Source organism: Paramisgurnus dabryanus, chromosome 11 (assembly GCF_030506205.2).
Source record: "Paramisgurnus dabryanus chromosome 11, PD_genome_1.1, whole genome shotgun sequence".
Classification (NCBI taxonomy): Eukaryota; Metazoa; Chordata; class Actinopteri; order Cypriniformes; family Cobitidae; genus Paramisgurnus; species Paramisgurnus dabryanus.
Window position 1 is genome coordinate 21,748,234 of NC_133347.1, and position 144,179 is coordinate 21,892,412.

Below are 144,179 nucleotides of genomic sequence, written 5' to 3' on the forward strand. Positions count from 1 at the left end.
TGATTGGTGGATCTGGTGTTGTACTGGCTGTTGTAATGGATGAAGTTGTATTGTTGTTTAAAATTAGCATCACATTCAACATTTTGAGGGACTGGACATTTTAGAACTAAAAGTTTAATCATTGGCAATTACAAAAGCTGTAAGCATTATTTTTTCTATTTTTGAAAGATTTAGAATAACAGATGCTTATTAAACAATTTAATTGTAGAGCTCACCAATATATACACGTGTCCCATTTCCATATACAGTTTTAAGTGTGGGAACATCTTGCCACACTTTGCAGTAATAAACACCAGTGTGATGTAGCTGTATTGAATTCAGGTGAAATATTGCAATGATTCTCTCATTTCCATTATATACTTGATGCTTAGATATATTATATGCTTCACTGTGCATGCCAGTGAGATTAGTTTTTAACCACAACACATATATTCTGTCCACTTTTGAATCTGCTTGAATGTGACAGTTAATGCTAACATTTGTGCCCTCAGATGCATTTATTATCTCAGGTGTTTGCTGAACAAATAGTCCAAGTACATGGATAAGACCTAAATAAAAAATAGTTTTCATTAGAATATTAAAGTGTTATTTCATTAGCTGTCTGACAGGTTCACCATTTTAGTTTGTTCAGGAAAATAAAAAGGCAATACTTACCTGTGAGAGAGATGATTATGAGGTAAACAGATGGACTTGTTGTCATTTTATCTAAGCAGCAGACAGATTGTTTCACACATTAACAGAAGCAGGTGTTTGTGTGATGTATATACTGTCAGTTGAAACAAAGCACATTATCTGCGTAGTCTCACATGCACTTATAAAACCCACAGACAGGATACCACTGTTGACCTATGTTGTCACATTGGTTTATTATTTTTAAACAATATATCTACTGTATTATAAATTAAATATTAGAAAATATTATGTAAATATCTTTGGGATCTATTTCCCCAAAATCAACAACAAGTGAAAATCTTTATTTCATTTTCTGCAATTCACTATTAGCTGGTGTACTATAAAAACCTGTCATTCTATCTTACACTTCACTTGAGCAATAGCAGAAAACTGCAGGATCTCTTAAACCTAAATAAAATGAAACCTTAATTTCTAATTTTTTACATCATCCTGGTCAAAAACACTCAAGATATGTTTAGTGCCAAGAGAGGTCACACTAAACACAGACAATGCCTTAAGAAGACATTTAGTCCGAATTTTATTTTTATTTTTACATATTTCCTGTATTTTCTGTTCGTTTGTTAATAAAATAGATTGAAAAATAAATATGGATGGACATTAAAACTTCTAAAACAACAAGTCTGTTGCTGGCCTAAGACTTTTGCACAGTACTGTATATAAACATAAATACAATGTGTTGCTCAAAAATGCAGCACAGGAAATTCAGATTTTAAAATGAAAGAATGCAAAAAAATACACAAATGAAAACAAAAAATTATATCCTACAAAAAATCCCACTTGTGTCAAAAATATATTTTTTAAATCACTTAAACAAAAACACTTAAGCCTTACAAAACTTCCAGACAGTCAGATGTTACCTCTCTTAACCTGAATTATGATAACCTTTGGTCAACATGAATAAAACAGACAGTTGATTCTCATTAACATATCTTTTTTCTTGTTTGTTTCTTTTTGCGTGTGAATGTTTTTGTAGTCATTTCTCTTACAGCGTATCAACCCATGGCAGCGGCCGCCGCAGCAGCAGCTGTGGTCAGAGGTACATGAGCTTTTGTTTTTTCTGCATCCCACACATCACCAAATGAACTGGCACCCAAATGAACTCGTTCAATCTTCAACTACATGTCTTTATATGATTTACTGTTAATGGAAACCGATTTTTGAACCACTGTACATGTTGTAAAACGGTTTACCTGTTCATTAAAACACATTTGGTTGTATTGTATTGTATTGTATTGGGTTTTATTTACCTGTACATATTTTATTTACCTGTACATATTGTCTTTGAATGGTTTTGATTTGGAGCCAAGGCATGTGATGGAAGCTGCAACAGTATTTATATGATATTAACAGGACATATTTCCTGTTTTATGAATTACTATCATGTCTGGGCCTAAACTAACTCCCTGTTTGCTACAGCGTAAAACTGTGAAAGTGTGATAGAAATACATTTGAATTGAATTAAATGGTTTTGTAGAAAATCTTTGTTTAAAAGTCTTACAGAGTCGATAAATATTGTTCCTATTGAGTGACTGGTAAATATAAAAAAGTAAATAAAGAAAATATTAATTTAATATACTAAATAGACTGTTAAAATTGAAGGTTTTCTTTTAAAACAATTGTAAGTGGAAAAATCTAAAAAATAAAAATGATTTCAAATGTAAGTGCCACTTGAGAACTGTTATATAACTTTAAAAAGTGTGCCGTGTCTTGTGATTTTGTTGGCATTTTCTCACCTTTGGCTTTATAAAGACCCACGTCTGTTAATTCCCTCTTATGAAAGTAAGATGATCACCCCCACAAATTTAAACTTGTATATTAGTTCATGCATTAAATAAATGACAATTAAATGAAATAATTATTTTAGTGAAACAGCTTGTTCAAGCATCATGGCTTTAAGTTGCTGAATGTTTGCACATATAACACATGTACATTTATGATGTGTCTTTTTATATGTCACATATCATATTTGTTATGATTAGTTGTCAGTGCATGTAACAGAAAGATGATGTAAATTTAAGGATAATACATGCTGTGGGTTGATAAGCATTATATCTAATTTTGCTATTACACAGGGTTGCACCTTAACTATTATTTATTTAAACTTTCTTGTTCAGTCATTTCTTGACTGGGTGGGTGAATCTAAAGTCCTACACTGATGAGAAAAAAAGATTTCAATTCTGCTGCATTATAAAGACATTTCTGCTTTAAACAAACTAAAACATAAGTTGACAGAACTGTCTCTAAAAGTGTGACAAATTTAAAAAAAGAATCAAACTAAAAATTATCATTTATACAAATATATATTTAAAAAAAATTATAAGGAGGTTACAGTTTTAAAAACATTCAGACAAAGTACAAAAAAATCACCCTTCATCGTTAGGTTTACTCTTTATGTTGACTTGAGAGTAAGTCACTGTATCTTCAGGACAAGACACTGCGGTAAATACCAGAGCTTCACAGTTCTAAACAAGAAGAAGTCATAATTATTACATCTTGTTATTTAAATATGAAACTAGTTATATTTATGTGAAAAACAAAAAAGAATTCATGTGCAAAATAAAGCAAATTAATGTGTAAAATTAAAGGCTTGCTTAAATATCGGCAATACATTTTTAACTAAAGTTTAAACTAAGCATCACTTAGAAAATGAAAAATATCAGGACTCCTAAAATGCAACATTTACCTCATTTTTTGTTTTCACTCTGTCTCTGTTTTTTTGAATGTTTATTGCAGCATAAACAACAGGATTTTCAGGAGTGACAGCATACGGCAATCCAGTGGTAGCATCGTCCTGTGAGTAAAATAACTTCTTAAAAAGAAACTTTTAAAACCATCAGTTTATCACATAAACAAACACATTACACTCTAAATATTATGGGTAATCAAAGGTTGGGATAGACCAACCCAGCATATGTACATATAACCTAATTGTTTGTTCTTTTCAGATTTTACCCAACCTTGAAAACAAGCATTTTGTGTGTGGTTAATACTGTATAAATACTGTAAATGACATGACACTTACTATTGCTTCTTTTGCTCTACAGCCACTTATTTTGTTTTCTAGTTAAAAAAAACATGCAAATGTTACACTTGGACACTTCAACTCTAATAAAATAACTTTACATAAAAATAGAGATTCTTTGAGAGACTGTACGTTGAGACCATTTAACAAAGTATTTTTCTGTTACATTAAAGTTTCTCAGTAGTGGATAAAAGTTTTGACTGGTGCTTTTAAAAATTTATTCTTATATGGCATTGCTGTGAATAATCTTGTATAGATAGATTCATTTTAGTGCATTTCAAAAAACATTATTCTTTTTGAGAGTGTATTCACATTGCATTTGTTCTTAGCCTAGATTGCATTACTTTTAAATAGAAAAGTTTATTTGTGACTCAAAGAAAAAGTAATTGTGATAGACCTCTAAACATGGTAATATTACACAGTGTTACTTACTTTTGTAAAAGATGAAAAACATCAAAGCAGTGCAGAGAATCAGTAAGAGAATTCCCAACCCAAGTGTCGGCATCATCACTGTGTCCTCAGAGGAATTTGCTGGACTTCGACTTGAAGTTGTCACAGCTGCTGAATAATTCATTCAAAAATTTAGGGTTTGACATGTTGTATAAAATTAGGAATGTTTAACACAGAGACATAAGACTGGAACAAATAATAAACGCTGGTTATAACAAAAATCTGTGAGCATTGTTTCTCTCTTTTCATAAATATTTAGAAAATAAATATAACCAATGTAAAGCTTACCAATATATACACGTGTCCCATTTCCATATACAGTTGTAAGTCTGGGTATATCTTGCGTTACTTTGCAGTAATAAACACCAGTTTCACCAGGCAGGTGAAGTGTTGCGATGATTGTTTCATTTCCATTATATGTTTGATGCTTAGATATATTATATGATTCATTGTACATGTTAGTTAGATTCGTTTTTAACCACAACACAATTATTCTGTTCCCTGTTAAATCTGGTTGAATGTAACAGTTAATGCTCACATTTGCGCCCTCAGATGCGTTTATTATCTCAGGTGTTTGCTGAACTGATAGTCCAAATACATTAATAAGACCTAAAAAAGAAAAGAGTTTTCATTTAAACAATGGAATTTTATTTCATTGGCTGTCTGACCTGTTCATCATTCTTTACAAACAATATTAAGTTAAGCAAGCAATACAACAAAAGACAATACACACCTGTGAGACAGATGATTATGAAGAAAACAGAGGGACTTCTGTTACTTTTCATTTTATATAGCAGCACAGACAGATTGTTTCACACAGATGCAAGTGTTTGTGTAATGTATACTGCAGTAAAACAAAGCATCTCATCTACATAGTCTCACATGCTCATATGACACCCACAGGATACCAGTGTTGTCACATTAGTTTTCTTTTTGTGAATGGAAAATACATTTGTTGAGAACATTATTCAAGTATATCCTTATACAATTCTCAAAGTTCACACAGGTGCCCAGAGAAAAAAGTGTAGTTCATCACATTTATTATGTTCAACCATGTCTTATCTAACATATCTACTGTATTATCAATTAAATACCAAAAAACATTATTTTGTAAAATATTTTGTGACATATCAAAAAGAGTAAAGTGAAGAAAGCCGATGAGATCCATCCTGAGATTAACAAAGCGGTAGTTATTTATAGATAGTCGTTTGAATTATTTTAATTATTATATAAAATAGTTATTTATATTAAATTTTCTGCATATCACTTTTAGCTGTATCTACTTTAAACTTGGTATTTATATGGATATGGTTGGCCCTTTTAACTATTGCATTGTGCTGTTCCCTATTTAGATGTGAGTTTCTACTAACTGAAGAAATGTAATTGTAAATCTAAGGTGGAGAAGATCCAGCCAAATCAACAGATGTCAACAACAGGCACCTGAAACGAGTCCTTCTGCCCTCTGCTGTTCACAGTAAAAAGTGCAGCCTGCACAGTCCTGTTCTCGGACTTCTGCACAGTCCTGTTCTTGGAAATGAATCTATAATAACTACACAAACTTACATTTTAAAATGAAGAATACACAAATGATCTTCAAAATCTTTCCTGGTCAGAGATAATGTGTGGAAAAAACACTTGTTTTAAAAATTAAAATGTCTATTTTATTAAAATCATTCAAAATGTACACAAAAACTCTTTCAAACCTATACATCCACATCTTTAAATATTCCTTGCAAATCTCAGAGGGGCAGATTGTCTCTATGCGATTGAGTTTTACAACCGATTGTTTGTGGTGTGGTCGTCAAATTTTCATCTGGTCACCATATCAAACAGCATACACTGATATACTTTAACACCACCTTACCAATAAACATAAATACTGTGTGCAAAAGCAACGCAACCCAGGAAATCTTGACAGTCAGATGTTACCACACTTCAGCAGACCATCCTGTCTAAACCTGTATGATGATGATGCACTGTGGTCAACATGATTAAAATAGTTGATGCTGATTAACATCTCTTCTTTCCTGTTTGTTTCTTTTGTTTGCATGTGAATGTTTCTGTAGCCATTTAGCTCACAACCCCACGGCAGCGACCGCCGCAGCAGCAGCTGTGGTCAGAGGTACAAGAGCTTTTGTTTTTTCTGCATCCCACACATGACCTGTACTCACGAAAGAAACTAACACCCAAACATGCTCCTCAATCTTGAGCTGTGCTATATGATTTTAATATGTTTTACTGTTTATGATTTTAAAAATTCTGATACAGCATTCACCAATGACTACCAATGAGATTGTTGTTAAGAATTATGTCTTCCCTTAAATCTTGAGAAAGTTTTTAAGTGTGTGGTGATTGGTCTATTTCAAATAGAATGGATTCACTTATTTAATTAATATTTTTATAATAGTTTTGAATTGGTGCCAGGCACATAGTGATGTGACATATTTTTTCTTTGATAAATTACTGGCTCATGGTTCCTCTTATGTAGAGCTAAACCTGTAAACAATTTTATACGTTCAAAGTGTAATAACATTATAAGGTAGATCTCAGTTTTATTTATTTATTGCTTCTTTCTGAATGTTTTGTTTCTCTTTATTGTTTAAATTTTTGTAATGAGATAATACATTTCCTGAAAGCACATTGTTAAACAGTCTAACAAAAGCCAAATTCAAAGTTTTGTAGTGTATTATAAAAACTTAATCATTATTTTCTACAAAAGAATACACTATGATGGGATGATTATTTTGATATTTTTGTAACTGGATTACAATAATCATGATCATGTACTTTCCAAACTTAGTTTCGACCTTGTTCATGTTAAATACTGTACATATTGTCTATGTTTTTGAGATCTGTATATCTGTCAATGTGATCAGACTTTTTCTAAATCAGATTAAATTATTTCAAATATTAGTGACCATTGAGAACTTCTATATAACTTTAATCAGTTTGCAGTGACTTGATTTGTTTTGGTATTTTTATTCACCTGTTGCTTTACCGCATGAAGACTCTCCCACAAACAATCTGTTATTGATTCCCTTTACTAATGAAAGTAACATAATCACTTACCACATAAAAATGTGTACTTCAGTATATGTGTATTTAAAATAAACTACAATTAAATGAAATAATTATTTTAGGGTGAAACAGCTTGTTCAAGCGTTTTGCAATTGCTGTTTTGCTAGGCCTACCCTGTTTTCCTTTCAGCTACTTTTACAGTATGCTTATTGCATTGCTGTCGATTAATATGACTACATTAAATAATAAAAGAATCTTAAAATCATGCATTGCAAATACAACTTAACTACACAATTTGAAAACATTTTATTCATATTAAGCATACAGTAACCAACACACTTCTTACTAAATGAACCCTCGCAGTGTTATTGCCATTTTATGTTAATTTGAAATCTATTATTTGTAAGTGCACTTAACAGAAAGATAAAGATGCTGTGGGCCGCTAAGCAATACTGCCATTACATGGAGTTGTACATTTATTGCTATTGACTGTGTGTTTATTCAACATTTCGTATTCAGTAATTTCTTGACTGAGTGGGTGAATCTCCAGTCCTACACTGATGAGAAAACAAGAATTGCTGCATCATGAAGACATTTCTGCTTAAAACAAGACAGAACTTTGAAATTCAAGATAAACAAACTAATATCTTTATTAATCTATTATTTTATCTGATCAAACTATTAGAAGGTTACAGTTAACAAGATTCAGACAAATTAAAATGATGGTCCAGAAAATCACCCTTCATCCTTTAGTTGACTCTTTATGTGGACTTGAGAGTAAGTCACTTCAGTACAGGATACTGTGGCAGATAGCTGAGCTTCACAGTTCTGAAAAACAAGAAGTCATAATGTCCTCATTACATTTGGTAACATTAATATAAAACTGGTTATGTTAATGCGCAAAATAAAACTGACCTTATGTGGAAATTAAATTATTTAAACTAAGCATCACTTAAAGAATGTAAAATACCTTGTTTCTTGTTTTTACACCCTCTTGGTTTTTTTGAATGGATATTGCAGCATAAATAACAGAAGTTTCAGAAATGACAGGACTTTGTCGTCCAATTGCATCCACCTGTAAATGAAATAGTTACTTCTTATCCTTTATCATGAACAAAAGGGTGGTCCTTATTTTTCAACTTTTAAAAGTTCATGCTCTCACCCCACCAATATGTTTAAATAAAAAAAATAGGCAACAATATTTTCAAAATTAATTGATATTTAGAGGTTGCTCAAGACCTTTGAGGGTGGTTTCCTAGACAGAGATTATCTTAAATCAGCACTAGGCCTTAGTTTAATTTGAAAATATAACTAGTTTAAACAAACATTCCTTATACCTAAAACATTACCGGTGGGCATTTTGAGGCAAAACAAAGGCCACTGATATATTTTAAGATATGTCAGTGCAAGTTGTTTTTAGTTTGGACAGCTCTTAAATTTATTTTAGTCAAGAACTAGTCTAATCCCTGCCTGGGAAACCGCCCCTTGAAGTTTAACACATTTGCGTATTATGTGATACTTTGTGCTAGCATGTAGTATTGTTTAATAATACATACTTATAGCAGCAATGGACCTTTTTGACCATGCTCCATGCAATTAAAACTCCTGTTTTATTTGTGATATGTCTTTCAACAAATAGACAATATACACTGAGACAATGGCTGAAGCAACACAAAGCAAGTCCACTAAATGGTTAATTGGATCAGAAGAGACTGAAATAACTGAAACAAAGTTACCCTCCAAGAAGCAAGTTTTATGTGTGTTGTGTGTTTTTAAATGGTATTTTGTATTTCGGAAATATTTAAAGCCTTTGAGCAACCTCTAGATGTTGTAGGAACAATTCAACATTTTGCACAGCGTGCACACATTTAGGGGTTGAGAGTTCAAAACAAAAACAATTTGACCCATTATAATGAACAAGTTAATAAATAAATAATGGCACTTACTAGGGCATCTCTTGCTCTAAGGTCACTTGTTTGCTGTTCTGTAAAAACAAAATACTTAAATTAACTAAAACAGTACAGTTAATTTACTTAACAGTGTATTTGTATGTAGACTAAATTGAACCTAAACAGTAAAGCTTAAATGTCACATGTCAAACACAAATCATGTAGACCTATAGTCTACTGTAGGCTATATATAAATTGTACAATTGTACTTACTTTTGTATTGTATGTGGATGACAAAGGCAATGCAGAAAATCAGGACGAGAATTCCCAAAACTGACAGTGACGATATCATCACTGTGCTCTCCGAGGGAGCTGAAGTGGTCACTGTGACATCTGTTGAACTATTCACTACGGGACGTACATTTTGAGTAGCTGGTTATTACGCAAGCTGTAAACATACTTTAGAATAAAAATGCTATCAAAACAAATGTAAAGCTCACCAATATATACACGTGTCCCCTTTCCGTATACAGTTGTAAGTGTGGGTACATCTTGCGTTATTTTGCAGTAATAAACACCAGTATGAATAGGCTGTAGTGAATGCAGATGAAGTGTCGAAGTGACGCTTACATTTCCACTATATAATCGATGTTCAGATTCAGAAGTATTAAATATTTCACGGAGCATTTCTGTGAGATTATTTTTTAACCACAAAACCATCAGTCTGTGCGTTTTTGTATCTGATTCAATGTGACAATTAATGCTCACATTTGCCTCCTCAGATGTGTTTATGTTCAAAGGTGTTTGGTGAACAGATAGTCCAAATACAGGGATATGACCTAAAAAAGCACAGATGACAGACGTGTCATCTTATCGTACGAACAATACAAACAATATTAATTCGAAAAATAATAAAAAAGAGACAATACATACCTGTAATAGAGATGATTATGAAGAAAGCAAAATTACTTTTCATTTTATCTAAACTACTCAAGCAGTTGGTTTCACACGTTTGCAGAGGCAGAGCTTGATCCGTTTCCTGTGTGATGTTACGTATCCTGTTCATCTTTACATGGGCTACTCTTTATTTGTCTTCACACTTAATTAACTTTGTTATATACATATATTTCTCTTTATCTTATTAACTTGCTTTTTTTTCCTTTTAATAAAACGTATTTTTTTGTTTAATTAAGCTTATGTATTGAAGAAGGGCCGGATTTGCTTTTTCGTTATATTGATCAATAAGTGTGATACAGCGTTTATCCTCTGGGTTTCGCTGTTCTCCTCCCACCACACAGAAAGTCGTGGGAATATTGCCAGTGCGCATTTCTTGGCAGCCTTGTAATGTGATTTTGGGGCCATTATCCATATGGCTTTATAAGTTGTAACATTAACACTCACTTCTCTCCCTTTGACAGATAATGGTAAGATGGGCAAGTAGACAGACCTTGTTTTTTCTATACTTGCCTCTCCTCTTACATCTTACAGTACATAGCCTTTATGTCTTCCCTCTCTCTCTCTCTCTCCCTCTCTTAGTCTCTCTCACTCTCCTCTTTCCCTCTGTAGAGTAGGATAGTGTTCAGCCCCAGTGGTAATTATGTCATAAGCCATATATGACTCACTCATCTTCTCATCCATTGCTTCTCACTCTTACTCAATCATCTGACATCCCCGGCTTCTTATTTCTCCTCCTGCTGTCCATTCAGTATCCTGATCTCAGACCTCAAGTAAATGTTCAACATCACTGCATCTTCCGAAGCTACCACAGAGTCTCCTGGTCCGTTTCGCATCATGAGTTCTGGTGTCCAGCAGTCGGATGAAAAGTCAACCCGCTCTATAGATGGAAGTATTAGTGACAGTTTTGTAATGAATGCTGAGTCGCAAGGGCCTCCACCGTTAAGGAATTACATTTTTCTGACTATATTCACCTGCTTTTGCCCTGCGTGGCCTATCAACATTGTGGCATTGGTTTTTTCGTTGATGGTAAGTAGCAAGTACAAATATTTATGTTATTTAGGATTTACAAATAAGGTAAAACATTTAAATGAACGTTACATCCGTATTACTGTATGTGTCTAAAGTGGGCACTAACACTTTGGTGAACATAAACAGCTGCGGTGCCCAAATATTGAGTAGGGTAAAGTGTTTTGTCAGTTGTTTTGTACTTGCGGGTTTACAGTCCTTCAGAGTGTGTGATGCTTGTGGCTTTGAAAACTGACTGATCCTAATGTACTAATGGTTCAGCCAGACATATAAGTGTTATGAATAGACAGGCTTCGGGTATCTGTGCAGTGCATTGTGGCACTCCCATACATGCAAGAAAACTGCATACACTCTCACACACTTCTCATACACACTTTTCCCCTACTGACATTCGTAAACATTCATACTGCTGTCTGGTAACATGCTTGCACGAGACATGTAGATTATGAGAATAACTTATGATATGATTTTTTTTTTTACATACAACAAGTTTTTTGCTCATGAAGTTTCTCAGGCTGTCTTTCCTAACCAATGGTTTTTAAAATAGATGAAGAGGAAAGTTTTTTCAGTGGTTAACACCCATATTTTCACACCTTGACCTCAGCATGTGAAACTCACATGCACAACTAACTACTTGCTTTTTTTAAATGTCAGTATATTATATTTCATATCTGTGTTTATATATATTTATCAGTATATCAGTTTGTGGCTATATATTTCTTTATATAGGCCTACATGTGGCTGTAACATTTTTAACATCAGTATCCCTCCATCAATACCAAACTAGAAATATGCCATTGTATAAATAAATCATTATAGTGGTTATCATTCAGCATTAATAATAATAATTATAATGTTATTAATAATCTAAAGGCTTTTTTAAACACTACTGTGGGAAAACATACTAACCACTAACATTCATCACATAAACTAACTACAAATATCATTCGCATAAATTAACAAAATGTATAAAAAATACATTACATAAATAAAATCACATTTATTATTTATTTATCTATCTATCTGTCTATTTAGTTTTGTTATTGTTGTACAGCCCTAATATTACATATATATATATATATATATATATATATATATATATATATATATATATATATATATATTGTAATTTTAAAAAAATTCCTCCCGAACCTGCTTAAGACGGCCTCCTGGTTGTATTAAAAACCACACAATATGTGTTAGTTTAGTAAATGTGTTATCCCTAACATCTCTGTGTAATTATTGGAACAACACATTTGTGTTACTTTTAATACAACTTGTGATGTTTCTTTAACACAAAATCACACATTAATGTTTACTAGCATAATGCAAAACAATATCTTAATATTTAACACTTGTGAGTTGGTAGTCATTTACATAAAGTTACAGTGATTCATGCCACAGCCTGTGATACAAACACGATCAATCACGTTTACCAGCTGTCGATTCCCATCATACCCCCCACTCAACAATCAATCTGTGGCTTTCAAATGCTAAACCCAATCTAGATTCAGGTCTCAATGGAGCAAAGTGCAAGGGCTTGCTGTGGAGAGCAACACCTCTGGTTTCAGGTTGACTCCTGTGTTGGCATCTCGCCCTCAATAAAGGTGATTACAGCAGCTGCGGCTGCCAAAGCAAGGGCCGTGAGATGAGCATTACAAATCACGCAACCCAGCTTATTGCCCCCTGACACAGTGGGGGCTTTTTGCATGTTGCTATGTTCTCGTAGCGCGAAGGGAACAGATATACTGATGAAAAATGTATAGCTTGAATGCATTGTAAGTCTCTTTGGATAAAAGCATCTGCCAAATGCGTAAATGTAAATGCATCACTGCTATACGCAAGTTAAGAAGATGTTTATCTTCATGAGTGCATGTTTGCTTTTAGACCACCTGCTTTCATGCAGACCTTCTTTGTTAAAGGCCGTATGTGAAAGAAGTACAGAGAAATGTTAGTGAAGCCAGATCATCTTTGTCTTCCGGTAAATATGATTTAGTGCCAGTGATCTATAGATCTCAGTTTTCTGTCTGATTTTATTAAGAGGGCTGCTGGTATTATCACTACACCATTCATCGCTGCCTGAGTTATGTACTGTACAGAGGTCTAGTTTTCATTTCGTACCTTGTCACTGATATTAAATGCTAAAAGTGCTTTTTAAAATAAAGCTTTTTATACACTCTTAGAACGGATGTTTAAAAACAACACATTAGTGTTGATTCTGGGGCAACACACTAAATGCGTTGTCCTGGAATCCACACATCCCTGTCTTATTATTGAAACAACACATTTTGTGTTACTTTAAACACAACATGTGTTTTATTCTAACACAAAATCAACACAAAATGACACATAATGTGTTAAAATTACACATAATCTGTTAAAAGCGTAACGCACAAAGATGTGTAAATCCTAAGATTATACACTGTGTTAATTTTTAACACATCGTTTTGTGTTATGCTTTTAAAACATTATGTGCCATTTTGTGCTGATTTTGTGTTAAAATAAAACACAAGTTGTTTTAAAAGTAACACAAAATGTGTAGTTTTAATACATGTGTTGATTTAAAACTAATGTGTTGTTTTTAACACATCCGCGTTCTAAGAGTTTATATCACTGAAATAAACTTTATAATCAGGATTAATACTTTTAAAAAATATAGCACAGTTTAGTGTCTTCTAGTTTTTTTTAAAGAAACAAAGAAATCTAAATAAGTATTTTTCTGTAATTTATGGAAAATGGTAAAATATTAGTGATAGTTAAAAAGTATATTATATTAATTACAAAAGAACATTTACACCTAAACTAAAATTTCCAAATGTGTTACTGTCCAAATGTGAACAGTGTGTCCAAATGTGTCCAAATGTGAACAGTCTTTTGTACTGAATTTAGACATTTTGTAAGCTGCGTTGCCAGTTGCAAACCTTATAGGGAAGTTTCCTGGACAGGGTTTAGATTAAATCCAGGACTAGGCCAATAGTTATATTAAGATATTAAAGGGATAGTTCGGCCAAAAATGATATTAAACCCATGATTTACTCACCCCCAAGCTGTCCGAGTTTCATATGTCCATCGTTTTTCAGACAAACACATTTTCGGATATTTTAGAAAATGTTTTAGATCTTTCAGTTGATTAAATGTAATGTTACGGGGTCCACCCATAGTCCACGACCTTCAAGTCCAAAAAAGTGCGTCCATCCTTCACAAATTAAATCCAAACGGCTCCAGGATGATAAACAAAGGTCTTCTGAGGGTAATCCGCGCGGTGTTGTTGTAGAAATATCCATATTTAAAACTTTATTAACCGAAAATAACTACCTTCCGGTAACGCCACCATCTTAGACTCCTCTGTATTCAGGAGAGAGTATTAGCGTAGTGTACGCACTTTTCTTAGTGACGTATGACAAATTCGGAGGGCGGGGGCACAGAGCAACAGCAGAGTAGCCTCTGTAGGCTGCGTAAGCTCTCATCCTGAATGCGGACGCGACTAAGATGGCGGTGCTATCGGAAGGTAGTTATTTTAGTTAATAAAGTTTTAAATATGGATATTTCTACAACAACCCCGCGCGGATTACCTTCAGAAGACCTTTGTTTATCATCCTGGAGGCGTTTGGATTTATTTTGTGAAGGATGGACGCACTGAAAACTGAAAACAGCTTGCTCTGACATATCTTAAATAAAATACAGCAATGCCCTTTGTTTTGGCTCAAAATACACACAAGTAATGTTTTTAGTAAGACATGTTTGTTAAAAGTTATATTTCCTAATTGAACTAAGGTCTAGTCCTTGTTTAAGATAAGCTGTCTGGGAAACCACCCATATAGTAGTTTTTACAAGCGAACCTTACAAAAACATAAGAGGGTGGTTTCCCGGACAGAGATTAGCTTAAACCAAGACTAGGCCTTAGTGTAATTAGGAAATATAACTAGTTTTAACAAACATCCCTTACTAAACATTACTTGTGTGCATTTTAAGGCAAAACAAAGGGCACTGGTATATTTTAAAATATGTCAGTTCAAATTGTTTTCAGGTTGGACAGATCTTAAATTTATTTTAGTCAAAGACTAGTCGAATCCCTGTCCGGGAAACCGCCCCTACAGATGTGCACCTTAAGACAAAACAACAGCGATATATATGTTAAGGTGTGTCAATGCGAGATGTTTTTAAACTAAAGCAGCTGAAACGTGCATTTTAGTCTGGGACTAGGATAAGCCCTGTCTGGGAAACCATCCATATATATAAAACAAAAAGAAATAAAAACAATAAAGGTTTCTATTAGTTTGACCATTAACTCTAAAAATGCTGAGGTATTTTCAACCCAAGTTGGGTCAAAAAGGATCAAACCCAACCCCATGGGATGTACATTGTAAAATACATTTTGCACTGGGTTGTTTCAACCCAAAATGCGTTATTCTAACCCATTGTTTTGTCAAATATAAATATTTTCTGAAGTAAATTTAACCCAATGGCTAAGCTCGTCCCATTTTGACCCAATGTTGGGTTGAAAATAACCCAGCATGTTTTTTTGTTTGGTTTTTTTTGAGTGTTTGTTAAATAAAAAGTGTTTTTTTATTTAGGTTACAGGCAATGTTTTGCACCTTTTTTATAAAATGTGCCAATTATTTTGCCAAAATGCAATTATCTCTCTCTTTCTTATTCACTCTCTGTCTTTGTCAGTCTCAAAGCAGTTATGATACCGAAGACTATGAAGGAGCTCAGCGGCTGGGGAGGAAGGCTCTTCACATGGGAATTGCCTCTCTACTTATTGGCCTGCTGATCATTATGGTCTTCATCATTGTACACTTTACAACGGTACTCATCTGCACAACCGACAAGCATTAAAGCTTTTGCTTAAGCAGTATTCTTCTGCATGTCATTTGTTTAAGAATTTATGCTTAATGTTTTTATAATGTATGTGCTTGCTCATTTGATATTTGCTATGTACATCCATGTAAATGTGGTATTTAATCTGCCTCTTTGCTCATTTTATCTTAACAGCACACAATTTGATGGTGAAAATAGAAAACAATCTGATGTTGATCTGTTCCAGTGCAAACAGGAGGACACTGTGAGCTCACACCAGAATGTGGTTTCGTAGTGGCGGCACCACTTGCTTGAACCATCCTGGATTCATAAGTAATCAATATTATGAAATGGAATGTATTAAAAGGTCTGATTTGCTAAAAGCATGGCCAAAAGGACTACAAAAAACATACTATTCATACCAGTTTGTAACAATATCTCAAAGATTTTCAAGTGATGCCATGTCTTTCTGCAGGCAACACATTTGCATCTACGTTGTGTACAATGACACCTCAAATCTTGTTCACGTGTATAGTTTCAGAGGTGTGAATTGTGTTCGCCTTTAATAAATATTGAAATGATGCTTTCATACAAACATCTAATGGATGCTTTTACAGAAAAGAAAATTTAAACACCCTGTGGAATGATGTATGGGTGATTGTATAAATAACTATAGACGATTTCATAGGACGCATGCATGTTGTCATGGTTACGCGCCTGGTCCGAAGTTAACTTCCGGTCTGTGTTTGTTTATCAGTGTCGCTAGTGGCTAAACTGACCTCTAGAAAAAATACCTTGTCAAAAATAAAAAGAAATCGGTTTCCTAAAGACGAGGAGAGACGGCCAGCATGGATCCCCGCAGTCAAGAATTCAAGGATTCGTAACTAACATTGTATACATGAATTTTACACAGTAACGTTAGCTCAGTAATTTACTTATTTATTTTGCTTGTTATCAGAAATAATCTGCTCTGGAAGGACTCTGAAAGGTTATTGTTTTTATGCAAAAGTCTCCAGAAGTAAAGTTTGGGCCACAAAAGCCATTTGTTTATGTTGTCGCTGAAACCGTCTATAGTGCGATAGAGTTTTTTACCGAAAAAAATACATGTTAAATGTATGAAATGACTCAATAAATACTCACTTATCATTGCATTAGTGGCTGCCTTATTTTATTATGAATTACAGCAAGCTATCGATGTCTTTCTCGTGGACTACCCACTTCCATTTCTTTCACATCCAATGTAATCTGCAGCGTTTGGAGTTTCCTGTATTCTGATATGTAATATTATAGCCAGCTAAGGTTAAATATAGCTAAATCATCTGCCAGACTTAAGAATCAAAGCAAACTGTTTCTGCTACAGCTGAACATATGCAATGGTATTTTTTGTAAGGTTTGTAATCAACTTTACTGTAGTGTATATTTATTGTACTCATCTTTCAGACTAACTAACTGACAGACTAAATGACTAACTAATGACTACTAATGTTTTACTGGGTGTTACCATCAAGAGTAAAGAGTCACATACTGGTAGTCCCTCTCACTGCTTTTGGATACAGCTCCATTTACCTCAGGAGATTATTGCCGGTGTCATATAATGACACTGTGATACTGGATTGCAATAAAAATATTTACGGGTTTATTAGTAAGACATGTAATTAAACACAGCTGGCTAATTCCATCAAAGAAAACATTTAATGCCAAACAGTCTAAAATTCAATTCAATTTTATATAGCGCTTTTCACAATTGGTAAATGTTTCAAAGCAGCTTTACATTAATAGAAGCAGGGAAAAACACAGAAAAATCATAGTACAGATAGCATAAGCAGCAGAATTTGCTGCGGCTATGAATCAACATTATAAGCGAGCGTATTACTAATGTAACGTATAGAAGAGGGTGCTAAGTAAAGCCAATTAAGGCTGACTCCCCGGGTTGAAAAACCCCCTAGGAGGAAAAAAAGTCCTAGGAGTAAGTAGGTTAAACGGGTTCTGCCGGTGGTCGTTGGTCAGGCATCAACTGGGCATCACATTAAAGGACGGCTAGTAAATCAGAGATGTTCAGACCTTCACATTTACCGGAACTGGGTCTGTTTGCCTCATTGTCCTCGGGATTGAGGACGAGACAGGGAGAGAGAAACAAAATCCTATTAGCGTAGGGGCTTGTCACATGTAATGCAAGTGTCACATAGTGATGTAGTTTAAGTCAGCTCGGTTCCAGACAGGCTAACTATTGCGGCATAAGTATATTACCCATAGTTGAGGATTTAGCAAATTTGTGGGCCCAGTGCGAATCTGTATGGGGCCCACATATAATCTTTAAAACAGTAACAAAAACTCGTTTGACTAAGGCCAGAAGCCCCACTGTCGTCGTTAATACTAACGTACAAACGGTTCTGTATGACATACTATTCTCGAGACCATGGAAAATGCCAAAATCGCAACCAGACCAAACGTGCCAAATTAAGACTCAACCGTCTACTAAATCAAAGTTTCATCATATTTCTTAAGAATATTAATAAAATTTACCATGCTTTGAAGTGTTGATGATAATAAGGTTTTAATTTATTTATTTATTAGGTTGTACAAGCTAGCTATTGTGAGAGAAGTACCATTACTAAACAAATTATGTGAATGCCTTGTTAAAGAGAAAAGTCTTAAGTCTAGATTTAAAGTTATCTACTGTGTCTGATTCTCGGACATCGGTTGGTAAATCATTCCAGAGCTTTTAAACTATGATGATGATGATGATTGTCACCAGGTGACGATTCGTGAGGGCGGAACCAAAAGTTCCGCCCGGACGACTGATTCTGAACTCCGGAATTTCCGGGGTTTCCCCGAGGGCGAAATCAGGCCATACTATGCACAGGTGCGATCGATTAATGCAGCGATTGCTGATAGGATAATGAAGAGGGAAAGGAGAGTATAAGAAGACCATTGAAAACTCAAACGGGGTGCTTTTTGGTGCGTTTGGTTACCGCTGTGCAGAGCTGTGTACGTGCTTTACACTGTTCCCTTAGGGAAGGAAGCGGGAGCCGTTGATGGTGTTACTGAGGGAGTTACAGAGTATCTGTGAAGAGCTGGGCACGTGAGTACCGCATACAACTCTGCTAGTGTTTGCAATGAGGTGTACCCGAAGTGGGTTGTGAGGGTGGTGCTTTATAGCGGCTTTACGGGGAGAGAAAAAGTAGGTGAGCCGGGAACTAACATCTAGGTGAGTGGGAGATCTCTGCCCGGAGTTCGCCCCCGCTTTCACGTGATTACCACTGTCATCAGTTGTATGGAGTATGTTTGCTGCCAGCTTGTGTGTCTAAATTAGGTTTTGGAAGTTTCCTTGACCGAGCAACCGGCCCCACCGGACGAGTACAGGGTGGGCGAGCCGAGCGAGGTGCAGTCCATACGACGAAGAGGTCCCGCGGTCACTACTACCATCCTCTCCTTTTTCTGGTGCGGAAATTGTACCCAACGAATCCCCTCTCAGGGACCTTGGTCGAGCTAAGCACCTGTTTGGAGTCACGTAACGTGTGAAAATTGCTGTGGGTGAGTCTGGACTTCACTTTGTGGGTGTGTGCACTAAGAATTGCTGTGTGTGCTGTGTTGGTAGAACCAGGTGCCTCCCTCAGTCCAGGAGTATCCTTGGGAGGACACCAGCGCGTTGTGGTCACCCCAGTAGAAGGAGAATCAATCTGTAAGGTGGGACCTCCGGTGCGTCAGCCGTGATCTACACTCATCCCGAGCGTGGGCAGTAGGGAATCCTAGCGGGCGGCCGTGTGAGTAAAAGAAACGCACGACACCTGCTGTGTGGCGCTGGGGGTTATCCCGTAGTGCAAGTGCACACGTATCCATCATCTCCGTACGGAGCCTCGTCGAGAGTTCGCCCCAGTCAGTACCCCCAGGACCAGAGTGGAGGGGAAGGAACTAGGGAAGCGTTCAGGCCGTACGCATCATACCCGGCGCCCCCTTGTGTGTAGCCGGCGCCTTGTGGATCCGCTGCCCCCGGGACACGTGTTGGGTAAGACGACCATTTATTACCTTACCTGTGAGTGATGCAGCTTACCTCTGCCTCTTAGGCCGCTGTGAAAAGGAACGTACAAGACCCAGTGTATTAACTCTCTTACCTTTGTGTGAAACACCTTATCTGTGTGATGCAGCCTACCTCTGTCTTCTAGCTCGCTGTGAAAAGGAACGTACAAGACCCAGTGTATTAACCCTCTTACCGTTGTGTGCAATACCTTACCTGTGTGGTGCAACTTACCTCTGCCTTTTAGGCCGCTGTGAAGAGGAGTGTAAAAGACCCAGTGTATTAAGCCTCTTACCTGTGTGTGAAATACCTTACCTGTGTGGTGCAACTTACCTCTGCCTCTTAGGCCGCTGTGAAAAGGAACGTACAAGACCCAGTGTACTAACCCTCTTACCTTTGTGTGAAACACCTTATCTGTGTGATGCAGCCTACCTCTGTCTTCTAGCTCGCTGTGAAAAGGAACGTACAAGACCCAGTGTATTAACCCTCTTACCGTTGTGTGTGCAATACCTTACCTGTGTGGTGCAACTTACCTCTGCCTTTTAGGCCGCTGTGAAGAGGAGCGTAAAAGACCCAGGGTATTAAGCCTCTTACCTGTGTGTGAAATACCTTACCTGTGTGGTGCAACTTACCTCTGCCTTTTAGGCCGCTGTGAAGAGGAACGTACAAGACCCAGTGTATTAACTCTCTTACCTTTGTGTGAAATACCTTACCTGTGTGGTGCAACTTACCTCTGCCTTTTAGGCCGCTGTGAAGAGGAACGTACAAGACCCAGTGTATTAACTCTCTTACCTTTGTGTGCAATATCTTACCTGTGTGGTGCAGCTTACCTCCGTCTTCTAGCTCGCTGTGAAAAGGAACGTACAAGACCCAGTGTATTAACCCTCTTACCGTTGTGTGCAATACCTTACCTGTGTGGTGCAACTTACCTCTGCCTTTTAGGCCGCTGTGAAGAGGAGTGTAAAAGACCCAGTGTATTAAGCCTCTTACCTGTGTGTGAAATACCTTACCTGTGTGGTGCAACTTACCTCTGCCTCTTAGGCCGCTGTGAAAAGGAACGTACAAGACCCAGTGTACTAACCCTCTTACCTTTGTGTGAAACACCTTATCTGTGTGATGCAGCCTACCTCTGTCTTCTAGCTCGCTGTGAAGAGGAACGTACAAGACCCAGTGTATTAACCCTCTTACCGTTGTGTGTGCAATACCTTACCTGTGTGGTGCAACTTACCTCTGCCTTTTAGGCCGCTGTGAAGAGGAGCGTAAAAGACCCAGGGTATTAAGCCTCTTACCTGTGTGTGAAATACCTTACCTGTGTGGTGCAACTTACCTCTGCCTTTTAGGCCGCTGTGAAGAGGAGCGTAAAAGACCCAGTGTATTAACTCTCTTACCTGTGTGTGAAATACCTTACCCGTGTGGTGCAGCTTACCTGTGCCTTCCAGCCCGCTGTGAAGAGGAACGTCCAAGACCCAGTGTATCCCCAGCACGCTACGAAGAGGAGCACAAAGGTCCCAGTGAGACAAACCTCTTTACCCCTGTCTGGATCACCTTGCCTGTGGACTTCATCTATCTGGTTCCTCCGGCACGGCCCGAAGAGGACGCCAGGGACCTTAAGGGGCAGAGAAGGACACAAATACCTCAGACCGGTGACAGGAACAGGTATCAACGAAAACTTCAAACGCAGCACTAATTAGACTTTCCTGTTTTGCCTCCAGGAGAAGCGGAGGGCGCCACGGATAGCAGGGTCCCTCTGGGAAAAGGAGTTCTAGCCCCCGCTGCACTTGAAGTGGTCCTGGAGACCAGAAGAAGAGTTGCTTTTAAATTGCCCTTCCCCCTTTCCTTTTAAATATTTAATAAAGTGTCATTTTAATAGTAGTATACTTGTCTGTCTGGTCATTGGGGTGGTCTTGGGAACCTCCTCGAGGTGGAAACTAGGAAGGGGCGTGACCTTGTTTAGTTATCCTTGGGTCTGCCCCGGCCTGTGACATGATGATTATAATAATAATAATAATAGTAAGTAATAATAATAACTGTTATTATTTTATTATTATTATTAGGGTTATCATTATTATATAGTAAGATCGTATAATAAAAAAAATAATGGTGAAAGATTATATTTTAATCAAACTAAAAACAGTATCATTCCCAAATGTAAATACTGTAATATACTTATTTACTCTAGTATATGCATTAGTATTTGCTGTAGTAAAGTGTAGTACATTGTAGTATAGTATAATATATTATCCTATGCTAAAGATTACTATTGCATAATAACAATATGGCTTTGTCAAGCCAACATAATTCTACAGTACAGTAGGCTGTTTTATTAACTATAATGAACGAACTGTAATTTTATATCTAATAGTAAAGTTCAAAACCAAAATAGAAATTTAAAAAAATAAAATAGCCATTTTACTCCAGTTTATACTAAAGTATAAATAAAATATAATACAAATAAATACACATTTTTAAGAATGTCTTAGTTTTTGTGAAAATGTTTATGTCAGTGTGTACATTAATTAATTTTTTTTTAACAGGTTACGCACTATATTATAGGTTAAATGTTAAGCACACCTCTTCCGACTTCCCAGTAGGGACATTACCATAGACAAGTCCCACCGAGCAAAAACTCACTTTATTTAAAAAATCATATATATATATATATGATAAAAATTTTTATTAATGTACATATATGATATATATGATTTTTTAAATAAAGTGAGTTTTTGCTCGGTGGGACTTGTCTATGGTAATGTCCCTACTGGGAAGTCGGAAGAGGTGTGCTTAACATTTAACCTTTTTGCCAGACAATGTGAAAATGGCGTAATGAAAGGAAACGAGTACGGGCAGCGAGCAGATCAAGTTTTCAGAGGTAAGATGTTTAAACATACGGGAAACTACCACTGGCCGACATGAAACAGAGATAAACTGCAGTCGTTTATGTAGGCGAGTCCTACGCGTAAGTACAGGAAAAACAACGATTTCTAAGTAAGTTATGTCCCAAAACACCTAATTTGTTCACTTTGTGGCTGTTTATGTTGTTAACTCTAATGATAGATCTTAATGTATCATCTAAAGTTAATAAATCGTATTAAAATATGTCGGTATTGGTATATTAGATGAATGAGTACCAAAACATAGCTAGTAAACATCGGTCAAAGGTTAGCCTATCTTGTGCTTGCAGTGTTTAGGAAATGTTTTACACGTTGAGTAACGTTAAGTTGTTGCAACCGATTACGTACGTAATACAAATCTTTCTAAAACAAGGAAGTTTAAAGCTGTTGATCATAATGCAAAGTCTCGTACCCTTTTGTCTCGTGGCAATGCATGTAAATAAGGATCAGCATGGGGAACACGAGCAGCGACAGGGGCGGCGCGGGCGATAAAGCGAGCAGACGAGAGATCCGAGCCGGTAAAGATGGAGCTCGACCCAAGATTTTGCTGGACAGCGTGGAGGATGGAGACATCTTCCAAACAGACGATGCTAAGGTGACTTGAAAGTGGTGTGGTTACAACCCCGCTAAAAACCAGCACAGGTTGGTTGACTGGTTTTAGCTGGTCTCCCAGCCCGGTTTTAGCTGGTGTAGCAGGCTGGTTTAAGAGAGCTTTTGACATATTTTTAGCTGGTCAGGCTGGAAGATTAGCTAAGCTGGTCATCCCAGCCTAGTTAAGATGATCAAGATGGTGGGTCAGTTTATCTCCCAGCCTGACCAGCTAACAAAGTGTGACCAAAACCCCTCTAAAACCAGCCTGCGACACCATCCTAACCAGCTAAAACCAGGCTTGGAGACCAGCTTAAAACAGATAAGGCTGGTTTTAGCGGGGGTTTTTTTTCAGTAGGTTTGAGACAAAGCTAGTTTAGTTTAAGTAGTTAAAAAAGTTTGGACACAAACTTTGTTTTATTTTCCACATTTTTTCATCAGCCATTTCAGCATGTATGGCTATATTTGTGGAGAGAACTAGTTAAGCCATACACAAGTTAATCTTAATTTAACAGGTCTTTTCAGTAGGGTTGAGACAAAGCTAGTTTGTTTTAAACAGCTTAAAGAGTTTGGACATGCCCACTGGGTGTTATTTTCCACATTTTAAAATATCAGCCCTGTATTCGTGGCGAGAACTAGTTAATCCATACCCAAGTTGATCCATACCTGTATATATGTTGGGGGAGGGGAAATTTGGCATCTCCCATTCATCTAATCGGCATGTTTTTGGCCTGTGTGAGGAATGCGGAGTAAACCCACGCTGACATGGTGTCACTAAAGCGTAATTGAATGTGTTGATGTCAGTTACCAGTCCATTCCTTTACATCAGCCCAGTAAGTCAGCAGATCATAAGTTAATTCCTGCCTGTCGATGACTCCTATTCTATTTATTGCTAAGATAACTCACACATCATCCATCCTTCCTGCTTTCAGGAATTTCTAGCCTGGCAACAAGATCAGGAATTAGAGACTAAAGTCCCACCAGAGGAAATACCCACCGTCTTCCGTTGGAGCGGTCAAGGAAAAGAGATCTACTTGTCTGGCTCCTTTAATAACTGGGCCAGTAAAATCCCCCTGACTAAGAGGTGAGTGCTGACAGACAGTAGATTGTTAGGATGATTTAGATAGCTGTGTTAATGCCAAAAACACAGCAGACTACTGCATTAAATCTCATTTACATTACAGTTATGCATTTGGCAGACGCTTTTAGTGACTTTAATGTGTACATTTCTTCTATCAAAACATATAATCTTTGCATTGCTATCACAATGCTCTAACCATTGAGCCACAGGAACACATACAACAACTTATTAATTAACCCTCTTATTCATTTAATACGAAGAGCACAGTATTTCGATTTTTTGCTTATGACTGTATATACAAAAGTAAAAATTCAATAAAAGACTAGTGGGTCTCTAGGGGTCAGTGTACACCAAAAAATGCAAGGAAGTCTTTATTACCACATACAGATCTCTACCTCTTTTTTTATGTAGGAAGAATAACAATCATTTTAATCTAGTTTCTAAATGTTAATAATCACTTATTGTGTGATATTTTAATGACTTAACCTGCTTAAGATAATGTACTTTTTTCAGTGGTCAAACGTCCTTATTTATGTGTTTTGTTTTAAGGGAATAAAAAATAACTTGTTCAATGTTTTGTTTCCCCTCATTGTTTTCTTCTCTCTTTTTTTACAGTCATAATAATTTTGTTGCAATCGTTGATCTGCCGGAGGGTGAGCACCAGTATAAATATTATGTGGATGGAAACTGGATATTAGATCCCAAGGAGGTGTGCAAACTTTATACTGTACTTTCAAAAGTAATCTTATGCAGCATGCAGCATAATAAATTTGACTTGCCATTAAGTTTCATTATGGTTGTTTTTCTAGGCCATTGTGACCACTAAGTCAGGTGTGGTGAATAATCTTGTTAAAGTGAGGAAAACCGACTTTGAGGTATTCGATGCCCTGAAAACAGACTCTGAGAAATCTGCAGAAATGTCAGGTAACTTGACGTCAGTTTTAAAGAATAGCTCACCCAAACATGTACTCGCCCTTAGATGTGACATTCTTTCTTCCGTTGAATACCAACAAATAATTTTGTTATCTTCCTATATGGGGTTTAACAGGATGAAGCTTCAAAAAGCACATCCTTCCATCATTAAAGCAATCCACCAAATGACTCTATTGGGTTAATAAATGTCTTCTAAAGTAAAGAGAAAACGAATCATATTTTAAGTTTATTTAGCGAATGATGCGTTGTAAACAAGCACACTCAAGCTTTTTAATTTATGTGTGTTTCGTGAAGAAACATACATATCGTATGACATGAGAAAACCATAAGATTAGACGTTGTCTGCATATTTGAATTTAGCTTTCGGATCTGTTACGCAACGTAACCTCAAATTCTAATGTTTATATTTGGGTGAACTATTCTTTAATGCCATCAAAATTCTATAAAACTTTACTGTGAAGCAGCTTAAATAAACTACTTGTAATCCCGCTGTATACACTCTCAGACTTGTCTAGTTCTCCTCCTGGTCCATACCACCAGGATCCCTACATCAAATCAGAAGACAGACTACGCACCCCTCCCATCCTCCCTCCACACCTGCTGCAGGTGCTCCTTAACAAAGATACTGGAGTCTCTGTAAGTACTGCTAGTTTACTAAACATACCTTTAGTCACACAATTTAATAAGTGTTTAAAGAAACATTATGTTTCTTTAAAGGGCAGTTGTAGCCTAGTGGTTAGAGTGTCGGGCTTGTAACCCGAGCGTTGCCGGTTCGAGGCTCACGACCGGCGGGTTGCGACTGTGGTGCCCTTGAGCAAGGCACCTTAACCCTAATTGCTCCCCGGGCGCTGCAGGGATAGCTGCCCACTGCTCCGGGTGTTTGTGTGTTCACTGGATGGGTTAAATGCAGAGGTCACATTCCAAGTATGGGTTACCATACATTGGCAAATACTCACTTCACTTTCACTTTCACTTATGTACGATTGTGGCCAAAACTGGTATTGCAATCACAAAACTTGTGGCTAAAACTGGTACTGCAATCACACAACTGGTGGCCAATACACAACATGACAACATAAAGATCAGTTGAGGGCTGCAACTCCACTTTTTAAATGTCAATATCCTGGCCAGACCACTGTTGTCCGTAATATAAGTATTTGAAATGAAAATGATTTCTTAATGTCTCTAGTGACATATCAGGGCCATTTTATGATTAATTGATATAAATTTCTTACATACTGTTCCTTTAAGTGTTTTGAATAACACTAGCCATGTTTTATCACCATGACATTATGCGCATTTTGAAGTATCGCATCAAAAACAAATGATGGAAATGGCAAAGTAAAAATCCCTTAATTTGCAAAAATGTTTTTACACTCGCCTGAGGTGGTTTTTGACTTATGCAAAAAGAGTTAATGCGAATAATGGGTAATGGAATTATTTGACCAATAAATTTAGATGTAGCGAATATTAAAAGCACGGGACTGACCATCTAGCTGTTTCTGCTGTTGTTGTCTTTACCATATATGGGGTTCGACATGATCTTAATGCCCTTGCTGCTAGTGCCTGCATCGAAAATGCTGCATTCCTTCTTCTGTGCACAGCATTCAGTTTGGCAATTACAAACTGCACTGCTAATAAATGAATAACTTGCCCCATCATGACTACATGCAGTCCCGTCTCCATTTTCAAAGTGTGCCTTGTTTTATTTCCTGTTGGTTACTAGGTTACCAATACCAACATCATTCGCTTGATGTAAATGCAACTATTTGTTTGTTTGTCTTTTTTGCGAATTTTAAAAGGATTTGTTTCACATTTGGATAGAAACCCAGCTATTGCATATTTTACATGTGGCTCAATATTTAAGATTCATGTTGCTGTTTTATATGGGAGCAGTGATGAGGTGCTGTTACGGTACGTTCACACGGGGCGCTTCCCATTCACTTTTAATGGGTAACCTCATGCGTTGCCAAACTGAATTGTTGATCCGTCGGCGCCAGGTCACTGCCGTTGCTCACAAGATCACCTTATGGAAATAACCTAGGTAGAGCCGGCCAATTACGTTTATGTAAGACTGAAGCATGTGTTGCGGCCACTGTGATTGGTTATTGGCCACGCTTCAGACAAGCCTTCCGTCAAGTGTTAGCGCTTTCGTCCCGTGTGAATGTAGAGTTAGTTTCAGGTGTGTATTGTGACTTGAGGTTCCCCATGCACACAACATGTTGATCTATAAAATTGCCAACACAAACAGACTGATCCTGAGATAGGAACTTAGTAACATTAGCTGGCTTTCTATTCCAAACGTGAAGTGAATCTTTTTAAACTTTGCAAAGACGAATGCAAATTAGGGGCATGTCAATCCAGTTCTTCGAGTGAATAATAGTGGTATTGGTAATTTATAACCAGCAGTAAACAAAACAAAGCAATAACCTGAACAGAAGCCAGAGTTGTAACGATAGGTCTGTGGCTACCGTGCACTTTGTCAGTAAACTGTAAAAAATTACTTTTGGACAGCTGCCATTTCTCAGCCATGTACCCATTGTGTTAAAATTTTGCAGTTGCGTGAATAAACCTTGTAGGTCTTGTCAAATCCATCAGCTGAAGCAGCCAATAAGTGGTTTTTCGTTAGCCAGAATTTATGCGTTAATTATTCACATTAACTTTTTTGAAACAAAACAACCACCTCGAGGGAGTGTAAAACATTTTGTAAATAAAGGGATTTTTATTTAAAATTTTAGGGTTTCCATCACTCGTTTCGATGCGATATTTCAAAATGCGCATAAAAACAGGGGAATGGAAACATAGCTATTTTTGGGATTAGTCCCATTACACTTCACACTCTGATGTCACATGTTTTCGCCAGATCTTTATGGGATGTGTGTGAACGCTTACAGATTTTTTTTTACAACTATGGCATGTGTGAATGAACAAAATTTTTAACTGCGTTTCCATTACCCTTAAAATTGTGCAAATTGTAATAGCGAATTGAAAATGCGCTCAATGAAACACGTCAATTTCGCATAAATTCCAATATATCACAAAAAAGTTTTTACGCTCTAGTTTTTCAGGCAGTTCGAACGATGTCACAAAACTGCAATGGAAACAGTTTTTCTGCATTTAGTGGTCACCTGACATGCGTAAAAGTCACATGATTATTTTTTAAATAATGTCACGGTATGTTTGACTGGCGGACAGACAGAGGAGGTGTCCCATGACATCAAAATACCATGAGAGCGATTCTGGAGTCAACTGTTCTGTATGCTTTCGAGTTGCTCTTGCTGTATTTTGATGTCATGCGCATGTCAGTCTGCGTGCGTGTATGATGCCAAACACACCCACCGCCATGGTTTTTGGAATGACTTATCGCGAGAAAACAAAATGAAGTTTTTTAGACATCGGTTAATGGAAAGTCATCATTTTGCAAAAGTTTTTTGTCGATTTTTAGAAAGTAATGCTAAGGTTTTGCTGTAATGGAAATGCAGCTAGTGTGATTAAACCAAAATCACATGATCCCGGGACACATATTTTCCAAAATGTCTGTGTGAAAAGGACTTAGTAGAACTGGAATGACCTTGTCCCTCCTCCTGCCACAAGAAGAATTTTGGCTACAGTATTTGATGGTGATAGCAGTGCATCTGTGGGGGAGGTTAACCCAACCTAAATTTAGCATTGCCGTTTATGTCAGATGGTATTTTTGGGTTAAGAGCGATAACAAAAGTTTGTGGTTGGAAATTGTTAGGCAACTCTAGACATCAATTACTTTGAATAATGTGTTGTGTTTCTTTGTGTGTGTTGTTTACAGTGTGACCCCACCCTGTTACCTGAACCAAACCATGTGATGCTCAACCACCTTTACGCCCTTTCCATTAAGGTTCAGTACAACACATCAGACACATTTACAAAAACATTGATTTAAGTATATATGATGAAATAACTGTGTGGATGAGTGTGGATTATAGGAACAATTTGTGATATCCAAGTATCTAAATTGATATCATAACTGTGCCTGTTTTCTCTCCTCACAGGATGGCGTAATGGTTCTCAGCGCTACACACCGCTACAAAAAGAAGTATGTGACCACACTGCTGTATAAGCCTATATGATCACAATCCAACTGACCATAATGGTCTTATGCACTCAATGTTTCCTATTGTCGAGAAAGGGACCAAGCACAGCAAAACTCACATTTGTGAATTTTCAAGTGGGCAGGTTGCTTGTGGATCTGAGAGGAAACCATAAACATAATACCCAGTGCTTGCACGCACAATGCAATGCATTTGCCAAAATGTAAAAATATGATTTCTGGCTTATCATCAAGAAAGTTTTTTTTTAGACATTGAGGATCTCATGTGTTAAAAGATTTTGACATTTATGTGCCTTAATCTGGCTTTAAACATACCTTCAAAAAAATGATAAGATCAATTTAAATTGACAATTGTCATAGTTAAATGCACATTAAGATTCATATTTTGTTTTATTTGTGTATCATTGTACTGTGAAACTACAGTCATGAAGAGTTTTTGAAAGTCATTTTTATTTATCATATATCAACAAAAAATCACAGGCTAATAAAACAATTCAGAAATGGGATTTAAACTTTAAACGTAAAAAAGAAAAAGTGAATAAACTAAGCCTGAATGCTGATTCTGATAGAAGGTGTAGTGGAGTCCATGCCTCGACGGTTCAGGGCTGTTTTGGTGGCAGACTCGGACAGGATTACAGTAATTTACAGCCATTTACTGTATTTACATTTACTTCCAAAAAGATAAAATTGTGTCATGAATAAAAATTAAGTACTTCTCTTTTTCTCCTTTCATGTCTCATTTCGTTACCTTGCATTTTGTCAAGCTTTTAAAAGTGAAGTGTTTAGTTTTAAATACACTAGCTTCAACAAATGCAAACTTTCCTCTAAACCAGGGGTGCCCAAACTCAGTCCTGGAGGGCCGGTGTCCTGCAGCGTTTAGCTCCAATTTGTTTCAGCACATCTGCCTGGAAGTTTGTAGTATGCTTAAGACCTTAAAGGGATAGTTTATCCAAAAATGAAAATTCTGTCATCATTTACTCACTCTTATGTTGTTACAAACAAAATTTGATATTTTAAGAAATGTTTGCAACCAAACTGTTCGTGGACCTTATTTACTTCCATAGTATTCTTTTTTCCTACTACGGAAGTAAATAGTGTAGTAAAAAGTAGATAGCCCCACCCCAAAGTCATATAATTGGTTGGGTATGTATTGCTGTGTCAGACTATTTTGATGCATAACAAACATGTTTGTCACAGTGTTTGCATCAACTTATAAATTCATGTTCTTATTATTTGTAGTACATTCGAACAATAAAAAAACAATTGCTCCAAATATGGGAAATGATCAAATGGACACAGTTCACTGATCAAGGACTTTGCAGACTATGCCTGCTACTGCAGTTTGGGTGGTCTAGGGTCACCAGCTAGATCAGCAAGTTTGTTTTAGGACAAAACAATCACGTGTCTGGTTCAGAGGAAATTATGCTGCCTTCACATGCTATCGGAAATTTGACCTACCAGCTTCGCCAGGCAGGGAGGACCAGCTTAAACCAGCTACTGCCACCTAAAAGCATTGTGTCATCATGTGTTATCTGCTGGTATGGTAATGCCTCTGAGGCACAGAAGAGATCATGAAGAAGGTCAGGCTGTTTATATCACATAACCAAGAATTACTGTTGTAAAAAATACAAGTAATACAAAACCGTAACTGTCCCAGGTCTAATACAGTCACTCACTGATGGAGTGCCATTTATCCAGTCAGAACAAAACAAGACCAAGTGTTGAAAAATAAAGATCCTGACTAAAAAAAATGTATAAAGTTGAAATAATAGCAATATCCAATGGTAAACATGCACCATAACAGTTTATATTTATTATTGACACTGCAAAAATGCACAATTGCATAGACATGCTTATATTTTGCATACATTGCATCTCTCTCTCTCTCTCTATAATGTATAGGAGATGTTTATCTGCCAGTGTGCAAGACTGCTGTAGAGTGCTTTGCTCAAGCTCTTTATAACACCTCCAACAATTATCTCCAATGGTCGGTGCTGCTAGGGTCCAGACAAAACAAATCAACCAGCTTTATCAAGATTCCCATGTCACTCTCACACGGTAATACAGCAAAATACACACTTACTGAAATGAGCATGCACTGAACACAGGGTTTTTCCTGGCTCAAATGAGTTGAAGTTGGTATCCTGATGCACACATAATGTACATCTGTACCATGGCTCAAGAACACAATTCAATTTAGATGTTTAATAATTAAATGATTAAAGAAAATCACAAATATAAAAATATTTTATAAAAAAATCATATCAGCAGTGTTCATTACCAGTGAACAAACAGCAAAGTTATTTAAAATAAAATAAAACTTTTGCAGTCTTTGGTGATAGCTGATGTACACAGTCATAAACATCATCTGTCTCCTCTGTCGTCCTTTCATCCACTCTTGACAAGGAGATTTTTCCTGCCTTTATTGCTTAATATAAAAAACTAAAACGTTCTGTTAAGATCCTAATAATTTGCTTAATCTAATAATAGTGTTACATTTAATAAATTATATTTAACAACTACAAGGGAATCATTAGATCTATAAATTGTATGTTTGGTCTACAGCTTCCTTTGCTTGTTCTCCAGGAAACCTTGCTGGACGTTTATTTTTGCTTTAAAGCTAAGACAAGACATTAAATTGGATGCGAAAACTTATGACTTGGTTCCACCTCTGCATGTGTGTGTAATAATAGTCTTGCAGCTATGCATCTTAACATGAAGGATTTGAATGGCTGCTGGAGATTACAGTCATACAGATGACAACATATACAGTACAGACCTCCTCATTTAGTACAAACAACACTATAAGAACAAGCAGTACAAGTTCAATTAAATCAAAATGTATTTGCTTTGAAAAAAATGTCATACTGATTGATAGTTATTTCCCTGATTTATATCCTGGGCCTGCATCTACTGAAGGTTTTTGGCAAGTTTTAACCATGTAGAAAGTCCTGATTGGTCTAAAGGTTGGGATGTTAAGACCCAGAGAGTTTAATCTTAAAAATGTCCTTTTGGAGGTGGACTAAGGAAAAAACCTTTAACAAAATCTTAGATGTGTATGAAAAATTACAGTTCCCCATCATATTAACAAACAGTTTTGTGTTAGTTAAATTTTGTTTAGTTATTTTGGAAATTTTGGTGCACACCCTTAAAAAGACAAAGTTTTTTTTCACATTTAAATTTATTTATTTACTTCTTGCAATCCAAAACCATTGACTGGCTCCTTCTCACATTCTTTAATATGGCTACAGGTTAAAAAAAAATTGTGTCCTGATTTGAAAAATCTTGTTCAGAGTGACTTCAATTTTTGATTAGATGTGTGTACACGACTGCATTTTTATTCGGAAGTGAACAAATAAATGTATGCTTTTATGTAAGAGTAACACACATAATACAAGTCATAAGTGGTGTATTACAATTGTAAGGTATTCATCAGAGAAATGGCAAACTGATGATGATACTAAACATTTTTTTAAAGCTGCAAGTACTTTGTCGCCATGGCAAGGATAGGAGCACCTGTTGGGACACCAGGGAATGGCCCACTGGATCCAGCAATGTCAATGTGGGAATAAGGCAAAGGTTTGTCGGAGTCAACTCCATGCTGTGGGACAAAGAATTGATTTTTATAAAATTAAAATAAACATCAACAAATGCTTTACTAATGTTTCATACACTATTTTTGAGAGTAGCAGCTAAAGATGAGTTTGTTTTAGTCTACCTTATCTAATCCAGACGCCATGATGAGGAAGGCAGCGGGTGTCTGGTGTCCACGTGGTGTGGCAGAAGAGGGAAGATTGTTAGATTGCAGGATCTCCTCATACTCAGACTTCCCTTTGTGAAACTCATAGTCCTCGCGACGAATTGTGGACACCTCAAACAAATCTCCGAGAACCTCTCCCGCTGTCACACACATACATAAAGATTGTAAAGCTACATTTGAAAAAGCAAAAAAAACCCAAACAATCATAACGTACCTTTCTGCCACTCCAGAGCATTTCCTGACCGGTGGGCAGCACCATTATCCATTATGATCTACAGTAACACAAACCGAGTCAGAGAGAGAGCAGAATTGATGCCAAAGCAATGCTGTGCTCCTTTAACAATAAAGATATTAAAAAGTGAATTTAAGTACTTACAGAGTAGTTGGGTCCCATGGCTCTAATAGCATGTCCTGTCAGAGTAGCAATAGTGAAGAGTTGGGGAAACACTTCCTTTAAGGCCTATAGAAACATACACTAAGGATAAGTCACTCCAAAGAATCAATGGGGTTAATATTATACACTTTTTTATTTCCAACCCTTACTTTTAAAATGGCTACTTTTGGTTTAAATGAAAATGTCAGACACATATCTGAATTCCTTGTATATACTGGTATGTGTGTGTGTGTGTTGTGTGTGTACCTGCTCTTTCATCTCACAAAGCAAGTCCACCATGACCATCCTTCCTTCAGCATCTGTGTTTCCAACACGGATCGTACGGCCGGCACGGGACACTACCAACTCATCTGCTACATAACAATCTGCCAAAATGTATTTAAAAAAAAAAAAGAAGTTATCAACAATGGATGCTTTTATCCAAAGCAACGTACAGTGAATTTGGAGTACACACATTTACCATTTTGTGATTTCCTGGTAATAAACCCATAACCCTAGCATCAATCTCTGCGACAGGAATACCCACTTAAAACCTGATATACACAACATAAGTCACTTACCAGATCCGACACTGTTCCGCACCATTGCCATCGCACCCACAACCTTCAGGTGTTTCGGTTTCAGTTTGGCTAGGATCTATAAAATGGGTATGAAATTATAACCATAAGAGATTCTTTTGAAGATAAGCAATATGTTTAGGTAACTGTGCGCAGCATATAAGAGCAGTACCTGAAAGAAGCCAGCAACAGCAGCAGAGCCACATTTATCTCTGTGCATTCCAGCCATGATGCCACCAGCTTTGATGTCAGCTCCACCAGTGTCATATGTAATACCCTGCAACACACAACACAAAATTGGTCTTATTTACAAATAGTTTGGTACCTTTTTGCACAGAAAGTCTTAAAGCAAATGTTCTCCCAGATCTGAAACAGGTGCTTACAGTGCCCAAAATCAGTCATAAAGGTAAAAGGGTCAATTTTTTAAATTGAGATTGATTTATAAGCTTTCCTTTGATATATACTACAATTTGTTAGGATAAAACAATATTTGGGCAAAATACAACTGTTTGAATATGCAAAAAAAAAAGTCGCTTTTAAAGTTGTCCAAATGAGGTCCTTCTCAACAAATATTACTAATAATAAAAAAAATCAAGAATTTTGACCAATTGACAATGCACTGCTGGCTATTGCTAGAAATACATCCGTGGCACTGGTTTTGTGGTCCAGGGTCACATATATGTGCGGTTAGTTTTCAGCATAGTGTACATCTCTATAAAAACGCTTCCTGCTTAGCTGTACAGCTATTCATCACTATTTACAAACCTTAACACCTCACTGAGTTATGTGATACTTTATGTCCATATGGACTGGAAAACACTCTATCCTGGGTGTACAAATATAATTAGCCTCAAATTCACCTTGCCAACCAGCATTAGAGTCTGTTCAATGGGTCCTTCACCGCAGTACAGCAGTTTGATCACTCTGGCCTGATGACGTGGCACAGCTGAGACAGAAAAAAAATGATTACTGACATACGAAATAACATTTATTTAAACATAAATATAATAAAGAAAATTTAAATAAAGTTTAATAAAATTTGGATGGTCTTGACTCCATCTTTGGGTTATACTAGCCTAAAAAGTTCTCGGTGATTTAGGTTCTCTTACTGTTAGCACATCGATTGACTGCAGCCAAACATGGATATTCTTTCTCCAGAGTTTTCAGATCACTCACGACTGTCACCTGAGAAAGAGATCAGGATGAATACAGCCTTAAACTTTAAATGAGGTGAGATTCAATAAAGACTCACCTTCACAGGACTGTCCTTGAAGACGGCTTGCACATATTCAGCAACGCGAGGTGCGGCCATACGCTCAGGGTCGGAGCCACCGATGTCCCGACAGACAAATCTACACCAATTACAAATTCACTTTGTAAAGTTGTTTATTGTACACTGAGGTCTTTTTTTTAAATATGCAAGTATTATTCAGCTGGGTTTGATAAAGGGGACACATACACACACAAAAAAAACCCACACTCATACCTGCCGCTCTCCAGGGCAATGGCCAGCTTTGCAATTTCTTCCCCCTGCGATTGATCCTTCACCCAGATGCCCAGCGTAGAGACTTTATGAAGGGATGACTTGAGTTCTCTCACCTCCAAAGGCTAAGACGACATATAATGTATTGTAGTTGTGTATCAAATTTTCAGTGTAAAGAATTCAAATAAATCCTAAAAATGGAAATACAGGTGAAAATAAACACTTCTCACCACGTAGAGAGTTTGCAGAGCCCCCAGTACAGCCGCAAGGGTGTTTCTTGCATAGCTGTTGTGCGGCGGACACACCAGCAGAGGACGCTGAATGCCAGCTTTCAGAGCCCTAAACAAAAACAACACGGTTGATAGTAAAACCGAGCTCAGAGGACAACGGGGTTTAAAAGCACACCATGTTCTTTTCACAGGGTGTAAAATTGATCATTAGAAACCAGCGTCACGCCATATGCATTATGTTTGCATAGGCACCTTTTAATGCCATTACTGGCAGCATCGCTGAATCGTCTGACATCATCGTAATCCCGGTTCACTGGACCAGTGGAGGCAAACACCAATCTGTTTCCAGGGAGACCAGGAACTTTAACAACCACGACTTCTTCACCTAAGCCACAGTCCACCTGAATGGGCGAGTGATAAATTTATGCAATAAACTAATGAACATAAAAATCAAGGTAGCTTAAACGTGTTGTGTGTGTGTGTGTTTGGCTCACTGCACTGTAGTCCTGCAAGGGCGCTTTTAAACTCTCAAGCTCATTGGGGAGCTGGTCAAAGCTACGGGCTATCACGATAATCCCATCAAAACTTTAAAAGAGAGGAAATAAAATTCAAAATGTATTCAATTCAAACACTGCAGTAATAATATTGAGTATTCCTGTTGCTCATATTGTAGAGCACAGAGTTTGTAGAAAAGCAAGGGTTGTGGGAACACATACACTTAAAAAAAAAATGGGTAACATGAATTGGAATGCAAGTTGCCTAGGATGAAAGCATCTGTTACACTCAGAAATGTATAGATGTTATATCAGATTTGATATCTGATATCAAATCTAATGCATACAAATGCTCTACTGCAGTGTTTGTGTTCACTACTCACTCGGATGGCACATTCCAAATATGGATTACCATATACTGGCCATTAAGATAATTTCACTTTCCTGGACATGCTGTCCTGAAAAGTCAGTAATTGACTGTGCATTCAAACTACATTTAAATAATAGCATTTCCTGTATTGTCTTGAATGGCTAGAGTTTTTTCTTAAAAATGTCAAATGTAAAAGCACACAAATATAATAAAACACTAAACACAATGTCGTGGGCAAAAAACTCAAACACATAATACACATTTTAAATAAAACAATACAAACAAATCTAAGGGCCAGAAATATTAAATGAGACAATTCTCTCGATTTAATAAACATTAAAGGAATAGTTCATCCAAAAATTAAAATTCTGTCATAATGTTTTCACTCTCGTGTTAAATTACCTGTATAAATAAGATATTTTGAGGAATGTTTGTGATCAAACCAATCATGAGCCCCATTCACTTCCAAAGTAGGAGAAACTAATACTATAAAAGTGAACAAGGCTTATGAGCGGTTTGGTTACAAACATTCCTCAAAATATCTTCTTGTGTTCATAAAAACAAACAAAAATGTATACAGGTGTCACAACATGAGGGTGCGATAATGATGACAGAATTTTTTTGGGTGAACTATCCCTTTAAGAAATGTCATTTGTCATTTTGGAACTGTGTCTCCTTAAAGGAATAGTCCCTTTTCTTAAAAGAAAAATCCAGATAATTTACTCACCACCATGTCATCCAAAATGTTGATGTCTTTCTTTGTTCAGTCCAGAAGAAATTATGTTTTTTGAGGAAAACATTGCAGGATTTTTCTCATTTTAATGGACTTTAATAGAGCCCAACATTTAATATTTAACTCAACACTTAACAGTTTTTTTCAACTGAGTTTTAAAGGACTCTAAACAATCCCAAACTAGGCATAAGGGTCTTATCTAGCGAAACGATTGTCACTTTTGACAATTAAATAACAAATATACACTTTTAAACCACAACTTTTCGTTAGGTCCAGTCCAGCGCGACCTAACGTAAATGCGTAGTGATGTAGGGAGGTCACGTGTTACATATACAAATGCACATTTGCGGACCCTTGTAAACAATAAACTGACACAAAGACATTAATTAGTATCATTCCACATACAACAACGTCGGTCTTCATTCAACACACTTGTAAACAGTGGGGCGGAGTTTCGCGTTCGTCCTCTGTGACCTCTTGACGTATTGCGTGAGGTCACGCTGACGCTTTCAGGACGGGATCTAGACGAAAAGTTGTGGTTTAAAAGAGTATATTTGTTATTTTTATTGTCAAAAATGACAATCGTTTCGCTAGATAAGACCCTTATGCCTCATTTGGGATCGTTTAGAGTTCTTTGAAACTCCGTTGAAAAAAACTATTAAGTGTTGAGTTAAGTGTTAAGTGGTGGTGTCCATTAAAGTCCATTAAAATGAGAAAAATCCTGCAATGTTTTCCTCAAAAAACATAATTTCTTCTCGACTGAACAAAGAAAGACATCAACATTTTGGACGACATGGTGGTGAGTAAATTATCTGGATTTTTCTTTTAAGAAAATGGAATATTCCTTTAGGAGACCCACTGAAATTTGGGGGTTTATTTAATATTTTATTTCTACTTAAACAGGATGTTGGGTGGTACATGTCGAATGGGATGCCTCCAGAGAGCATTTGACTGTTCAGAAAAATGTTATGAGGTAGAGTGAAGAATGATGTCATAAACACTGAATCGCCAATTCCTGCATAAAAAACTAATCCTTAAAATTCTTAATGGAATTTTGTCAATGTTTTGGAGCTCACTAGAGATCAATGGTCAACTGCATAAACATTATCTGCATAAACTAGAATATTTCTTGAGAACTAGTCTGACTAACTAACATTGAGTTTGGGCTAATCATTTAGATTCGATCTACTGTATCCTTCTCCTTTTATTTTTTTATGAAAGTTATGACTTTAAAGAGAAAAAAATTGTAAGAAAAGTCTAAGCAGTTATGCAACCACGCACAGATAACAAAGTCTAAAGTGTACAGTACGTGCTCTTTACTGGAAGACGGTTTGGGCAAGTGATACTTTTATGATTTGTCGATGCATTTCTGCTGTAAAGCTGCTCGGTGTAAGCACATCAAAAGTCAGGGTTGGGTACTGAAGAGGGTATGAGCAAATCCGTTTTTTAAGTCTGGGACTCATTTACTCACTTCTGATCCTTGCAGTCAGAGGTCCACTGGGTAGGCTGGACACTGGATAAAAAAAAGGAAGTGAGAGGAAGGGAGAGATACATAATTTTTTTTAAATCAAATTGTTGTTTTTTATCTTTTAAAGTTTTTAAACGTGCAATGTTTTTGAATAAGATACACATATTAATATTCTTCACTTTGAGTACTCTGGAACAAAGCCAAACAAAATCATTTACGAAACACACAATAATAATTATAAAATAAGCTTAAAAATGTAATACAGCATTTTCACAAAAGCAAATTCACTTAACGTTACACATTTAAGTTTTTGATTCGGTTAGCACTAGATCGACTAGCTGTTAAGAACCATGCTTAATCAACGCAACTACACAAAATATCAAATATCATAGTGTCAGTAGTAAACTTAAAATATATAACCGAGAAAAAGCTACATTGCCAATAACGCGTATTTTAAAAAGCGCATTTAAAAGTAACCCACTTACCTTACAGACATCCTTATTCTCACGCAAAAAATCCTTCTGTCAGCTGACAGATTTGAAAAGACTGGTCATGTGACCTTTGCTACCACGTGCTTAGGCGTCCAGTTCACGTGGAGCTGCGCAGACGGATGGGTGTATGCCGTCAAAGTACCGTGAGAGCGATTCGTTAACTGTGCTCTCTCGCGGTACTTGACGTCAAACGTCAATCAGCCTGCGCAGAGCCGCATGAAGTCGAACAATCCTGAGTGTGCAACTCAACAAAAATATACGTCGATGTTGTGCCTTTATCGGATAAGTTCGCTGCTGATGTGACAAAAACTAATTCTAAATGCCATATTTCAATTGACAGTCGCGTTTTAAACGATTCATTCGGTAAATGGTGTGCATGAACTACAAGTGCAAAACGGGAAGTCACGTGATAAGTGTGACTGAAGAGTGAGCGGCTGTCCGCTGACTGTGTATGGATCAAAGTACAAATTGTGTCATTTCTAGTCGGATTATTTTGGCATGGTTGCAGTGAGTGATATATTGCACCTCACAAAATTACTTATTTTCAACTGTATATGAATATTGCGCAAAATCCTGTGCTTTGCACCGATAGCAGGTAGGGTTGCATTTTAAGAGCGGTGTTATTGCAAGAAACTACAATCAGAGTATCAGACAAGTGATTTCTTATCTACATTGCCTTGCAAGCATGATATCTAAATGTATACTGATAAACATAATGTCTTAAGCAAGCAGTAATTCAGCAACTGCTGACTGTAACTCAATAAAAATGATAAAAAACTGCTGAAGCTCAGGTTGAGGGCTTTTTTTCTCTGTCAGTCTATCTGTTAATAAATTATAATTGGATCAAATGTTGTTTGTGTCCTACACATTAACCTTCTCGGTTCTGCCCGCTTATCTGCTGTAACTCTGCACCTACAATGTTTGTCCACTAAATTTCTTTAACTGCTCATATCTGTCCACCTCTCTCTCTCCATGTTTCTCATTAGATGAGATTGCTGTGTGGCTCACTGCTCAGATTGAGAAGATTCAATGCAAATTTCTCTAAAGGCATCATCATCAGAAGCACAAGCTCAGACACCATGAGACTCGTCCAGTTCTGCCATGTAGGAGATGTGGGACGTGTAAGAGTCGGGGTGGAGCAAACAGAAGGCCAGGGGGTCATTGATCTGAAAGCTTTTGACCCCTCAATACCGTCAACTATGAGAGAGTTTCTAGAGATGGGGAAAAGGGGAATGGACTGCGCTAAGAGGTATGAGAATGCACAGTGTGCAAACTACAAAACCTCAAACATGTGAGGGTGTAACAGTACAGTCATGTGATTAAAAACAGTAATAGTCAGCACATACTGTGAATAATAAAGGGGTCATTTTAGATTACTTCTTGGATGGGTTTTTAAATAACTAATAACGTTACAATCTTTATGTTTCCTTCTTAAGTATGTTTTCCTGAATATTTAAAGTTAAGGGGCCATGGCATGAAAATCTGACTTTTTCCATGTTTTATGATTGGGTCCCCAGTGCTTCTATCAACCTAGAAAATGTGGAAAAAGATCAACCCAGTAACTTAGTTTTGGTAAACCATTCTCTACAAGCACATGAAAAAATAGGTTGTTGAAATTTGTCTCTTCTTATGATGTCATAAGGAGCTCTTATTATAATAATACCACCCCTTAATCCAACCACAGCACTGCCATTTGTTGCAGAGATAAAGAGAGAGAGAGAGAGAGAGAGAGAGAGAGAGTTCACAGCATAATTGAGTTTAAATTTCCACAAACCTCCATCATTGTGATCTGTGTTTGCACTTCATCTGCTCTTTTACATTTAAAAGGACACACCCAAAACGGCACATTTTTCGACACACATACAAAGTGGCAATTTTAAAATTTTATAAGAAATTATTTATATGGTATTTTGAGCTAAAACTTCACATATGTGCTCTGGGGACACCAAAGATTTTTTTTAAATGTATATTAAGTTAAAGATATTTTAAATAAGAGTGATAAATCTGTAATAAAACCGATACATTAGTCCAGTGGTTCTCAAACTGGGGTCCGGGGCCCCCAGGGGGGCCGCGAGATGGTGCCGGGGGGCCCCAATTTTATGACATTTTATAAAATACATTAATTTATCACGAATTCTGTGTAATTAAACCTAAAAAAAATAAGGCTACTAACCAACAGCACTACTTTGTATAACTTAATATGTTTTGTTTAATTAAAATGTTAAATTTTAGAACAGTTTTTTGTCCTAAATTTTCTTTAGGGGGGCCGCGAAGGAATGCACCGTACACAAGGGGGGCCGCACGTGGAAAAAGTTTGAGAACCACTTCATTAGTCACATGTGACTAGCTTGATGATGCATTATAAAACAATAGTTGCAATAAAAAACTTATAATAGGGAGTCTTTTTTAAGGGCTATTAAATTGTTTAAATATAATTCCTTTTCAATTCCACTATTTAAAAAATTCAAACCAGTTTGAATTAACTTCAGGTACTCCCTCCCTTTGCGTTCCTCCATTTACAGCCCTAATTATACCTAATTGACAAAACCAAGCTTTTAAAGCATTTATTGACCAAAATAATTATGCAAACCACAGCATACACAATATATACATTTATATGTTCACATATAAATGTGTCCCAGTAAGGAAAATGATCTATCAGAGTACCACTTGGTGGCAATGTTGGAATTAAAACCACTAGGTATTTTCTAGCCATGCTGTACAGCTCACTTCAATGGTGAAAAAATAACTACTTCAATTGACCCTTGTAACTGAAACGGGGGCTCATTTCATCCTAGTATGTTTGGCTATGACCTGACATCCAGTGAAAAATCCAGTAAAGCTATGATCACGCCTTATCAGTTTGGATTTATTCAGTTTTTTCTTGGGGTATGTTCAGTTGGGACTGTTCACACCATTGACTGTACCCATTCATATCCATCATTCACCCATGTAGCAACGAGATTGTATCATGTCCGCACCCCCATACATGTCTGTGATCGCAAGTCATTGGAGAATTGATTTGACCTGGAGCTGTCCCCAGATAATAGGAACCTACAATAAATCTTAGGAATAGGATTTATGTCCTGTCATTTAGTATGCATGTGTTCCAGTTCCTGAAATACACTGTATTAAGAACAGCAATGTCCATTCCATCATCAGGCGTAACCATAGACTGTAAAAAATATGGACGTAGTGTTCGTGACTTCACCCGTAGTCTTGTGAAGAGCATTTTGAAGCCAAAAGTACAATCTTGGCAGTGCATCACTAGGTGGGTCGACCTAATGTGACTGGTTGCTGAAACCACACCCGCCTAGCTTGACGTTAGTGACAGCAGTGACAATTCACTTGTCGCTCCCTTAATTATTGCATATAATTTCAACAATATAGATCAAAAACACTTTTTTACACATTTATTTCTGCTGTAAAGTTTGGCTTTTTAACATGGGGGGGGGGGGTCCCCAGCATTGGATTCACTCCCTTGTGGCGCCAGTCTTTAGCTGCCAGTTGATGAATCACATTCAGACAGCCAGCGACGTTATCGCTGTGTGTGGCCTGTCTCTTTCAATGAGGCGTGTCTAAATCTGCTTGTCATAAACAAATGAGTACCGTCCACTCAAGTAAATGATGAGGGAAGGATGACGGTAACTCCACTGCTTTGCTCCCATTGGTAGTCGCTCCTGAAATCCGCTCATCATTTGCATAAAGTTAAAACTTTTTTGCATCGCTGGACATGCCAATACGTCCGCCAATAGTCACTTTCATTCGTTCGTTTCGTTCGGAAGTCGCCAAGTTTCCATTGAAATGAATGAGATTGCGTTGCTCTGCTACTGCTGGTCGCTGGCTGTCTGAATGGGGCGTAGGTGGAAGGTAGTGGGTGTAACAGACGCATCACATACTGATGTTTGTATTTCTTTTAGGGCTTTGGCCAGCGGTCAGTGTGTCGTATCACGACCAGATATCAAACTGCTCTCCCCGGTCACTGGCCCGGAGAAGGTCGTGTGTGTCGGTATGAATTACAGAGACCACTGCCTAGAGCAAAATGCCCCCATTCCTACTGAGCCCATTATTTTCAGCAAGTTCCCCTCCACTATCACCGGCCCTTATGATGATATAATCCTACCAGAAGAGAGTACGGTGAGCACTGAAACCTAATACAGTTACATACAGATCAGTTTAACCGATAATGACACAAGATACTGCAGAATAACAAACCGATATTATCTTACATGACAGATCTCAGGAATGTATCAACTGATAATGTGTATATAATATTTACAGGAAGTGGACTGGGAGGTGGAGCTGGCCTTTGTGATCGGACAAAAAGGAAAGCACATTAAGGTAATGTGTGTGCATATGTAATTTATGTCCATTGATAAATATTTTGGTTTAAACAAGTTGCTACAGTATATATATAGAAGAGAATTTGGAAATGAAAGAAAGAAACAAGAAAAGCACAAAAAAAGGAAGTTTCATTTGTAAGCAATCAGTCATTACGCAATAAAACAGATCTGTAGACAAAAGATCATATGTCTTAAACAAATTTTGTAATTCAGTTACCTGGAAATAAAAAAAGAATATGATGATACTCAGTTGGCATTATCTCAAATGTCTTTTCTTTCAGGAAGAAGACGCCCTGTCCTATGTTGCAGGTTTTACTGTAGCTAATGATGTCAGCGCTCGTGATTGGCAGATGAAGCGCAATGGAAAGCAGTGGCTGCTGGGAAAAACATTTGACACATTCTGTCCACTCGGGCCAGTGCTTGTCACCACTGAAGCACTAAAAGGTAAGTGAATTACATTAAAGGTGTCATGAACTGCAGTTTTTAACATTTTGTAGAAACTGTAGGAGTAATAGCCCGCTGCTATGATTGGATAAGGGTTTGCATATTAAACCACTGTTGTGATGTACCCTGAAAACAATATGGGTTATTTTGGTTACAAACGTATAAATACTTAGTACATATTAACTCTTTCCCCGGCAGCGTTTAAAAAAAAAAGTTGCCAGCCTGCACCAGCATTTTTATAATTTTCACAAAAATTTAATGCCTTAAATGTTCTTCTTTAAATATATAAACATAATATAAATCATTTGAAAGAACAGACTTTTAACAGAGATCAGATTCATAGTTTTTTCCTAAGGGGATACTTCTAGGTATTATAAGTTGGGTAAGAGCACCACCTGGTGAATAATAGCGGAAATATGGATTGCTGGAAAAACTTGTCATTGGCAGGGAAGCGTTTTCTCTCAATGGCAGGGAAAGAGATAAACAATATCTAACAGAAAAAGCAATAATATGATAAACATGGTAAAACTTTTTATTACTTTACTTTAATTTTCAGTCTCTTTAAAAAGCTACCGTCAACTGTCTTTCTTTTATGAATGCACAGTATAAAGAACCACATAAGCAAAAAGTGTCTTATGTGGACACGATTTGAAACATCATCCATGCTTGCCTATATTAAGGATCACAAGGAAGGCAATGCAGAGATATTGCACAATGACTTGTAATGCTCACAGACATCTCTATCGAGTAATCCTATGTTTGCGTCTCCCCACTACATGCATGGATTGGTGGGCGGGGCAAACAGGATAATAATGTAGATGTAGGCGTTGATCTGTTACATGGGTGGTCTTTTGTCACACTATGACATCTTATCTGAGATGAAGACATGTTTTTGCAGCTTGTTTTCATTCATACCTGTTTTTGGCCTAACAAGGAAATTTTTCATACAATGACCCTCTTCTGTGAAAAGATCCGGGGCCCGTTTCAATAAGGAGGTTCAACCAACTCTGAGTTTAAACTTGAACTCTTGAGTTGACTTACTCTGAGATAGGAAACTCTGAGTTTTCGGTTACAGAACAGCGGATCTGAGTTAGTTCAATCGACTCTGAGTAGGTTGACTCTGAGTTAAGCGCGTGCACAGCCACAATGAAAAGCCATCATCAATGGATCTCAGATATTACGATTTACCATGGCAACAGCACGTGACAAAGATGTCTTAATCCTTTTTACTACTAAAACTGAAAGTGTTACTGAAAGTGTACAGCAACTACGAGCATATATTTTAAAGAAAAGAGTTGTTTATGGAAATTGCTACTCTAGTAAATGCGTACATTTAATTTTTCATCACAGTTAAAATATCCGAAGTAAATAAACTGAGGACTGTACGTCATTATATTCATTTACATGCAGATGCAATCCCATGGACAAAAAGATGACAGCTGCTCAGCTAAAAATGAAATCAAGCATAATACTTTGTAATATGAGGCTACGAACTTTACAAATGTTTGTCATGAATAAAAAATAAAAATTGCCAAGCCGGGATTCGAACTTCGATCACCGACAGCATGTCTGCCCAAACCACGGCGCACAGCACTACCCACTGGACCAGCGATAATGACGTGTGGATACGTAAGAATTGTCAAGACAACTGTATAGATGTAAGAGCACCACAAAGACTGATATTAGTCATATATAAGGATATTTATATATCTAAAATGACTGCAAAAAAATAATAATTTCGCTCACATAAATTTAAGTGGATATGACAAAAAAACACTCGGGGTCTCAAAATCCTCTCGCGACATAAATCTAACTTTCTACAAATGAATGCAACATCATCATCTGCAGGATTCTCTATAAAAGTACTTGACATTTTAGTCACTAAGGCGATCTATGCACCTAAGTATATTATATTAGCTTTACAAGTCATTTCAATTTACTGTTTTAATTTTTTAGTTGAAAGTTTAGTGTAATATATAAAAATATAAAGTAGTAATGGTTTGCACTGGCATTTAATTATAACTTAAAGACAGCTAAAACATATTTTACAGTGTACACAATAAAAATGTGCACAATGAATGAATGTACTAAAGCAACTAACAATATTAAACACAGCTTCTCCTTTAAAAAAGGGGGGAGACCACAAGAAACTCAGAGTTTACAGGATAAAACCTGCTTCCGACCAGGTTAGGTTCACAGAGTAAGTTACCCCGGAAACAGACTCTGAGTATAAGTTACCTCTCCTTCTGAAACAGGCTTGACTTACCCCGCTGTCTCAGGTTTAACCTACCTCCCTTTTTGAAACAGAAAACTCAGAGTTTCCCTCATTTCAGGGTTAACAAACTCAGAGTTTTCACTTAACCACCTTTCTGAAACGGGCCCCAGGAAAATGTGATTTCTCAGTTCATGACCCCTTTAAAATGACAGGTGTGAACAAAGGTGGTGTTGTGAAAATGGCAGATTGACTAATGTGTAGGCCTGGCAAACTCGATTCCTTTTAAGGATCCGGGTTATTGTGAGTCACTCACTAAAGTGATCCGGGTTGTGTGATTCACTTGAGTCATTTGAGTCAGTATTGCTAAATTGCCAAGGAAACTCAGTATAGACCCACTTGTAACCGGCTGATCCACGCGACTCGAGATTCTCAGAGACGGAAACATTGCAGACTCGCAGACCATGGACATAAGACTCGCTCTACAGATCCCACTAACCGGCTGATTCGCGTGGATCAGCCGGAGCCGGTTAGTGGATCTATAGAGCGACTGAAGTCTCCTCAAAAGCAAATCCATAACAAAAGCCTTTCACTTCTGAAATAACATGCTTATAGGTTTTAGGTTTGGTGTGTATGGTCGACCATTTAAAAAAGAAGCCTAATAACAATAGCATAATAATATAGAGAAAATATAAAAAAAGAACTGTCCTGCTTATGTAGCCCCCAGAGTCGGAGAGGAGTTCGCGCAGATCAGCCGGTTACGGATCAGTCGGTTACGGATCAGCCGGTTACGAGTTGAGAGACTCTCGAGTCAGAGCAGATTCGCATGTCTCTCGAGTCCGCATTGTTTCCGGCTCTGAGTGAGAATCTCGGGTCAGTTCGCGGCTCGCGCGGATCCACAGGTCTCTCGAGTTTGCAATGTTTCCGGCTCTGAGTGAGAATCTCGGGTCAATTCGCGGCTCGCATGGATCCGCAGGTCTCTTGAGTTTGCAATGTTTCCGGCTCTGAGTGAGAATCTCGGGTCAGTTCTCGCGCAGATCAGCCGGTTACGAGTGGATCTGTAGTGCGAGCGAAGTCTCATCAATAATGTTGAAAGAGGTTTGTGTGTGTGGTGGCGCTGTTTATGGTTTTACATTGAATTGTAGTAGGACTCAACTGATCCGGGTTAATGACACTAGAGACTCGCGACTCATGAGTTAATTTAAAGATCCGGGTTAAAGATCCGAGTGAGTCGCGACTCGAACAGGTCTACTAATGTGGCACTTATTTAAACAGATGTTCATAACCTGGGTATACGCTGCCTGGTGAACGGTGCCGTGGTTCAGGACAGTAACACCAATCAAATGATCTTTCATACACAGAAGCTGGTGGCTTGGGTCTCACAGTAAGCAGAGTGACTCTGGTTTGAAATTTCTGTTAAAAGTTTAGAAGTCAGTGAATTTGTTTTGTTAGTTTATTACTAGCTATTAAAAGTTTATTATAAGTTATTTGAATGCATTTATTTTAAAATGTATTTATTTTTCGCAGGATGTTTTGTGGGTTAGTCAGAAATTTGCAATTGTAAACAAACCATTATTACATACAACAATTTTTTTGTTTGCGTTTTTATTTTAGTTAGTTTTTTTTACATCTCAAAACTCTTTTTTTCCGTCAGGTTTGTAACTCTTTGTCCCGGTGATGTGTTTTTGACTGGAACTCCTCCGGGTGTGGGGGTCTTCAGAAATCCCCCTGTGTTTCTAAAGGTGAGCTATTCTGTTGGAAAATACAATGTATATTTCAACATTGCCGGGTTAACGTCACAATGCACAATCACTGCACCTGGCAATCTGTTGACACCCTTTAACAACCTTTCCTGAAATCTTTGTTTTGCTGCATGGGTGAAGACTGCCTTCAGTTCCCCTGATTCTGTTCAAACAATCAGACCAGTGTGATTGATGATAACATAGTGAGATTATAGCTTCAATCCAGAAAAACTGCTGTAATGGCCATGCTGATGTTACTGTAATTCCAGTATTTACACTAGATACAGAAATTAAGGTTTCTTATTTTCAGTGCAAACAAATTTACGGAGGCAAACAGTAGGGTGCAGAGATAGAATTAAACCTTTATTGTTCTACATCATCTTCAACTGCTTGGTGTTTTTAGTCTCAGAGCTCAACCCAGGTGCTTGTACTAAAAAGTGTTATATTATCTAACTACACTTTTAGCTGTAGACAATTCTATATGTTACAGTTAAGCTATAAATAAACCAGGTTACAGGTGCTGCAGAAACTACTTTAATAATGTATATACAGAGAAATAAAAGAACAGGAGCTATCTATAATTTCTAGAACCTACCTCAAGATTTCAGATCCTGGAGTCCATACATACTATAATTTAGAAATGCATTAAAAATCTTACACTTCAGGACATTTCTAAGAAACTTGAGTTAACTTTTGAATTGCTTTAGGTGTTATCCAATTAAAAATGTATTTTAATGTTCTTAAATTAAGTGTATAAAGAAAATCTGACTTTTACTGGAGGTCCGTAAGTTGACTGAGAGGGTACGTTGAATATTCCTGATTTGCATTATATTAAAAGTTTTTTAATTAGAAAAGAGAAACTTCATTATACAGTACCTTCACTCATGTAATAACTGATATGTGTCCTGTACAGCTGGCACCTTATCACACATCATTTACAGCAAACACTACCTTGACTCTGGCATTAATCCCGTGTGATTATAAATACAATTTACACAACAAAGAAGTGTTAACTTCTTTTAAAAACTGTTGCATTTGTAGACACTTCCATTGAGGAATTCAACAAATATGCCCCAGTGGATACAACCACTATCATTTTCATTGTCTGGGAAGCTTAAAATACACTTGGCAAAACATTATGAAATATATATATATGGTGTTATATGTACCTACATCTCCAACAGGTGTAATTGGTTCTTCTGTAGTTTATGTGTATGATAGTGTGCTGCTAGCAACTTCAAGGTCATGGGTTTGATTGTCATGGAACACCGATAATGTATTCTGAACGCATATATTTAACTTTAAATAAATGCATCTGCGAATGCCAATTTTTTTTTTTTTTTTACAGAATTCAGTAAATAAATTGTCAGTTTTAAAAGTAACACCAATAAGAAGTATGATTTGATATTGAACGAAAGTATGTTGTAATAATTATTCTTCAATGATGTGTTTCAGAGAGGAGATGTTGTGGAGTGTCAGGTTGACATGATCGGCTCTATAAGGAACACAGTGGTATAACTGAAAGATGTCAAGAGTTTTGTTACATCGACTCAAGTGCCTTAAAGTGACACTCCAGCTCCCCTAGAGATAAACATTAGATTTTTACCATTTTGGAATCCATTCAGTTGATCTCTGGGTCTGGCGGTACCACTTTTAGCATAGCTTATCATAATCCATTGAATCTGATTAGACCATTAGCATTATGCTAAAAAAAGAGTTTCAATATATTTCCTATTTAAAACTTGACTCTTCTGTAGTAAAATTGTGTATTAAGCCTGACAGAAAATTAAAAGTTGCGATTTAGAGTATATTTCCTAGCCATATCTGCCTAGAAAATCACACCTTTTAATTTTCCGTCGGTCTAAGCACACGATGTAACTACAGAAGAATCAAGTTTTAAATAGGAAAAATGTCGAAACTCTTTTGTAATTTTTAGCGTGATGCTAATGGTCTAATCAGATTCAATGGATTATGCTAAGCTATGCTACAAGTGGTAGCGCCAGACCCGGAGATAAGCTTAATGGATTCCAAAACAGTAAAAATTATTTGTTTTACTCTAGGGGAGCTGGAAAATTAGCATATTTTTAAAAAAGTGTAGTGTCTCTTTAAAGGGATACTACAGCCAAATATCAGAATTAACCCATGATTTACTCACCTTCAAGCAATCCGAGATACATACCTGTATGTCCATCATCCTTCAGATGAACACCTTTGGAGTTATTTTAGTAAATGTTCTTGCTCTTCCAAGCTTATAAACAGTAGAAAACAGGAATCAGGGTGCCGCTGTTACCGGAAGCTAGTTATTATATTTTATAACTTTTAAAATATTGGTATGTTTCTTACAAATTAGGGCGATTACCCGCAAAAGACCTTAATTAACCCCATGTGGATTACTTCTGTGAGGGATGGATGCACTTATTTGGGCTTTCAAGTAAAAGTTGTTCCACGATTCCTGTTTTCTATGGTTATAGGCTTGGAAAAGCAAGGACATGTACTAAAATAACTCCAAATGTGTTCATCTGAAATATGATGGACATATAAATCTCGGATTGCTTAAGGGGTAATTTTGATATTTGGCTGGAGTATTCCTTTAACATTATCTCAAGTGTCTAAATGTAATGATATCTGTAATTATTATTTTTTTTAAATTGCTAAAATGTGATGATAATAAGCATTCTATGAAATTAGCTATTTTAATGCATACAGCATGCTCTTATCGCTACTGTTAATGTATTTATATAATGCATTATTATTTTGCATCTAGGATTATTCATCTGTTGACAGAATCGGACACAAACGTACAATATTTGATGTCTGTTTTTTCACGTCAATATATTGTTTTACCAGATGGTCTTACACACTATAATCACCATAGGTCTTCAACAGGGGGTCCATGATGGTATTACCAGGGAAAAAAAAAAAAGAAAATTATAGAATAGAAATGTGATTAAAATGAAGGTTCTCACAACTAAAAACTATTAAGTAAATTTAAAATGTTATTAAGTATGTTAACAATGTGACTGTGTATACAAAAAATATTATTTCAATATCTTTGTAACATAACCTAATCCAGTTTGAATTGATACATGTACTGGAGGTTCCAACCTCTAACTTTCTATCCATTCAGGCAGCGGTTCCCAAACTGGTGGGCGGGCCCCCATTGTGTGTGTGTGGGGGGGGGAGAGTGCCGGGGGCCCCAGTTCAGAAAAAAATGTAGCTATCAAACAACAGCACTACATTGTATTATTTAATTCGAATTTTAAGTTTGAGGTTGTTTCATGATGTTATGTCGCGAAAGGATGCACCCTACACGAAGGGGAGATGCAGCCTACACAAAGGGGCCACACGTCGAAAAGTTTGATAACCACTGCATTACCGGGTTCTTTGTCTGAAAAAAATTGAAGACAAGTGCTATACAAAACGCAATCATGTTCTCCAGTAGATGGCATTAGTTACCTATACGATGTGCATTATCTTTATTATAATTTATGAAGCTTTACAGATATCCTTGTTTACCAGAAATGACCACTTTTACACTACCATTCGAAATTCTTATCACTGAGATGATTATTGCAAACCAATATAGAAATAAATCTGCTTACTCAATGAACTACTTTGATGCCCAGTACTTATTTCAAGGGTATAAGTGTTGAATATCAAGTGAGATCCCTGACCGCAGTAAATAGCTCTGTTATCCCTCAACCCATCCTGTCTCTTCTTAATCACCCCATTATTTTTCCATTCGTCCATCGTGTTCATCTGTAGGCACCTATCTATGCATTCTCTGAGTTATTGATAGCGTGTGCGTGTGGCGGGTCTGTGGGTCGATTCTCTCTGTGTCTACGGAGAGCTTATTCAGCACTTCTGTGTAACAAGCAACAGCCGTCAGTTTCAAATAAACATGCATGTCCAAGGCCCTCGCTTGTGTGCCAGTCTCTAGTAGTGAATTTAAAGCTGTTGTATGAATGGGGATTTGTATATTATTGTTTCATATAGTATAGGTATATGAATATGTATAAGATTAATAGTTATTACTAATGTATAAAATGATAGTAATGAAGACGATGCACAGAGAGTTTATCCACATGTACAGCACTATAAAGAAAGTCGAAGCATAACAAACAATGCAATAGGGCTAATGAAAAACTTGTATATTTGAGTTAATAACATATTTCAGTTAAAGAAAAGAACCATATTAAATGAAACGATTCAATGAATCATACAGTAGCTTGCTCTTCATTAACAAAAGATTTCCAGTCAAACAGCCATTATCGAAACAAATGCTAAAGCAAATCTACGCTTTTAAGAACAACATAAACATCAACATGACAAACTCTATGTATACTTACAGGCAAAAACCTGGATTTAAACTGAACAGAATGATTCAGAAACGCCTCAGGTTCTGTCCCATCTGAGAGCGATATCTCTTTTACTCTTTTTCTAGTTATACAGAAACTGTGAGAAAAACTGCTTGAGCTTCTCTTTGTTCTCACACTGTGAGAATAGAGGACTGATGTCTAGATACACATCTCCCCCCTGTCTGTCTTCAGTCAACACCTGTAGCAAAAAAACAGCACAGGCACATTGTTTAGTACCGAGAGGGCAAATTAACCATCTTTTATTACAACACCTGCTACATGCTACACTTCACCGTGGCCCATTTATCCTGGATTGCAGTTTTATGTACGGCTTCTGTATTATGGACTGACAGAAAAGCCACTGAGTTTGTGTGGGTATATATGCAGTAAGTCACTGCATACAGTCAGCTGAAAATCACTTACCCCGAGATCAATGAAGGTACGAAGAGCCATTCTCACCAAGTCAATAGATGAGCTTTCTATAAAACATTCACAGAAACATGTTATATACACTTCTCCCGAGTGATCACAAGTACTTTTGTCTAAGTTTTATTTAATAACACAGGTTGATTGGCAGGTTAAGTCTCTTTAGCTTACAGACTTAAATTATAGACAGTTACACAATTTGAAAGTCACTTAAAATAAATAGCAAGATTAGGAACAGAACGCCTTTATTGTCCGTACCACGAAATTGTAGATCTGAAATATTGCCAAAGACGGCGTTACAGGGACACAGGAAGTATGGCAAAGGAGACGCAGCGTCTAGTTCCCTTCTCAGGGAACAACAGTTACATACGTAACCCGAGACTTCATGTGTCAAACACAACTATGCAAAAAAGCATTTTGGTATGAATCAACATTCGCATACAGAAGATATAAGCATTTAAAGCGAACAGTTTAGCACGTGTGCTTAAAAAGTCTAGAATTTTATGACATTATCCTAGACTACACAGGGAGTAATATGGATTTTTTCTCCAGAAAACTTCTTGCATAAAATAGATTTTAAAATAGCACTTTCAATGACCTGTATCTATGCACGTATATTTTCAAAAACTTCCCAGGGCCTTGATTTTTTTCCCCAGATTCACAAACTTTCAAGGATTTCAAGGACCCGTGGAAAGCCTGAAGCTTATAATGGGAGAAAACAGGGATCAGGGAACAACTTCTGACTATAAAGGCCAAAAAAAGTGCATCCATCCTTCACAGAAGCAGTGGCAGCCTAGCCTGGTTAGCCAGACCTACATCAAGATGTAAGGTCTGGCAACTCTTCACACAAACGGCTCAATGCAAGGGGCGGGATATAAGGTTGTCCCTCAAAATGCCTCTGCACGCAATAGGATAGCGCTATGACCAATCAGAGCAACGACAAACACATCTTTCTTGCTTAAAAAGGACTTCAGTAGGGTTATTTGCTCTTCTCTCAAAGAAAAACATAAGTCTAAGTCCTCCAGAGTCGCGGCCAAAGCCGCTTCAAAAGAAAGCTGTCCGCCAGCAGCAGCAGCCATTCTTTGTTTTCAAGTAGGAACCGTCGCAGCTCTGTCGTCATCATGTTAAGCCCGCCCCACAGACGCTACACACGATGTGATTGGTCTGACCAAATTTTGGTTTTTGGAGCTGTTTAGTGTATTGTGAGTGCCTAGACTAAACCCTGGCAGCAAATATATTTTGCGGCCGCTAGGGTGCGTCTAGATTTCTAGGCTAGTGGCAGCCAGTTCCTCCTTGGAAATGGGTGTTCGAGGTGTCGTGTGTGGATAGCGTGTAATGTCAAAATATGTGTCTGCTGCATATGCACCAAAGGGTTCATGATAAAAGAGACGCTCATGTCTCGCAAGACACTTACCTAACACTAAACTCTGATTGCACGTGAGATTAATGGTGCGTCTCATTTCTCTGTCTTACCCCTTCCCTCTCCCCCTCGGTTTTGTGCGTTCATGTGATGGGAAGTGGCGTCTCAATTCTCATTTTGATCAAGGGCTAGGGCCAAGGCGTAGGGATACATAGCCATTGAAACGAAGTGTGATAAGGACCACACTTGAAAGAGAGGGGTAAACGTTAATGTTGGAATTTCTCAGGAGTGCCGGCATCAAGATTTTTTATGGCTGAACGTCGACCTGTCAAGGAGTCGCACAAATTTAAGTACTGTTATTTTCAGCAGTTTAATTGATATTATATTATGACACTCAAGTTTTATGAAACTATTAATAAAATGTTCAAGCGGTTTTAATTGTAATGTTTATGTTTTGAATCGCTAGTTAAGCCGCTAGCTATCAGCTAAGTTATGCACTATTTGTCGAGCTTCTTCATTGTTTACGTCGGGCATCTTCTTTGTTTATGTTAATGCTTGTTGCCTCTGTTGATGTAGCAGCCAGTTTGCGGCAAGGGAAAATGACGCAAGCGGTAATTGAGTGGTGTCTCATTTTTTTGAGGAATGATCTGTCTCACCCCTTACCCTTCACGAGGGGCAAGGGGATGACGGAGACAAAGAAGTACAGTAGGGGAAGGGGTAAGACAGAGAAATAAGATTGCCCCTAAGTAAGCATCTAACAATGCGAGCATATCTTTTATCATTAACCCTTACGAAAGGTCTGTAGCAGGCATGTATTTTGACAGACATGATGATGTTTCGCATCGTTTGGATCGACTGTATGTCGTGTCTGGATATTACATCACTATCATTTTATGAACTACTGATGTCATGATCAATAGAAAATAAAAAACCTTTGTAGGTATTGCAGAAGCTAACACCACTGCAACAAACGACACCAAATTTGGTAAAGTGGGCACAATCTACAATAAACCTGATTTACAGGCAAAGGGGATGCGTTGAAATATAACACAGCAATATTTCAGCCCCTTACTATACTGTGAGTGGGTTAGTGAATATAGGATTATTTCCTAAACAATAAATAACGCCTGTAAATATGACACAACTTTATAGATGTCTACCTGACGGTGAGTAGAGAAGCAGAGCGGTGTGTGTGTGTTTGTCTCTTACCGTAGTGCACTTTGTCCAGCTGAGCTCTGTTCTTCAAGTGAGCGTGCAGTTGGCTCACACAAGCCGTTTCTAAGATAAACAATTTTTAAATTATAAACACCTCACGCATTGGGCATGAATAGTAATAGTCGTGCTGTTTAGCCACGCTTACCGTTAACAGAAATCTGAGTTTATGTGTGAGATTCTGCACTAACCTGTGGTAGGTAAGGGGAGATAATGAAGGCTTTCTAAAGTCCAGCACAAAGCTCGCAGTTGGACGCTCAGTAAACTAGAGAGAAAAAACAGCAGCTCTGGGCACTGAGACGGCTGACTCAACTAGAAAGCAGAGAGAGAAGAATGGAGAACAGAAGGGTGGAGGACAGTGAGAAAACCTAGTATGCCATGTATGCTGTTATTATTATTAATTAGATAGTAAAAGGGTTATTTTCGGTCATATTTACACAGCATGCTTTTTTCAGTTCTGTATCCCTTGCCTAAAAAAAATCTATAACTGAGTCCTACTCTAAATACAATCTAAGCCTCACAGGACGAAGGTCTCTGGTTTGAGTCCAGAGGCGTTCGTAGCCCCGTTTGGGAAAGGTCACCTGTCCAGGGTGTTTCCCTGCCAAAGCCACTAAGTACAATGTCGGGCATGTTTTAAGCATCATCTGACTCAGTTTTTCAGTGTGCGCTGAAAGGTCAACTAAAGCAAGTCACCGTTGCCTTTTTTGATCGATTCAGCATATTAAAATGGCAGTGGCGCTTGTCTGAAAGTCGGATCAATGCACAGGAAATAAAACAAAAGTGACGAAGCAAGTAAACGACAAAATCAAGAGAACATTTATCTTGTATTTTTGCATTTCTCATTCCAAAATGTAATATTTTTTATATATGGGTCATAATTCATCATGAATCCATCTGTTGAGAGCAAGCTTTCTGTAAAACTGGTAAGCGAGCTCTGTTTTGTATCCCAGCAGTCACTAGCTCTACGTTTCCTGTTTTGAGTAATAAATATCAACTACTTTTCACCACCTACGGGTACGAAAAGTTATCTCACCTCTCGCAGGTGCAAAACAGATTTGCTACTTGGCCGCTGGCTGTTTCGTGTTTCAGGTCAACTTTGAGCCCAGACGCAGCCAGTATGCGATAAAAATATCACTGCTAGTGTTCTGTATGGCATGTTTTTGGTCAATAAACATGCACTGAAGTAACAAATATAGTTTGTGTTGTGCTGGTTAGACCCTGCTCTGAAGAAGGAGCTAATTTAAAAATGCCAAAATCCATTCCTGAACTAAAATTGTTTCCGACAAAAAGCAGGTACTTCCAGTAAATGGTTCTAAAATCTTCACAGTCACAGCTTGTTAGGTGACCCATTGCAATTTTGAACTGGACAGGTATAAAGTAAAGAGACCACTCTCATGTCTCTATTACAATCTATTCCTAGGACTGGAAAATAATTCAAAATATATTTTTTCAAAAATGGTGATATGGTTTCTAAACACATTTCCGATATTTTGATATACACTCACCTAAAGGATTATTAGGAACACCTGTTTAATTTCTCATTAATGCAATTATCTAATCAAGCAATCACATGGCAGTTGCTTCAATGCATTTAGGGGTGTGGTCCTGGTCAAAACAATCTTCTGAACTCCAAACTGAATGTCAGAGTATTTCGGGCCGGTCTGAGTATTTCACAGTCTGCTCACTTACTGGGATTTTCAAGCACAACCATTTCTAGGGTTTACAAAGAATGGTGTGAAAAGGGAAAACATCCAGTATGGGGCAGTCCTGTGGGCGAAAATGCCTTGTTGATGTTAGAGGTCAGAGGAGAATGGGCCGACTGATTCAAGCTAATAGAAGAGCAACTTTGACTGAAATAACTACTTGTTACAACCAAGGTATGCAGCAAAGCATTTGTGAAGCCACAACACGCACAACCTTGAGGCGGATGGGCTACAACAGCAGAAGACCCCACCGTGTACCACTCATCTCCACTACAAATAAGACAAAGACGCTACAATTTGTACGAGCTCCCCAAAATTGGACAGTTGAAGACTGGAAAAATGTTGCCTGGTCTGATGAGTCCCGATTTCTGTTGAGACATTCAGATGGTAGAGTCAGAATTTGGCGTAAACAGAATGAGAACATGGATCCATCATGCTTTGTTACCACTGTGCAGGCTGGTGGTGATTGTGTAATGGTGTGGGGGATGTTTTCTTGGCACACTTTAGGCCCCTTAGTGCCAATTGGGCATCGTTTAAATGCCACAGCCTACCTGAGCATTGTTTCTGACCATGTCCATCCCTTTATGACCACCATGTACGCATCCTCTGATGGCTAATTCCAGCAGGGTAATGCACCATGTCACAAAGCTCGAATCATTTCAAATTGGTTTCTTGAACATGACAATGAGTTCACTGTACTTAAATGGCCCCCACAGTCACCAGATCTCAATCCAATAGAGCATCTTTGGGATGTGATGGAACGGGAGATTCATTCCCTGGATGTGCATCCCACAAATCTCCATCAACTGCAAGATGCTATCCTATCAATATGGGCCAACATTTCTAAAGAATGCTTTCAGCACTTTGTTGAATCAATGTCACGTAGAATTAAGGCAGCTCTGAAGGCGAAAGGGAGTCAAACAGAGTATTAGTATGGTGTTCCTAATCCTTTAGGTGAGTGTACATTATTGCTCATCTGTACCTCGCGTCAAATCATATCACTGTCACCATGTGACCAATTAATCTGGTTGGGACTTTGGAGTGTTTGCCAAGAGAAGAGCTGTCACTCAGAAGTACGAGAAGGAGGTGCGGGGTTAGTTCGCATCAAGTCACAGCTTCCAATGATTACAACATATAGTGAGGGAGAACGGGGGATGTAATGCAACACAAGCTGAATTATGGATGAGAAAAATAGGCTTAATCCATCAGGGTCCCAGGTTAGAAAAGGGGATATATGAGAAAGATGAGGATGAGGCTTTATAGATTTGGAAAATGTATTTGTTCAGAAGTTTGTAGGTAGAGACATTTGTTGTGGACATTCTCTCCCTGGCATTTTTAAAATTCATTGAACGAAATGTAATAATATATTGGCGACAGAAATGTTGGCCATGTTGTCCATCCCAACTATTCCTTAGATAAACTACATAGGGCCACTGGTTTAAAAGGATAGTTCACCCCAAAACTAAAATTCTGTCATCATTTACTCACCCTCATGTTGTAACAAACCTGTATACTAGGGTTGTGACAATTAATCGGGCAAATGCGCGTTTTCTCAATGAATGAATTTGAATGAATTACGGTGAAATGCAGGCACATCCAAAAGCCAGGGGGCGCTCTCGCTTAGAAACACCATTTGTGCCACAGAAGAAGTAGTATACCAAACACTATTCCAGGAAATGTCTAAAGGAATATTTATATCGCTGTTCTTCAGATTGTTTCAGGTATTTTCATGATAATAAAGAATATTTTAAATGATTGTGTTTGACGAGTGTTGCTTTTTTAAATGCACGTTATAAACGAGTCAAACTTGTAGTGATTTTAGATTGATAAGGACTTCCTACTGATCACGGAGCCGTAGTACATGCACAAGCTGTGCATGAAACACTGAATCGGAGCCTTACGATTCAGAATCGATTTCAGACAGGTCTTTTTAATGGGAGCGCGATGCATCGATGCACATCCCTACTGTATACATTTCTTTGTTCTAATGAACACAAAGGAAGATATTTTTGAGAAATGTTTGAAACCAAACCATTTGTGGACCAAATTTACTTCCATAGTATTCTTTTTCCTACTTTGGAGGTGAATGGGGTCCATGAAGGGTTTGGTTACAAATATTTCTCAAAATATCTTACTTCGTGTTCATCAAAACCAATAAATTTATGCGAGTTTGTAACAACATGAGAGTGAGTGAATGATGACAGAATTTTCATTTTTGGGTGAACTATCTCTTTAAGTTTAACATAAGTTGTATTTGGTTCTTCCCAAACACTTACACATTTTGGATGTATCCAGTATCTGGCACAGCCCTTCAATTAGGAATACCTCTCAAATCTGTAATGTTTTGGTTCCTTCTGGAACTAAGACACTCGTTTAGGGTTACAGATTTCAAACAACGAACAATAATAAAATTGATGCTTCGGGAAGAATTAGTTAAAATGTTAAAAAAACTCTTAAAGCAGTGCTGTGTCATCTTGCTGCAGAAATGTTCGATTGTGGTTCTGATCCACCTCTGATTCACATACGTCAGCCTTTCTTCTCAAACACACACCTTATTGACTTTGCCTTCCACTGTTTCTCCATCTTTGTGCTGTATTCAGTGCACAGATACTGAGACATGTCAAAGTGCATACAGAGCTTTACTTCAAGAACGGACACTTTGAACCATCTCTCAATTTTTAAGGCTGTTTTTTGTATTTCTGTTTGTGTGCAACTGGGTTTAAAGAATAATTGAGGTGTGTATGTGTGTTTTATGTTTTTTTCCTTTGGTTGATATTGGATAAAAAAAAAGGAATATTACCAGGCTATGTATTCAGGCTATATTTGTAACACAGCCTGTGTAATCCCAGTTTAAGTCGTTTTTTTTGTGATTTCCTTTTTACACAAAATCATCGTGTTAAGTTCATTTTGTAAAAAATATAACCTTGATATGTTTAATGTTGACTGAGTAAGGTGATCAATTTTAAATCAATCATTGAAATTGAACTTCATTGCTCCTCATCTCAGATTATCAGACTTTAGATTGGATTTCAGGGTCACATTTTTATGATTACATACTGTCCCTTGCAATCGAACCTATGACCTTGGCCTTGATCCATGCACATGCGTTAAACTACAAGAAAGCTACTACAATATATAGCATATAAGGGTCTGTAGGGTTGATATTCGTACCTTATAAAACCGTGTATCTGGTTCATCACAGTCTGAATCACTGCTTATGTCAGGATTGTCTGAAGCTTTCCATGATAACACACCCTGTCTCTTCATGAAGTCACACACTGGGGTGTCTTTATGAACCTACACACACACACACAAACAGATTCACATCACATCTCTAAAGCCCAACACACAAAAAAGGCAAATAATCCATCCTAAAAATGACCTTTAACCACAGACCAACAAAAATGGAAATTTTGCTCTAAACATCATCAGAGAAAATGATGAAACAAATCAGTCAACTTTCACCTCTCTGGCTGTTTGCGATGTGAATTGGTGAGCTGAAAACTGTGGAGGCACTTGAACAGAAATGGACAGAGACGGAGCGGTCAGAGCGATGCTGATGACACCCTATTTTCCGCTATTAGATTCTGTCTAAAATGCTGCTGGGTTCTGAGCAATGGAGCAAAAGCAGTGTTTTGGCCACGTTTCAGTGAATTCAGTTTTGTCTTGTAATGCTGATATTGAGAAATTTAGAAAACACTGCTTATGAGCCTGTGGTAATTGATTGAATTGTAAGAACTAGGGTTGAAAAAATGAGGCCGTAGTGACTTTAACCAAAAAGCAAGGTTATTTCAGATGGGGAGCTTCTTTCAAATAAAAGATTTAGAGGATAAGGGATGTAAGGTAAGGAATGTGTTGAAAAGATAAATAGATTCAGGTAAATCTACAGTAAGGTTTACTTTGAAAAAAATGAGGCTGCCCGTGTTCTGGTTATAGCTGTCGGTCATTAAAAGCATTTCAAGGGACCAGGTTAAATACTGGGCAGCAACCAATCACTTTGATGTTAACGCAGTGACATCTGTAATAAAATTTAGTGCTGGATTATTAAATAGGAAGGTAAAAGCTAGAAATAGATTAACATTCAAGTGATTTAGAAATTTGGGTAGCACTTTATACTGTAGATCGGTAAAATAAATCGGTAATAAAAGTTTTGAATTTGTCTGTTGAATGTAACGATTTCAGTATATGGTAGCCTGTTTCACATAGCAGATGGTAATAACTAAATTATTGAGTGGAAATAGGCGATGGTACATTCACATGGGGCGTAAGCATTAACACTTGATGGAAGGCTTGTCTGAAGCGTGGTCAACAGCCAATATTGGCTGCAAAACATGCTCCGGTCTTACATAAACGTACATGGCTCGCACTTGGTTATTTGCATAAGGTGATCTGATTGGGTGACGCACGTGTTGGCTCTTGAAATGTTGAGAAATGTTGAACTTCTGCCGCGAGCAACGACAGTGACGCGGTGTTGACGGTAGAGGTCTACACGAAAGACCCGAGACCGGAAGACCCGAGACCCGAAGACATATTTTAAATGATCAGCCGGGTCCGGGTCGGGTCTCAATCTATTACTTCGGGTCCCGGGTCTGTTTAACATTGTGGGTAATACCCGAGGTCAATCGGACTCGGAGAACACACACTCACATTTAAATAAAATATTTCAAAGTCAGCAACAAAAATTCACATACATTTTTTCTATGACGCTAAAATTGCTTTAAAAAGTTTATATTTGGTTGCTCCACCAGGCAGCTAACGCGCATGTGCTCTTTTAATGTGTCTCTGGCTACCAGTCAGGAGCTTCTGCAGTGAGATGCAATGACTTTACCTTTGACAATTGGCTCTTTTATTTAGAAGGCGGGACTTTTTCCGCCGTACCGCGCATTTTGCACTGACTTCTCTTATTTTTATAATAATATTATAAATTGACCGTCTTGCTGTCATATCTAAAGTTTTCGTGACTCAAAGAGCACAGAGATGATAGCAAAGACGCAAAGCTAACGAAAGCAGCCATGGCACTGAACGAGCAATCGTTATTATAATCCAAATGGGCAAACATTATTAAGCAAGTTGACCCAATGTAAAACTGCGTTATTAATCACCATGACTGTAAAGTGGACTTTAAAAGCTGGAATAAGCATTAAACATTTCAATCTAGTGATGGTCAACCCGGATCTTTTTAAGGATTCGGGTTATTCTGAGTCACTCACTAATATGATCCGGGTTGTGCGAGTCACTTGAGTCACTTGAGTCACTTGGTCAAAATCTCCCAATCGCGTAAATAAACTTGTTCCTAGTCCCGTGTTTCCACTTAACAATGACATTAATAAAAAAAAAACTAAAAATACACAGGTCATGCACTCACCTGCTATTTTTGAGCCTATGTTTAGTAAGCCTAAGTGAGTCAGTGTCTCCCATAAATGAAAGAAAAGTGGTTAATAGATCAAAAGATGAGTTCTGAGTCTTATGTTATGTTATGCATAACATATTTATTTTAAATGGCACACACACTGACACACATTAATAAGCACACCTTAAATAGCACAAATGCAAACAAATGCCATTAAATAGCTAAATGTGCAAATTATATAAATTAAAATGTACAAACTTTAAACTAGCCTCTCTAAGTAAATAATAAATAAAAAACAGCACACAACACTTGAAGAACAAAATAAACATACAAAATGTGCAAATCCCTCAAGGGCTTTAGGCAAGAAAAAAACACAATGGTATTTTTTGTAAAATAAAGTGATCAGCTATGATCAAATAAAATAGCAAAATGTGCAAATTATATAAGTTAAAATGTACAAACTTTCTAAGTAAATAATAAATAAAAAACAGCACACAACACTTGAACAACAGATATAATAAACATACAAAATGTGCAAATCCCTCAAGGGTTATAAAATACAATGTTATTTTTGGTAAAATAAAGTAATCAACTAAGATCAAATAAAATGCCAAATGTACCAGCAATGTAAAAACTTGATTAAACATAAAACAGTGTTAAAGGACGCTAGTATGAAAAAATATCCCTGTAAATTATTTTTTTGTGCGTTGAAGGTTGGCATTCAAAAATGCCAGCTGACCAACTTTGTCGGTGGTCAGGTTGCTCCTCCTCTCTGACAGGATTTGCCCTGTTTTGGAAAAAACTCTCTCTGAGGGCACTGACGTTGCAACTATGCACAACCTGGTCTTCATCACAGTGCACAAGTTTTTGTACACAAGTGACCGCACCTTCCACCACTCCAAGGGATCCGCTGTGCGGGGAATAAGCTGCTCTGATAGAAACCCCTTGACCTCAAGCAAGGACTCTGCATGGGGGTTCTGCAGATTTGGCCTCAAACTGGTAACCCTCTCCTCAAAGTCAGCCCAAACCACAGACACAGGCTGACTTGGAGTGCTTGCAGTTGCAGCAGCTGAGGTGGCAGCTTCAACCTCTTCAACTTCACCTGATGATGGTGTTGCTGCACGTGTGGTTGCTCTCTCCACTCTAGCCTGAGCCTCAGCTGCATACCTGTCATTCACAAAGGCATGCTTTTTAAACCTTGGGTCCAAAAAGGTGGCATCAGCCAGTACAGGGACCCTTTCCAGCAGTGAAAGTCTTTTGTCCATTTCGGCTGCAAGCCTGTTGATCAGGTCCAAAACTGTTGCACTTTTTGGGGGGGTTCGCTGTTTATGGGATATAAATCGTTGTAACCCTCGTGCAATCAGGATAGCTTTTGAACCTGTCACAAAGCTGTGAGAAAACAGAAAATAATCAATGGTTATTGGTCAGTAAGAGTGAGTGAATTGTTTATTGTTATGCAATTGCAGCTTTTAACAAAATACATTTATTAAAAGTTCTTACTGACTTTTTACTAAAGATATTCACTCAGTTTGTGTAGAAAGAAACATATAGACATAAAATGATATGCATACCTCTCTGAGCTCATCTCAGTCGTGATTTCTTCAAAAGGTTGAAGAACATCACAGGCCTCCTTCACATTCTCCCACTCCTGGAGGGTTAATGTTGGCATTGTGGGATTTACAATTGCCAAAGTGGAAACCAAGGGCTCTTTGATCTGTAGCATGCGCTGGAGCATGTAAAACGTTGAGTTCCAGCGCGTTGCTACATCTTGCTTTGGCCGCAACTCGTCCTGACCCATCTGTTTTTGAATTTCACGCAGTTTTGCAGCAGCCACTGTGCTTTTCCTCATGTATTCAGTGATGTTCTTGACTTTTTGTATGATTGCCTGTATGTCAGGCCCCTCTAATGAGTGCCTGACAACCAGATTTAAAGTATGTGCCATACAACCAACGTGATTCCACTTCAGCACATCCTTGACAGCTTTAACAATGTTTTTGGCGTTGTCTGTGGAACAGGCAGCAACTTTGCCCTGTATGCCCCACTCCTGTGTCACTTGATCCAACTTATATGCCAGCTGTTCAGCAGTGTGATGTTCTGTTATGGTGCAGCAATCCAACAAGGCACTCTTCAGTTCAAAGTCGGATATGTAATGGCATGTGACAGCAATGTAGCTAGTAGTTGTTCTGGAGGTCCAGCAGTCTGTGGTGAGGCACACAGCTGAAACATCCTTGATGATATCCTTAAGGTCTGCTCTGACCTTTTCATACATATTTGGCAGCATCCGCCTTGAGATTGTGTGCCTACTTGGAAGGACATATGAGGGGTTTAGGGTCTGGCTGTATTCCCTGAACCCCTCATTTTCAACTATTGAAAATGGCTGAAAGTCCTTTGCTATCATCTTAACAAGGCTTTCATCCGCTTTGGCTTGCTGTAATGGCTGGATGGGCCTTCTCACAAAAGCCCCCATTGTTGGTTGACTTTGCCTCCTTCTCACAACCTGTGCTGTAGCTGATGAAGTAGTAGTAATAGTAGTATTAGAAGTAGTATTATTGCCTAAGCTGACTGCAGATGTGACAGGTGCTGTTGAAGCTGAATCTGATGTTTCTCCTGCTACTGCTGCTGCTGCTTCTTGAGGATCTCCTCTGCTGTCTTCCAACAATGTAGTGGGGTGCTTGTTTTTCAAGTGCCTTCTCATGTTGGATGTGCTACCTCCATGAATGGAAATTAGATTTTTGCAGTATTTGCATTTAGCTTGTTGTTGGTTCTCTTGATTGAAGTGCACCCAAACATTACTCTTCTTTCGCCCGCTCATTTTAAAACAAACAAACAAACAAATCCTTTACACTCCTGTCCTCATGCTTCTCCTGTCACTGCTCTGAGGTGTTTTGCAAGAGAATCTTGGAGATGGGTAGGGGGTGGGGATTGCCTCATCTGATAGGTCAGTTGCATGGGAAGGGCCAGCCAACAATCAATTACCATGGAAACTAAAGCTCAGTGCACAGTTGTTTTAGGAGTTAGGTAGGGTCAGAGAGTTGCTATTTTAACTAATGGTCATGCATGCTGATGTTTTGCCAACAATATTTAAAAAATTGAAATGCTTATTATTGTCCTGGTTACTGCTAGGCCTAGAATGCTGTCACAGCCACTATTAAATCTTACAACTGTTACTACTACTAATAATAATATAATAATAATAGTAATAGTAATTATAATAAAAACAATAATAACATTAATAATAATAATAATAATAATAATAATAATAATAATAATAGGCCTAATAACAACAAGTTACAATAATAATACAATACAAACAGTCAGGCTATCACCAACTAATTCATGAAGATCAATATGGGACAGGATGACCACAAACTACAACTTAACTTAGTTCTCTGGGTTATTTTATTATTATGTGGAGACTAAAATAAACTTAGATGACACATATACATAGCCTATACTTAGATATTATTTTTAAAAGTTCGATCTGCTTAGTTTAATTTCATAAAAATAACAGAACACCACGTTTAGAAAATGTATTATCTTGCATGAAAAGTTGGAAGTGATAAATGTGTATATTGTCAGATGATTAGGCGATTTTCACTATGACTTAATGCAGTCAGTATTCAATGAACAATGTTGGCTGCGAGTGGCTCAGTGGAGGATTTACCCATAGATTCACTCTCATACTTATGCCAAGCAACGCAGATCACGCATGTAGCTACGAGTCTACGAATCCTCAGCTCGCAGGAAAGGGCTCCTGTGACCCGAGGAACTCGTAAAAAAACATGCATGCCCGTGATAACATTATCAAGAACATCATTTTAAAAGTTTGTGTGCTTAGTTTAATTTCATAATGACAAATATATCAACACCGCGTTTAGGAGATGTCAGGCTTTGTTGACTTGGAAGTGAAAGTAACGTGTCAGGTTGACTTAAAAGATCCGTAGGCTTCGGTTAATGCAGCCACTGAGTCACTGACTCATCCGCGCAAGAACGTGATCTTGTGAGTGAGTGAGTGAGTCCGAGTCGAGTCCCACACAGAGCCGCCCGCTCCTGCACGGGTCATGTGACTCACGTCACTCTGAGTGACTCAGTCATATATGTTAACAAGAGGAGCCGTGTGTGTGCGAGACCGTGTCTCCGTCGAACTGCTGCAGCAGTCCTCGTATTTTAAACATTTGCAGTAGTCTTCTACCCAAAACATTGTGCCAGTCAAATATTGCAACAAATCAGCCTACATGAATCAGTGGGTTAATAACACGAGCAAGGCTCGTTTCTTCTAGTCCAGGCAGGAAACTCTATATTGCGAGTCACTCTCTGTGTGAATCCCGAGTCGCCGAACGACCAACTCAGCGTCGCGCAGCCGTGCACGCATCCCTTTGTACTCGGACTCGGAGCTGAAATTATCCTATGATCCGGATTAGCAGACTGTGGCTCACTTAGTCTCCCCGGTCGACATTTGGTGATGTAAATTAACTCGTTTTTGCAAGTTATAGAACTTATGGCAGCCTATGTAGAGTTATTTGTTTGTAATTCTGTTGTAAACATTTGAAGAGCTTTGTGTTTGATACAATTTCTCATTTTTGATGCAAAATCTGGGAGAACTCAACTGACTCGGGTTAATGGTCGCTAAGGACCCATGGTTCCCGAGTCATTTTAGGGATCGGGTTAAATGATCCGAGCTTCGAGTGACTCGCTCATCACTATTTCAATCGTCAAGAGAGGAATAACATGGATGGAACTTTCTTGGAAATAAGGATTGTGCATCACACAGTCAGGAGGGAGAAGACTAACTTCTATGGGTAAGACAAAAAGTTTAATTTTCGCTACTTGTTTATTGACTTATTAATAACATTTAGCTAAGAATATTTGCCGGTCGTGTCTGTGTCTTCCCAGACGGGTTCGGGTCCAGATTTTAAATAATAGACGGGTCTTTGTCGGATCCGGGTCCAGCTTTTAAATAATAGACGGGTCCGGGTCGGGTCCGGGTCCAGCTTTCAAAACAACAGACGGGTCCGGGTCGGTTCAGTGTAGCACATTTGCGGGTCTGATCGGGTTCGGGTAGGAATTTTTGGACCCGTGTAGACCTCTAGTTGACGGATCCACAATTCAGTTCGGCAATGCATGACGTCACCCATCAAAAGTACATGAGAAGCGTTAACGCTTTCGCCCCGTGTGAATGCACCATGATACTGTGTAGTTTTCTTAAAGCTACCTCATTTATTTCAGGGTAATTACAGCGTAATGCAGTGTATGAGAATGACATGACGGCGGCAATCCTGGCTTACTTATTTGTCTGCTTATTGCACAAGTATGGAGAACGAGAAACTTTTGCCCTTCATCTCATGTCAAATTACCTCTGACTTTTCTTTGAAGCTTAGAATTTCGTCTCTTTACTTACATTGAACGGGTATGTCCAAGGAGGCTTCCATGTCTTTCCGCCATACTAATAAACTATAATAGCAGAGAGAGACAAAAGGCAGTAGCCTACCAACGCGTTTCCATAACATGTTTTCATTCAAACACGTGAACCAGCTGAAACGGACAAGGTTATCAGTGAGTTCATAACGGCTACCGTAGTTGCAACACGCATTTAGAAAAGCGACGCTAGAGAGCACTATTCGTTTGAATGCAAAATACAATTTCAACATTAGATGGGTGTAAATCCTACTTATTGTCCCTTTAACAATAAGCTTTTTGTTAGACTGCTTTGTTGAACGCTTTTTCCTTCGATTAATATCTGTTTAGCCAAGACTCCTTTATGTGGTCAAATTTTAACAAGGTGTAAAAAGGCCCTATAATAACTGCTGGAATGTTAAAAAAGATGTAATTGTTAAATAAATATAAAAGAAAATTTTGAAAATGGAACTTGTGTAATGGTTAGAAAATTGGCAAAATAATTAGAAAAAAACAACAACAACAACAAAAAGTTAGGTTGTTCGATATTCTACCGAGCCCCTAAGGTGACATTGGAGTAAAAAAAATCAAAAGTTTAGTTCATGTGCTCACGCAAAACCTTCATGTGTAGAATTTTTTTTAAGTTTAGTTTCGCGTGCTCGTGTGAAACTATTGTGTGCTCGTGTGAAACTATCGCGCGCGCACTTGAAACTTTCGCTTTAGCATGAGCACGCGATAGCTTCACGTGAGCACGCAAAACTAAACTTAAAAAAAAATTCTGGACATGAAGGTTCGCGTCAGCACATGAAACTAAACTTTATTTAATTTTTGCTCCATGTCCCCTTAGGGGCTCCGTAATATTCAGCCTTCAGCTGAGTTTTTTATTTTTCGGCTTCAGCCAAGAATTTTCCTTTCACTAGATCCCTACTTTCGCGTTTTAATAATCTTGTCTAAAAAAGATAAAGAAAAACAAAAGTCAAATTTGTTAAATACTAATGGAATGTGTAAAGTGACTAACCTTTTCATTGCCATTGATCACTGTGATCATTTTTAAACCTAAACATAAGATCCTGATAAAAATTATCATTTACAAGAAAATATACGCTAGCCTGCAAATTCATCATGTTTGTTTGCAGTTTTCCATGTCATTGGTGACGCACAGTGAGCATTTACATGTGCAAACATAACACTGATGACTATCAGAAATAAGCTGGCTCCAAAGCACACGAAAACCATATTGGATTCAATTTTCACTCACGATTTGACCTTAAACAAAAATGTGCATATTCAATAAACCCTCACAGCACAGAGTTATCAGGGTAAGGGGCAGAAATCGATGCGTGGCAATCGAGTTTCGCTTAAACAGTTTAGGAACACAAACGGACTTAACAAACAAGTGTGTGTGTGTCTTACCTCCTCCATAACAAGAACCCCACAACGCACCAGACAATCCACCACATCGAGAGCAAAGCCATGAGCTGTCTGACAAGGCTGAGAGACAGAAAAATGCACAGAGAGACAGATACATGAGTGAATAGAGACAGACAGGAGGAGAGATAATTAGTTTCACTCGGCTGTTGTGTAGTGTTTTTGTTCTTGTTGACATTTCACAGCCTTTACAAGTGTTTATTTGCTGAGGCAAGTGTAAAATGTGCCAGCAATAATTACACATGCTATTCCTGCCACTGAAGAACCCTTGAATGGGAAATTCGATTTAAGAGACATCGAGAGAGAAAAATAAATGAAACAGATGGAGAGCAACCGATCGATCGGACGGTGGATAGAAAGAGAAATTTGGCCAACGTATGAAAAAATAAATTAATTTCGGACAGATTGAAGAGCAAGGGGGCCGTATGAATCACCACTGTGCCCCAGTGTGATTGTGAATGCAGTAGCGAAGGCCATCTCATGTAACAAGACTGCGGCAAAAAGAACCTCCATGAACCGCCACTTAGACAGGAAGATGCCGATATGTTTAGCTTGACTGACATGTTCAGGGACGGGGTTATAAACAACTCTTAAAACACACAATACATATATTGTTTCTGTATTATATGTACAGTCGTCTGAAATTGACCCTAAGACCGAAATCGCCTACTTCCATACTATACATTACACGAAAATCAGTATGCATAATACATAGTGTTCAAAAACAGTATGCGAGAAATACCCAGTTGGGTTCAGCGTCTCTTGTTTCTCAGTATGCATTAGATGAACACACGAGGTGAGCTGGGAAATCAAAACGTGAATCAATAAAAATATCTGAAAACTGTGAGCCAAGAAATGTATTTCTCATGGTTGACGAACATGGGTCATTCTACAAAAAAGGTGGAAATGCTTGTCCCTTGCTTTTGCGGACCCCTTAATCATTTAATTTGACCCAATAATCCCATAATGATATATATTTAATAAATATAGATTGTCCTTAAAATATGAGAGAGTTTATTTATTTAATTTTCTTTTTACCCTTTTTTCCTTTGTTTTTTTTAAATGTCTGGTCCTGAAAATTGCCCTGTCCCTTTAATCATACATGGAAGTTGAACTGTGTACTTATTATTTTAAACCAAGTTTTTTATAAAACAAATCTAATTTACATTTACCTTTAACCCTGTATGAATTTACTACAACACTGAAATGGTAAAAATACACTATTAATATGAATAGTATAAAATAAATATTTGTCCCCCAAATTTATCTCATTACCCTACCCAAAGCACTTTTATTTTGAAACAATGCATCAGCTCTTTGAAGTTTTTCATGGGTCAAGAGGTCAGTGAAAGAAGTGCAGTGGAGGAAGGCAAAAGGTTTTTGCGATGTCTTACCTTATTTGTCTAAAATATCATGATATATCTAAGAATTTTGAGATTAGATGTTTTGGATGTCATTAGTGTTGCTCTTTTTTTTATAGCTGGGAGTGTTAAGATCTTTACATAAAAATTCCTTAATCCTGATTAAGTATGTGATTGTTACATCTCTGATTAAATAGCACATGGCCAATGGCAGCCATTTTGTTAAAATGTTCGTTTTTTTCTGTAAACTGTCATTGGTGTTACCGTCATTAATGTTACTTCTCCAACATAAAAGCATAAAAACAAAACAAGATGAAAAAATTTATGAAAGTTTATAAGTTTTATCATATTCATTATCTATTATTATATTCTCATTTTGTCATTGGTGTTACATTGTGTCATTGGTGTTAAACCAAGTTTTGGTGTTATGAATGTATTTTCTTGTACTTTCTAGTAATATTTTGTTGTTGATATGGGATGTAAGACATTGAGTGTGTTTAAATGCACAGTCTTACGCCGATTATGCTTAATAAACTGATAACACGTGGGGTCATGTAAACGCGTAAAACTGTTTTCTTTAATCGGGGAAAGCTCATAAACGGCGTAAGCAAAAACCGATCGGCACAGGTAGTTTTTTGCTCATTACGCCGATTTCGCGTGGCATGTAAACACCTTAACCGGTGTCATGAGCAATTTGGTCCCCCCGAGCAATTCGGTCTCCCCTAGGACCCTCGCGTGATTCCATTGGCTGGAAAAACTCCTCATGGGTAGTTTTCTTAGCGCCTTATTACAATTCCTACAAAATCGCGTTATGATTTATGTAGTTAGAACGTTGTTAAAATTACAATTGATGTCTTTTAAATGATATAGTAGTATATAAATGAGGCTATAGGTGGGAGATCTACACATTGCTTGTGTCATATTATTTAGATATTATATTCTGTACCATTTCCAAGTCTACTTATACAATTACTTACTCATTAATTACTTATACAAAACATGATTACTACATAGTTGAATCACACATTTAAATTATAATTTATAAGCCATGATTACTACACTTTTACTATTAAAAAAACATATTTCGTAAGGTATGTACATTTTTAATTTGTAAAAATAAAAGTATGGTTTTTGTAAAGCAACATGAATATTCGTTTATTATATTATTTTTTTGGTTAACTTTTATTTTAAAAAAAATGTATGCTTCTATTTTGTACAACGTAATTAGCTTGCTAGACCGCTTACGCAGACGAGATATCGCAATCACACATTTTGAGCAGGCATTAGTGCTAGGTACCAATCGGGGTCCTAGGGGAGACCGAATTGCCCGGGGGGACCGAATTGCTCATGACACCTGCTTTCTCATGGTTTTGTCCATGTGCGCATGTCTCCACGTATGAAAGATAAACGTCACACGCGGAAGTAAGCACAAAGTAACGCATAAAAGTCTCCGCTTGACTAAAGCAGTTGGCAGAGAAACTGTGAAAATAGAAGCTCATGTTACATTTACAGGTTCTGCAGACACGAGGAGAGATACAACAGTACAGCTTAAGACAGATATGCCGTTGGCTTTTTGATAGACTATTGTGTACTATAGGTGGTGACGTCACTGCCTGCGAGAAAACTCATAAGTCTCCAAGTACCATGTAAACGCAGTTGTCTGCATAGCCGGCTTATTGATTTGCATGTAAACGCATGAAAATAGTTTTCTATAATAAGCAGATTTTTGATAGTTATCCGCTTATTCTGTGCATGTAAACGCACTCATTGTTGATATTTCAGTCTTTGCATTAAAGCCTTTTTGGTTGAATATTTTTGTTTTTGTTGCTTTTACAGAAAAAAGTCAAACTGAGAATCAAATAATTTCATACAATTCTGGGTAAAGATGAATTTAATTATACAAATATTAATAATCAATTATTTTTCTTGCTGTAATCATTCCTCTACTCAACCTTTACCTAAATACACAAGCTGTAATGAGAAAAAATATTTAGTATCAACATTAATGTTGTTTAAATCACAGGAAACACCAATGACAAATAAATGACTCATGGATTCTTTATTAAAATGTATTAAAAAGTTAAAAATAGATTAAGCTCCCCGTTTTGCGGATTCGTAGATTTGACAAGTTAATTAATGCTATTAAAGAAGTTTTGGGTATGTTGAAAGAAGTTCATTTAAGCAAATTTCCATCACCCGAATTCCACCTTTTCTGTAAAATGACCCACATATAGTTCACATGACAATTGAAGCATGACAGATGTTGTATATTTAAAAAGTATGCAAAAAGTACTTTTTAGCGGCTGATAAGTAAATACTTCATCTGTTTCAGTATGTACTGTCCTAGTATGCGATTTCGGATACAGAGTGAGACTACAGTGAGAACATCTGTGGGTGTGTGCGGGGGTGTGTGAGAGACTTACTGGTATGTACCCAGGTGAAAGTAAATGTGTGAGTTGGAGGCTTTTTTCTGTCAGCTCCTCTTGGCCGAACACAAAATCAAACTTCAGGTCTCCACCCCCTCCGCATCCTACAACCTCCCTCAGCATGGCTGAAACGGCACACGCTTTACACAAACACACACATGGCACAAGATTAACACTGTCAACAAAACCTGCTGTGGAGAAACAGTGACTCAACCCAAACACAGCATCACGCCTATTCAAACTGATTTTCAATGCAGCTATTATGAAGAATTCATCTTGTCGCCATTTGGCTTTTCACCCCCTGGGATAGGGAGCTTTATGAATGACTGACTAGCTATTGGCTGTCGATTTGAACCTCGCTACGAATGCTCATTTAATTGACATCTGTACCATTAGTCTAACATGCAAATAATAAATGACCAAATTGTTTTTGGTTGTGCTTTATCCTAGCTTGGGGTATAAACTGAAGCAGAACTGCCACTGGTGCATCCTCAAATACAGAGGTACATGATACAGACCTCCCACAGCCTCGTGGATGAAGATATGAGTGAGCAGGTCGCAGTGTTGGCTCAATGTAAGCACAGACTCTGGGTCAGGCCGTGGTATAATGAGAGGCTCTCCAGTGGGAGGAGCTGCGGCCAGGATGAGATATGGGTGGAGCATAGAGAGTGCGTGATGCACGAGCCCGACCAGAGAACCACCGTAACCCACATCAGTGTTTCTGAATAACACCTCCTCCAACAGCCAACAGATGTCCTTACCCAGTACTGACACACGCACACCCTGATGACGGACAGAGAGAGAGAGAGAGAAAGAGAGAGAATTATTTTAAATAATTAATAAACGAGTATTGTAAATGTGCTCATCAATGACCTTTAATTCAAAATAAAGCACATCCTCTTGTACATTGATTCACAAAAAAAATCAATATTATTTGATAACTTACTTTCTACAGCCAAACATGATTGTATTAAATAATATAATTTTTAAATAAACCAGTATATAAATTAATATTAAATAATATACTGGCTTTTCCTTGCTTTGTATAGGCCTTGAATACAGTCGTACCAATTTTCAAAGTACATCCATCATGAGAAAAAGTAATTCATGACTCCAGTGGGTTAATGTAGTCTTACATTTTTGAGAGAAAACAGTTTGAATTTTTAGCTTATTTAGGGGTCGATACAATGCGTTTGTAAAATGGCCGAACTCCGAATACATGTTGGAATGTAAGACGATCCATAGGTCTTACATGTTATGTGACTTGCGTGACAACCAATCATCATCATATGTACCATTGTGGAGCCAACTTGCAGCAATTTTTGATTAAGATGTGTTTACATTTAAAAGTGTTCGGCTGAAGAAAGAAAGTCATATACACCTAGAATGGCATTAAGGTGAGTAACTTATGAGTTTAATTTTGTTTTTTTCTGTGAACTATTCCTTTAACATTTTGAGCTTATTTGGCAACCAATGAGACAATTTTAATTTTAGAGTAAACTTCTCCTTTAAAGGTTGACGCTAGGGATGTTCATATTGACCGGTTAACTGAAGGTAGAAATTTATAACCTATATATCGTCGCTGTCCGATGAAAACCACGTATGTCCATTTTGCCGATTTTGAGATTTTTCGACGGATTGAATGTCAAGGTTCATTTCCGTATACAGTCTGCTTCACATATCTAAATGGCCGATGAAAAGTTGTGAAATCATGTCATCTGATTTTCACATATATCCATTTGGTGTCAAAGCTGTCAATCATGCCGCATATCTTCCACCCTGTGGAAGCATCTCGCCGGTCTCGCGAAGTTCCATCGAAGCTCAGCACTGGATAGCCGAATAAACATAGCCTGGTGAGACAATGACTTTCCTTCATCGAGGTAAACGTTTCTCCCCTGATGCCAGACGTACGTCTAGGAGTGACAAAATTACGGTAGGACTGTGCAAACAAAGTATCTGTCTAGCATTACCATGTCAGTGTATTGATTCATTGTCCCTTCATGGTTTGCAAGAGACATTTAATAAATTTATAATTAATATTAAATAAACTAAGCAAATTTAATAAACTAAGATGTAGGCTATTTAATAAACTGAGCGTATTCATCTGTCAATATGAAACGTGACTTGGCCATTCTAATTTATGATCGGAAGAACGCGTATCGACCACCGTTACTGTAAAATATGCATGTATGTCCATTTAAACTCAATTTTGGTCAAATGTGGATTATATCATTACACTGGCAAGGATATGGTTACATGTAAAGATGCCGTACCAAGTATGACAACGCTACATTCAACAGCTTTTGAAATACAGTGTTTTTTCACTTCCTGATAAGTAACCGTTTTAGACATACGTGAGTTTCATCGGGCAGCGACGATATATTATCAGTTAAAAGACAGTGGGTGTTCAAACGTGCCTACAGACCTTTAGCCACTTTTCTATCCTTAATTTGTGAATGGCCTGTACATGACGCAAATTATTGCTGCCCTGACGGTCTGGTAAAGTAATCATTTGTATGAGAAATCATTTGTACTGAATGTGTGTCCGTGCTTGAGTAGGGTTTTGACGATAAACTCTGGTGGTACCACTTTTCGCATAGCTTAGCATAATCCATTGAATCTGATTAGACCATTAGCATCGCGTTTAAAAAATTACCAAAGATTTTTGATATTTTGCCGATTTAAAACTTGACTCTACTGTAGTTACATAGTGTACTAAGAACAACAGAAAATTAAAAGTTGCTAATTGTTTTAGGCCGATACGGGTAGGAACTACACTCATTTTGGCTTAATAATCAAGGAACTTTGCTGCCATACAATAGGTGCAGCAGACGAAATGATATTACGCAGTGCCCGAAAATAGTCCTGACTGCAACTCTGGAACTACACAAACTTTGTGCCAGTCACATTAAAAGTTACCTAGCTGGGGACTATTTTCGGGCGCTGCGTAATATCATTGCGTCTGCTGCACCTACTGTATGGCAGCAAAGTCCTTTATTATTACGCCAGAATGAGAGTACAGTTCCTAGCCATATCTGCCTAGAAAATCACAACTTTAAATTTTTTGTGGGTCTTAGTACACAATGTAACTATAGAAGAGTCAAGATTTAAAACGGAAAAATATTGAAACTCTTTGGTCATTTTTGAGTGCGATGCTAAATGGTCTAATCAGATTCAATGGATTGTGCTAAGCTATGCTAAAAGTGGTAGCGCCAGACCCGGAGATCAGCTGAATGGATTCCAAAACTGTAAAAATCAAATGTTTAACTCTAGGGCAGCTGGAAAATATAAAAAAAATTGTCTTCCTTTAACAAGCTGCAGTTGTGGGTCGGGAAAAATAATTAAAATAAATCTCTAGTTCACTGTGTAGATTGTTTTAGTACCATCCAGCAGTGAGTCCCTGTGACTTTACTTTGGAAACGCATAGTAAAGCTACGCCACCACAGGACAAACATATCATCTTCTGAGGGGCTGTTTACACTTGGTATTAAGATGTGTTTTCATCGATCGGATCACAAGTGGACGAGAGAGACACTTTACGTTTACACCTGGTATTTAAATCCGTCTCTTTTGTCCACTTTCTACCGCTTCTGTTCTGAATACTGTGAGGGGACGGTCCGTGAGACGGTGGGCAAGTCTCTCTGCTGTCATTCAAACGTGAGCGGGAGTAATTATGAGTTTATATGGACGCAAACTAATATTATGTCGGAGTCCACCACTTGTTTAGCAAGTAAACATACTGCACAGTGTTTTGTACGTGTGTATGTTAGAGCTTTCTCTGAATTTTCAGTGCAATTGATGAAATAGGATCGCGCAACTTTCACGCTTTCAAGACGAAACTACGGAGAACACCCGCAGTAGTTTTATCAATGAAAGGCAAAAATTGCGCTGTTCACCGTATGTTCACGCCAGAAGTCAAAAAAGACGTAAAATTTGTGTTTAATACCTCAGATTAGATAAATGGGCGGAGAGAAGGCGGTCGCGTGTGGCTGTTCGAACACATTCAACCACATTGCGTTACGCAGCTCCAAAGCGATCCGATCGAAAGTGGTTTCTACTACCTCTGGATGTGGTTGAAAGTGGTCGAAAGTGGACGCGTTCAAAACGTTTTGAACACCGTTTACACCTGGCATTAACGTCGTCCACTTGTGATCCGATCGACGAAAACGCATGTTAATGCCAAGTGTAAACAGCCTCTGAGACAACGTAGTGATAAAACGCTATCTATAGAGTAGTTTGTCTAGTTCAGAGTAGATATAGGCCGATTTTTGCGAGTTTTATGTGTATCGGCATCGTCCGATACGTGGCTGCTGTGTTCGCCGATTTTTTTCTACATTATTTACAGAGAGAGTGCTGAAAGCTGCAAGCTTTGTGGGTCATGTGACTAAAAACAACCAACCTTTCCATGACAACATCAAAAGCTCGGCCTAACAGCTGATCATAGCTGGACAAAGCGTGTTTTTATTTCTCATCTCTACAGTATATATATATTTGTAGTAGTAAAGTGCTAGAAATCAATATCCTTTGCTGATAGTTCCTCATAATTGTTGAGAATACCGTTCATGGTTTCCCAGCCCCCTCACCTGTTTTAACTATTTGTTAAATATTTTTAGTTTTTTTAAGTTCAATAAATGTTACTTTTTTAACCTCTTATGGAACGGCTGAAATTCCACAAGGGGGCGCATTTGTTCCTCAGACGTTGCACAATAAACATGACATCCGAATATATTCATTATAAATCATGAATGAAAAGTGAGATTCGAACGAATGTCTGTTAGTGAACTTATTGTATACACTATTTATATCGTAATTCGGTCAGAAACGTCAAGATTGTGAGATGAACAAATCGTTTTGGATTAAAAGGCTTGGATATTCCATTTCCTTGGACTTTTGGGGATTTATGAACAATTTGTTTTGGACTATTTCACCGAAGCAGATAAAGGAAAGATTTTGAAGGTAAGTAAATATCCTAAATCGGCGCCGCCCGGTTCAGGTAACTAACAACTAGATTACAGTTTTATGACTGCTAAAAATCATATTATGCTTTCTGTGTGCGCTTAATGGAATCCCGAAAGTCTAAGCTTTACAACGATGTGCCGCATGACCGTATATTTTGAAGATTTAATGCTTCAAAGTTACAATGACGTAATGCAGCCTCAAGTGCAAGGGAGGGGGTGTGCCGTGTACGGCACAGTGTTCCTTATCAGGTTAAATTGAGACGTGTAACATTTGGCATCATTGTGTCAATTTTATGACGTAAATTAAGTGAGCAAAAGCAGTATCGGCTTCAAATATCGGCTCAAGAAAAGTATCAGAATCAGCCATTATCAGTCATCGGCTAAGGCTGATGAAACAAAAATCGGTATTGGCACAAAAAAAAAAAAATTCCATATCGGTCAATCCCTAGTTCAGAGCTACTGTAGAAACATGACAGCATGAAATGGCGACTTCCATGTAAGGAGACCCGTGGTGTATGTAGATAAAACGGCTCATTCTAAGGTAATAAAAACAATACAGTTATTTATTGAAGGTCTTTATACACCACAAATACTGTAGTTATGTATATTATACTGCATTTCTGTCAATAGATCCCTCTAAAATGTACACACTGCACCTTTTAAAGTGATACACATACCAACCAGACTCTTTATCTGACTTTTCAGTAAATAACACAAAGGATTAAGTGTAAAGTAAATGTGTTAAAGTATTCATTTAATTTCAGTAATTTTGTGTCTTATTTGCTATTATTAAATTGCATTATGTATTAGGCTTGACTCAACAGCCAAAATTTTCTCTATTTATCAGCATAAACTACCATTAAACCCACAACACTAACAATAATAAAAATTATGAGTATGTTGTGAAGTGATAATCATTTTAAACCGACCTTACGATGCTTGTGGAGCAACAAACAGGACATGAGGCTTGTGGACATGACGGCCATACTTGTAGTTGAGGCTTTAAAAAAAGAAAAAGTTTAGCTGTATATATGTATAGAATATAAAGTGTAAGGTGAGATTGTGTCTGTCAGTCAGACTTACAGTACATCAGATGAAGAGTCAGAGCAATGGTCTGCTGTCTCTCTAAAGGTGAAAGTTCAGGCATAACAGAAGATGGAAGGAGCCAGGAAACGTCCTTCTGGCCAAAGATGAAGTCCATCCTGATATAATAAATTTTTTTTTATTATGCCTTGGCCCATGCAATAAAATACATACAGGGTCGCATGCCGAGATATTCGTTCCTGCAACACGAACGGCCTTGATCTCTGCGTTAAATTTACATTGCAGCCTTCCACAAATCTCTAGCGGCGGTTCATTGTTCTCACTCCCTAACGTGTACAAAAGGCTTTACAGCAACACGTTATTACCAACTGTCAAAATGCAAATGCCGGCCGAGTCCCACATGGTTGGGCTTTCATGAATGTACCTTCCTGCTGCGGATGCTCAGCTTAAAAAGCATGCAACAATCCCAGAGGCTTTTGGATGAGCGGCTCTTTGTAGATTTTCCATCATATTCCAGCTCATTACGAGCTCCAGTATCAACGAACGACTTCTGAGAACTTTCAGTCGCTTAAAAGATGCCGAGCACTACAGAAATGTTTCGTTCTTTGGCGAATACGAGCGCCCTGACTCTGGAGGTCTGATTCAGCAAACTAAAGTATAAGAAAATTCAGATAATGCGATACAGTGGCTGTGGCTTTTTTATTCTTCCTATATTTCCCCTGTGCTTTACGTACTTATCAATGCAGCAGCTCTTACAAACAAAACAAATGCACCAAAGAACAAGAGGAATGTACAGAGAGGTACAGAGAATCATGTTGACAAGAGAAGAAAAATGAGAAGATCTACAGCGAAGGCTTGAACAGAAGGGATAAATGAACGGATCGAAGCAAAGCACGCAAGTTCTTGCGTCTCTGACCATATTGACAGACAGACGCTGATGTGGGCAGATAGAGGGAGATTGATGAAGAGGAGGATGAATGGTACACTGCAGATGGAGACGGGATGGAAAAGTGACTGAAGAGACCTTGCGTTCAGTACGACGGGCAACAGCAGCTCCTGTAGGGGACGCCCTCCATCCACACGACACTTTCCACTCTCGCACATCTCCTGTAAGGAACAAGAAAGAGAATCGAGAAACTTTATCTATAGATTTCATACTAAAGATTAAACCTCAGGCAGTGGTTCTCAACCGAGTCTGTGGTGGAGATTTACAATGGACCTGTGCTCCTGTATAGCTCTGAGGTAAAGCACTGTGTCAGTAGCACAAAAGTTCAAACCCAGGGAAAAAACAAACGTATTCATGATGTATACACTGCTCGTTGGAATGCTTGATTCTGATTGGCCAGTCGCAACATTTGCTGGTTTGGTACGCCCATATAAGCAGGATAATGTACAGGCAGCTGGTTGGGATCCCCAAAAATAAGTCCCTTCAGTGATACAAGACCCTCCACTTCGTATCATGATCACACTGTCAGGGCTTATTTGTGCGATTACAACCGGCTGTCTATACATTATCCATTACATAATTCGCTGTAAGTGCGCATTCAGATAAAAGCGTCTGCCAAATGTAAAAAAATTTGTGATGGGCAAAGATTAATCGCATACAAAATAAGAGTATGTACAAAAATACGTGTATGTACTGTGTGTAATTATTATTTATATCACACACTTATACATATTCATTTCAGATTTTTTATTTATATATAATTTTTTATTATTTATATATCATTAAGAATATATAAATAAAAAATATATAAACATTTAAATGTTTCTTAAATACATATATGAATGTGTGTGTATTTATATATGCATAATAATTACACACAGCAAACACTCATATATTATGCAAAAAAATCACTTTTATTTTGTATGCGATTAATCGCAATTAATCTTTACCAAGCACTAATAAAAATATATAAGCAAAACGACATGAAGTAATGATGACCCAACATATTTTGAGATTTACCATACAAAGTTTTTTGAATAACAAGACGTCCTGAAATAAACCTTTGTTAAGATTTATTCCTTATATTAACTCTTTCCCCACCATTGACGAGTTAACTCGTCAATTAATAGAAAAAGCTTCCCTGCCAATGACGAGTATTTTCGGAAAATCGGTAATACCGCTATTATCCACTCTTCCGCAACTTATAAAACCCAGAAGTATCGGGCTAGGGAAAACAGCTGTGTGTCCGTGTATGTTTTAATGATCGCTCTGAGTTTGATCTCTATCAAAAGTCCTTCACAAAAATTAATTATGGAAACATTTATTTTTTGTTCGAAAGCAGAGGGTCTTTTTTATTTGATATATTGTATGTTTATTTATTTAAAGAACATTTTCTGGAGGGCATTAAACTTTTGTGAAAATCATGCAACTTAAAAAAAAAAAATGCCGGCGGGGAAAGAGTTAATTCGTTGTCCTAAAAAGTTATAGCCTTACAAATTTATCTGTCAAAGTTCTTAAAAATTTCAGTAAAAATGCACAGATACTTTTCAGTTGAGGTCTTTCCGAGTCCCTGATTCCTCCCAAGGTTTCTTCTTCATATTTTAAAATCCCTTATGGAGTTTTTTGCCAATCTTGCCCTTGGAGTGCAAGTCACAATTTCTTTTCCATTTATTTTACTTTTTATTTTCTTTAAAGCAGTTTTTGAGTAACGCATATTTCAAAAAGCCCTACACAATAAACTGAATTGAATTGATTAGCTGAAAAGCAGGTAAGTGTGCGCTACCCATATTAAGATTACTGTCTGTGTTTTGTTCAGTTGGCAGTGGCATCTGCTTGGTATTAAAGACAGCATTTAATAAAGCAAGCATTTTCATCCATAAGCTCTTAAAATAATTATTTTCCTAAAAGTGTGTTGGAAAAAAAGTGGAGCAATGACAATGAATGCATGCACAGTTGTCCTTTATCCTTTATATTCATCAGTAGATGCCTGCAAACCTATCAAAACAGACCCCTGTTTTTTGGGTTGCGACCCTTTGGTTGAGAACCACTGCATTAAGGTACTACATTGGGATTTATTTGTTTGTGTGTGTTTATGGGAAAATGAGAGATTGTGTCGTAACCTTCAAAGAGAAAGCCTGTGCAAAATGGATGCGAACACTTCCTCTGTGATCACCCTTTAGCAGGGACACCGCAAACCGCACAGCAGACATCAGCCCAGCCTGGAGATGGCACAGACACATAAAATAAATTCTCACAAACATCACGCGTTCAAGCAGTCGAATGGAAGCAGATGAAATTACTCAGATCTAATTCGAGAAAACTATTCTCTTCTTCACAGCACTCTAATGGTGAAGACCCATTAGTGGAGAAATTAGTGGCGTTAATCGCTGTAATAACTGCCATTTATTTAAGATGAATGCACACAATGATATGGATTCTCATCTTTCTACAAAATGTCTTCTAACTCAGGGAAGATTGAGACACGTTCTATCCAAATAACTAAGTAACCCCACACGGCATAAAAATATTTGTTGGTTTGACTTAAAAAAGTAAGTGTTTGTGCTCCCTTAAAATTTTGAGTAAATTAAGCTTGAAAATTTAAGTTAACAGTAAATTGTTTTTAAGTCAACTAATATTTTATAGGGGACATGTCATGAAAATCTGATTTTTTTCTATGTTTAAGTGCTATAATTTGGTCCCCAGTGCTTCTATTAACTTAGAAAATGTGAAAGTTTTGGTAAACCATTCTCTGCATGTGAAAAAAATAGGTCATTAAAATTTGCCTCCCTTGTGATGTCAGAAGGGGATAATACCACCCCTTAATCTGCACTATCGATCCACAGCACTGCCATTTAGTGCAGAGATCAACTAATTTGCATTTTAAAGGACACACCCAAAACGGCACATTTTTGCTCACACCTAAAAAATGGCAATGCTACAATAAATTATCTATGGGGTATTTTGAGGTAAAACTTCACATATGCACTCTGGGGACACCAAAGATTTATTTGACATCTTAAAAAAGTCTTGTGAAACGCCCCCTTTAAAGTTGAATTACCTTGATATTTTAATGCAGCACGTACATCAGGTATTTGGGTGCTATGGGTAGTTGCCAGGGAACTATTAACCGGTTGCTGAGGTGTTTCTGAGCAACTTTTTAATGTGACTACTGTGAAATCCATAATAAAGTCTCATAAGCTGATTATGGGTTTAGGAACATCAAAGTTTTATTTCAATCATTGATTTTATTCTTCTACATGACCTAACAGAGTCAATATTAAAGATATCAAGGTTATATTTTCACAGAATGTTCCTTACATTATGTTGAATTATTTTATGTAGGAAACCATAAAAATGTCTGGGTCATATTCTTTGGTTGATAGATGTGAGTCATGTTGCACCATCAGAAGCTGTGTTTCCATTAAAGTCTTCCAAAAGTCGATAGTTTTATCATTAAAAACTCATCTTTGAGCATCATAATAATATATATAAAATATTTGACCATCACAGTAATTTCTTCATGCTTTAAAACAGCTTGAATGTAACTCTACACCTTTGCCTCATTTAGTATACGCAGATCTATGAATATGCAAATTAGTTTTCACCTCTACTAAATCGCACAGCTTGTGCCATAAATATAAATGTTAAAAAACACAACATTTGGCAGTTTCAGACACATAACTGCTAAGTTCAGTTTTACACAATGCATTTGTGAACTGCGTGTGAACTTTAAGCGCTGATATTAACAGGTAACAACACTCACCCTGCATGTGTGAGCAGCACAGAAGCAGAGCTGGAGCAGCTGTGCTGTGATCATTTCAGCGCCAAGTCTATGAGGCATCTATACATAATATCTTTATCTTAAACTTCTAATCCACCCGTTCAACTGTGTTGATATAATTAGTTACGTGACGTTGGAAAACAAGGTGTCACGGCCAGCTCCTGCTCGAAAATAGGATCACACTCGCACAGATGATTTCACTTGCAAGACTTATTTATTAAAGTAAAAAAATCTAATGTTAATCTGCGGGAATGAGACTCAAATTTTATGGAGAAAACACTCAGCAATAGTGTTAAATGATTAATTTGCCTATGGCTTGTCGTAAACATATTAAGAACATCAAATATATATAAACAACAATAAAAACATGATTTTGCTCACAGTGGGACTTTAAAGATTTGTCTACAAAAAATTATTGCAAAATAACAGTGCAGGTAGTGACGTCACCGCCTATCCTGATTCCTGACGTAAATGTGGGCGCCGCCATCTTTGAGCTCAGATGGGTAAAACTTCCGGTGAGCCACTACAGCTAATGGTAGGCCTTTTACGAGGGATACGAGTGTGCCGTTTTGACTGGCATTTTAATGCGTATTATGATTTCCAGAAAGACCGGCATAACTTGTGCAGATAGGGGTTGCCATAATAGATGATACAAACGCAGTAAATCTCTACAAAACATTTGTTTTAACTATAATACACGCACAAGAACTGAATGTGACGCACGTGCATCTATTGACTGTATCCACACATCCATCCAGTAAAACCTTTTATGAAAACTGACAGTCAACATTAAATACAATAATTATTTAAAAACAACTAATATTATGCTGATAAAAATATGCTGATTTAGCTTGTTTATTTATTCTGCTACTATATTATTACAAAAATGAGATTACAGTACAGAATATATACGACATAAACTGCTTATTAGTTAATGTTTATAATAGTTCGTGTTGTGTTTTTGTGTACTTTTGTTATGTTTTAAATAATTTTTTTAAACAAGCAAATAACTTCATAAGCTCATGTCTTATCTACTGCATAATAATATTTCCATAAAACTAAAACAATACTAAAAACATGTAATTTAATATGTTTATTATGGTTTGTTTAAATAACTTACAATGTGTTGAATGAGAAGCATAAGTTACTGCTGCTGTCGGATCGCGTGAAGCATGATTTGTCGCCATAAAAACTCAAACAAGTCGATTAAAAATTGCTGTCTAAAAAAAACTCACACCAGGGACAGTTGTGACATTTTAAACCATCACCTGAAAAGGTTAAATATAAGAAGTCTCTGTATATTTCATGTATTAAATACTCTACTGACTGTCCCACTGTAAAGATACTGGTATGTCTCTATGCTTTTATATTTGCGCTTGTCGAGGAACAACATGAAATGATTGAATATCTTCATATGATGTATCAGGACACTTCTTAATTTCATCCTCACACTGGCTCATACATGAAATTATGACCGTAATCATCATCGAAAACGCCGGCTCCGGTTCAGTGACAGTATGCGCCGGAAGTCGCGCTTATAATTCGCACAAAGCATCATGGGGCGTAGTAATAGTGTGGATAGTACATAGTCGTTCAAAAAAGCAGACGTAATATCTGTATTAAGCTATACTGTTGTATCTCCTACCCTATCTCACGGCAAGTTGTTTTATAGTCACGAAATATTTGATTAATTTATTTGTGTTATTGACACGATTTTCCGCCATTTTGTGTGCCACTGGAGCACGAATGTCTTTTTCGTGTCACTTAGCGTGAATTTCTATAAATAGTTTTTCGTGTCTGTGGCATGACTTTCTTTATCGTGTCATTTTATATAGTTTTTTCCTATTTTTAAATCTTTTCGCTTGGGGTTTGCGTTAGGCTGTATAATTTTATGCATTGGTTTATACATGTTTTTCTTCCGCTTTAAAATTATTCTCGTTAGGAGTTGAAGTTCTAAAAATGGTTCTAACCCCAAGATACAATGGTAAAAAATAGGAAAAAACTATGAGAAAACAAAATATAAAATTAAACAACAAAGAAAGTCGTGCAACAGACACGAAAAACTATTTATATAAATTCATGGTGAGTGACACGAAGAAGACATTCCTGTTCCAGTGGCACGAAAAACAGTGGAAAATTGTGTCAATTACACAAAATCTAATATTTTGTGACTATAACACAAATTTCTGTGAGATCTCATGTCTGCTGAACCTGTAAATGTAACACAAGCTTCTATTTTCACGGTTTCTCTGCCAACTGCTTTAGTCGAGCGGAGACTTTTATGCGTTACTTTGCGCTTACTTCCATGTGTGACATTTATTTTTCAACAGGCGGAAACATGAGCACATGAACAAAACTGCGAGAAAGCCGGGTGACGTGTGTTTGACCTCATACTGTGCCGCGCAGACCGATATGAGGATGATTCAGAGAGTGACTCGAAAGCATATAGAGGCTGTTTACACTTGGCATTAACATGCGTTTTCTTCGATCGGATCACAAGTGGACGACGTTAATGCCAGGTGTAAATGGTGTTCAAAACGTTTTGAACGCGTCCACTTTCGACCACATTCAGAGGTAGTCGAAACCCCTTTCGATCAGGTTGCTTTTGCTTGTGTAATCGCACATGTGGTTGAATGTGTTCGAACAGCCACACGCGACCGCCTTCCCTCCGCCCATTTTTCTAATCTGAGGTAATAAACACAAGTTTTACGTCTTTTCTGACTTCTGGCGTGAACATACGGTGAACAGCGCTATTTTTAGCCTTTCATTTATAAAACGAAAGCGTCTCTCCGTAGTTTCGTTTTGCAAGAGTGGGAAAGTTGCGCGATCCTATTTCATCAATTGAGCTGAAAATTCAGAGAAAGCTCTAACATATACATGTACAAAACACTGTGCAGCATGTTTACTTACAACAAAAGCAGTGGACTCTGACATAATATTAGTTTGTGTCCATATAAACTCATCATTTCTCCCGCTCGCGTTTGAATGACAGTAGAGAGACTCGCCCACCGTCTCACAGACCACCCCCTCACAGTATTCAGGACAGAAGCGGTCGAAAGTGGACAAACGAGACGGATTTAAATACCAGGTGTAAACGTAATGTTTCTCTCTCCTCCACTTGTGATCCGATCGATGAAAACGCATCTTAATACCAAGTGTAAACAGCCCCATAGAGAAGTTGACTCCCAAATAGATCTTACCTGAAAAACTACTAACTAAAGTTTTGCGATACATGGGAGTTTATGCCAAATAGCCGTGTTTCTATTTGAAGGGTACTGAAAACGCAGCTAATGAAAGTCCTACTCATTTTATCATCACACAGCCAAAAATCATACATCTTCTAAAGAATCCTTGACAAACATTCCAGCACTGATCACATGACAAAGATGAGATAAAGTATCTGTTCACAACCCCTAATCTTAAGTATAAGCAGTAGTAATATTCTGACTTGGCATAGAAAGACTTAATGAGCACAAAGGCTATGATCATTGTGCTTATGAGAGCTGTTATCGGAACATAATCTGTAATGGTATTGGTTTATTTAATAGCCCTGTGTGCAGATGGTGACTCAGACTTGATGGAGGTCATTATGAGATTGCTGTAGTGTGTGTCCATCATATTAAGGTCTTCACCTTTGGTCGTAAAAAGTGCTGTGGCTGGCGGTCGTAAGAAACGCCCACTGGCACGATACTAACGTCGGGCACCAGACCGTTGACGATGGCCTGGCGTACACGGGCAAGCCACTGGCCGCTCTGACCTCCGCTCGCACAGACGCCCAGGCTGAGACTGGCACCCTCTCGTAACAGCTCGCCAATGAACTGTGGAGCAGGACAGAACAGGAAAGAGAAAAAAACTGATCAGATGTCTGTGGAAAAACCGAGGCTGACAGACGACATTTTTATGATGAAGAAGAGATGTGAGGCGGAGAATAAAATGAACTCCAATATCTGTAAAATCTATCCTATAAAATTGAACTGAAAGCACACTGTTAAAGGGAGAGAGAGACATGCTATCACAAGAGCGAAATGGGAAGTCAGCGACACTTCTGTAGATACATGGTACTTTTGTAAAGCTCGGATGAAACCTACAGACAGGGGACAAAATTCAATTCGTATTGAGCTGAGCCTCTACAAACCAGAATAATGAAATTGAGTACAGACAGGCGCGGTGGGAACCGAATATCATAAAATGCTGAATTACAGCAGCTCAAAGATACTCTCAAATCTTTATCTGAGCGGAGGTGGAAGATCATGAAACATTAAAAGCCAAGCGAAACGAAATTTCAGTCAGGACTTTTTGACCGATTCAACCAAAACTGTAAATTCCTACACCTCATTAAATGCCCTCCAAACTTGTATGAATGATCTTCTCTGCTTGGGCAACTACAGTCAAGCTACGTAAATGGCAAAAAAGCACTCTAAATGATACATGCAATTTATATTTAGTTCTGCTAAAGCAACACAATAGCTTTGTGGGAGAAGTTAAATGTGGCGGTTCAAATTTGGGTATAAAAATGCTAATTCAACTTGACATTCATCACTCCTGTTAAAAATGCTGAAACATCAAGAACTCTCTGAAAAGGAGTCTGCATTAAAGCATTTCACAATGCTGGATTGTTTTTGAGACAAATCGACAGGCGGTCTAATCAATTTGTCAAGTCCCCCTGTAGTCGATAATTTTATCCCTTAAAAGTCATCTTTGAGCATTAAAACATAACATGTAAAGATTTTTCCTGTGATAATAATTACTTCTAGCTTGAATGTAACTCTACAACTTTCCTCTTTTAGTATACGCGGAAGGGATGGGCGATATGACCAAAATTTTATTTCACGATAGAATTCATTTCATATCATAATAAGGATATGAATCACGGTAGATTTTTATCTTTTAATAAGGTTTTAATGTTGTTAAAATATTTAATGCCATTGAGTTTTTATAATTCTCACAAAAAACTTATACATGCATAAAAAAAGATAAAAACAAACAAAATTCATGCATGTTTGCAAACAGAGATGACGTTTTTTGTGGGCGGAGCACAACTGGTGGCACAAAGTGGCAGCTCTGCAGCAGCGGTGTTTTAGCGCTTTAGCATTAAACTGTGAATGTTATGGATCCAGTGTTCGGTCGAGGTCTGTTTCCCCTATGTTTAATGTCGTGTAATGTTTCTTATAGCGTTTATATCATGTTACGTTGATTTTTTTTAGATAAATTAAAAGTTTAAATGGCTTGGCTGCGGATATATGTGCATGTATGTAATGTTCTTCATTGGCAAATCAAAAAAAATATTTTTTACAGTATAAATCGCAGAGGTACATATAAAAGCAATACTATCATTTAATAATTTTCCTGTTTTCTATTTCTTCCTTGTATACATTATATCGCCTATGTTTTTTTTAAACTAAAACTTTGTTTTATAAAACTATTATGTTAACATACAAATTAATATGCATAGGCCTGTTTATATATTAATAACACTTTACATTATGTGTGTGTGTGCTATATATTTATTAAGTATGTAAACATAATAATTTTAGAACAAAGAGGAAGAACACAAGCTGAGATATAAGGTAAAAAGAAATAATAGAAAACTGAAAAAAATATGAAATATTTCATAAATTGTGATATTATTGCTTTTTCAGTATAACCCATTCAAATCTTTAATCTTTCTATATAAATTATAAACGTAACGTGATGAAAACGCTATAAGAAACACATATAGGGAACAGACTTTAACAGAACACCTACGATTATCTTCAAATTATGTCTTCAACAACGGTATTCTATAAAAATAAAGGCCATCTTTTTTGGTATTCCTATTTTGACAATCAACAGCACAACAAGAAATTTTCTTGTGAGTTTCGCTTGTGTCTAATTCATTTCCACTGGTTTTCTGCCACCACATTGTGCACGCAGCTTGCAGTGACGTAACTGTGATACACGTAAAAGGTCTATATATCTTATTAAAGGTAGAAAAGTGATTTAATCAAGAGCAGTGAGAGATTTTCACAAAAACATGGTCTCCTTTAAGACCAAAGTCCGGATCCAATCTACTGTTACACGTGCGTTTTCTCTTTTAGCTGTTTACTTTCTCTTAATAATGGTCATGTTTATGAGGATATTAGCAAAAACGGGAATTTTGACGCATATATGTATTTAAGGCCAATAAAGCGGCAAAAATGCTCACTAGCCTAATGAGCAACGGATGCTTGACTTACGCGCTCCTCTCACACAAAAACAGCGCATGCCTAGCACTGTTGTTTGTATTTCAAAGGCTTATAATCACCTATAAGCTGTGGTGTTTAAATATGTGTACAAAAATTATACGTTTTTGCGACCGTGTGCACAGCAACGTGACTTGGGCGCGTAACCTCAATAGAGACGACAGTCCTTAATATCTACTGGTTGACAAATGTATCATATCTACCGGTTTATCGCCCACCTCTAATGCGCAGATCCATAGTAATGAGTCCCTGTCCCTCCTTAATCAACACCACTTGAACCATATTATGTGAATATGCAAATTAGTCCCTGCCTCCACTCAATCGCACCAGCTCAGACCATAGATATAAATGTACATAGACGTGGCATTGCGCAGTTCCAGACACAGCTACTAAGGCTGATTTAACAATGCATACATGAGTTTCTTGTTTACAGCATGTATTTTTTGCACTGATTTTAACAGGTTAGATCATTCACACTGCACGTGTGAGCAGCGCTTGCTCGCGCTGCAAAAGCAAAGCTGAAGCAGCACGGCAGCGTTTCAGCACAAAGTCTATGTAGCATTCACTATGGCTCGTACTACTGATCCACTTTTTCAACTTGATGTGATTGGTTACATGTTTTTTACGTAGGAAACAAAGGTGATTTCAAACCACAGTCTTTGAAAAACAGCAATTATATGGCAAAAATACTGCACAATAGTGTTGAATAATGCTATGTACAGTATTTGCACATGGTTTGTCTTAAAGGGATAGTTCACCCAAAAATGAAATAATTTTCTTATCCTCATGTTGTTCTAGACCTGTGTGAATTATTTTTTTCTGATGAACACAAAAAAAGATATTTTGATAAATGATGGTAAGCACACAGCTGATTTTAACCACGGACTTCCATAGTAGGAAAACGAATATTATGGAAGCATTGTGATAAATGGTTTAAAACAACATGAGGATAAAAAAATTATAGATATATAAACAATGATAAAAACCTGATTTTCACCACAGGGGGACTTTAAGCACCATACCTGAAAGTGATCTGAGAGCTATTAGAATGAGGACATGATGACAAAACTTTTTCATGTTGAACTATCGCTTTAACTCTCCCTCACTCACGCACAAATCTCTCTCAAATCCATCCAGAGAAGTGCGATAAGCCAGGCTTGACAGATTATCTCCTCTGTTACATCCAGAGGCTGCACATGAGCACATATCTTATCAAACCCTTTAATATTAACACATCAGACATCCTTGCAATTAACGCGCCATAGATTATACCAAATCCTGTGAGAATCGTTTACAGGATTGAAAATCCTGCTCATATCTCAAAGTTAAACTGCTAATAAGACAATCCTCATAGACATTCTCATAACGGTATAAATCTGATGGTAAATCTGCAGGCCTAGACGTTTATTCAGATGGGTTCAGAGGCACACACTACCTCCCCCAGAAACATCTGCAGTCTGCAGATGCCCATCGCCATGGGAACCGCAATGTCCATCAGTTGCAGGTTACTAATGCGGTTCACCCACCCTAAAAACAAAGGTGACTCATTCTTGAGATGGCCTAGCTAAAACCAATACCTCCACAAGGATGTGCAAACAAAGTAAGGTCTCAAGAATTGGGATACAGCAGCACAGCGCCTGAGGCAACAGTGTCTTTCTTGTCCTTTGGTGAAAAATTCGAGCAGAATAGCAAACTTGCTGCGGGAGCTTACAGAGGTCATGACTGGAGAATAAAGGCTGTCCATCTCAGCATCCTGCTCTGAGCTTGTATCTTCTGGGAGCAGGATGACGCCCAGCCTCTGAAGAATGGACCTGAGAAAAAGTCGAAATGTACTTTTATTAACTTTGACAAACAGTACATTATTGTTAATCCAACAATTTAAATATGTATGAGACCTAAAGGGATACTTCATTGCTGTTAATTTACTCAGTTTGAACGAATTAACAATAAAAGTTCATTTTTGGATAAGCTATCCCTTTAAGCAGGGCAATATTCTATACTTTTGTATCTTACACCATGGGGCTGTTAAATTCTTTATACTGATTGGTTGAGAAATGGCCCACAGGTATGCATAATTTTTCAATAAACGCACACCTAACGTGTCAACTGTGTAAGGAATAATTGATGACAGGCCGCTTAATTCTTCAAAAATAATACACAGCCAATGTGGTAATGCGAAATAAAGCGAAGTAGGTGTGCATTATTTTCAAATAATTCGGACCGGAGTTAGTTATTCTGCTTATACAATTAACACAAACATTGCTCTGATGGTTAATTTAAAGGAGTAGTCCACTTTATAGATGGGGCCCATTGACTTACCATAGTATTTTTTTTCCTTCTATAAAAAAATCAATGGACCCCAACTTTAAAGTGGACTACTCCTTTAAGACATTTGACAGATTAGGTGTGCGTTAACAGAAAAAAATCAACACACGTGGAACATTTATCAACCAATCAGAACAAAGCGTTTAACAGGCCTGTGTTATAACCACTGATCTATATAAATGACTGGATTGCGCATAGAACACTTAACGTAACTGCGTGAGGTGAAGCCAGCGCAGAGTTCGAGCCGCCATCTTGGTATACCCAACCGGCAGAGAGCGTCATTGACTTCCATTCAAAATCATGTTTTAAATTCACCCGCTTTACAGCGTATCAGTCACGCAAGATTATTTTTAGGATATGTGTACGTAATAGAGTTGGGGTACTCGAACTTGGACTCGGACTCGAGTCCGGACTCGAGTCCAATTTTGAATGAACTCGGACTTGTCACGGACTTGGGCATTTTGGACTCGGAAAATATCCCGAGTACAGTTGAGTCCATGTCAAGTGCAACATTAAAAACAGCATGAACTTGAGATGAGAAATTAATTAATGTCTCATCTCGTACACACTGCAAAATTTCGCGAGTGACAACCGCATTTAAATGGGGGAGTGAATTCCCTAAATGTTCGTTTCATGTCTGTACGGAACAAGACTCACTCCCGAAAATGTGATCATTGACACAGAAATAACCAACGCAACTTTCTGCCGTCTCGCGTGCTTATCACTCACAGCTTTGACCAAAATAATTTAACAGCATTGTTTTTTGCAATGAACTTCCGTCCGGGCGTTGTGTATTGTCGCATCATACGTGCAGACAAACACACACATCAATGCGTGGCTAGCACGATGTCCTCAAAGTCAGCAATAATTTGTTTTGCTTACGAAAATCATAGAGAATTTATTTGCAAGACATTACCTTTATATCCCTTTCTTTTCTTTGAAATCCGTTTTGATAGGAAACAAGTTGACATAGAATAATAATGTTCAATGGCAATGACAAGATCCAATAGAGATATTTTTATTACATTTTTATATTGCCATTGGTTAAATAGGTTGACGGGTTAAAGTATTAATAGAAAGTAACCATTTACAATACAAATTTGTATCTTTTTTCAATTTAATTACTTTCTGGACTCGGGCGGACTCGACTTGGATTCGGCCTTTAAGAACTCGGACTTGAGTCCAACTCGGACCCTTTTGGACTCGAACTTAGACTCGGACTTGAAGTTTAAAGACTTGGTCTTGACTCGTACTCGACAAAGGTGGACTCGGACCCAACTCTAGTACGTAAATTAACTGTTAATTCTGGTGTTATTTGCAATGTTTATGTTTTAATCGGGCAGACTTATAAAAAAACGTTAAAGTGAGTGTCTGCTGCGTTCTGTTAATGACACAGGTATAAATAAAGTTTTTTTTGACATTCAGCTACACGGTCAGCGTTATTTCTCTAATTAAGTTTAGGTAACTTGTAAGTTTAGATAACATAAAACCAGCAATTTATTGCATGCACATACGGTACAAAGTATGATTATTTATTTAGATTTCAGAATGAGCACGTTTATTGTCATTAATACTAAATATGCTGCGGTCTGTCTGCTGATCTGATACTGTTATGAAGATGAATGTATAATAACTGATTAAAAACTCAAATGTACAACTTTCAGTAAATAATATGTACATGTCGCGTCCATTGATTTAATAGAATGTTTGGGTATACCAACATGGCGGCGCGGTGGCATCACAGTTGTGACGTCATGCGCAATCCAGTCATTTATATAGATCAGTGGTTATAACTTAAAATAACCACCAGAGCAATGTTTCTTGTTACCGTGAAATAATTGACTTTGCACACATGCAGTTATTCTGCAATCTGCTTAGCATTTTTTTCAAATAATTCAATGGCCCGTTGTCAATTATTCCTAACTAATCCTACGGGTCCGCTGAATGCTTGAATCTGATTGGCTGATGAACGTTCTGAGGTGTGCAATTATTTTCTGGGTAACGCACGGCGAATGTAGTTCCAGGCTGCTCTCTTGACCGCATTACAGTTCCATATCACTTCACATAGTTAACTGTAATACTAGACTAACAAAAACAACATGACAGACGATTTTCCAAGGAAATGACAGCGCTGTTTAGAGACGCAAAACAGCTCTCTCTCTCTCTCGCTCGCCCTTTCTCTCTCTCTCTCTCTCTCTCCCCCTCTCCAATCACTTCATTTATAACTGCATTAGAATGCTACCAACGACTCAAGCCTCCATTGCCAGCTTTAAAACGACTTTTTGGAATAAGCAAAAGAGCCGTTGGATGAGACACGGAAGAAACAATCCTACTCACAGTAGCGATTTTAGTACAAAAACCGAACAAATCCCTTTAAATATATCGTGTGATCGATGTCTTGAGGTGTGGTAGTATAAGCCAAATAATAGACTCCGGGCCGTTGAATTATTGAAAAATAATGCGAGTGTGCATTACTTTTCTAATTATTCAACGGCCCGTCGTCAATTCCTTACATATTTTATTTTCTGAATTGCACTTACAATGGTGATCAATTTTCAGTGAACCAATAAATAATTTCATGTTACATGACCTTTCATTTTTCTCTGTACGCAGGCTATTTTTACTACTGCACCTTGAAGATTTCTGTATGTAAATGAGCTCTTTAATGATTGGCTAACCTTGTGTCAGCTTATCACAATCCAGTACAATTATCAGCATGAGTGTTAAACGGCTCATGGCTGTGATTTCATAACGTTTTCACCATTTGACAGATGCTTTTATCCAAAGCAACTTACAGTGCATTCAGTCTTTATCAGAACAAGAATGTTTGTTCTCTGTGATCAACAGCTCTTTTTGTCAAAAAGGAAACATGCATGTCCTTTACATAACTGAAATAGCCGTAAATTGCTTTTCTCAGCACAAGAAAATAAATATTTATTGCCTCAAAAGCCGTTCTAGATAATGCACACATTTGCATTCATGTGCGCCCTGCGCATGTGATTTGTTTTTTAACTGGATTCTAACACTATAAGCCTAATGCATCTCATTAATACATTAACAATCACTGCACAAGCAATTTGTATAAACAGCTATGAAGTCATTATTGTGGTAACCTTGCAAACGAATCACAAGCTTCTACAGTAAGTCTTCCGTATCATGCGGGAGTAAACTACCCCCTAAAACCCCACCCACCGTGACCGACTGCTGTTTTCAGCACTTGATACAACGATTGTTTAAGAATTGTATGTTTTATTACTTACCAAACTTTTACACGCTCTGTTAAATGTGTTCAGCTGTTTCTGCTGGCTGAATAACAGGCTGAGCAGTGATGCATACTATTGCTTTGAAAACTGCTGTGTCCGCACGTAAAGAACAAATTTAATGACTGAAAGTGTTTTTCTTAATGTCAACAGCGGGTAGGGAAATAAACTGTAAATAAAAAGATTTGCAGTATACCATGTAGTGTCTTGAGTTGGATTTGAGTCCATGCATGCTTACCGTAACCAGGTTGGCCGGATTTGGGCAGGGTAAAGGGTGTAGGGAACCCTCAAGTTGTGGCAGAAAAGAGTCAAACAAATTAAAGCGTGATCGATGGCGCTCTGTCGAACACATACGTAGACGAGTGGAATTTCCTACGCACACACACATAAAAAAAGAAGACACTGCATTGCATTAATCAAAAACTGGGTCATTTTCAAGTGTGCACTGTTGTTTTGTTTCAATGGTGTTAACATCCTCATTCTAAGGTAATAAAAACAACACAGTTCATTTGGTAAGGTTATACACCATTGAACACATAGCTATCTATATTATATTGCATTGCTGTCAAAAGATCCTTCTAAAATGTACACACTGCACCTTTAAGGACGTTTAGATGTTTTACTAGAAACAAAGGGAAAGATAATGACACCAACTGTAAGTTTTTTTGCAGTACATGTATTGATTTGTTGAGTGTGCAGCTGAATTGTGTGATCCTGGAGCGTATCAGGGCCGCTCAGGTGGGCGGCGAGTATTTGATCTACAGGTGAGCTCGATATTTTTACCAGTGATCCACGTAAACTGAGGCCACAGAGATGCAAGTTCACATTGTTATAAAATCAGACTGCAAATGGGATGCACCTATAAAGACAGAAAATCTGTTTTCTGCTGTTTTGTTTCGTAACCCACTTGCCCTAAACGGAGAAATTCCACACACCAACAAAAACATCAAATGCTACAAAAAGCCTATCAAAGTGTGCTTATATAAAGGGTTATGTGTGACCAAAACCCTGGGGTGGAAAAGCTGACTGCAATAAAAATAAATGTCTAAACAGGGTGGATAAAAGAAAGGGGAGAGAAAACGACACAAAAAAAGACTAATCTGACCTAAAGCGGCCTTTAGCTTGATGTGCAGAGCGTAAATCATCAATAATTGAGTTGGTGTCCAAAAAATCACGCAAATTTCATGAAAAATACAGTGAAACGAAATGAGAACAAAGGGGAAAAACAAGAGGGATGAAAAGATAAAACAGAATCATAAAGGAGGGTGATCCAGGGTGATAGAGACTGGGTGATAAATAGAGAATGAGAGACAGCCATTGAGACACACTTGGTTGAAAAAGGGTGAGAGACGGAGGGTGATAAATATAGGTTAAGAGACTGTGGGTGATCAATAGAGGGTAATCAATATAGAGTGAGAGACAGCGGATGAGAGACAGAGGGTGATTAATGAAGGGTAATCAATGTAGGGTGAGAGAGCAAAACAGGGAAAAGAGAAAACAGCTTGATGTGTATTACCAGTCGGGTGGCGCGGTGTAAAGCAGACAGCTGGTTGAGGTTCACTTGGACACTACAGAACATCAAACTAAAGACCTTTAGCATCAGCCAGCTAACCAGCCTGAGAAAGAAAGAAAGACAGTTTGGTGAGGAATTAAATAAAAAATAAAAGGGTGATGAAGTAATATTTACATTTAGGTATTTGATGGTTTTATTCAAAGTGACTTGCAGTGAGGAAAACAGTAAAGTGATTCGTTAGAGGTTAGCAAATATATGAGAACTAATTATTATATATGTATAATCATTATGTGTATAATAAATATGCATATTTTATATGTAGAATTATTATACATGTCATTTTTATGAATTTATTTTACAAGTAGGAGCAATTTATCATTTTGTGCCAACTACCCATATATGAACTTTGTAAATGTCAACTGAGAAAAAGTAGAAAACAATCATAAATATTACAATCCAATGTTTTTTATTATAAATTAAAAAAACTGTGACTTTCTTAAAGGTCACCTATTGTGCCCCAATTTAAAAGACGACTTCTTTACTTCTTCTGTGTCTGTACTGTGTGATGTTTTAGCTCAAAATACCTACTTATTATACAGTAGCATATTAAAGTGCACCTATTTTATTTAAAAAAAAAATAAAGTTATTTTGTGTATTTGGTATAATACAATGTGTTCGCTTGGTTTATGGATAAAAAAACACGTTCTTTTCCACATACCATAGCTCCAGATATACTGCTTTCTGGAGTAGCGATAAATACTGCAAATGCTCTGATTTTGTACAAAGCTCATCGATTTGAAAAGTTCTGATTGGCCAGTTAATCTGTACGTTGTGATTCGTCTGAATACCTCTGACGTCAGCTGGAAATGTGACACTCTTTACCATGTTTGAAAGATTCGCTCACAATGCAATGCTGACAGGAGTTAACTTACAGGCTGTGAGTCCGAAGCGGGAGGAATTATGATAATGTCGGTCTTGTCTACATCACCAATACCAGGATATAAACTGTTGCCTACAATCCTTGCGTTTGTTGTAGTCAAAGAAAAGAGATTTACATTGGAGACGTTAACTCGCGTCATCGTTTGCTTTGAGGTATGTACCTCGTTAACATGTACTAATACACACTTACACACCAAAGGAAATGTAAAATCATGAATCGGACAATAGGTGCTACCGTATGTAGCATCTATTTACATATTTATCTATGGTCCAAGGTGGTGCGAAACAGTTGAGGCGGGGACTAATTAGCATATTCATAGATCCGCTTATACTAAATGGGGCAAGGGTGTAGAGTTACATTCAAGCTGTTTTAAAGCATTGGGAAATTATTATCACAAGAAAACTTTTACATATGCTATTAAGATGCTCAAAGATGTGTTTTAAGTAGGGGTGTCACGATTCTCCAAATCCTCGATTCGATTACATTTTCGATTCTAAGGACACGGTTCGATTCGATTCGATTCTCGATATTTACCTTTTTTTTTTGAAAGAAAAAAATGCTATGCCATTAATATTTATTATTATTATTATTATAGTTACACATTAACATACACATTGCGTGATTTTCCTCGCATGGGGGTTTTTGGACTTCACTTTACGTGAGAGAACTTGTAGAGAGGATTCCTTTTTGCATGCACATGGACTTAATGCGCACGTCTTGGACTAGCATCTGAAATAAAACCAGCGGGTCATAAGCAGCTGCGCTTCTCTCTGTCTCACGTGCATGCGCTCTCGCATCTGTCCGAAGTCTAAACATAAACTAAAGTAGTAATCCTTACGTATTTGTTCAGTTTTATGCGTTTCATGCGAGCTGAGGCAAACTATCCCTTTTGTTTAAAATATAATCCGCTGCATTTTGGCCCTCATTCTTACGCACGTGCAGATCAGTAGGTAGTAATCCCGTTTATAATATGCATTTCAAGGAGTTGTAGCAATACATCCCTCGTGTTTAAAATATAAATATTTGAGGGGTTTTCCCCGCTTGGCAAGCCGACCGGACGTGACATGGGGGCGTGGCAGCATCGACGATCCCATTTTTTATTTGAAGTTCGAGGTTGTGACTTCATTTCGATTGATTTAAAATCGAAATCATGACACCCTTAGTTTTAAGTGACACAATTATCAACTACAGGGGGACTTTAGAAACTCAAACCATCTAATGCATTTTAAGTAGTGTTATTAAGATATATGTTAGGTATATATGACCCATTTGCTTTAATGACATTATGCACTCAAGCAGGCATGAATGCAAGTTTATGCAAAACCTGATGGTCCATACTGTATACTCTCAGCATGATTTAAATCTTCCAAAGAGCACCCTGTGTGCTTCAATGAAAGCAAAGAAATTTGACCTTTTGAACAAAGGATTTAACATGGCCTATGTGACATATTTCCTTATCTGATTAGTGACCTGGAAATAATTCAGAATATCACATATTTCTTAGTAATTTTTAAGATAACGTTCTTTGTGTTACATTCTTAAAGTCATTATTCAATTCTGCATTAAATTCGATTTTGAATCTCACAAGGTTGTTAATTTTAAGTATAAATGAGGACAACCAATAATATTTCAAGTAGATTTAAACTACTTAAAGCACATTTCAATTTCCTGAAGAAAATACCAGTGATTATAAATAATCATTTTAAAACGTTAAGTTTAAGTTAAAATGTGAGTCTCTGGTTCAGAATGAACAGAATGCTGGATTAGAGTTGTTTTGATGCTATTATAAAACTTTGTGTGTGCCTCGCTTAAAGTTTATTTAGGATTAAAGGTCTAGAAGAATCTCTAACTGGAATTTTTGAGAAATATCAAAACAGGGTTGACTTTATACTGCACATTAAATAAAATTTTAAACTTTTGCAGTTCACTTTAATGAAAGCATGGAATAACAAATGAATTTTTAAAGTGCACATAGAGTTCAATATGAGTTCAGTTCAATTATTTAGTTCACATAACGTCTAATGTAATTTTTTCAAAGGGTTTAAATTAGTCTTAGATGAGTTATTCAGTAGCATGTCACACTGCATGACATTTAATAATAACTACCCACATATCTGAACATAAATTATACTCAATTTCCTAAATAGTACTTAATTATACCTAAAATCCTAAAGTCTGTCAGCTGGCCTAACACATACAGTAAGCATTTTTGACACCTTTTGACTTCAAAGGAACTTTAAGAAGTTCATAAGGACATAAGATGAGTAAGCTATGTTTGAACCTGAGAAGGGTGGGGGAGATGAAGGTCTCTGTGAGGTCCAGTAGTCTCCCAAAATGACCTGTGACATCAGACATCACCAGTTCTGTTGTCCTTGTCTCTTTTGGGGTGCCTGTGGTTAGCAGAGCCTGCTTCACTCTAAATAAAACATAAACAAGTCACAGGACAAGAGACCGCAGCGCAAACAAAGGGGATATTGTGTGATGGATGGATCATCGCATACACAACAAAGCAAATGTCTTAAGAGAAAAAAAAAATGCTGTTCTGGACTATAAGAAGTTATATACGTGCTACGGCTTTAATTAAATTGGATTATTCAATTGATCATTATGATAATGATTAAATACAGTGTTGACGGTACCCATAGTAGAAAAACAAATACTTTCTTTATTCTATTGAACATAAAAGATGATGAAATTTCATTTTTGGATGAACCATCCCTTTAACAAAGGAGAAATGAATCTGAATGAAAATCTCAATGGGATCTTCATGTGAGAGGAACATAAGATGCCTTGAAAACATCTCTCTCTCTCTCTTTTAATCAGTAAAAAGAACGAGTAAATGCACCTCTCGCTGATGTGGACATTGTGCCGTCTGTCTCCAGCAGGGCTTGGGTGAACATCACGACCCCAAACAAACACCAAACAACACATCCTCCTTACTAACCAGCCACGGTACCTGAAACAAATACACAGATAAGCAACGCCAATACACCCTCACACTCTTACCCGATTAGCATATTAAAAAAGAGCCCTCGTGTTTATATTGCAGATATTGTTTCATTCAGAGAAAATGAAAACAATCAGGGACCAATCAAGAGCAGGGAATTAATCAGAAGCTTAATCATGCTGATGTAGAATTGTATCACCAGGCTTCAGGAGTGAAGGGGGGGATTAAAATGGGACCACCAAATCCCTTTTATCTACTCTAGTAAAGTGTTTTCCAGAAAATTAAAAACGGTCTGCAAAACAGGATTCCCATACCTAGTCTATGAATTTCAACGACTCTTCTAGTCATTCGTAATCATGCAAGTCATTTGACGGTCATCGCAAAGACCAACTACTAACCGGTTGAAATATACATTACCCCCTTTTATGCAACACTTATTATGAATTTTACTTCTAAACATCTTGCAAGGTATTATTTGGTGGATGTTGTCTTGGGCGATATGCCCATTTTGAGATTGTCCTATCATCAGCCTATGAGATAACAGATATACGTAGTTTACTCATTTATTTATTTGTTCATTTTTACTCATTTATAACAAGCCACTTGATTGTTGGACAAAAAAAGCTGATTTACTTTAAGGGCAACGCTGTCATGACCGCAACCTTCTTAAAACTGATCCCCTTAATCCGAGTGCGTCTTTAAGCCCAGGCGCTCTGAAATTTCCTGCGTGCCAAAGAGCGGAAACAACAAACTCGCTGGTTTAAACCCCTGTGTGCCTAAACACCTCTCTAGTGCAAGGAAATGTCAGAACCGTGCGTATTACAAACTCGAAGAAGTGCTAGAAGAAGTCCCTCCCGCGTACGTTCAGGTGCAAGACACACAAGTCCAGGTGCGTGCGAGAAGGAATCCACGCACGTTACAAGCTATCTCGCGCAAAGTGAAGCCCACAAACCCTCTAATGCGAGGAAAAGCACGCAATGCAATATTATCGGCACAACCAGTGGTTAAATTGGGCCGGAGCTCACCGGAGCGCAGCTCCGCCTCCTCAGGTCCACAACACACCCTGCCGGAGCTCAGCTCCGTCTCCTTCAGCAACAGGGGCTAAATTGGGCCGGGCCTAATATTTGTAATGACATTCGGGTCGCGGTCGGTCGGGTCGTTTAATATAAAGATGCCATTTAAACCTTTGTAATTTTGGACGGGATTAGTTTTACAGGGGGACCTCTGAGAAAATCATGCGTCTCAGAGGTCCACTGTGATTTTAATCCCGTCCGAATCGGCCATGTCTGTGTTTTTCTCTGCAACCTCTGTAAAAATTCCACAGCAATTTACTTACTGTTTTTCGCCAAACTCAGAGGTCTTTTGATAAATGTAATCCCGCCCGGATGCAAATATCTGTGTCTGCACGCAATATCTTTTGAAAACGCGGTTCTTTTGGTGTTTTGGCCAACGTCCCATTCATTCAGATATGGATGTTTTTTTGGCGGAATAAAATAATTAAATCAAGACGAGCTGAATATCATATCAAGACTAAACACTGTAATATCAGTAATGTTATAAGGTATGAACTCAACCATTTTGTTTCACTCTGGAATGGTAATGTTAATTAATAAAGATAATAAATTGTTATTAATCATTATTTCTTAATTTCTTTGGGTTTTTTTATAAGCAGCCAGTTATATAAAACACGTAGGCTACTTTATATGATTTGTATAAGTTATTTTGATTTGTTAAAATTAAATTAATAAATTAAATGTTCTTTAGGCTAATAATTTTACAGTTAAAGCAAAATATCAAACATTAGGCTGCAAACACGCATATCCAAAGCACGTGATCTTCTGCAACGCCAAAACGCATGAAACAGACGCTCCTATCTCAGGAATAGCATGATAATTTTTATTCCGTCCGAATCGGCCAAAATCACAGACGTCCTTTTTGCGGTCCAAATTGCGGGCGGGTGCCGGTTGTTTATACATTGACCCGCGCATCACTGGTACGCAGCCCCGCGTCTCACTCAGATCCTCAAGAATGCGCATTCTCACAGGATGATATTAGACATTGTAGAGATGAGAGATAGAGAGGTAAGAGTGGTGCACACGTCGAGAAAACTTAATAGAAGTCTAGAAACAAATGATTAAAGTATGTATAGCCATATCACTCATCTCATTACAATATGTTAAAAGATAACAGTGAACTTATTGTATAGTTTAATAAAATAATGTGTTTTGATTATACAAATCAATTACAACCTAACTATAGTGATTGTTTAACTAACTGCTGACCAGCTTATCTATATGGCTTATAAGACATATTGATGCTGATTCAGTATGTCGTTTTTCTTGTTAATTTAATCTTTTGGGTTATCTTATGCTTAGAATTAGTCAAGGAGGTTGAGGCTTATGCCTTCTTTCAAAGTTTGATCAATTGTGCATACTAACATGTGCAACAAATGCATATAGGGTGTCAGACTCATATATAGATTAGCATAATTTAAAGTTCAGCTTCTCGCACAGCTTTAAAGCTGAAACTTGTAAGTGAATTGTAAAGTATTTATCTTTGTTTGAATAACTACTCAACCTTACCTTACACATTAATACTGGAAAAAGAGCGTATAACACATTAAGTAATTTTACGGCGTGATTTTGAATGATGACTATTTACCGTAAATAAGGGCTCCCCCTCCCTACAAAAGCCAATTTAACCACTGGGCACAACTCTAATGTAAAGTACACAAAAGTATAGTTCATCACATTAACTATTGATAATACAACCAAGATGCCCTGTGGTTTGATTTTATGACATCATACAAAGACATTCAAGGATTTTAAATGTGCCAAATAATTGTATGACTTTGAATCTGCTCTGAAAAACTGCAAGAAAGACTTTTTTGCAAAGTTTATTGCAGTTTTTTATTCTCTGACTGAAGTGCGTGTAACAGGCCTGTGAGTCAGAAATACCAACAGTAATTATCCTTGAATCCTTTGAAGCTGAAGTTGAGAGATGCATCATTTTAACAGCTCGGATGAGGGCTTGAATTGTAAGGTGTGTGTTTACCTGGTGTGTGTCTCATTCACAGATGTCAGGTTCTGAAAGCCCAGAGGAGGAGACTTGCGCAGCAACTTCAGACCCTGAGAGAGGCGAGAGGATATTTGATCAAACCTGATGGAGAGCACTCTAACCAGCCTCCATCAGAGAGTTCAGAAACAACGTCTGATCTGATGTCCTACATAGACTGAGATAATGACACACTTTAGGAAAGTTCAGTGTTCAAAATAGTACTCTATTAGTCTCACTATAAATCAAAGTCTTCGGTTCAACAGCTTGAAAAATGTGCTGTACTACAGTAAATAAAAATACATCATCCAAATGTAATGTTTCTCAAAATATACTGACTAACACAGAACCTAAAACTATTGTCAGAGAAATACTGTACAGACAAGACAAGTGGTGGGTTACACCTACAAGGAGTAAATTAAGTAGAGTTTATAGCTAATCTCTGGTTTGTTGATCTCAGTTTAATTATATTAATTTTGTTGCACTTCAATTTAAACAGTGATTAACAAATCTTAGATTCAAATTTAAACATGTATTTAACCTTCATCTGCAATTTATGTTGTCAGTGTAAACAGCAACAATGTTAAAAAACGAAGGATTTTGCAAGGAATTTTTGTTTTGTATCATACATCACTATACATACATTGGTAATCTAAAGGGCATTTTCAAAATAAAAACATTTTTCAAAATCAATTTTATTGATTAACGGAGCAGTGTGGCAGGATATATTGGGAAGCTCAGATATTTTGGTATAATAAATAAGATATGTCGATGTCTGTTCATTCATTCAGTGATCAGCCTCTATTGTGTGTATTTTGAAAAATGTGTCTTTGTATGTACTGTAGGATAGGGAGGGTATCACAGACTTGATGATTTAAAGCCAACATAACATGACACTGAGCTGTCAAATTCAATCTGTTAAGACGTTATAATAAATGTATTTGAATAGCACCATCAACCGTAGGGTGTCTGTTTCTGATCATTTAGCCACACATTTAATTGTGCAATTTTTTTATCCTCAAATGTAAGTTTAAAGTTAATCCCAAAGAGGCTGTTTACACTTGGCATTAACTTGCGTTTTCATTGATCAGATCACAAATGGATTGTCCACTTTCGACCACTTTCAACCACATTCAGAGGCTGTTTACACTTGGCATTAACATGCGTTTTCGTCGATCGGATCACAAGTGGACGACGTTAATGCCAGGTGTAAACGATGTTCAAAACGTTTTGAACGCGTCCACTTTCGACCACTTTCAACCACATCCAGAGGTAGTCGAAATCACTTTCGATCGGATCGCTTTGGAGTTGCGGAACGCAATGTGGTTGAATGTGTTCGAACAGCCACACGCGACCGCCTTCTCTCCGCCCATTTATCTAATCTGAGGTATTAAACACAAATTTTACGTCTTTTTTTACTTCTGGCGTGAACATATGGTGAACAGCGCTATTTTTAGCCTTTCATTGATAAAACTACTCCGGGTGTTCTCTGTAGTTTCGTTTTGAAAGCGTGAAAGTTGCGCGATCCTATTTCATCAATTGCGCTGAAAATTCAGAGAAAGCTCTTACATACACACGTACAAAACTCTGTGCAGCATGTTTACTTGCTAAACAAGCAGTGGACTCCGACATAATATTAGTTTGCGTCCATATAAATTCATAATTACTCCCGCTCGCGTTTGAATGACAGCAGAGAGACTCGTCCACCGTCTCACGGACCGTCCCCTCACAGTATTCAGGACAGAAGCGGTCGAAAGTGGACAAAAGAGACGGATTTAAATACCAGGTGTAAACGTAATGTTTCTCTCTCCTCCACTTGTGATCCGATTGATGAAAACACATCTTAATACCAAGTGTAAACAGCCCCTCAGAGGTAGTCGAAAACCCTTTCGATCGAATTGCTTTTGTAGTGTAAATGCATATGTGGTTGAAAGTTTTTCGAACAGCCACATGCGACCGCCTTCTCTCAAAAAAAAAAAACATCTGCCAATGGAATAAGAAAAAATTTCTTGAATTAAGTGTTTATGAAAAAAGTAAACTTATTTCAAGAAAATGTGTCTTATTTCATTAGTAGATTTTTTGCTTGTTTTAATCACCAATTTACTTTTTATATTTTTTGTCTAAAAACTAGATTTATTTGTCATTTTGCTCATCAAGAAAATACATCTTAATTTAAGAATTTTTAGTTATGTTTACTGAGAACAAGACAAAAGTACTAATTAAGAAAGTCATTTTTTTTTTGCAGTCAGCCATTCAGAGGTGGACTTTCTGGTGTGTTTTGGATCGTTATCCTGCTGCAAAACCCAAGTTCGCTTCAGCTTGAGGTCACGAACAGATGGCCGGACATTGTCCTTTAGGATTTTTTGCTAGACAGCAGATTTCATGTTTCACAGCAAGTCTTCCAGGTCATGAAGCAGCAAAACAGCCCCAGACCATCACACTACCACCACCATATTTTACTGTTGGTATGATGTTCTTTTTCTGAAATGCGGTGTTAGTTTTACACCAGGCGTAATGTAACACATCTTCCAAAAAGTTAAACTTTTGTCTTGTCAGTCCACAGAGTATTTTCCTAGAAGTCTTGGGGATCATCAAAATGTTTTCTGGCAAAACTGAGACGAGCCTTTATGTTGTTTTTGCTCAGCAGCATTTTTCATCTTGGAACTCTGCCATGCAGGTCATTTTTGCCATTTGTGGATAATGGTTCTCACTGTGGTTCCCTGAAGTCCCAAAGCTTTAGAAATGGCTTTATACCTTTCCAGACTGATAGATCTCAATTACTTTCTTTCTCATTTGTTTCTCATCATCTCGGCATGATGGCTAGCTTTTGAGGATCTTTTGGTCTACTTTTACTGCTTCTCTTATTTAATGGCGGACTGCAAACGACGTTTAGGTGCGTGCCGCCACCTACTTTACTGGAGTGTGTATTATCATATCATTTAAATTCTGCTCCACAACCCTGAGTCTAAAAAAAGTAAATAGTGCATTCCTAGTAATTCTTCTTTCTTCTTTCTACTTTACTTTGTCAGGCAGGTCCTATTAAAGTAATTACTTGATTGTAAAGGTACGGCAGGCCTGGGTGTGGCTAAAGAAATTGAACTCAGGTGGGATAAACCACAGTTAAGTTATGTTTTAACAGGGGCAAACATTTTTTCACACAGGGCCATGCAGTTTTGGATTTTGTTTCATTTAAAAATTGCATGTTGTGTTCACTTGTGTTATCTCTGACTAATATTTAAATTAGTTTGATGCTCTGAAACATTAAAGAGTGACAAACATGCAATAACACAAAAAATCAGGAAGGGGGCCAAAACTTTTTCACACCACTGTATAAGCAGCCGGTTGTTATCACAGAAATAAGCTCAACAGTGTGATCAGGTATATCACTATTCACATTAACACCTGGTTGCCTGTACATTATCCTGCTTATTACACAGCTATTTACCTCATAAGTAAGGTAAGGAACATTACACTGCAAAAAATGATTTTCAAGAAGAAAAAAATTCTTAGTATTTTTGTCTTGTTTTCAGTAAAAATATCTAAAAATTCTTATATTAAGATGCTTTTTCTTGATGAGCAAAACAACCCCAGAAAACAAGCAAAAAAATCTGCCAATGGGGTAAGCACATTTTTCTTGAATTAAGTGTTTAAGAAAAATGCTCAAGATTTTTTGCTTACCCCATTGGCAGATTTTTTTGCTTGTTTTATGCACAAAATCACTTAAATTTGATATTTTTGGTCTAAAAACTAGACTTATTTTCTTGGGTCAATAAAAAGCATTGTTGTTTAAAAATGTTTAGATATTTTTACCGAAAACAAGACAAAAATACTAAGAATTATTTTCTTGAAAATAATTTTTTGCAGTGTAAATATTAATTTGAAATGTTTGATTTGCTCATTTTTAATGAATGCAGACCTTCCACAAGGAAAACCCATTTATTTTCGGTTCAGTTATGTTTAAATGTCACGAACACACTATATGGTTTAATGATTTGTAAATATAATGTCCTATATGTTATTAAAAGACATATTACATTTTTGTGTAGTAAACTGTAAAATTCAAAATATTTAGCAGTTTCCGGGTTACCGTGTGTTATTAGTTTTGAGCTGTTGTTATCTTGGAATAACAAACCTGCAAATGTTGCGACTGGCCAATCAGAATCAAGCATTCCAACGACTCAAGCAATAATATGCAATAAAGCATGATTCGTTGAAAAGTAATGATGGCCTCCCCAATACTAGATGAATAACAGTTTATTAGTTGCTATGCCCCAGGTTTAGTTAACAGCATGGATTTATTTGACACAGCTGTTGCAGTTCACCCCTGTGCTTGTGTTTTCAACTGACTTTTAATTGAAACGAAACCCCTGGATGCTTCAAATATGATTTATCTGGGTGGCTGCTCTGAGATGGTTGAGATTAATAGATTCATTCAGGAGGAGGTTCGATCCAATAACCCTCCGATTGCTGCTCCATTAGCCCGCATCCCAGCTCTCAACGCTATGTGCCCATTGGGACCAGTACTGCTGGAAACAAGCTTAGTCATCTGCAGTTTTCAGAAAAGCTCTTTATAGCACAGGGGGAAACTATGCTCTTGTGTGTTCATTATTTTTCCCTCCTAATCCCTTTCTCTTCCTGCTATCCCTACCATAAGTAGCGTGTTGGCTTGCGGTCTGAAATCTCTTTGATCGTCCCTCATGATATGGGTTTGTGAAAGCATCGTCTGGGGTTTTCAGGTAATCCTAAACCTGTGTACTTCTCCCTGTGGCTCTTACGGTTGGTCCTTTTATTATCTTTAAATAATCCTTTCATCCTCCCCGTTTTCTTACCAGACTGTCTGGAGTGCACTGGTGACAGCACTGTCCAACCAACGGCCTGAACCTGCCCAGGAAAGGTGCCACGCTTTTCAGCTTCCTCTTAATTTTCACACCCCACGACAGCTGGCGGAGAAAACAAACACACAGAGAAACAAATACAAAGGTTTGGACATGGAGAAAAAGGAAAATCGTTGAGTCTCAGCACATTCGATGCATTTTTTAAGCTGAAATAAAAAGTGATGTGCTGAGGCACTTGTTCTTGGTACATTTTCAATTTTATCTCTTCTATCATCCATCTATTTGATTCGTGTTTGATGACATCAAAGCGGGAGGGGGATCGGCGTTTGGATACAAACGCGTAGGGGAGGTTATGAAATCTATTCACGAGTGGATGCTATGACGGTACCGCAAATCACAAGCAATTTGGGCCTTTTGTGACAGAGTCAGAATCGCACTGAACAAAGCGTCCCGGATAGATTTTCACAGAAGATGGCATCAATTTGAATTGATAGCAATCATAACATTTCAGCACAGACAGATAAGAGACAAAGATGGAGACAGCGGGATTGATTTGATCATAATTTAAAGCCGTCTCTACAACGGACGCAATTACAAAGTCTCGAATCATCTGTGTGGGAAATATCACTTACAGTGATCAATTATTAAATAAGACTGGATAATGGAAAGGGCCCTGCACCCAGGTTAATTCTTTTAATCTTCTTTTTAAAGGAAAATAATTTCTTCTGGTAATGTTTCATTAGCTTGGGCTCACAGGCACCCCGTGCCTTTGGTCAAGTGTAATAAAAGCACGCGAGTCTAGTCTGACAAGCACAGGAATTACATTAGGCTGTAATGTTTTCATTTATATTCACTCCAGCAGTACAACAATTTCAGACCGGATGAGAATTGAAAGCTGTGTTTTAGGACTAAAGGAAAGAAATAATTCAAATGAACCCACACTAAAACTTTAAATGATTCAAAAACATCCTTTCCCTTGAGTTTTCTTTTTTCAATCTGTTTGAACCAAAAAATAAATCAAATACAGCACAGTTAACTAGCACCTCGTTCGCTCCCGGAAAGAGGACCTAGTAACATTCCGAAAACATTCCCAAAAAGACCTCTGTGTGAACAAGATGCAGTAACAATGCCGTAAGGGGCATGCCGTAGTGAGGGCGCACATGTCATCGCACCAATGAAGATATAGTTCAGCTCTTTAAAATTAGGGATTTACATGCAGATTAACATTCACAACGAGAAATGTCTGCAAACTGGAATGAAGCAGAGATCAGGGAGCTGTCAAATATCCACTCTGAAGCTGAAATCACACATGCTCCTTTATAGTCTTATCATAAACAAAAATTTGTGGTTTCTGGAAAGAGAAATAACAGATTTCAGACGCTGCAGAGAAAAAAAACTAGTGCAGTACATTAAACAAGTCATGCATCTTTCCAGGATCTTTATGGTATCTGTGTGAACACACACATAGATTACAGAAAATTATTGGCAGTGGGAATTAACAAAAAAAAAAAAAAATCAAACGATCCTGGACAAATCCCAGATGCATTCTCTGTGTATTTTCTGTATAAAAAGGATCGATATATCGGCCTATAATCGGTATGGGCAGATAAAGCAATTTTAGTTAAGGGGGTTGCATACTGGACGAGAAGTGCAGCGTGCTGTAGAAAACTTGCAGGTAGAGCACACAGTACATAGACTTTCAATAGCGCAAGCTTATGGGGCGTACACACCAAAAGTGAATTCAACGATTTGCACAAGTAGATTACATACAGTCAATGCAAAGACGTGAATAGAAGCGAATGCGATCAGGGCAATGTGAATCATGCGAATTGGGCAGTGTGATTGCCGCAAACACGTGCTAGTTGAAAAAATTCAAGCAAAAAAAAAATATGTTCAAGCTAAAGATTTCTAAAAGGAATGCGATGCCAATACATGTGAACACTCCATAAGTCAGACAGAGTTTACTTCCAGATGCAAAATATGCAGTAGCAGCCTATGTTAATCGTTAACGATTTTGGACAAATATGATGTTATTTAAAGCGTAACTAAACCCCTGGTCAGAGCCTGACTCCACCCACTGCAATATTTGAAAAATGCAAGAAAAGTGGGCAGATCCCAACGGAGATAGAGGGGACGAACTAAGCTCGTATCAAGTGTGTGGTGAGATCGTAACAAGGGCGTGGTGAGCTTGAACCTGCTTACGTCACGAGTCATTTCTTGGACCCAACATCCAATAGGAAAATTCAACTGCAGTAGCCACCGTTCAACCTCAAGAGGGCAGCAATCAGACGTTTTTACGCCATATATTGTAGTATTGAAACACTTTATATCCAAATGTCAAAAAACTTACTAAAATCAATGAACAGCACTAATAAAGCGTCATTCTTACAGATCATTAACTAAAAAAAGTTGGTTTGGGGTTTAGTTACTCTTTAAAGGTGCAGTGTGTTATTTTTTAGAAGGATCTCTTGACATAAATGCAAAATATTATACAAAACTATTTGATCAGGGGTGTATAAAGACCTTTCATAATGCACGGTTATGTTTTTATTACCTTAGAATGAGATGTTTATCTACATACACCGAGGGTCCCCTTACATGGAAGTCGCCATTTTGTGCTGCCATGTTTCTACAGAAGCCCTTAACGGACAAACTTTTTTTACTTAATTGTTTCTGACGATGACATGTTTGTCCAGTGGCGGCTGATGTAGCCTCTCTATGCATTTCAAAAGCGAGGGGTGAGCAGTGGACTGAGCCGTTGGTTGCAATGCGCAACCTCACCACTAGATGCTGCAAAAATGAACACACTGCACCTTTAATTTTAAACTATGTGAGTGGCGCGGCAGCGATTTGAGTGGTGTCCAGAGTCACAGCGGACAGCCACCATTAGGCGCCTCCAGTGTAAATTCATGGGAAATAATGTGTTCGGTTTTAACTAAGGGTGTCACTAGGGCTGGGCGATAATTCGATAACGATAATTTTACCGATATAAACTTTTTCGATAAAACGATAAGGACAGTTCGATAAGTGATCGATAATGTTTAAGCACTGTGCGTAATGTTGCGCGAGCACTTCCGGATGCGGCACGCGCTCTTGGTTTACAATCACAGTGACAGTCAGACTTGAAGGAGTGGAAGATGAGGCAAGTTATTTATTTATTAGTAGAGACCTATGATTTTCGCGATGCGGATAACGCGGACGGAATCACGGAATCCAAATGCGCGGAAACATTTTCTTGTGTGTAATGTTGGACGCGCAAACAGGGTTCGTCAAACACAGCAGACACAGGTGCGTGCAGTATACTTTACTTTCATTCAGCGTCCGCCTTGCGCACGCACACGTCCGCCCAGCTTTAAAAGTATATTTACAGGACATTCACAAATTCAGGAAACTGAGGAAAAGCAGCAGATCCACCACTGCAGTGAATATAGTGTTTGGGTATGTGCGCTCCCACAGCAAAGTGACACCCTTGACATCCATTTATCAGCGTGTATAGCTCGTATATGTATAACACACGCGTGATCACTGAACTAAGTTTTCTTTCTTGTTTAAGTGAACATAAACAGCTGTTACTCAGTATATTGAAACTTAAAGCAGTCTGTCTTGGGTCTTAAAGGGACAGTAGTCTGCTGCTTTTGTGTCAGAAATGTGTTGATTTCATAACAAATAGATTTACATTTAATACAGATGCATTAAAACAAGATTTTAGTTTTTGTATTTGTCATGTTCTGAATAAAAAGTAGTTTAAAACTATTATTAACTGTCTGGTTTTTACAATTTTCATTCAGGAGCAAAAATCTGCCTTTAAATTTGACAGGAGTAATGATTTGTTATTTATCATGATAATTATCGATATCGACTGATATGGAAAACATTTTCTCGATAATTTTTTGAGTCATATCGCCCAGCCCTAGGTGTCACAATTTCGATTTTAAATCGAAATCGATCGAATTTAAGTCGATGCTGCCACGCCCGGTCTGCTTGCCAAGCAGAAAAAAACACACGTGTTGAGTGCTGGGAGTCAACCTCCTCTAGCTTTGCTAGTTACAGCCAGTTAAAAGATAGCATGGCAGATGCAGAAGACACCACGCAAGCAGTTTTTTACCCTTTACATGGAAAACAAAAAACAGCACGCGCCTCCGCCTTGAGCTGAACTCAATCAGAGCATGCACGTGTGCACAGCAGAGCGGCGTCTGTGACAAGACCGGTCATTTCTCTGAACTGAGATCTGTTTAAGTTTCACAAAACTTATTTCAGTTTCTTAAGAGTTATGACAACAGCATTTAAACATGACTTATTAGGGTGTAGTTTCACAATCTTGTCTGATGGTAATAAAAGCGTGTTGTAAAGGTGCAAAGTACTGACTGGAATGTTCATCTGACAGGAAGTTTTGTTTTATCAGGTATGTGCCTGTACCGTATTTTTCCACTGGCAGCACGACTAACATGGCAGGGCATCTCCTGGTTCAAAGTCAGATATTATATTTCATAAAAGTCTAGTCTTAAAATGGCATAGCAGCCTGTTCTTTCAAAAAAAAGTAAAAACCGAGAATCGAAGCGTGACCTAAGAATCGAAAATGTAATCAAACCGTGGATTTGGAGAATCGTGACACCCCTAGTGCGACGTGACACGCTGTGCGACCACTTTTAATGCAAGTAATTGGAGATGGAAACACGTATGCTTAATAAATTCTGACATAGCGAACATTGAACCCACAAGACGAATCGGCTACATCAGCTGATGGATTTGAAAAAAAAACTGTAATGTTTTATGAAGCAAAACAATGGGTTTTAAACAATGGTTACATTGGCAATACCACTATTATCCGCTCTAAGAACTGGATGGAAAAGCACCTAATTCACATTAGTTTTCTTTTCTGTTTTGTAAACTTTTAAAAGATTTACATCGCTTCTGGATGGAAACCCAGCTAATGACAACAGAATTGCAGTTTCTACACTCTGCACTTTAAGGATTTCACAATGAATAATTCACGAAAAATTTCAAACAATGAATAAAAAGCAAAACTATCCTTATCTATCTGTATTGGTAGATGTCATTCTAAGTAATCGATTATTGTATCAGCACAAAAATGTAGTATCTGTGCATCTCTAAAGTTAACCATCCTCACTTGCAAAAAAAAGAGATTTTAATGGCACTATGCAGAAAATGTTCTACTCAACCTAATAACACATAAAGGAAAAAGGTGAAATTGCTTGTTGAACTCAAAAAAGTTCAAAAACTATGTGAGCTTTAGAGTAATTCAATATTTTGGTAGATTGGTAGAGTGTTTTAAACCTTACTCGTGACCAGGAGAGTGCATTTATGTCTTGCACCAATTACACAAAAAATATTTTCAGCTCATAATGGTTCGTTGTGATTGACCGTGCTGTATTTCGGCCGATACGAAGTCGTGTACGTGCATTCATTAAGTGAGGCACGAGTTGCCTTATGCCTACCTAGTGCTGTGCTTTGAATACGATTATGATAATCTTCATCATCGTAAACACTGATAAGATTTTTCCACCTGATAAGGAGAAGCAAATGAACTAATCAAAAATGGATTACATTTAAGGTAATTTTCATCAACGTTTGAGATGCTGGCATCTGTGGGAATTTGATCAAAGAGCTGTACAAATGTGCAAACACAGCTAAAGTCTTTTTTCTACATAAAACCACCTATACAGGTAGATAATGTTAAGAACCTTGATATCTTCAATATTAACTGAGTAATGTCATATCAAATATTGAAATTAAAGTGATATCAATGAGTGCAATCAAACTTTGATGCTCCAAATCTCGTAATTTGATTATCTTTAGCTTGTTTTTCACAGGCAGGTTCACAAATATGCAGAGTCAGATCCTGTTATAAGTATGCTGGTTGCCTTTGCAACGACAATGTAAAATGAAAGCACAATGCCAAGAAATAAATTTAATTTCCAAATCAGATTTTAATGTGAACTGGTTTTGTCTTCTGCACTGCTCTTTTCATCAAATTCTCATGTCACATTCTTTCGATTCTTTTAAAAAGTGTTCCTTTTTCTGTAATGAAACCAATCTGCCTAAAAAAATAGGTGATAAGAGATCCAATCATGAACCACCAAATGGACAGAGCTGAGATAATCTGCATATGAATATACTTTAGGTCAACATTTCAGCAGCAGCACTAAGGGAATAAACCAACCTTGCCAACAACAGCTGCGAGAAGATGGGATGACGTTTAGACTAATAGTTTGCAGCTGGTCTGAGTTATGAATTCAATTATGTTCTACAAAGTAAGTGAAGGTGAAGAGAGATGGAATCAGTGAAGATATGACATGGGGATAAAACTTCTTAGGTCTTCTACAAATGCAATTAGGGGTGGGCGGTATGACCAAAAATCCATTTCCTGGAATGAGTCATTTTATTTCACGGTAACGGTATATTTCAAGATTTATATGTTTTTAGTTTATAGGAATATAAAAATGCAGACGTGGGAGTAAGTCACAAGTAAGTCTCAAGTCTCAACCTTCATGTCTCAAGCAACTCCGAGTCTTTTGTGATACTGTTTATGATTTTTACAAAAGTTTAATGCCTTCCTATTGTTCTTTAAATAGATGTTAACATAAAACATTTTAAATGAAAAACACGGGTAGGTTTCTTCAGAAATCCCTCATTTTGAACAAAAAGCTGAGATTATTGCACTTTTGTCAAGGGCTTTTGTTAGAGATCAGATTCAGAACGATGATCAAAACATTCACAGAGTTTTTACTGCTTTTGGATCCGTATAGTGTTTTATAAGGAGGGTATGAGCGCCACCTACTGCATAATAGCGGAAATATGGATTGACGTAAAAACATGTCTTTGGCAGATAACTGGTTAATTAAATGGTTTCTTGTTTCATACGGCATCCTCAGAAATTGTCATGACACACTCATCATAACAAACATATGAGTAGTTACAGTATATCGCTAATATTACTTTTAGCATTAAAGTCAGTGTATTATTTGAAATGTCTCTCCCTTGATTGTCCTGTACAGCGTGACTAGGTCCTAGAGTGATTTATGATTTCACTCCGCTGCCATGTTGAAAGGGAGGCAGAGGTTGGAAGAAAAACGTCGGTGTAAATCAGTCTATATAGCTTTTGTCAGGGTGTGTGATCGACCAGGTCAAGCTTTACATGACAAGCACGAAAAGAAAAGTTTAATAGTACAAAGAGAATGTAGGTGTGCAGTACTTGTGTCACCTGTTTTTAAAATATTAAAGCCATGATGAAATAAAGTATTTTATTTCAATAATATTCAAGTGCCTTGAAGACATTAACTTTAGACATTAACTTTAGCTAACTTTGACATTCACATCTTGCATACTGCTGTTCTTCTCTTTTTAGCATCTTACAAAATCCTGGTATGCGAATTTCAAATTCGGTCACAACTTAAAGCACCCAACAATAGTCCCCTTGGTAACTTTCAATACCAGGGGACTATTTTCAGGCATTGTAATTTCATTGCGCCTCCTGCAGCCATGTTACAGCAGCAAAGTCCTTGATTATTGTGCCGGAATGAGAGTATAGTTCCCGGTCGTATCTGCCTAGACAATGTCAACTTTTAATTTTATGTCGGTCTCAGTACACGATGTAACTACAGAAGAGTCAAGTTTTAAATAGGAAAAATATTGAAACTCTTTGGTTATTTTTTTTAGCGTGATGCTAATGGTTTAATCAGATTCAATGACCTGGAGATCGGCTGAATTGATTCTAAAATCAAACATTTAACTCTAGCTGGAAAATGAGCATATTTTCACAAAAGTGGAGTGTCCCTTTAAGGTTTATTTAGTTAATGCATGCCCTGCCTCTGCTTGCCTGCTGCGTCAAGTGGTTAGGTTGCGCCCGTGTGGTGCGTTCAAAAACAGATATTTATTAAACAAAAAACTAATTATTTCGAGTCATTTAACTCAAGTCATGAATGTCAAGTCAAAGTGAAGTCGAGTCTTTTTTAAATATTTGTCAAGCAAGTATCAAGTCTCATATGACTTAAGACCCCATCTCTGTAAAAGTGTGTAGAAATTTGACACTCACTATAGCTTTTAACTAAATGCTTACCACAGTTTTAAATATGGGCAAGGGTGAAAATGCCCAGAAGATTAAGGGCCCTATCATACACCCGGCGCAATGTGCGAAACAAGTGTGTTTTGCAAGTTTCAACTCGGCGCAATTATCATTTTCACATTTAGCGCCACATTGTTTAAATAGAAAATGCTTTTGAGCCCATGGGCATTCTGATCTAAAACCGAGGTGTGTTCAGGCGCATTGTTGGCGCGTTTGCTATTTTGAGGCAACCAAAATAGACTATGCCTTAGACCAACTAAAACCTGGTCTTAAGTCTAAAGGCATTGGCGCAATCCTGTTTTTATTATTTAATGAGCGCAATATCCGCCTACAAACGGGACGAAAACGTGCGTTTGCTTATCACAAACATGGATGCGCTGCTGCACACAACTGTTTTTCAATATAAAAAATTAAAGGATTAAAATGTAAAAGATTATTATACCCCACATATTTATTGTATATGATGACTTTGTACCTGTAGTTATGCTGAAATAAAAACCTTTATGCTTTTCAAAACCCTCATGGCGCCGTCAGTGCGGCTACACCATACCTACACACAACTACAATGAGCCCTTAACATTCGGGAGTGCCGAGTTAGCCACCCCCACTTATTTACATTCCATGGAATGCACGAAATAGAAAAATCGGATATTTTATTTCATGGTAACATAATAAACCGTTATGAACTGTATTGTTTTTATCACCTTACATTGAGCCGTTTTTACCTAAAAACGCTGCGGGTCTCCTTACTGCACATGGAAGTCACTGGCATGTTTCTACAGTAGCCCTTAACAGACAGACTGTTCTAGAGAGCGCGTTTTGTCCCACTGTCTCAGACATGACGACATGTTTGTCCTGTGGCGGCTACCGTAGCTTCTCTATGCGTTTCAAATTGAGGGGTGAGCTGTGGACTGAGCTGTTGATTGCAATTCGCAATCTCACCGCTAAATGCCACTAAACCTTTACATAAACCTTGAACATTAAAGGGATAGTTCACCCAAAAACGAAAATTCTATCATCATTTATTGAATAGGTCAACATGTTGAACAGAATTTTAATTAGGTTCCATCTTTAGGATGTAGATATTGGTTTAAACTAGTCTGAACTCCTCTGACTTTTTTGTTTTATTATACAAGTTAATAAACACATGAATAACAATAACATCATACAGGCTTTCTAATCTATGATACCATGATGCTTTATGTGAAATGAAAGTTGTTACCGCAGGGCGTTTTGGCTGCAACATAAGGGTACTTTCACCAGAATCATCTCCTCCGGCCATGTCCATGTTTCTTAGAACCAATTACTCCCACCATCAGAAGAAATACTGAAGAGGAAACAAGTCCTAGATGACAAACAACCAAAGGTATAAAAGGTCAATGTCTATTAATGTATAATGACATAATGAGTTTAAAATAAGTTAAATGGTGTGTTTTGTGTTTGAAAGGCTTGGTCAATAAAAATGTCTTTCTTTGAAACATTTCTTATTTTGTATTCCATGCATGAAAACAAAGCAATAGCACACAGTACAAATTAAGGACAGTGAACAAATAATGTCAAGTCGCCATTTGCAGAACTATTCCTTTAAAGGAAAACACCAACATTTTCGCCTGTGTGTGTACACAATCACCCTGTAATGACAAAAACTTGCCCACTCCAACTTTTTTCATCAAATTATTTTCTGATTATATTTTTGGCTGTTTTATTCTTTCGGCTGAAAACCGATAATACAATTTTTGGCCTGAATTTCAATGCATCCCTATTTTTAAACAATCATTGCTGGCCCATACAGTAAGTTGCAAAAGGTTGAGAACCCCTGGCATAGATAACAGTAAACGGGACAGGAAGCAGCAGCTCATTTGCATTTAAAGAGACACTTTAGGCACTTTTTCCTGCACACCCAGAAAAAGGACTTGTCAACATGGTATAATAAATAATCTATAGGATATTTAAAAGTGAAACTTCACATGCACTTCTGGAGACACCGGATTAAATATTGAAATATATTCAATATTGAAAAATTGCCATATTATGGGACCTTTAAGGGAACAGTGTGATTAAGCTTTAGAAATACTGATTTACTGCTGACAATTTTAAACCACAAGATAAGCTTTAATATTGAAATCCTGACCACAAGCTTCCCTTCCAAATATTATCAGTGCAAGCATAAACAAGACCAAGCCTAAAATCTCATTCTCTCCTTCACCCTAGAAAAAAAATCATTATCCTCTCTATCCCTGAGAGTGTCCTGGCAGAATATTTGGCACCCTCACTATTCATCAAACCTTGCCCCTGTAGCTACAATTATTCCTGGGCCAGTCTTCTCCATATTCATTTTTTTACGCCTATTCTCCACTGCAAATGACTCTTTGGACCACAGACATGATACGGAGAAGACACGGCATAGTTGGCTAAAGGCGCTGTCTCATCACTTAGAGCTGACTGCCTAGACAGCATTTTTAGGCGCACATTACTGGAAGCGATACTTTTGGTTCAGACTGGATGAATAGCTTTTTCACTGTTTAGTAATTTCTCAAAGTATTTTATAGTAAGTGGAATGTTTTGTGTTGTTCCACTTACAAGGTCAAATAAATTATTAAAATGATGAATGACTGGTTACCAATCAGCAAATCAGGGATCAGGGCTAGAAGAAATAAAGGCTGAAAACACTCAGCTCATGTCTGCATTGTATACCAGACTTGGCTCTGAAACTGCTGAATGTAGAATCTATGTACATATATATCTATGGTCCATTGAGGCAGGGACTAATTTGCATATTCAGATCCACGTATACTAAATAAGAAAAGGGTGCACAGTTACATTTAAGCTTTTTAAAGCATGAATAAAATTACTTTCACAAGAAAAACTTTTACATATGCTGTTATGATGCTCCAACATGATCAACTCCAAATGATCGACTGCAAAAGGGGAATTGGCTAATTTCTTCATCCTGTTTGGTTAAATCACTGTTTACATAATCTAATTAGTTTGAATTAATTACTGATTCTAACCAGGACATGAAAGTCTGGTTGCCCTTTTTAAGAAAAACTCCTTGAGTCACAGAGTTCAAAAGTATTTACTGCGTAAAATAAAATGACCCACACAATTTCTTGTCCCTGACTCACTGTCAGTTCAAAGAAAGGTACCTGTAAATCGTTTTCGTTTTTTTGCCATAGCTTTTGGCAGCGCTCTTCATCTGTTGGCTCAGATTTTAATGAAAAAAAAAATGAACAATGAATGAGAGTGAAGCAGTGAGGCTAAAACTGAGCAATAAAACACAAATATACAGTCTGTGGGCCCTATTTTAATGATGTAATTGCATGGTCTTAATCACACGATAAAACGCCAGCAAAAAATGTTCTATGCGCTTGGCTCACAGTCTAAAAAGGTTGTTCCTATTCTCAAAATGAGTAATGGGTGTGTTTTGGGCCTAATGTGCAATAAACCAATATTAAATCTTAAGCAACAGTAAAGATGGTGCTAAATTGAACTAAAAGTGGTTAACTGACTCATAATCATATAGGGGAACCATTTTTGGTGCTAAACATCACCTAAGTAGAATCTGTGTAGCACCTGTATAGAACCATATCATGCTTTAGCACCAGTATGGTTTTACAGATGTGCTATTTAAATGCTCTGTTCTGCTAAAAAAATGGTTCCCTATGATTACGAGCTTTTAGTACTATTTAGCACCATTTTCTTAAGAGTGAATGGTGTTAAATGTTAGATTTGCACATGGTTTGGCATATTAAAGGCATATTAAAAAGCACCACAGACACATAAACAACCATCAAAACTTGATTTTCACTACAGGGAGACTTCAAGGGTTACTGCAACTTTTGCAGTTATGATGAACTTAAGCTGCATTTTGATATTAAACTATAATCAAACTACAAATTTATATTGATATTTGACCTACATCAATGACCCATCAATAGAGTGCTAGGCATGACGTATTTTTGTAGCCCCACCCCGGATACCGGACATGGGTTCCCTCGCAAAAAAGCCCATTCATTTTTCTAATAGACTATTGTATTATCACAAAAGAATAAGCTTTGTGTTTTACAAAACGTTCATGACACACGTTTTGTCCAACAAGATAAACACAACGTTTATGAATTTGCATGCTTAGGACCTATAGTTAGTGGCATTCTGTAAAGTTGAAGTATTTATGTATACAAAAGCGTTTAAACGTGGCTGAAAACACCAGGCAGTTGCTAACTAAGCGCTTTGGTTGCTATGATACAGTACTTCCATTTCTTTTAGTCGTTGAATGATGCGCCGGTTGGTTATAGAGGGTATGCAATGACGGTTGTTTGGGAGACTTGCAATGAATATTGCTGTGCGGCTTCAATATTATGACTTAATTCGCTATTTATAATTAAAATATAATTTTATCACTCTGCCTCTCCGAAATTGTTTGCAGTAATGCCTTTGTGCGCAAACGCTGCCTATGCTTTACAGACCGATCGATGTGTGGCATCACAGTACCGCGAGAGCGATTCGAAAACATACTGCTCCTTATGTTTACAACTGGCTCTCGCGGTACTTTGATGCTTTAACTCGGACGAACGGTCGGCGCAGCGGCCCATGACGCCAAATAATACAGTTAAGAAATTGATCATTTTAATCTTTATTCATACTGTGTGACCACGTCACTGGCAAAACGGCGTACGATTAGGCCGTTTATAGTGTAAATATCAGAAAACCGTGGCCCAGCAGATCTATGATAGTTTATTCAGAGCATGGTCATAAAACCTTTCCGCTGTGACAGAGGGCAAAACCTTCTTAAGCGCTGTCATCCATTATTGATATTTAAAACAGAAAAATAATAATCACCTCCTTTGCCATTCTCAGTAATATTAAGAGGCTTCTGCGTGTGATAAAGGGATGACGCAGCTTTAAAGTTAGTCTGGAAAAAAACGATTAGCTGCACATAGCTACAAGTGCTTGCTAATGTTCACGAGCTGCAAACGCGACAAGATTTTTAACAACGTCCATGATAAATCAGATTCATTTTCAGCCACATAACGTTAGTTCCTTTGAGCAAAACAACCATTTTAAACCATAATGCTAAACGGAGATAAGAGCCATCACTCACCTGCAGCAATTAAAGTTGTTCTTGTTTAGCTCACGCGCACAACATCGCCCCCTACTGGTCATAACACACAGAGATAAACGCCTGCATTTTTCAATGTATCTTTCAACCATGAAGTAAAACTTATATATAACAAGTTAGCATTTTATTGCACATGAGAGACAGTGACTATTAAAAGCACCTCCATGTCTGTCTCACAACCAGTACAACAACCTCAGTGACCATCTAGCCTATTTTTCACATCTTTTATTTGTCCCGCCTCTTGTCTTATTTATTTAAGTTGGTTCAGATAACCAATGTTAAATAAGTTATGCTTTCCATCTTCCCAGATAAGTTTTTATTAAATTTGTACAAAAGGATTGTCCAATGATCCGCAATCTCTAACATTTGGTCAGACTGGAGAATTGTTTGTGTTACCATCATTTATTTTCATAAAAAGGACATCATTAATTTCATTTTTAATTATTTGCTTTAAACTTGTTTTATTTAAAGTCCAGGTTGTTTATTTAAAAAACACCTTGTGTTTCCCTAAACATATTGTAAAAGAATGACACTTCTTATTAGATTGATATGCAGTGACATACTGTGTAGTGTATAATGTCATCTGATACAAAAATAATTTAATAGATGCTTAGAAGCATAATTTCTTAGGATATGGATAGGCAAAACATTCATTACAATAAGAGATTCAACTAATAATTAAAAAAGTAGTTACCTTAATATATACAGATTTTAGGGGAATTTTTGTAGTTCTGATACCAAAACTGACATCAAAGGGTTTCTAGCACAACATTTTGATGTGGAAAAAAAACACTGACTAGACTCTGAATATGTTTAGGAGCTCATATACTAAAGTATGTCGCTTGTTGTGTGTCCTTCATATTTGCATTTGCTTTTCGCCAATGTGGTGAGCTTTTTCTTGAATGGCACTTACAAGATGAAAACATTTGTGGTTCAAAACAAAACAACACACTACACAGATCCTTAGCACCGACACATCAACCCTACACAGATTCTTAGCACAGACCGTATCAAAATAGCTGAAATGTTGCAGTGTCTGAAGTGTATATACGTGAAACCATCAATGAACATTATTTCAGAACAGAAATTGTCCATTGTCAGCTTCGCACATACAGTCCTTGGGGTTTATTTTTGCATAATACAGGTACACTTGTCCATTTTCGTTGTGACTGTGTGTGTGTGTTTACTGCACTGTTGCATGCACCATGTAGGTGTAAAGTGCATGCTTACAAAATGAGACGCCTCCTGCCTCTTCTATTTCCCGTTTTTTCTCCTCTCACCCCTGGACCTTTAAGTGATTTTTGCTTTAGTTATGTATAGAAAAGCCCTTTGTTCTCTGCAGTTTCCACTTCCTCTCCAAAAACATCATGATCACCCACGCTCATACATATCCATATATAAGTCTAATATATGGAAATTCATGCAAAATACAGATTTTCAAATGTCACATAGTTTCAACAAATATTTAACATTTTATTATGTAATGAAAAGGGAACATTTTACAATTTCAGTAAACATTACAAAAATGCATTAATTAACGTGAACAAACAATGAACAATGTTCAGGTGGCCAGTCCATAACAGTACATACATGTATGTCTTTATATACAGTATACACACATTCAGAATTTTAAATGGTTTAGATTAAGTTCTATTGGCTACATTATGGCAAACAATGTTAGTTTACCATTTATTAAATTTGACTGAACATTTATTTAAGATACAATTAAAAAGAAGTTCCAGCTATTTCTCCAATCTGCATTAGATGACAATGTGAAATCTTACAAACTTTCGATTACTAGAGAAGCCAATAAGCCCCCCTCTCTACTTTTCTTACCAGAATGAGCTGTTGCGTGAAAACGAGAAATTTGCTGGCACCACATGAATGGATCTCCAATACAGTTTGTAAGTCATTGTGCTGAGGAAACAGCTATAGCAAGACCACAAAGAGCTAATCTTGTTCCCATTGAGAGCTACTGACGTGTAGCTCACGCCGAGTGTAATGAATGTAGGCTTATATCTTATAATAAAGACAGAGTGATACGGAGCTCAATAAAACTGAAGAGATTAAGCTTAAATCCCATTGAGAATGTGCACCGAGTAATGCATTAACAAACACGGACACATGCTATCCAGGACACGTCAATGGGTTAACACGGTGCTCCTGACCTTACCATCCCAGGATACTTTGAAAATCCTATTAGTATTGAACAAGCAAATGTGCAAATATACGTGTGGGAGTGAAAGCAATGTTTGTTTGTGTGTATGTTTGACACTATCAGCAAACTAATGCAGCCCTCTTTCCATCATTATCCAGTCAACTGCTTGATAAGCCACAATTCCTGTGGGCTACTATGAAGCATCAAGAATCGGAAATAGGTTGGAATTTAGAAACACTTGCATGAAGGTAGGTTACTAATTGTATAGTAGTGGTAATTAATGAGGGAAGGAGAGGTTTAGAAAAGCCCTGTAACTGGATGGGTTTGCCAATGGGAGAATCTAAGGTTATAATTACAGTAGATGATGGGACGGCATAATGACCACAGCCATACTGATTTTACTGTGTGTGTGTGTGTACATGTCAAAATGTAATGAATGTCTTTACCGTAGTGTTTTTAAAACTTATTCTCCAAGTCTAGAGTTGTATATAATCATGTTGTTAAACAAACTTGCTCTCAGGGTCCAAAACCGTGGCTCTGTTTTGGAACATGGTCAGTGTTAAATAATGGGTTGAGCTCCTATAAAAGTAAAGTCTTTGCCGAAGGGGGAGTCATGATCAATAAATATTTAGTACTACTGCTAGTGCAAGAAGTCGTCAACTGAAAACTATAAAATATACTGATAATAATAATGATGATAATTTATTATAGGTCTTTCACCATACTCAGATTTGCTAGGTCTGTAATAAAAAAAAAAGATTTATGAACGAACATCCTTGCGAATTTTATTGCTCTATACTCTTTCAGTACAGTGCATTATTGTCTTATTCACTTTATTTATTCTTGAAATTGTGGAAGAAACACCAGAGACTTGCAAACCTTAGAAGTTTTGGAAATATTCCTAATCGGAAACGTAAGGAATTCAAGGAAATTATTAATAATATATACAAACTATATTAATTACAAACATCAGCTTCCCTGAAAACTCCCTTATCTACATCCCTGTGCCACCATTCCCAAATGTTCCTGTGGAATTTTCATGGAATGCAGCATAACTGAAATGTCTATTATATGTACATCTTCCAAGCAATAAAATAGCCACATTTGAGGGTTAAAATGTTCCGCTGGGTCTTTAACATATATAATATACCAGCCTGATCTTACAAGAAATGAGAAATCAGATACACTCACCTAAAGGATTATTAGGAACACCTGTACAATTTCTCATTAATGCAATTATCTAACCAACCAATCACATGGCAGTTGCTTCAATGCATTTAGGGGTGTGGTCCTGGTCAAGACAATCTCCTGAATGTCAGATTGGGAAAGAAAGGTGATTTAAGCAATTTTGAGCGTGGCATGGTTGTTGGTGCCAGACGGGCCAGTCTGAATATTTCACAATCTGTTCAGTTGCTGGGATTTTCACTCACAACCATTTCTAGGGTTTACAAAGAATGGTGTGAAAAGGGAAAAACATCCAGTATGCGGCAGTTCTGTTGGTGAAAATGCCTTGTTGATGTTAGAGGTCAGAGGAGAATGGGCCGACAGATTCAAGCTGATAGAAGAGCAACTTGGCTGAAATAACCACTTGTTACAACCGAGGTATGCAGCAAAGCATTTGTGAAGCCACAGCACACACAACTTTGAGGCAGAGGGGCTACAACAGCAGAAGACCCCACTGGGTACCACTCATCTCCACTACAAATAGGAAATGAGCCTAGAATTTGCACGAGCTCACCAAAATTGGACAGTTGAAGACTGGAAAAATGTTGCCTGGTCTGATGAGTCTCTATTTCTGTTGAGACATTCAGATGGGAGAGTCAGAATTTGGCATAAACAGAATGAGAACATGGATCCATCATGCCTTGTTACCACTGTGCAGGCTGCTGGTGGTGGTGTAATGGTGTGGGGGATGTTTTCTTGGCACACTTTAGGCCCCTTAGTGCCAATTGGGCATCGTTTAAATGCCACAGCCTACCTGAGCATTTCCATCTCTTTATGACCACCATGTACCCATCCTCTGATGGCTACTTCCAGCAGGATAATGCACCATGTCACAAAGCTCGAATCGTTTCAAATTGGTTTCTTGAACATGACAGTGATTTCACTGTACTAAAATGGCACCCACAGTCACCAGATCTCAACCCAATAGAGCAGTGTTTCCCAAACCTGGTCCTCAAGTACCCTCTTCCGAAAAGTTTTAGATGTCTCCTTATTTAAAACACCTGATTCAACTCATCAGCTTCCTTCCAAAATGGTTAACATGTCTCCCCAACAAGCTGATGAGTTAAATCAGGTGTGTTAAATAAGAAGACATCTAAAACTTTCTGGGAGGGGGTACTTGAGGACCAGGATTGGGAAACACTGCAATAAAGCATCTTTGGGATGTGGTGGAATGGGAGCTTCGTGCCCTGGATGTGCATCCCACAAATCTCCATCAACTGCAAGATGCTATCCTATCAATATGGGCCAACATTTCTAAAGAATGCTTATAGCACCTTGTTGAATCAATGCCACATAGAATGCATTTCTGAAGGCGAAAGGGGGTCCAACACAGTATTAGTATGGTGTTCCTAATAATCCTTTGGTGAGTGTATATTTTATGGGTTGGCTAATTCGTATCAATTCACATGCAGTTAATCGTGCAAAATCGTATTCTCATGAAAAACATCAACAACAATGAAACCGAGCCCCTAACCCTGCAACTAACCCCAACGTCATAAGGGTCAAGGCATTTCGTGCCAAAACGTATGATTGTGGTCGTACAAATTAGCCAACTTGTGAAAGATGTACGAATTCTTGTGAGATTGAGCGTTGAATATACACACATTGGACCTCATTTATGAAACACAAGCAGAACAAATTTCTGTGTAAATCATTCATAAAGCCATTCTTGCATAAATGCAACATTTATATAAAATTGGTTTTATGAACAATTTACATAGGGATTTGCACAGAACATTTACACACAGATCTTCTGCTCATGCTTCATGAATAAAGCTCAGTTTTTCCAAACCCTCAACCAAAAAGCCTGTGAGTCACTATAGTATTACATGTGTAACTTTAATGGTTGTCCCAGTGTTTCCTCTAGGATTTTTTTCAGCTGTGGCGGCAGGGGGCGCCCATGATGATTATAAATGTAAAAAAAAAATTAATGTAGAATATAGGCTACAGTAAACTAACATGTATTTTTTTTATAATTTTCACGCTGTCATTTACTTTTCCTTATATTTATAGCATATTGCTTTTCTATGTTTGATCTAAACTGTATTTTCTTAAAAAAACGTTACACAGCTGCGTAAGTAGTTTGGATATTTCATTGTAGTTTTAATGTAGTGTGCATTGCAAGTTCGTCCTCGTGTTTAGCGTACAGAGCTGTTACAAAGTCATGCAGTCCTGTTTGATAATCCGCACCGCTGTGATTGACAGAACAACCGACCAGTTATCCGACATCAGCAGCAATTTTATTTCACACCCGTACCATTTGACATAAAGACTGTGACCCCGAGCCGGTCACACCGCAAATCGCTCAGTTAAATATAAACCTTTAACGGTCTTCAGACAGATCTTAAACACATATAAGACTGCGGTCAGGCCACCCTCCACTTTGAAAAAGACGGTCAAACTAGCCCTCACGTTTTTTTTCTGTGTGCACATATATTAGGCATTACGGTAAATGCACGAGAGGAATAATTTCAAAATAAAAGTTTCTCACTTAATCTGATGATATTTCTGTTGCATTCTGTGTGTATTTTAAATCGTTGCTAGGGTATTATGGGTGGTTTCTAGGCTGTTTCTGTTGCATTCTGTGTGGTTGCTAGGGTTCTTTAAGTGGTTGCTAGGCTGTTTCTGTTGTATTTTGTGTGGTTGCTAGGCTGTTTCTGTTGCATTCTGTGTCTGTTAGGTCGTTGCTAGGGTATTATGGGTTGTTGCTAGGCTGTTTCTCTTGCATTCTGTGTGGTTGCTAGGGTTCTTTAAGTGGTTGCTAGGCTGTTTCTGTTGTATTTTGTGTGGTTGCTAGGCTGTTTCTGTTGCATTCTGTGTCTGTTAAGTCGTTGCTAGGGTATTATGGGTTGTTGCTAGGCTGTTTCTCTTGCATTCTGTGTGGTTGCTAGGCTGTTGCTAGGGTTCTTTAAGTTGTAACTAGGGTATACTGGGTGGTTGCTAGGGTGTTTCTGTTGCATTCTGTGTGTGTTTTAAGACGTTGCTAGGGTATTATGGGTGGTTGCTAGGCTTTTTCTCTTTCATTCTGTGTGGTTGCTAGGGTTCTTTAAGTGGTTGCTAGGCTGTTTCTGTTGCATTCTGTGTGGTTGCTAGGCTGTTTCTGTTGCATTCTGTGTCTCTTTTAAGTAATTGCTAGGGTATTATGGGTTGTCGCTAGGCTGTTTCTCTTGCATTCTGTGTGGTTGCTAGGGTTCTTTAAGTTGTTGCTAGGCTGTTTCTGTTGCACACTGTAAGTCGTTGCTAGGGTATTATGGGTGGTTGCTAGGCAGTTTCTCTTGCATTCTCTGTGTTTTAAGTGGTTGCTACGGTATCATGGGTGGTTGCTAGGCAATTTCTGTTGCATTCTGTGTGGTTGCTAGGGTGCTTTAAGTGGTTGCTAGGCTGTTTCTGTTGCATTCTCTGTGTGTTTTAAGTGGTTGCTATGGTATTATGGGTGGTTTCTAGGCTGTTTCTGTTGCATTCTGTGTGGTTACTTGGGTTCTTTAAGTGGTTGCTAGGTTGTTTCTGTTGCATTCTTTGTGGTTGCTAGGCTGTTTTTGTTGCATTCTGTGTGTGTTTTAAGTCGTTGCTAGGGTATTATGGGTGGTTGCTAGGCGGTTTTTGTTGCGTTCTGTGTATGTTTTAAGTCGTTGCTAGGGTCTTATGTGTGGTTGCTAGGTTGTTTCTGTTGCAATCACTGTGTGTTTTAAGTCGTTACTAGGGTATTATGTGTGGTTGCTAGGCGGTTTCTGTTGCATTCTGGTTGGTTGCTATGCTTTTGTTAGGGTTTTAAGTAGTTGCTAGGGTAGAGGCTATGGTTTTCTATGTGATTGCTAGACTGTTGCTAGGGTACTATGGGTGTTTGCTAGGCTGTTACTGTTGCATTCTGTGTCTGATTTAAGTAGTTGCTAGGGTGTTATGGGTGTTTGCTAGGCTGTTTCTGTTGCATTCTGTGTCTGTTTTAAGTCATTGCAATGGTATTATTGGTGGTTGCTAAGATGTTTCTGTTGCATTATATGCGGTTGCTAGGCTGTTCCTAGAGTATAGCTATGGTTTTCCATGTGATTGCTAGACTGTTGCTAGGGTATTATGGGTGATTGCTAGGCTGTGGCTCTGGTATTCTGTGTGGTTGCTATGGAAATATGTGGGTTGCTAGGATGTTGCTCTGGCTTTTTGTGTGGTTGCTAGGCAATTGCTACGGTATTATGGGTGGTTGCTAGACTGTTGCACTGGCATTCTGTAGGTTAACTTGGCAGTTACTAGGGTATTATGGGGGGTTGCTAGGCTGTTGTATGATTCTGGTTGGTTGCTGATATTGCTTTTGTTTTCTGGGTAATTGCTAGACCGTTGCTAGGGTATAATGGGTGGCTGCTATACTGTTGCTAGGGTGTTCTTTGCAAGGGTATTTTAGGTGGTTCATAAAATTGCTAGGCTATTCAGGGTGGTTGACACAGAACGATATGCATTTAATACAGTGTCTGTGAGTGAATGGTAGGTAGTTGCTACAGTATTATGGGTGGTTGCTAGTGTTACTAGTTGCTTGGGTTGTTCAGGGGATTGACAGAGCATTGCTATAGTCAATATTTTCTATATATTTAGTTAGATGTTAAAGGGAAACTACCTCTTTCCACAAAATCATTCCACTTCTGAATGATAGTACACCATCTCAGGATGTCACACCTGTAGTATCGTAACAGTCTGATATGCTGTTTTAAAGAGCTCTAAGTAGTCCGATACACTTGCAGTATTTTCTATACATTCGTTAGATGTTAAAGGTAAACTACCTGTTTAAACAGAATCATTCCACTTCTAAATGATAGTACACCATCTCAGGTTTTCACCACTGCAGTATCATCACAGTCTGATATGCTGTTATTAAAATATAATTCTCTAAGATGTCAAGTAAACTCTGTATGTTCTGTACATTTGGTTAGATGATAAAGGGAATCTACCTGTTTCCACAGAATAATTCCACTTCTAAATGATAGTACACCATTTCAGGTTGTCACTCCTGCCGTATCATCACAGTCTGATATTCTGTTTTTAAAATAGAAAGCTCTAAGAAGTCATATACACTTGTGGTATTGTCTATACATTCGGTTAGATGTTAAAGGGAAACTACATGTTGCCACAGAATCATTCCACTTCTAAATGATAGTACACAATCTCAGGTTGTCACACCTGTAGTATCATCACAGTCTGATATGCTGTTTTTAAAATATAAAGCCCTGAGGTATCATATACATACTGTATTTTCTATACATTCAGTTACATGTTAAAGGGAAACTACCTGTTTCCACAAAATCATTTCACTTCTGAATGATAGTAAACAATCTCAGGTTGTCACCACTGCAGTATCATCACAGTCTGATATGCTGTTGTTAAAATATAGAGCCCTGAGGTATCATATACACCTTGTATTTTCTATATATTAGATTAGATGTTAAAGGGAAACTACCTGTTTCCACAGAATCATTCCACTTCTAAATGATAGTACACCATCTCAGGCTGTCCCCACTGCAGTATCATCACAGTCTGATATGCTGTTTTAAAAATAGAGAGCTCTAAGTAGTCCTATACACTTGCAGTATTTTCTATACATTCGGTAAGATGTTAAAGGGAAATTACCTGTTTCCACAAAATCATTCCACTTCTGAATGATAGTACACAATCTCTGGTTGTCACCACTGCAGTATCATCACAGTCTGATATGCTGTGGTTAAAATATAGAGCCCTGAGGTATCATATACACACTGTATTTTCTATACATTTAGTTACATGTTTAAGGGAAACTACCTGTTTCCACAAAATCATTTCACTTCTAAATGATAGTACACCATCTCAGGTTGTCACTTCTGCAGTATCATCATAGTCTGATATGTTGTTTTTAAAATATAGAGCCCTGAGCTATCATATACACACTGTATTTTCTATACATTCAGATAGATTTTAAAAGAAAACATCTATCTGAATGTATCATCACAGTCTGATATGCTGTTGTTAAAATATAGAGCCCTGAGGTATCATACACACTGTATTTTCTATACATTCAGTTACATGTTAAAGGGAAACCACCCGTTTCCACAGAATCATTCCACTTCTAAATGATAGTACACCATCTCAGATTGTCACTCCTGCAGTATCATCACAGTCTGATATGCTGTTTTTAAAATATAAAGCCTGGAGGTATCATATACACACTGCATTTTCTATACATTCAGTTACATGTTAAAGGGAAACAACCTGTTTCCACAAAATCATTCCACTTCTGAATGATAGTAAACAATCTCAGGTTGTCACCTCTGCAGTATCATCACAGTCTGATATGCTGTTGTTAAAATATAGAGCCCTGAGGTATCATATACACACTGTATTTTCTATACATATTTAGTTACATGTTATAGGGAAACTACCTGTTTCCACAAAATCATTCCACTTCTAAATGATAGTACACCATCTCAGGTTGTCACTCCTGCAGTATCATCATAGTCTGATATGTTGTTTTTAAAATATAGAGCCCTGAGCTATCATATACACACTGTATTTTCTATACATTCGGTTAGATGTTAAAGGGAAACTACCTGTTTCCACAGAATCATTCCACTTCTAAATGATAGTACACCATCTCAGGTTGTCACCACTGCCGTATCATCACAGTCTGATATGCTGTTTTTAAATTAGAAAGCTCTAAGAAGTCCTATACACTTGTAGTATTTTCTATACATTCGGCTATATGTTAAAGGGAAACTACCTGTTTCCACAAAATAATTCCACTTCTGAATGATAGTACACCATCTCAGGTTGTCACACCTGTAGTATCATCACAGTCTTATATGCTGTTTTTAAAATATATAGCCCTGAGGTATCATATACACACTGTATTTTCTATACATTCAGTTACATGTTAAAGGGAAACTACCTGTTTCCACAAAATCATTCCACTTCTAAATGATAGTACACCATCTCAGGTTGTCACTCCTGCAGTATCATCATAGTCTGATATGTTGTTTTTAAAATATAGAGCCTGAGCTATCATATACACACTGTATTTTCTATATATTCGGTTCCATGTTTAAGGAAAACTACCTGTTTCCACGGAATCATTCCACTTCTAAATGACAGTACACCATCTCAGGTTGTCACCACTGCAGTATCATCACAGTCTGATATGCTGTTTTTAAAATAGAGAGCTCTAAGCCGTCCTATACACTTGTGGTATTTTCTATACATTCGGTTAGATGTTAAAAGAAAACTACCTGTTTCCACAGAATTATTTCACTTCTGAATGATAGTACACCATCTCAGGTTGTCACCACTGCAGTATCATCACAGTCTGATATGCTGTTGTTAAAATATAAAGCCCTGAGGTATCATATACACACTGTATTTTCTATACATTAAGTTAGATTTTAAAGGGAAACTACCTGTTTCCACAGAATCATTCCATTTCTGAATGATAGTACACCATCTCAGGTTGTCCCCACTGCAGTATCATCACAGTCTGATATGCTGTTTTAAAAATAGAGAGCTCTAAGTAGTCCTATACACTTGCAGTATTTTCTATACATTCGGTAAGATGTTAAAGGGAAATTACCTGTTTCCACAAAATCATTCCACTTCTGAATGATAGTACACAATCTCTGGTTGTCACCACTGCAGTATCATCACAGTCTGATATGCTGTTGTTAAAATATAGAGCCCTGAGGTATCATATACACACTGTATTTTCTATACATTCAGTTACATGTTTAAGGGAAACTACCTGTTTCCACAAAATCATTTCACTTCTAAATGATAGTACACCATCTCAGGTTGTCACTTCTGCAGTATCATCATAGTATGATATGTTGTTTTTAAAATATAGAGCCCTGAGCTATCATATACACACTGTATTTTCTATACATTCAGATATATGTTAAAAGAAAACTAGCTGTTTCCACAGAATCATTCCACTTCTAAATGACAGTACACCATCTCAGGTTGTCACCACTGCAGTATCATCACAGTCTGATATGCTGTTTTTAAAATAGAGAGCTCTATGCAGTCCTATACACTTGCAGTATTTTCTATACATTCGGTTACATGTTTAAGGGAAACTACCTGTTTCCACAGAATCATTCCACTTCTAAATGACAGTACACCATCTCAGGTTGTCACCACTGCAGTATCATCACAGTCTGATATGCGGTTTTTAAATTAGAGAGCTCTAAGGTGTGTAACACATGCAGTATTTTCTATAAATTTGGTTACATGTTTAAGGAAAACTACCTGTTTCCACAGAATCATTCGACTTCTGAATGATAGTACACCATCTCAGGTTGTCACTCCTACAGTGTTATCACAGACTTATATTCGGTTTTTAAATTAGGGGGTTCTAAGATGTGTGACGAGCGTCCTTGGAGGAATCAGCGTCGCCCTGGTAACAAATGCAAAACACCTGCAGATCCTCATCACCGGCTGATCGGTCACAGCTGCTTGTAATCATCCACGGTGCATTTAAGCCACATGAGCTGAGCAGACAGGGAGACTCTGGTCTTGAGCCATACACAAATACTGGACTAACTGTGTTCTCTTTATTCCCCCAGAAAGCAGCGAGTGACCGACAGCCTCACGGTTTGGAAGCACGTTTGGACACCCACTTTCACTGGAATTCAGCATTGAGGGACACTTTGAGCACCAGCCTGCACTCACCGGATCGTCTCACTTTTCTGTTATCACTTTATGTAAATAAATCCACCCTCCGGGGCTTTGTGTTCACAGCATTTACTTGTCGAGTGATTCTTCACCCCGTGACAGATGTCAAATACACTCTGTCTTTTCTATACATTAGGTTAGATGTTAAAAGAAAACTACCTGTTTCCACAGAATCATTCTATTTCTGCATGATACTACAAGGGTGACAACCTGAGATGTTGTACTATTAATACAGTCTGATATGTGTTTTTTAAATTAGGGGGCTCTAAAATGTCATATATACTTTGTATTATCTATACATTCCGTTAGATGTTAGAGGGAAACTACCTGTTTCCACAGAATCATTCCTACTATTATTCAGAAGTGAACATCTCATGTTGTCACTCCTGCAGAATCATCACAGATACCAAAGTGGAAAAAATTTACAAAACACTGTCTATTTGCTTACTAATTCAGAAGTGTAATGATTCTGTGGAAACAGGTAGTTTCCTTTTAACATCTAACCGAATGAATAGAAAATGCAGAGTGTATATGAAATCTTAGAGGCCCCTAATTTAAAAACAGCTTATGAGACTGTTATGATACTGCATGAGTGACAACCTCAGATGGTGTCCTATCATTCAGAAGTGGAATGATGCTGTGGAAACATGTAGTTTCCCTTTAACATCTAATTGAATGTATAGAAAATACAGGTTTTATTGGACACCTTAGAGCTCTCCATTTTAAAAACAGCATATCAGACTGTGGTGATAATGCAGGGGTGAGAACCTAAGGTGTTGTACTGTCATTCAGAAGTGGAATGATTTTGTAGAAACAGGTAGTTTCCCTTTGACATCTAACAAAATGTATAGAAAATACAGAGTGTATATGTGATCATAGAGGCCCCTAATTTAAAAAAATGCATATCAGACTGTGATAATACTACAGGGGTGACAACCTAAGATGTTGTGCTATCATTCAGAAGTGGAATGATTCTGTGGAAACAGGTAGTTTCCCTTTAATATCTAACTGAATTTATAGAAAATACTGCATGTGTTAGACATCTTAGAGCTCTCTATTTTAAAAGCAGCATATCAGACTGTGATGATACTATAGGGGTGACAAGCTGCAATGGTGTACTATCATTCATAAGTTGAATGATTTTGTGGAAACAAGTAGTTTCCCTTTAACATCTAACCGAATATATAGAAAATACAGAGTGTATATGACATCTTTTAGCTCTCTGTTTTAAAAACAGCATATCAGAAAGTGATAATACTACAGGGGTGACAACCTGAGGTGGTTTACTATAATTCAGAAGTGGAATGATTCTGTGGAAACTGGTAGTTTTCCTTTAACATCTACCTGAATCTATAAAAAATACAGAGTGTATATGTGATCTTAGAGCCCCCAAATTTAAAAACCACATATCAGACTGTGATAATACTACAGGGGTGACAACCTGAAATGTTGTACTATCATTCAGAAGTGGAATGATTTTGTGGAAACAGGTAGTTTCCCTTTAACATCTAACTGAATATATAGAAAATACAGAGTGTATATGACACCTTATAGCTCTCTGTTTTAAAAACAGCATATCAGACTGTAATGATACTGCAGGAGTGACAACCTGAGATGGTGTACTATCATTCAGAAGTGGAATGATGCTGTGGAAACAGGTAGTTTTCCTTCAACATCCAACTGAATTAATAGAAATTACTGACTAGAGTTTACTGGACATCTTAGAGTGCCCTAATTTAAAAACAGCTTATCAGACTGTGATAATACTACAGGGGTGACAACCTGAGGTGGTGTACTACAATTCAGAAGTGGAATGATTCTGTGGAAACAGGCAGTTTCCCTTTAAAATTCAACTGAATTTATAGAAAATACTGCATGTGTTAGACTCCTTAGAGCTCTCTATTTTAAAAACAGCATATCAGACTATGATGATACTGCAGGGGTGACAACCTGCGATGGTGTACTATCATTCAGAAGTTGAATGATGCTGTGGAAACAGGTAGTTTTCCTTCAACATCCAACTGAATTAATTGAAAATATAGAGTTTACTGGACATCTTAGAGCCCCCTAATTTAAAAACAGCTTATCAGACTGTGATAATACTACAGGGGTGACAACCTGATATGGTGTACTATCATTCAGAAGTGGAATGATTTTGTGGAAACAGGTAGTTTCCCTTTAATATTTAACTGAATTTATAGAAAATACTGCATGTGTTAAACTCCTCAGAGCTCTCTATTTTAAAAACAGCATATCAGACTGTAATGATACTGCAGGAGTGACAACCTGAGATGGTGTACTATCATTCAGAAGTGGAATGATGCTGTGGAAACAGGTAGTTTTCCTTCAACATCCAACTGAATTAATAGAAAATACAAAGTTTACTGGACATCTTAGAGCCCCCTAATTTAAAAACAACTGATCAGACTGTGATAATACTACAGGGGTGACAACCTGAGATGGTGTACTATCATTCAGAACTGAAACTATTCTGTGGAAACAGGTAGTTTCGCTTTAATATCTAACTGAATTTATAGAAAATACTGCATGTGTTAGACATCTTAGAGCCCCCTAATTTAAAAACCGCATATCAGACTGTGATAATACTACAGGGGTGACAACCTGAGATGGTGTACTATCATTTAGAAGTGGAATGATTCTGTGGAAACAGGTAGTTTCCCTTTAACATCTGACCGAATGTATAGAACATACAGAGTGTATATGACATTTTAGAGCATTATAATTTAAAAACAGCATATCAGACTGTGATGATACTGCAGTGGTGACAACCTGAGATGGTGTACTATCATTTAGAAGTGGAATGATTCTGTGGAAACAGGTAGTTTCCCTTTAACAATTGACCAAATGTATGGAAAATACCACAAGTGTATAGGACTTCTTAGAGCTCTCTATTTTAAAAACAGCATATCAGACTGTGATGATACTGCAGTGGTGACAACCTGATATGGTGTACTATCATTCAGAAGTGAAATAATTCTGTGGAAACAGGTAGTTTTCTTTTAAAATCTAACTTAATGTATAGAAAATACAGTGTGTATATGATACCTCAGGGCTTTATATTTTAACAACAGCATATCAGACTGTGATGATACTGCAGTGGTGACAACCTGAGATGGTGTACTATCATTTAGAAGTGGAATGATTTTGTGGAAACAGGTAGTTTCCCTTTAACATCTAACTGAATATATAGAAAATACAGAGTGTATATGACACCTTATAGCTCTCTGTTTTAAAAACAGCATATCAGACTGTAATGATACTGCAGGAGTGACAACCTGAGATGGTGTACTATCATTCAGAAGTGGAATGATGCTGTGGAAACAGGTAGTTTTCCTTCAACATCCAACTGAATTAATAGAAATTACTGAATAGAGTTTACTGGACATCTTAGAGCGCCCTAATTTAAAAACAGCTTATCAGACTGTGATAATACTACAGGGGTGACAACCTGAGGTGGTGTACTACAATTCAGAAGTGGAATGATTCTGTGGAAACAGGCAGTTTCCCTTTAAAATTCAACTGAATTTATAGAAAATACTGCATGTGTTAGACATCTTAGAGCCCCCTAATTTAAAAACCGCATATCAGACTGTGATAATACTGCAGGAGTGACAACCTGAGATGGTGTACTATCATTCAGAAGTGGAATGATGCTGTGGAAACAGGTAGTTTTCCTTCAACATCCAACTGAATTAATAGAAAATACAAAGTTTACTGGACATCTTAGAGCCCCCTAATTTAAAAACAACTGATCAGACTGTGATAATACTACAGGGGTGACAACCTGAGATGGTGTACTATCATTCAGAACTGAAATTATTCTGTGGAAACAGGTAGTTTCGCTTTAATATCTAACTGAATTTATAGAAAATACTGCATGTGTTAGACATCTTAGAGCCCCCTAATTTAAAAACCGCATATCAGACTGTGATAATACTACAGGGGTGACAACCTGAGATGGTGTACTATCATTTAGAAGTGGAATGATTCTGTGGAAACAGGTAGTTTCCCTTTAACATCTGACCGAATGTATAGAACATACAGAGTGTATATGACATTTTAGAGCATTATAATTTAAAAACAGCATATCAGACTGTGATGATACTGCAGTGGTGACAACCTGAGATGGTGTACTATCATTTAGAAGTGGAATGATTCTGTGGAAACAGGTAGTTTCCCTTTAACAATTGACCAAATGTATGGAAAATACCACAAGTGTATAGGACTTCTTAGAGCTCTCTATTTTAAAAACAGCATATCAGACTGTGATGATACTGCAATGGTGACAACCTGATATGGTGTACTATCATTCAGAAGTGAAATAATTCTGTGGAAACAGGTAGTTTTCTTTTAAAATCTAACTTAATGTATAGAAAATACAGTGTGTATATGATACCTCAGGGCTTTATATTTTAACAACAGCATATCAGACTGTGATGATACTGCAGTGGTGACAACCTGAGATGGTGTACTATCATTTAGAAGTGGAATGATTTTGTGGAAACAGGTAGTTTCCCTTTAACATCTAACTGAATATATAGAAAATACAGAGTGTATATGACACCTTATAGCTCTCTGTTTTAAAAACAGCATATCAGACTGTAATGATACTGCAGGAGTGACAACCTGAGATGGTGTACTATCATTCAGAAGTGGAATGATGCTGTGGAAACAGGTAGTTTTCCTTCAACATCCAACTGAATTAATAGAAATTACTGAATAGAGTTTACTGGACATCTTAGAGCGCCCTAATTTAAAAACAGCTTATCAGACTGTGATAATACTACAGGGGTGACAACCTGAGGTGGTGTACTACAATTCAGAAGTGGAATGATTCTGTGGAAACAGGCAGTTTTCCTTTAAAATTCAACTGAATTTTTAGAAAATACTGCATGTGTTAGACTCCTTAGAGCTCTCTATTTTAAAAACAGCATATCAGACTGTGATGATACTGCAGGGGTGACAACCTGCGATGGTGTACTATCTTTCAGAAGTTGAATGATGCTGTGGAAACAGGTAGTTTTCCTTTAACATCCAACTGAATTAATTGAAAATATAGAGTTTACTGGACATCTTAGAGCCCCCTAATTTAAAAACAGCTTATCAGACTGTGATAATACTACAGGGGTGACAACCTGAGATGGTGTACTATCATTCAGAAGTGGAATGATTTTGTGGAAACAGGTAGTTTCCCTTTAATATTTAACTGAATTTATAGAAAATACTGCATGTGTTAAACTCCTCAGAGCTCTCTATTTTAAAAACAGCATATCAGACTGTGATGATACTGCAGGGGTGACAACCTGTGATGGTGTACTATCATTCAGAAGTTGGATGATTTTGTGGAAACAGGTAGTTTCCCTTTAACATCTAACCAAATATATAGAAAATACAGAGTGTATATGACATCTTATAGCTCTCTGTTTAAAAAACAGCATATCAGACTGTAATGATACTGCAGGAGTGACAACCTGAGATGGTGTACTATCATTCAGAAGTGGAATGATGCTGTGGAAACAGGTAGTTTTCCTTCAACATCCAACTGAATTAATAGAAAATACAAAGTTTACTGGACATCTTAGAGCCCCCTAATTTAAAAACAGCTGATCAGACTGTGATAATACTACAGGGGTGACAACCTGAGATGGTGTACTATCATTCAGAAGTGAAATTATTCTGTGGAAACAGGTAGTTTCGCTTTAATATCTAACTGAATTTATAGAAAATACTGCATGTGTTAGACATCTTAGAGCCCCCTAATTTAAAAACCGCATATCAGACTGTGATGATACTGCAGGAGTGACAACCTGAGATGTTGTTCTATCATTTAGAAGTGGAATGATTCTGTGGAAACAGGTAGTTTCCCTTTAACATCTGACCAAATGTATAGAACATACAGAGTGTATATGACATTTTAGAGCATTATAATTTAAAAACAGCATATCAGACTGTGATGATACTGCAGTGGTGACAACCTGAGATGGTGTACTATCATTTAGAAGTGGAATGATTCTGTGGAAACAGGTAGTTTCCCTTTAACAATTGACCAAATATATGGAAAATACCACAAGTGTATAGGACTTCTTAGAGCTCTCTATTTTAAAAACAGCATATCAGACTGTGATGATACTGCAGTGGTGACAACCTGAGATGGTGTACTATAATTCAGAAGTGAAATAATTCTGTGGAAACAGGTAGTTTCCCTTTAAAATCTAACTTAATGTATAGAAAATACAGTGTGTATATGATACCTCAGGGCTTTATATTTTAACAACAGCATATCAGACTGTGATGATACTGCAGTGGTGACAACCTGAGATGGTGTACTATCATTTAGAAGTGGAATGATTTTGTGGAAACAGGTAGTTTCCCTTTAACATGTAACTGAATTTATAGAAAATACTGCAAGTGTATAAGACTTCTTAGAGCTCTCTATTTTAAAAACAGCATATCAGACTGTGATGTTACTGCAGTGGTGACATCCTGAGATTGTTTACTATCATTTAAAAGTGGAATGATTCTGTGGAAACAGATAGATTCCCTTTAACATCTAACCAAATGTATAGAAAATACAGAGTTTACCGGACATCGTAGAGCATTATATTTTAAAAACAGCAGCAAATCAGGCTGTGATGATACTGCAGGAGTGACAGCCTAATATGGGGTACTATCACTCAGAAGTAGAATGATTCTGTGGAAACTGGTAGTTTCCCTTTAACATCTAACCGAATGTATAGAAAATACCACAAGTGTATAGGACTTCTTAGAGCTCTCTATTTTAAAAACAGCATATCAGACTGTGATGATACTGCAGGAGTGACAACCTGAGATGGTGTACTATCATTTATAAGTGGAATGATGCTGTGGAAACAGGTAGTTTTCTTTTAACATCTATCTGAATGTATAGAAAATACCACAAGTGTATAGGACTTCTTAGAGCTCTCTATTTTAAAAACAGCATATCAGACTATGATGATTCTGCAGTGGTGACAACCTGAGATTGTGTACTATCATTCAGAAGTGAAATAATTCTGTGGAAACAGGTAGTTTCTCTTTAACATCTAGCCAAATGTATAGAAAATACTGCAAGTGTATAGGACTTCTTGGAGCTCTCTATTTTAAAAACAGCATATCAGACTATGATGATACTGCAGTGGTGAAAACCTGAGATGGTGTACTAGTATTCAGAAGTGGAATGATTCTGTGGAAACAGGGTTGTTTTCTTTTACTGACTCCCTATTAAATGCATAGCAGTTCTGTGTCAACCACCCTGTACAGCCTAGCAATTTTATAAACCACCTTAAATACCCTAGCAAAGGCGTATTAGGAAAGCCACAGCCTCACCTCACAATCCCCAAGAAAACCATAACAATACCCTAGCAACCAATTTAAATACGTAGCCTATCAACAGCCTAGCAATCAAATAGAATGTCACAACAACAGCCCAACAACCACCCTTAATATGCTAGCAACCTCATAGTAATCCACCATAATATCTGAACAACAGCCTAGCAATAACCAATAACACCCTATCAACAGTATAGCAACCACTAATTATACCCTAGCAACAGTCTAGCAATCACCCAGAAAACAAGAGCAATAGCATAGCATCTAACAAGAATGCCACAACAAGAGCCTAGCAACCACCCATAATACCCTAGCAACTGCCAAGTAGCCTCACAGAATGCAAGAGCAACCGCTTAGCAACCACCCATAAAACCCTAGCAACGACTTAAAACAGAAACAGAATGCAATAGAAACAGCATAGCAATCGCACAGAATGGAACATAAACAGCTTAGCAACCACGCATAATACTCTAGCAACGACTTAAACAGACACATAATGCAATAGAAACAGCCTAGCAACCACCCATAATACCCTAGCAACAACCTTAAGAACCCTAGGAACAGCCAAGCAACCACACAGAATGCGAGAAAAACCTCCTAACAACCACCCATAATACCCTAGCAACGACTTAAAACAGACACAGAATGCAACAGAAACAGCCTAGCAACCACCCATAATACCCTAACAAAGACTTAGACACAGAATGCAACATAAACAGCCTAGCAACCACCCATAATACCCTAGCAACAACTTAAAGAACCCTAGCAACAGCCAAGCAACCACACAAAATGCAAGAGAAACCTCCTAACAACCACCCATAATATCCTAGCAACAGCCTAGCAACTACACAGAATGCAAGAGAAACCGCCAAGCAACCACCCATAATACCCTAGCAACAACTTAAAGAACCCTAGCAACAGCCTAGCAACCACACAAATTGCAAGAGAAACCACCTATAATACCCTAGCAATGACCTAAAACAGATACAGAATGCAAGAGAAACCGCCTAGCAACCACCCATAATACCCTAGCAACCACTTAAAACACACACAGAATGCAACAGAAACAGCCTAGCAACCACTTAAAGAACCCTAGCAACAGTCTAGCAACCACACAGAATGCAAGAGAAACCGCCTAGCAACCACCCATAATACCCTAGCAACAACCTAAAGAACCCTAGCAACAGCCTAGCAACCACACAAAATGCAAGAGAAACTGCCTAACAACCACCCATAATACCCTAGCAACCACTTAAAACACACACAGAATGCAACAGAAACAGCCTAGCAACCACTTAAAGAACCTTAGCAACAGCCTAGCAACCTCACAGAAAGCAAGAGAAACCGCATAGCAACCACCCAGAATACCCTAGCAACAACTTAAAGAACCCTAGCAACAGCCTAGCAACAACACAAAATGCAAGAGAAACCACCTAACAACCACCCAGAATACCCTAGCAACAACTTAAAACAGACACAGAATGCAACAGAAACAGCCTAGCAACCACCCATAATACCCTAGCAACAATTTAAAGAACCCTAGCAACAGCCTAGCAACCACACAAAATGCAAGAGAAACCGCCTAGCAACCACCCATAATACCCTAGCAACCACTTAAAACACACACAGAATGCAACAGAAACAGCCTAGCAACCACTTAAAGAACTCTGGCAACAGCCAAGCAACCACACAGAATGCAAGAGCAACCGCCTAGCAACCACCCATAATACCCTAGCAACCACTTAAAACACACACAGAATGCAACAGAAACAGCCTAGCAACCACTTAAAGAACCTTAGCAACAGCCTAGCAACCACACAGAATGCAAGAGAAACCGCCTAGCAACCACCCAGAATACCCTAGCAACAACTTAAAGAACCCTAGCAACAGCCTAGCAACAACACAAAATGCAAGAGAAACCGCCTAACAACCACCCAGAATACCCTAGCAACAACTTAAAACAGACACAGAATGCAACAGAAACAGCCTAGCAACCACCCATAATACCCTAGCAACAATTTAAAGAACCCTAGCAACAGCCTAGCAACCACACAGAATGCAAGAGAAACCGCCTAGCAACCACCCATAATACCCTAGCAATGACTTAAAACACACACAGAATGCAACAGAAACAGCCTAGCAACCAAATAGAATGCAACAGAAACAGCCTAGCAACCACTTACAGAACCCTAGCAACCACACAGAATGCAACAGAAACAGCCTAGAAACCACCCATAATACCCTAGCAACGATTTAAAATACACACAGAATGCAACAGAAATAACAACAAATTAGGTGAGAAACTTTTATTTTGAAATCATTCCTCTCGTGCATTTACCGTAATGCCTAATATATGTGCACACAGAAAAAAAACGTGAGGGCTAGTTTGACCGTCTTTTTCAAAGTGGAGGGTGGCCTGACCGCAGTCAAATACGCACGGGTCATTTAAAAACGAGTCGAATTTTGGTCTTGGATGTTAGACCCGCATTTAATCTTGTCTATTGAGTCCCGACCTGCATCTACAACACAAATGACACGCGAATA

The 144,179-nt window shown here is 37.6% G+C and overlaps 6 protein-coding genes and 1 long non-coding RNA gene across 13 annotated transcripts; 3 read left to right on the plus strand and 4 right to left on the minus strand.

The window, feature by feature from the left end:
• Positions 1 to 3,023: 3,023 nt before the first annotated feature.
• On the minus strand, positions 3,024 to 4,227 carry LOC135730169 (uncharacterized). The gene is made up of 4 exons (XR_010525917.1): positions 4,148 to 4,227; positions 3,716 to 3,753; positions 3,377 to 3,484; positions 3,024 to 3,155 (listed from the first exon to the last, which is right to left on the minus strand). It is a non-coding gene; the product is annotated as an uncharacterized lncRNA (long non-coding RNA).
• A 3,293-nt stretch (positions 4,228 to 7,520) lies between these two features.
• tmigd2 (transmembrane and immunoglobulin domain containing 2) lies at positions 7,521 to 10,091 on the minus strand. The gene is made up of 6 exons (XM_065247947.2): positions 10,006 to 10,091; positions 9,573 to 9,911; positions 9,346 to 9,480; positions 9,130 to 9,167; positions 8,154 to 8,258; positions 7,521 to 8,011 (listed from the first exon to the last, which is right to left on the minus strand). Exons 1-6 carry the CDS (start codon positions 10,046 to 10,048, stop codon positions 7,919 to 7,921), a joined length of 753 nt encoding a protein of 250 aa, XP_065104019.1. The 5' UTR covers positions 10,049 to 10,091; the 3' UTR covers positions 7,521 to 7,918.
• A 561-nt stretch (positions 10,092 to 10,652) lies between these two features.
• LOC135730064 (transmembrane protein 233) lies at positions 10,653 to 16,988 on the plus strand. Its single transcript, XM_065247948.2, has 3 exons — positions 10,653 to 11,055; positions 15,730 to 15,864; positions 16,051 to 16,988. The coding sequence occupies exons 1-3, from the start codon at positions 10,804 to 10,806 to the stop codon at positions 16,060 to 16,062; spliced, it is 399 nt and encodes a 132-aa protein (XP_065104020.1). The 5' UTR covers positions 10,653 to 10,803; the 3' UTR covers positions 16,063 to 16,988.
• Positions 16,989 to 22,585: 5,597 nt separating this feature from the next.
• On the plus strand, positions 22,586 to 30,169 carry prkab1b (protein kinase, AMP-activated, beta 1 non-catalytic subunit, b). Of its 4 annotated transcripts, none has more exons than XM_065247405.1 (8): positions 22,586 to 22,739; positions 23,206 to 23,356; positions 24,246 to 24,433; positions 25,046 to 25,139; positions 25,240 to 25,354; positions 25,869 to 25,999; positions 29,166 to 29,234; positions 29,389 to 30,169. In XM_065247405.1, the coding sequence occupies exons 2-8, from the start codon at positions 23,213 to 23,215 to the stop codon at positions 29,464 to 29,466; spliced, it is 819 nt and encodes a 272-aa protein (XP_065103477.1). In that variant the 5' UTR covers positions 22,586 to 22,739; positions 23,206 to 23,212; the 3' UTR covers positions 29,467 to 30,169. The 4 variants fall into 4 exon arrangements, with proteins under 4 accessions (XP_065103477.1, XP_065103479.1, XP_073672343.1 ...); XM_065247407.1 differs by having other exon boundaries at positions 24,282 to 24,433; XM_073816242.1 differs by having other exon boundaries at positions 22,679 to 22,826.
• A 1,063-nt stretch (positions 30,170 to 31,232) lies between these two features.
• On the minus strand, positions 31,233 to 39,508 carry LOC135729609 (putative aminopeptidase W07G4.4). The gene is made up of 16 exons (XM_065247400.2): positions 39,422 to 39,508; positions 38,940 to 38,981; positions 36,366 to 36,456; positions 36,124 to 36,272; positions 35,872 to 35,980; positions 35,645 to 35,766; positions 35,411 to 35,510; positions 35,268 to 35,343; positions 35,019 to 35,104; positions 34,331 to 34,435; positions 34,162 to 34,237; positions 33,848 to 33,966; positions 33,584 to 33,667; positions 33,422 to 33,479; positions 33,166 to 33,347; positions 31,233 to 33,048 (listed from the first exon to the last, which is right to left on the minus strand). Exons 1-16 carry the CDS (start codon positions 39,430 to 39,432, stop codon positions 32,920 to 32,922), a joined length of 1,539 nt encoding a protein of 512 aa, XP_065103472.1. The 5' UTR covers positions 39,433 to 39,508; the 3' UTR covers positions 31,233 to 32,919.
• Positions 39,509 to 39,642: 134 nt separating this feature from the next.
• fahd2a (fumarylacetoacetate hydrolase domain containing 2A) lies at positions 39,643 to 49,855 on the plus strand. Of its 4 annotated transcripts, none has more exons than XM_065247402.2 (8): positions 39,643 to 40,022; positions 40,414 to 40,676; positions 43,348 to 43,564; positions 43,709 to 43,768; positions 44,052 to 44,214; positions 47,702 to 47,810; positions 48,081 to 48,168; positions 49,624 to 49,855. In XM_065247402.2, the coding sequence occupies exons 2-8, from the start codon at positions 40,414 to 40,416 to the stop codon at positions 49,684 to 49,686; spliced, it is 963 nt and encodes a 320-aa protein (XP_065103474.1). In that variant the 5' UTR covers positions 39,643 to 40,022; the 3' UTR covers positions 49,687 to 49,855. The 4 variants fall into 4 exon arrangements, with proteins under 4 accessions (XP_065103474.1, XP_065103476.1, XP_065103473.1 ...); XM_065247404.2 differs by having other exon boundaries at positions 40,475 to 40,676; XM_065247401.2 differs by having other exon boundaries at positions 39,643 to 39,934.
• Positions 49,856 to 50,175: 320 nt separating this feature from the next.
• On the minus strand, positions 50,176 to 118,440 carry gpat2 (glycerol-3-phosphate acyltransferase 2, mitochondrial). Its single transcript, XM_065247408.2, has 21 exons — positions 118,316 to 118,440; positions 109,005 to 109,115; positions 104,176 to 104,249; positions 101,020 to 101,130; positions 100,456 to 100,590; positions 97,238 to 97,337; positions 95,960 to 96,093; positions 91,848 to 91,947; positions 87,548 to 87,733; positions 82,255 to 82,353; positions 80,213 to 80,295; positions 79,228 to 79,346; positions 79,074 to 79,144; positions 73,705 to 73,969; positions 73,184 to 73,326; positions 69,385 to 69,462; positions 60,399 to 60,524; positions 55,716 to 55,836; positions 55,522 to 55,590; positions 52,950 to 53,005; positions 50,176 to 52,725 (listed from the first exon to the last, which is right to left on the minus strand). Exons 1-21 carry the CDS (start codon positions 118,379 to 118,381, stop codon positions 52,609 to 52,611), a joined length of 2,364 nt encoding a protein of 787 aa, XP_065103480.1. The 5' UTR covers positions 118,382 to 118,440; the 3' UTR covers positions 50,176 to 52,608.
• Between the last annotated feature and the right edge of the window lie 25,739 nt (positions 118,441 to 144,179).

Coding starts and splice junctions, on each gene's coding strand:
- gpat2 (XM_065247408.2), bottom strand. CDS start 118,381: ATGGACATGGCCGGAGGAGATGATTCTGGTGAAAGTACCCTTATGTTG. Junction 82,354..87,547: donor AGCACTTTTTACGACCAAAG/GTGAAGACCTTA, acceptor TGCCATCTCCAG/GCTGGGCTGATGTCTGCTGT. Junction 69,463..73,183: donor TTTCACCTGGGTACATACCA/GTAAGTCTCTCA, acceptor TCTGTCTCTCAG/CCTTGTCAGACAGCTCATGG.
- LOC135729609 (XM_065247400.2), bottom strand. Junction 35,767..35,871: donor CTCTGCAAACTCTCTACGTG/GTGAGAAGTGTT, acceptor ATGTCGTCTTAG/CCTTTGGAGGTGAGAGAACT. Junction 35,344..35,410: donor TCAAGGACAGTCCTGTGAAG/GTGAGTCTTTAT, acceptor TCTCTTTCTCAG/GTGACAGTCGTGAGTGATCT.
- LOC135730064 (XM_065247948.2), top strand. CDS start 10,804: ATGTTCAACATCACTGCATCTTCCGAAGCTACCACAGAGTCTCCTGGT. Junction 11,056..15,729: donor CATTGGTTTTTTCGTTGATG/GTAAGTAGCAAG, acceptor TGTCTTTGTCAG/TCTCAAAGCAGTTATGATAC.
- prkab1b (XM_065247405.1), top strand. CDS start 23,213: ATGGGGAACACGAGCAGCGACAGGGGCGGCGCGGGCGATAAAGCGAGC. Junction 25,140..25,239: donor GGATATTAGATCCCAAGGAG/GTGTGCAAACTT, acceptor TTGTTTTTCTAG/GCCATTGTGACCACTAAGTC. Junction 26,000..29,165: donor ACAAAGATACTGGAGTCTCT/GTAAGTACTGCT, acceptor TGTTGTTTACAG/TGTGACCCCACCCTGTTACC.
- fahd2a (XM_065247401.2), top strand. Junction 43,565..43,708: donor TCCTACCAGAAGAGAGTACG/GTGAGCACTGAA, acceptor TAATATTTACAG/GAAGTGGACTGGGAGGTGGA. Junction 47,811..48,080: donor CTGGTGGCTTGGGTCTCACA/GTAAGCAGAGTG, acceptor TTTTTCCGTCAG/GTTTGTAACTCTTTGTCCCG.
- tmigd2 (XM_065247947.2), bottom strand. CDS start 10,048: ATGAAAAGTAATTTTGCTTTCTTCATAATCATCTCTATTACAG. Junction 9,912..10,005: donor CATAATCATCTCTATTACAG/GTATGTATTGTC, acceptor GTGCTTTTTTAG/GTCATATCCCTGTATTTGGA. Junction 9,481..9,572: donor GGGGACACGTGTATATATTG/GTGAGCTTTACA, acceptor TACGTCCCGTAG/TGAATAGTTCAACAGATGTC.